The sequence below is a fragment of the Schistocerca cancellata genome, chromosome 2 (assembly GCF_023864275.1).
Source record: "Schistocerca cancellata isolate TAMUIC-IGC-003103 chromosome 2, iqSchCanc2.1, whole genome shotgun sequence".
Taxonomy (NCBI): domain Eukaryota; kingdom Metazoa; phylum Arthropoda; class Insecta; order Orthoptera; family Acrididae; genus Schistocerca; species Schistocerca cancellata.
In genome coordinates this window covers 495,356,497-495,500,675 of record NC_064627.1, presented here as the reverse complement: position 1 = coordinate 495,500,675, position 144,179 = coordinate 495,356,497, and the positions used below count along the sequence as shown (strand labels likewise).

The following is a 144,179-nucleotide window of genomic DNA, read 5'->3' as shown; positions in this document are numbered from 1 at the left end:
TAGAGTAGTGACTAATCAGTACTGCTGCATGGCGGCCAAGGCGATGCTGTCAGTGCTGGAATAGTGGTAATCTTTATATTTTACTGTCTCTGTTAATACGTATTGGTAGATCGAATATCGACTAGACTAATTTGCGATCGACCTATCGAATGGACATGTAAAATTGCAGTGTAAAAATAATTTCGTTTGTAACGGGCAACAAACTGACACTTCTCATTGACACTTGCTGTCGCATGAAAGACATGATAAGCAGCATTCGTTTGGGCTGAGTCCAGCTACTCATCGCTATAACGCAATTGCAAATATCAATGAAACACCTATGAAATTATGAGCCCTAATTTCTCTGTCTTGTTTGTTCAGACCTTGAGCAAAATGTACATTGGCGGCAGTAGAATTGTTCTGCAGTCAGCCGAAAATGACAGTTCTCTAAATTTTCTCAATAGAGTTTGTCTTCCTTCCAGGGATCCTCATTTGAATTTGTGCATACACTTTATAACCACAATTCATTCATTTATTCATTTGAATTTGTGCAGACACTTTGTAACCATAATTCATTCATTCATTCATTTATTGAGCAACCATTTTATCATATACACTCCTGGAAACTGAAATAAGAACACCGTGAATTCATTGTCCCAGGAAGGGGAAACTTTATTGACACATTCCTGGGGTCAGATACATCACATGATCACACTGACAGAACCACAGGCACATAGACACAGGCAACAGAGCATGCACAATGTCGGCACTAGTATAGTGTATATCCACCTTTCGCAGCAATGCAGGCTGCTATTCTCCCATGGAGACGATCGTAGAGATGCTGGATGTAGTCCTGTGGAACGGCTTGCCATGCCATTTCCACCTGGCGCCTCAGTTGGACCAGCGTTCGTGCTGGACGTGCAGACCGCGTGAGACGACGCTTCATCCAGTCCCAAACATGTTCAATGGGGGACAGATCCGGAGATCTTGCTGGCCAGGGTAGTTGACTTACACCTTCTAGAGCACGTTGGGTGGCACGGGATACATGCGGACGTGCATTGTCCTGTTGGAACAGCAAGTTCCCTTGCCGGTCTAGGAATGGTAGAACGATGGGTTCGGTGACGGTTTGGATGTACCGTGCACTATTCAGTGTCCCCTCGACGATCACCAGTGGTGTACGGCCAGTGTAGGAGATCGCTCCCCACACCATGATGCCGGGTGTTGGCCCTGTGTGCCTCGGTCGTATGCAGTCCTGATTGTGGCGCTCACCTGCACGGCGCCAAACACGCATTCGACCATCATTGGCACCAAGGCAGAAGCGACTCTCATCGCTGAAGACGACACGTCTCCATTCGTCCCTCCATTCACGCCTGTCGCGACACCACTGGAGGCGGGCTGCACGATGTTGGGGCGTGAGCGGAAGACGGCCTAACGGTGTGCGGGACCGTAGCCCAGCTTCATGGAGACGGTTGCGAATGGTCCTCGCCGATACCCCAGGAGCAACAGTGTCCCTAATTTGCTGGGAAGTGGCGGTGTGGTCCCCTACGGCACTGCGTAGGATCCTACGGTCTTGGCGTGCATCCGTGCGTCGCTGCGGTTCGGTCCCAGGTCGACGGGCACGTGCACCTTCCGCCGACCACTGGCGACAACATCGATGTACTGTGGAGACCTCACGCCCCACGTGTTGAGCAATTCGGCGGTACGTCCACCCGGCCTCCCGCATGCCCACTATACGCCCTCGCTCAAAGCCCGTCAACTGCACATACGGTTCAGGTCCACGCTGTCGCGGCATGCTACCAGTGTTAAAGACTGCGATAGAGCTCCGTATGCCACGGCAAACTGGCTGACACTGACGGCGGCGGTGCACAAATGCTGCGCAGCTAGCGCCATTCGACGGCCAACACCGCGGTTCCTGGTGTGTCCGCTGTGCCGTGCGTGTGATCATTGCTTGTACAGCCCTCTCGCAGTGTCCGGAGCAAGTATGGTGGGTCTGACACACCGGTGTCAATGTGTTCTTTTTTCCATTTCCAGGAGTGTACAATGATATAGGAGTTGTCATGTTACATTATATGAGTTTGTAATTATACAGTAAATTAATAACACAGGCCTACGGTAGTAAAACATATATAAATATATATCTCATGCAGCGTATAGTAGGCAATAACAAAACAAACAATGGTACCGAAAAGGAGAATGGTATGGAGAAGGGCAAAATACAAAACGCCTTTTCCCAAAACCAGGAAAGATTGCACTGTAGCCCCTCCTTAAATCATCAGACAAACGTCAGAATGACAGATATCGAGATAAGCGACACAGGATTGGAAAGTCACTGATATCGCTCAACAACAGAGGGGCTGCTGGACCTTCTGACCGTCACCACCCTCTTGTAACCCAAAGCTGATTTTAGCGGTTGGTCTCATTTTCACAACACTTGGCACGCTGAGATAGTGACACACTGCAGATACAGGTAGCAACGGTAGAATCTGAATATATATATATATATATATATATATATATATATATATATATATATATATATATATATATATATATATATATATATATTTGCAGTCATATCGCTTTGCAACACAAAAGTAACATCAACCACCTAGCTAACAGAACAAACACATAACTTGTACTCCATCCTCGCTCATCAAACACGTAAACTGCTCAAACTGCTCTAACAATATGTAGCAAAGAAAATACTATCATATGTCGATCTATTTCTGTAAAATCATCTCTTAAACATACATTTCAAAAATAAAGTGCTAATAATTGTTTATCGTTGCTCATCTTTTTAAGAAGTCCCTAATCATTATCGTAATTACATCAAGTGTTTATATACGTTGACGTTTATACATTTTCTTATAGCTATATGGTCGTGGATTTATGGGTTTTGAGTCATCAACTTGGGAATCGGTCATTTCATACGATACCAGATCGGTTAGTACATTTATCTCACCATAAGCAGTTCCTTCACAATCTAAGAGGATACCTTTACGATTCGGCACAGAGTATGCGAAAGAACTTTCCTCTCTTCTAGAAGTAGTGGACTGTAGATTTCTAGAGGAACGAAGCGTTCCTAATTATTGGGAAAAATTGCAATCATTCCAGTTTTCAAGAAGGGTCTTCGATAAGATGCACAAAACTGTGAGCCTATATCTCTGATGTCAGTCTGTTGTAGAATTTTGGAACATGTTTTATGCTCGCGTATTATGACATTTCTGGAGACCGAATATCTCTTCAGTAGGAATAGCATTGGTTCCGAAAACAACGATTGTTTGAAATCCAGCTAGCTTTGTTCGTCCCCGAGACAAAGAGAGCACTGGATACCAGCGCCCACTTTGTTGTCATGTTCCTTATTTCCGAAAGGATTTTAATACAGTTACACACTGCTGCCTAGAGAACAAAATACGAGCATAAGGAGTATCAGATCTGCTGCGTGATTGCAGTGAATACTTCCTAGTAAAAAGCACACAGCTTGTCATTCTCAAAAAATGGCTCTGAGCACTATAGGACTTAACAGCTATGGTCATCAGTCCCCTAGAACTTAGAACTACTTAAACCTAACTAACCTAAGGACACCACACAACACCCAGTCATCACGAGGCAGAGAAAATCCCTGACCCCGCCGGGAATCGAACCCGGGAACCCGGGCGCGAGAAGCGAGAACGCTACCGCACGACCACGAGCTGCGGACTTGTCATTCTCAATGGCGAGGAATCTTCAGATGTAAAAATAAATAATAGCGTACCCCAAGGGAGCATTATAGAACTATTACTTTTCACAATATACAGGGTGTTTCAGCAGAGCGGCTACAAACGTTCAGGAGAGATAGAGTACACCAAGACATTGGAAAATCACATAATGCATGGTCGGAAATTCTTCCCTGGAGCGGTAGTGACATAGTGACGATACGGAACATAAGAAAGGAAGGACACAAGCAGGATGAGAAAACATGTTTATTATGCTTAGTATAGTAGACATCAAGAAATAAGAACAAAGGCAGAGAACGATTGTCATGAAAGAAGGTGTTCGCAATTACGATCCCGTACCGTGATCAGATCCTCCATGCAGCGGAGATGTGAAGTCTGTGTCACGGTCCGTGGTTGCAATTGCGAACACCTTTGACGACGATCGTTCTCAGCTTTTGTTCTTGTTTCTTGATTTCTGCTATACTAAGCATAACAAACTTGTTTCCTCACCCTGTTCGTGTCCTTCCCTTCTCGCCACATCAGCACATTTCCCACTTACCGCGAGAGGTCGCCTTACCATTTGGCTATCCGTGCACTACTCACGACCAGCTGATGGTAATCATTATTCGCAATTGCGAAATCATCTGATGTGTTTTGTGACGGCTGTGGTCGCCGCATTGCATTGCCATCAGAATAACACAGGCACTGGAATGTTGTAAATTCGTATGATGTTGGGGAAGTTATTCTGTATACTCTTGAATCCTACCTGAATAACAGACGGCAGACTGTATTAGTGGAAGGAGCAAACTCAGGCGAAAGGGACTTACAACACAATATGCCACAGGGATCTATAACAGAGTAGTTAGAGACATAGCCTCCATCAGGCATGCCTTGAGGTTTGCGGATGACAGAACCTTGTTTTCAAAAGGGGAGAATATAGGTCAGGCTATTCAACAAGCAGAAAGGCCTTTCATTGAGGCCAACACCTAGTTTGTCATGAACAAGATGAAAATTAATGAAGACCAAATGCAGGGGATGACATGAAGGGCTTGTTTCAATAGTGGTACAAGTCCATTTTTATTCATTTCGAGATACAGAGTCCTAAAGTTAAATGAGCGCTGAAAAATCTGCAGTTGAGATACTAGAAATATTCAAGTATATGGTTTCTTGCTAGAGAAGAACCTGTCTTTCTGTCTGTTTGGATCATTAATTTCAGAAGCATTATAGGCAGAAAAGTGGAGGTAATGGACTTGTACCACTATTGAAATAAGCCCTTCATATGAAGCCTTAGTGATAATGCAGAGCTAGGTGACATAGCAGCAGCTAAACTCAGGGCGAAAAATTGATAATAATTTAACCTGGCAACAACACCATGAACATTTATGTTTCAAACTTTCACGGGGCCTGTATCTGTTCAGGGAACTAAAAAGTATAGCAACAGAACAGTGTCTACTAAAAGTTTACTATGCAATATTCCAAAGTCGCAAGTGACATCAGCTATGGGCTGCTGCTGTTGGGCCAATCTGCAGCCTACAAAATGTGCTTTTGTTGCAAAGGAAAGCAAAGACGGCAATTACGTAAAAAACTGACCATAGTAACCAGGTACCTTATTCGCACAAAGAAAAATACAGAACGAGAAATGAAGTTCATCAATACAACATTTGCAATAAAGTCGATATAGACAGCCCAAGACATCGATTAACAAAGACACAAAACAGTTTCCCAATAGTGACCATAAAGTTGTTTAATGCACTACTTAAGTATATTCAGTCGTTACCAATGGAGCAATTTAGAATTAAAATTTTTGTGCAGATTAGAAAAAGCAACCTTAGTACAGTTTTATGGAGTTCTTCTCTGGTGACAGAAGTGTGTAACTGAGCTGCAACTCAGTGCCGTGACAATAAAACTTGGTTCATACACGCAACTAATGTGGTGCCACAGCTTGTGGGTTTCTGTAGTGGCACGCCACAAATTCTAGGTAGTTGCACAGCTTTGAACATGGCGAGAGTTGAAATCATATGGGCGAATTTGCATGTTATAGCGCATTTTATGGCATTAAAGCTGTGACAAGAGTTAAATACATGGAAGACGAAATCCAAATGTTGGATCCAAAAATAGGTGTTGTGGGGACCAAAAACACTTTACAAAAGAAATAATACTTAGAGATGAAAAAATGCTATCTGGAAGGGCAAACTAATGGCTGACATGTAAATATTATCTACACACACACCACTCTTCCCAGATTTTAGAATCTTATTGTATTCATTGGTGTAGGCATTTCGAATAACTAATTTTTAGTTTAACTGTTGCCATATTACACTGGGGAGCTATTTCCAGCATATCATGACGACGAATCATGCCGTTTGTATGACTCACTTTTTTGGTTATATATATTAAGTTTATTTAGTTGTCCATCCAAAAGTATTGTATAATAGTGGTATACATCATTGGCTTGCAAATATTGCCCACACACACACTGCCTCAGAAAATCAAACAGATTGCTGTTCTCCTAGTTACAGAAGCTGCAAAAGTGTACCTGGCGACCATTGTTATCACTTTTTTCAGTAATAAAATCGAATGGAGTTCAGCAGCAATTACTTCACGGTAACTGCAACAGAATACGCGTGTTTATAAATACTGCCACCAGGGTGCAGTGGTGGAAGGAAAGTGGCGCAAAAAAGTACAAAGAAGTTGAACTTTTTGTGGCATGACAAAAGTTGCATCGCTTAAGCTGCGCCACTAAAAAGAATAATTCACACATGCAACTGCACTGCAACTGCAGTATGCCACTAGCTGCGGTGACACCTCCATTGTGTGTGTGAACCCAACTTAACAGCAACTCTGTTATTTAACTACACTATGCTATAGTATTGATTTTATAGTTGCATTGTTATTGCAAATTATATTCTACTCTAATTCTTAACTTTAATATATTTATAGTAGCCATTTTAGTATCATAGTTTAAATTGCAATATTTTATTCATTTTATCTATTTAACGTTACTGTGGTGATATTACTGTAATCTTGATACAGTCTGTCTAGCCATGGCTAGTGAACGATATAGAACAATTAATAAACTGAAACCACGAGCTGCATTTGTGTTTGAGTCAGAGAGTACCACACGTAGTGAACAATGTGAGTGTTCCGTAAATTCGTACAATTCTTACGCCAAACCTGTCATTTCTCATTGCCAAAGCACCTTTGTGGGAAGCGGAATTGTTTTTTCTCTCTCTCTCTCTCTTTTTCTCCGAATTTTTCATCTAATTTTCACAAAAGACTTAAACGCTTCAGTTATTGTTTTACCCTCTCAAAAGTAATCAATAAGAACGAACCTTCTTGCACCCCAGAAAAACAAAAATTGGTCCTGACCCCTCTTGTATCTCAAAAAGAAAGTGGCCACAACTTTTCCAGCGTGTTAAATCCACTTTGATTTCTTTAATTGGGGTTTTGCTTCTGCTGTAAGTTGTGGATCCATGTCTCATATGCACCAACAACATGTCTCACAGAAAAAGTCTTACTGTTTTTAAGACGGTCTGAAGAAACGGTTTCGTTGAATATGGTATTCTGCAAGATTCAGTACTTAGCCCACTCCAGTTCTTGATCTCCCTAAACGATTTACCGAAGACATTGGTGGTGTCTTCATTTATGAAGATGTTTACTAATGGTAAAAATGTACCGATAAAGCACCCAAATACACCCTTATCAGACACAGCCAGGAAAATACTGAAACGGGCTTACAACAACTTCACAGCAACTCTTAACTACATAAAAGCCTTATTATTCAATTCCAGCCAAATAAAAGTGACTTTTTGGTGCCTGAAATAGAGATTAATGGTCACACACTAGATGAAATTCAGGTGTATTCGGACGCGTAATTAACTGAAGTGCCACCTGTGTGTGAATACTTTAACGAAAAAGCTTACTCCTGCCTGCTTTGCACTTACAACTCTATCTATATACTGGCAAAGTCAAACATATTTAGTAGGAATCATAACTGATTACAAGTATATTTTACAGAAATAACCTGTAGTTGCTGCTAGTGCAGTTACATATAATGTGATTTGTGCTACATCCCTGAAGTCCACTGCTCGTATATGCCCCTATATCTTTAAGTACCCATCGTCCAACACCATATTGTGCTCTATCTTGATATTTTCATATGTGAATCAGTTTTGAGACGTTTCTCACGTTGAGCATCTTATAAAAAATTAGATTCAACTTTAAACTGAACCATTAGTTTCTTACCTATTGAAAATAAAAATGCATTGACTTTCATCAACTTCGAATCAGATTCTGTTGTCGACAGAATGAGCAAAATCCAGAATTTTGTGAGTTCATGGTATTCCTGTTTATCTTTTGCTCTAAACACGTAACATGAGTAATTTAAAAAGCTGGATAAGTCGAATAAAAATAAGCTACTTCTTGACTTACGTTACTCGCAGCATAAGCCAACATAATAAAAACAAAATTTCTTTCTCATCAACACCATCTGTTTATGTTACCGAGAACTTTTTGTCACTGGTCGGGGTGGCCGAGCGGTTCTGGGCCCTACAGTCTGGAACCGCGCTACCGCTACGGTCGCAGGTTCGAATCCTGCCTCGGGCATGGATGTTTGTGATAACCTTAGGTTAGTTAGGTTTAAGTAGTTCTAAGTTCTAGGGGACTGATGTCCTCAGATGTTAAGTCCCATAGTGCTCAGAGCCATTCGAACTTTTCGTCCTGTCTTCATAGAAACTACTCTGTCAAAGATCTCTGCTCACATAGACTGTTGCAGGCGCTCTAGAAGCGTTCATGTATGACACCTCTTTCTTCCATATGACCTCCCTATGTTTAGTGTGTGCACTGTTGCCGTGAGAGAGGTCTGTGTTTTGGAGGAATCAGATCCAGATCTCTATCTGGTCATCTAGATTACACATTTTCTATGGTTTTCCCAAGTTAAATGGAGGCAAGTGTCAGAGTGCCGATTTCCTTCATATTTTATCCACTTTGTGCTTATCTCTAATAGCCTTGACATCAACCCTTATGTTCCTGTCTTCATTCATTTAGTGTCACCAAGGTCAAACAGTTTTTTGTAAATCATCATGCCCGTCCCATTCCCCTCTCTCACCAATAACAACCCAATATTAGAATGAAACAGCCAATAATAGTGTAGTATTTTAGTGGACATTAAAATACAGCAGCCAATCACAATGTAGCGCCAGAGCAGCCATCTTGGTCAAGCTCAAAAGTATCCAAATGATCTGAATGTTTTTTGCTTCGTGTTCAAAAAGATAGGTAAAGGGCTATCTTGCAGTATTTCCACAATTAAAATATGCCACTAACCGACAGGTAAAGCACTTGTGAACGTTCAAAATTCGATGGCAGTTTCACACTTGGTGTGAGGTACAATGGATCATCGTATTATACACTATGTGATCAAAAGTATCCGGACACCCCAAAAACATACGTTTTTCATATTAGGTGCATAGTGTTGCCTCCTACTGCCAGGTACTCCATATTAGCGACCTCAGTAGTCATTAGACATCGTGAGGGAGCAGTATGGGGCGATCCGCGGAACTCACGGACTTTGAACGTGGTCAGGTAATTGAGTGTCACTTGTGTCATACGTCTGTAAGCGAGATTGCCACACTCCTAAACATCCCTATGTCCACTGCTTCCGATGTGATTGTGAAGTCGAAGCGTAAAGGGACACGTACAACACAAAAGTGTACAGGCCGACGTCGTCTGTTGACTGACAGAGACTGCCGACAGTTGAAGAGGGTCGTAATAGGCAGACATCTATCCAGACCATCACACAGGAATTCCAAACTGCATCAGGATCTACTGCAATTACCATGACAGTTTGGCGGGAGGTGAGAAAACTTGGATTTCATGGTCGAGCAGCTGCTCATAAGCCACACCGGTAAATGCCAAGCGACGCCTCGCCTGGTGTAAGGAGCGTAAAAATTGGACAATTGAACAGTGGAAAAACGTGTGTGGAGTGACGAATCACGGTACATAATATGGTGATCCGATGACGGCGTGTGGGCATGGCGAATGCCCGGTGAACGTGTGTAGTGCCAAGAGTAAAATTCCGAGGCGGTGGAGTTTTTGCCGGCCGGGGTGGCCGTGCGGTTCTGGGCGCTACAGTCTGGAGCCGAGTGACCGCTACGGTCGCAGGTTCGAATCCTGCCTCGGGCATGGATGTGTGTGATGTCCTTAGGTTAGTTAGGTTTAATTAGTTCTAAGTTCTAGGCGACTAATGACCTCAGAAGTTAAGTCGCATAATGCTCAGAGCCATTTGAACCATTTGGTGGAGTTTTGGTGTGGTCGTGTTTTTCATGGAGAGGGCTTGCACCCCTAGTTGTTTTGCTTGGTACTATCACAGCATAGGCCTACATTGATGTTTTAAGCACCTTTTTGCTTCCCACTGTTGAAGAGCAATTCCGGGATGGCGATTGCATCTTTCAAGACGATCGAGCACCTGTTCAAAATGCACGGCCTGTGGCGGGGTGGTTACACGACAAAAACATCCCTGTAATGGACTGGCCTGCACAGAGGCCTGACCTGAATCCTGTATAATACCTTTGGGATGTTTTGGAACTCCGACTTCGTCCCAGGCCTCACCAACCGACATCGATACCTCTCCTCAGCGCAGCACTCCGTGAAGAATGGGTTGCCATTTCCCAAAAAACCGTCCAGCACCTGATTGAATGTATGTCTGTGAGAGTGGAAGCTGTCATCAAGGCTAAGTGTGGGCCAACACCGTATTGAATTCCAGCATTACCGATGGAGGGCGCCACAAACTTCCAAGTCATTTAGAGCCAGGTGTCCGGATACTTTTGATCACTTGGTGTATTTTTACCAAATCTTAATTGTTCCATGATCCTTGTAAAGTGTCACAATTTTCATACCACATCTAAAATGTCTGAAAAAATACGTCAGCAACACTAAAAATGCAACATTCGTGTGAAGCGCCACATTGTTATTTCCATTTCCACACTCCACACACACACACACACACACACACACACACACACACACACACACACATCCGTTAAAACTGCGGTTAAAAGCGTTATTGTGAACTCTCGAATTAAGTGCCCAATGCAATTTTCAAGCCTAAATAGTTAAAAAACACGGTTAGACTGGAAAACGGTCACATTGGAAAACAATTACATTGGAAAATGGTTACACCGAAAAATGATTACAGTGTAACAAAGGGCGACTTGTTACAATTTTGTTATGCTAAGTTGCTCTTATTGACTGTAGAGGGTAGGGGGAGGGGAAAGGGCACGATGACGTTATCGAAAGGGGGCATGGCTTGTTACACGATGCTGATGACGTCATTGATAAGGGTGAAGAACAACAGTTCAAAAATTCTCTGTTCTGGAAATGCAGGTCCCCTTGACGCCTAAGTCGATGATGATCGTCTCTATTTACTATCAGTTAAACGTGGTTCTTTTCTATGTGAACGCTGTGTACAAAGTGCATACAGTAGATTTCTAATGTATCTACTTCGACAATGTTAAATACGTTGTGAGATTCACCTGGTAGAGCTCACATCTTTCATACCGAGGGTTTCCGACAGTCATTCTTTCCGGACACCATTCGAGAAAGAAACACGTAAGTTGTGGCGGGGGGGGGGGGAGGGGTTGGGGGGGTGGAGGGGGATGGGGGGGTGGAGGGGGAGCAAGAAGTACCATCCACGGTACTACATAAAGTGACTTGCGTGACTTTCGGGGCATAGACATGGTATGTGGTAATAATAATGTGACTGACAGCGTAAATCGCGAAGTGTATGGAGGAGAAAGATCCAGATCCTTTCACTTGAACGAGTTGTGCGATTCCTTGGCATACGAACAGTGTATGTTCTTTTAAGTATTTCATTCTCGATGTTACGCGACTGGCTCAGTGTCAGGTTGCGTTGCTGTCTGTATGTAACAAAAGGAAATCCTGGTTCGATTTGAAAGCGGGGAAGAGGGGGGGGGGGGAGGGGACTGTGGTTTTATTCTCAATTAGTTAGTCCTTACTTAATCTCATTTTTACCGATGAGCTGTCTTGTTTCTGTCTTGGTTCTGGACTGTATATGTGTTTATGCCTTCTGATTACAATTGTAAGGTACGAAAAACGTTATAATGTTTGTACTAACACATATTATATTTAATTTCCAACTATCGATTACTGCTACTGCTTGAGTATCTAGAAATTCTTATATCTTAATTACAGTGCCGAAAAACAATAGAAAACCTGCAAAGATGTCGTTTTAGATCCAAAGACAGCATACACCACCTGTAGGTTAGTAGATGTACTGATAATGGTTTGAACGGCCTTCGCCAGCAGATGATCGAGTGGTTCAGTTACCCTTTATGGAGTGCACTCACGTGATAAGGACGTCCCCTTACCCGCCGCCCCCCACCCAACCTTCCCCTTCCCCCCGCCCCCACTGTTCTTTCGTGCTGTCCAAACACTTGACTGGGGTTCCTCTTTACCATGACTTCCATTCTACGTCCTTCCAGCTCTTCCTCCAGCCATCATCTTCACCCGTTGCTCACTTTCTGTACCTCCTGTAAAGTTTTCATGAATAATATCGTCAATTAACTGCATTTTTTAAAAAAAGAGACAACAATGTTTTACTTCAAATCTTAAATGTACAACCACCTATTTCAATAATTTTCGGAACAAGTACATATTTCATGTTCTTAAATTTTTTAGAAACCATATTCATATATTTTTAATGCTCTCGGCTGAAGAGTGACGATGTACCAACGCCCTATCCTCGCCGTAACGGACGAGGGAATGAAATACCAGTAACAGAAATAAAGCCATAAGGCTGACTGTGGTACCAGTGTGTAGCGCAAACAGGTACAATGAAAAGGAGACGTATTCATACTTGTTTCAGTCAATTAAACGAGTTCGAGAAGTGTTCAATCGTGGTACTTCGAATGGTGGGATGGTTATTTTGGAGAATTTTCACACAAGGTGGAATTCCACGTCAGTTGTGCAGCGGTACTGGCTACAGAGGACGCTGTCACCCCGTCGGAGACGTTCTGAACGTCCACGTAACGTAGACGTTAACGAAGTTCGTTTCAGTGGAAGACTGTACTGCTTCCACAAGTGTTAACAAGAACTGTTGCAAACAATCGGTTACTAGCAGTGGGACTACAGGGACACACACCTTCCACTCACGTCACGGCATCGACGTGCATTGCTCGACTGGCGCCGTCAAAGGATCACCCGTAGGCTGGAGTGGCGTTCCTCTGTCTTCAGCAATGAAAGCAGATCTGCCTTCGCTGAAATGATGGTAATCGTCCATGACATAGACTTGATTATTGTCTTGAAGAGTGCATTCATCCATCACACAGTAGTCTCACCACAGGCTTTATTGCCTGGTTTTTGATAAGCTACAACTCTCTTTCCCCTTTCGTGTTTGCGGAGGGGACGTTGACCAGAGCAGAAAGTTGCTCGAGCAGTTCTTCTGCCTTTTTTGCAGTAGAAAGGTGGTGTGCTTTTCCAACAGGATGGTACCGCACAATGCTCGTGAAATTCAACATACTCTGCAAGATGCTGCACAATTTCCGTCTTGTCTCCAATCTAACACGTGTCAGACACATTTGGGATGATGAGTGATTCTTCCACCTACAGCTCCCACACAACTACGAGAACAGGCCGAGAACGTGTGCATTAACGTACCCCAAGACAATTTTTACCTCCTGTTTGATTGTGGATACTATACTTCGTACTAATATAGGACGCATACCAACATAAACATAGTACTTCAGAACCGATTGAGCTACTGATCTGTAAATGTCATCATTTCTACAGTAAATTTTGAGTAAATGGAAAAACTATAAAAGGGTGTTCTGATAATTCTTTTAAGAGATCTCAACCGATTTGCTTCCTTATCTTTCCTCAGCTCTTCCTTGTATTTACTCTCTAATATCACGTCGTCGACGTGACGTAGAATTCTAATCGTTCTTCTTTATCTTTTCAGATCAGCCGTTCTTCTGAACACTATTGTCTTGACATTTATGCGACCTTGCCTGTTCCCTGGACCCTAAGAATTGCTCTAAATCTCAAGATTCCACGTTTCTCGTGGTAACTTGCTTACCTCCTTTTTAAACTGACGGAAAGGCGGAAATCAAATTGTTTGTTGAACCTTGACTCACAACAGAGCTCATATCATCAACCTGCCTAATCAATCTATCACTACTTAAGTATTTTGCATAATGGTCACGTCCTATAAGATAACTGATTAGTTCTTTTGATAGATTTAAAAATCCTAATATCAAGAGCTCTTTTAGGCTGAAATAAAGTTACAAGCCCTTCGACAAGTTTTCGAACTGCCATACATGCAGTAGGACCTCGTTAATTTCCTTTTATTCTACTGACTTCAGAGTAAAAGGTATCTTTTCATTCCCTTTCTCCTGTAGAACACTACTCCTCGTTTCCTGATCGCCACTGGGTATGTTACAGAGTAATTGAGAACACGAGGGACAGTTCTAGTTATAACCTTGAAAAAAGTATGAAGTTAATTTTGCGTTTGTTTCTAGGTACATATCTGCTGTGTTGGTACGCAGTGACATCCTCATATCACAGTACAGTAACACATCCCTAGAGGAGCCAAAAGAAAATGTCGGAGCACATTGATAGAGTATAGTGCATTAATTCGCTTTCGGCAGCAACACAATATTACAGCCGCGTCGGCAAAATCCAGAAGACTTCTATACCTTTTCGAAGTGATAATTAAAACTTTTGTGACTAGCCCTCGTACATCTGCAGGAATCATTCCTAAGGCAGCTGTCATTTTAAGCTGCTTCGCCACGCACTTCTGAAAGTTTTAGCGAATTACATAAAAAATAAACTAAGAGCTACGAGTACAGGAGATGTGTGCGTTACCAATATTTTGTTCATCTCAAGGTTATGGTCTGGCCTCTCTGGAGGATGGCATTGAAACAATCATTACTTTTCAGACTGAATTTTTCATTCTGCAGCGGAGTGTGTGATGATATGAACCTTCCTGGTAGATTAAAATTGTTGTTGAGAATGGATTCCATGAGGAAATTTATACACCCGACCACACAATACGTGCTGCAAACAAGGAAAATTCCAGCACCGGTCGTATAAATTTCAAAACGGTTTTTTTATTATTGCGTATCGATTTCAATCGCAGAGTGATCATCTTCAGTTCAAGACTAAGTCCAGTGGACTCATATAATTATGCATGAAATATAGCTTCAAACATAAGTGTTCATAGTGAAGAACATGCGAACTAGCAGGTGGGTTTGAATCTTACGTCGTAGTAAAAATCGCATGAAATAAGCGGAAGGAATCCCTCGTGTGTTCCAAAGTAAAATCCTTGATAGAACAATGATAGTGTGTACGGAGAGTGGTCTAGCAGCTCCTCAGAAGCCAATATTTCTGTAGTCAGTGCTAGGCGACGCTGAAAAGCTGCTTCTGCATCTCGCGTCTGCTTTACAATTCCCACTTAAGTATTTGGCAGAGGATCCAACGATCCACTGTCACATTACTTCTCTACCGTTCCACTCTAATAGCACATGGGAAAAACAAAGACTAAAATCTTTCTGTGCGAGCACTGATGTCTCTTATCTATTACAATGAGCATTTCTCCCTGTGTAAGTGGGCGTCAGCAAATATTTTTGCGCATTCGGAGGAGAGAGTTGGTGATCGAAATTTCGTGAAAAGATCTCACCGCAACAGGAAACACCTTTATTTTAATGAATGCCACCTCAACTCGCATATCAGGTTCGTGACATTCTCTCCCATATTTATCGGTAATACAAAACGAGCTGCCCTTCTTTGAACTATTTCGACGTGTCTACTGACAATCCTAGCTGGTAGGGAAACCCATAGCGCCTAACAATATTCCGGAAGAGGACCGCCAAGGGTAGTATAGGCAGTTTCTTTAGCAGGCCTGTTGCATATTTTAAGTGTTCTGCCAATAAAACGCAGTCTTTCGTTCATCTACACAACAACAATATCTATAATTATGAACGGCGCAGTTTAAGTTGGTCGTAATTGTAATTCCTAGTTATTTACTTGTATTGGCAGCCTTTAGATTTGTGCGATTTATCATGTAAAACAAATTTAACGAATGTAGATGACACCAAACCTCCTTGTTTAGAGTAAATAGCCACTTTTCCCGCCACGCAGATATACTGACTGGAAAAAGTCGAAACACCAAGATGGAGTTGTGCGACATAAAAGCTAGTTGTCGGGCGAATTTCCACACATCTGAAAGACGATGACTGTTCGAATTTTGCGACAGTCGCTTAAAAGCGGCACTAGAAGTCCCACAATGAGGAATCAAATCAGATTTGCCTCAAATACACGCTGTAACGGTCGTGAGAATTAGTTACCTTTGAGATTGGACGTGGTGAGCTGACGTTAGTGAAGAATGCCTTTAAGGCGACAAAGACGCCATTATCAACACCTCATTTAGTTTGAACGAGGTCGTGTATTAGGGTGACGAAAACCTGGATGTTCCTTCTGTAATTGTAGGAAACTTGACAAGATTGTAGCCACTGTCCGTAACTGCTGGCACAGTTGGTCATGGGAATGTACTGTCGTGTCGAGGCTGGGCACAGGACGGCGCGTGGCAATACCGAGAGGAATACCGCCGTGTTCGGCCTATGGCTCTGGCGCACTGTACTGCATCTGCAACAGCAATCTGGGCAGCATTTGGTACCACGGTGACACAACGAACTGTAACAAATCGGTTACGTCAGGTGTAAGGTGGATGTAATTTCGCGCGTTACAAAAACTCATCCACATACTTTGCCGTGATCTACAAACAATTAGGTATCATGTGATAGGTTTTACATCGTATATATGAATATATAAAGGAGACTGACATTGTCACGTGTCTTGTAAATAATTGTTAACGCTTATTGCATGAAAGGTGACGGAGTTTCTTTATTATAAAAACGGCGTAATAAATGATTGCCTATAAAAATGGCTCTGAGCACTATGGGACTTAACATCCATGTCCGAGGCAGGATTCGAACCTGCGACCGTAGCGGTCTCGCGGTTCCGGACTGAAGCGCCTAGAACCGCACGGCCACCACGGCCGGCGATTGCCTATACTAGTAGCTGTTGGAACGCCAGTGGAGATGAAACGGCAGGCAGAACTCAAGCTCTGGGTGGAAGGCCCGCACAGGTGTTGGTCCTGCTTAAACACGTCGTAGCACCTAAGCTGGAGCACAATAGTGTCGCGACCGGTCGGTTGTAGCCGAACCGGAAGGATTATACTTTGCAAACTATGGAAATCTTGGACGCAGGTGAGAGGAACGAAGAAGCGGCACCTCAGAAACCACGCAGGTTGTGTTATTTCCAAGGACTTTTACTCAGAAGCGTACCATTGTACGAGTATAGATTTTTCCTCGCAAATTTTCCGCGCTGGACGACAAAAGACTAAAATAAGGTTGGTCGGCGTTCGGAAGAATCTGTAGAGAGGGAGAGAATTCCGTGGTTTCGGGAATATGATTCGTTTTCGGAATTACGATGGTGGGGAGCCAAGCCTTGCTGGGACACCAGCGCTGGGGAGACGGGGTCTTCCGTTGTGGGCGCCCGTGTGTGACGGTCGTTCGGTATCATCTTTGTTGATACAGATGGACTTGCTGTCTTTGCTCTCAGGAGAGTCTATTGGTTCAAACGGTTCAAATGGTTCAAATGGCTCTGAGTACTATGGGACTCAACATCTTAGGTCATAAGTCCCCTAGAACTTAGAACTACTTAAACCTAACTAACCTTAGGACATCACACATACCCATGCCCGAGGCAGGATTCGAACCTGCGACCGTAGCAGTCCCGCGGTTCCGGACTGCAGCGCCAGAACCGCTAGACCACCGCGGCCGGCTAGGAGAGTTTATTGTTAGAACAGTTAGGCACTGTACTGTTGCGAACCTATACGATTCTGGACTTCACCTCCGGGTTGGAAGTCGTCGCTGAGTACGTAGCGTTCAGTAATTGGGAGCACTTCCTCTGCCTATACTTACGTTGAGACGTTATCTGAACTCCGCCCTTAAGGCTAGGAGTTCGCGTTTATCGTCTGTAGAACACAGAGAGGAGAAGACAGTATTAGAGTATAGTAGTCGAGGACCGCCTTCTGCCGTCCTAGTGTTTGAAAGAGTTTTATTTTGTGGCTGGAGTTCTTCTGTCGACGCAGACGTGTACGAGAACCAGCACGCCAACGCACCGAACGCAGTACATATGGTGATATCGCAAATTGCTTCGGCTTATTAGCGCTATAAAGCTAAACAGCTGTGATCACGTTAGTTTATTTCCACTGAGGTTCCACACCACTGTAGATCATCTTTGAAAGTAGTGTTGGTTCAAATGGCTCTGAGCACTATGGGACCTAACTTCTGAGGTCATCAGTCCCCTAGAATTTAGAACTACTGAAACCTAACTAACCTAAGGACATCACATACATCCATGTCCGAGGCAGGATTCGAACCTGCGACCGCAGCGGTCGCGCGGTTCTAGACTGAAGCGCCTAGAACCGTTCGGCCACAACGGCTGGCGAAAGTAGTGTCTTCTAGTGTTTGGTACGTAGATAATGTCAGTCGTTTCGCGTTATTTACGTCAGATCGCGTGGCCATAAAAGGGGGGCAGAGTTGGACATTTGATTAATAATTTTACTTAGGAAATATAGACATTTGTCATAAAGGGTGTCTTTTTTAATCTGCAATAAACATATAATAAGAAACAACGTTTATCATTTAGTAGTATTAGTTGACTTCATCATTCACTTATTTATGCTTAGATTGTAACTTATGGAATTAAGAGATTCTAAGATCTGCTTCAGGGGGTAGTCACACAGGGCTAAATCTTCATTTTAGCGTTTATTATTTTCCGTTGCGCACATTCTTTTACTGGAGTAGCATCATGGACTGGGACAGCTCAGAGCCAGACGCCATGTAGTAGGCATTCCATTGACCACAAACCACCGCCATTTTCGACTTGAGTGGTGTCAAGCGAGAGCTCATTGGAGGGCAACGTCTCTTGTGTTTTCTGACGAAAGCTGGTTGTGCCTTGGTGCCAGTGGTGGCCAGGTGTTGGTTAGAGGGAGGCCAGTTATGGGCCTAAAACCAACCTGTCTGCGTGCTAGACACATTGGACGCACACCTGGAGTTATGATCCGAGGTGTGATTTTGTATGTTAACAGGAGCACTCTCGTGGTTATCCCACACACCCTGACTGCAGATTTGTACGTCAGTCTGGTGATTCGACCTGTTGTGCTGCCGTTCATGTACAGCATTCCAGGGGGTGTTTTCCAGCAGGATAGCGCTCGCTGACATACCGCCGTTGTAAACCAACACGCTCTGCAGTGTGTCGACACGCTGCCTTGGCCTGATCGATCAACAGATCTGTCTCCAATCGGGCTCATCTGGGACAACAACTCCAGCGTCACCCACAACCAGCGTTAACCGTCCCTGTATTGACCGACCAAGTGTAAAAGGCATGGAACTCCATTCCACAAACTGACATCTGGCCTCTGCACAACACAATGCATGCACGTTTGCATGCTTGCATTCAACATTCTGGCGGTTACACCAGTTATTAATGTACCAGCATTTCACATTTGCAGTGGCTTATCTCGCGCTCATATTAACTTGTGATCTTGCGATGTTAATCTCTTAAATATGTCATCTAGACATATGTATTCGCGAAATGTCATTAATTTACATTAATTATTTTTTGGTGCTGCGATTTTTTGTCAGTGTTTATTTTCTAAATCACTTTGCAATTAATTTTGATCTTCTAATGACTTCACTTGACGGTAAACGTCAGAGTCATCTGAAAACACCCTAAGAGAGTTGCTCAGACTGACGCCTAAATCTTTTCCGTACGAGGAGCATTCAATAAGTAATGCAACACATTCTTTTTTTGTCTTAAAGCAGTTTGGTTTTATTCAGGGACCCTGAGTACCATATTATTCCCACACTTTTTGCTACAACACCCTATTTTTCAACATAACTACCGTGCAATACGACGGCCTTACGCCACCTTGCTATAACTATATGTCCACGTCGTATCACTCTACTGGTCGACGTCGGAGTCAGCGTCTCGCTGCATCAAAAACCTTTCCATCGTCCACGTACTGCTTCCCGCGGTGTGCACCCTTCATTGGGCCAAACAACTGAAAATCGGAAGGTGCGACATCGGGCTGTAAGGTGGATGTGGAAGAACAGTCCGATGAAGTTCCGTGAGCTCCTCTCGGGTCTGCTGACTTGTATAAGGCCCTGCTTTGTCACGGACAAAAAGAAGTTCGTTTGCATTTTTGTGGCGACGAAGACGCTGGTCGTTTCTTCAAATCGTCGTACTTTGGTTTACTGCCAGGTCTCCGTAGACATCCTGCAAGCGCCTAAAAATATCTGCGATGCTCTGGTTTTCCGCCAAAAAGAAACTCAATGACAGCTCTCTGATTGGGACGCATACATGCAGTTTGATAAGAAGCCGCTTATGACGAAAGTTGTCAAAAGCCTTTTGGAATTCTAGAAATATGAAATCAGTTTGAGATCTCCTGTCGATAGAACTCATTTACTTCGTCTGAATGAAATAGTTGTGTTTCATAAGAACGGTGTTTTCTGAATCCGTGCTGACTGAATGTGTCAATAGATAATTTTTTTCGAAGTAGTTCATAATGTTCAAACATAGGATATCTTCCAAAATCCTAATGCAAGTCGACTTCATTGATATGGATCTGAAATTTAGCGGATTAGTTCTACTTTCTTTCTTGTGTATTGGCGTAAGCTGTGCAACTATCCCCTCCTTAAGTTCGGATCTTTCGTCGAGCAAGGGGTTATATGTGATTGCTGAGTATGGAGCTACTGCTTTATGTTAGGATACTATGAAAGGTATGTATTCTGGACCGGAAGACTTCCCTTTACTTAGTGATTTAAATTGCCTCGCAGCACAGAGGATGTCTTTAAGTTACTCATTTTGGTAGTTGTTACTGATTCGAATTCTGAAATATTTATTTCATCTTCTTCGGTGAAGGAACATTGGCAAAACCGTGTTTAATAACTCCACTTTTGTGGCACTGTCATTGGTAACATTACCATTTGCTATCACGCAGTGAAGGTATTGATTGTGTCTTGCCTTTGGTGTACTTTACTCATGACCAGAATCTCTTTGGATTTTTGTCAGATTTCGTTGTGGAAACTATTAAAAGCATCTTCCATTGAAGTCTGCACTAAGTTTCGAGCATCCATAAACCGTTGCCAATCTTGGAGATTTGCGCTTTTTAAAATCTGGCATGCTTTTTTCGTTGCTTCTGCTACAGTGTTCATACCTTTTTTGTGTACCATGGGGAATCTGTTTCGACTCTTATTAAGTTATATGGTATTAATCTCATTAATACTATTTCTTTGAATTCAAGCCACACCTGGTCTACGCTTACATTATTTGGGAGGAGTGGAGAAAGTCGCTCAGGAAGGCGTGAAGAGAATTTTTATCTGCTTTTTAAATTTTTTTGATTTTTGCTGAATTTGGATGTTATGTTACGACGCCCTTGAGTTCACTAATCCTTGTATACGCCGTGATTCTCCCTATTTGCTCAGTATTAGTAGTTATTAAGAGATCAAGTACGTTATCATAACCGTTTACATTTCGAGCGGGCTCCTAAGCAAAGTTCGCGAAATAGTTTTCGGAAAATGCATTTAACACAATTGCCGACCATGTTTTATGCCTAACACTGACTTTAAAAATTTATTTCCATCAAAATATCGTGCGTAGATGAAGTCACCACCACCTATAATTTTATGAATCGGGAACCTTTTTGAGATGAACTCAAATTTTCGTTGAATCTCTCAGCAACTATATCATCTGAGTCGGGAGATAGATAAAAGGAATCAATTGCTGATTTATTGCGGTTGTCAAGAATAACCTCTACCCATATAAACTCCAGACAATGTGAACATGAATTTCACTACAAGATAAACCATTTTTAATGGCAACAAACCCGCCACCACAAACTGAATTTAATCTATTTTTTCTGAAGATTATCAGATCCTTGGTAAAAACCTCAGATGAACTTATCTCTATGCCAGCCGTCAGTGTCTATAACGATTTCTGCTTCAGTGCTTTCTCTAAACGGTTGTAGCTATTTTTCCTTCCTAACAAAGCTACGGACATTGACAACTGTAATTCCTCCTTCGTCCTGTGTTTGACCTGCATCCTTTAAGACGGAACCCCTGTTTTTACACTTCCTCCCAGTCCACTCCACACAACACCCACTGCCAGTGTAGCCGCTGCTTTTAAGTATAATGGACCCATGATTGTCAAGCAGAACCCAATAGCCCACAATTCTATGGCCCAGACCAAAGACTCTGCAGCGTACATGGTCGCACAGTCGTGTGACTGTGATTCAGACTCTCTCTCAGCTCTGTACCGAAAGTCCTTAGTCAGTACTGTCAGTGATGCTACAAATGATGAGTTTTTCCTTCATCTTGCAAGCAAGATTGACTGTCTCTGCCATTTCACATAGTCGCCGGAAACCAGAGAGAATCTCGTCTGGACCAAAGCGACTCTCATCATTAGTGCGACATGAGCCACCACATACAGTTCAACACACCCCGTTTTCTTCATGGCATCCAGAAGCACCCGTCTCACATGTTGGACGACAACCCACATTACGCACATAGATAGAGTGCACATTAGATTTCTTACCCTCCTTGGCAGCCATATTCTTACGAGGGCCCATTACTCGTCTAACATTGGAGCTCCCAACTACCACTAATCCCATTCTTTGTAAATGCCCCGATCTTGCAGGCCGAGAGACATCCTCTGAAACAGGACAAGCGACTACATCTGTCTCACGATCTTTATCAGCCACACATAACGCCTGAAATCTGTTTGTCAGGCGAACTGGAGAGGCCTTCTGATCGATTCCCCAAAGAGTCTTTCGCTGCCTGCCTTTCTTTGGTACGACCTCCCACTTCAACAATTGGGTGGTGGTGGGGGGTTAACCTCAACGCAGACAGAAACCAAGCGGGCCACAGTAGTGGACCAACTGGGGGTCACATGGAACGTACTGAACGTCCCTTGTTTCCCCACGTCCGGTCTCCCACAGTGATGCCTATATCAACAGCCAACTTGGCTTGTACCTGAACACAGCATTCGTAGTCTCTATCCATATTAAACACAGTGGGAAACTACAGCATACAAATACGTGATTAATTTACGATTAAGATACGAAAGCACAAAGACAACTGTAAATGAACACACAAGCGGTATATTGGTCTGGTGCTGCTAATACAGAGATTGGCACCTGACTGAGCTCTTCAGCATGATGGTGTGAAGAGTGTGCCATTGGACAATGTGTAGGGGCCTGGGTTGAGACCCCTGGAATGACGGAGTTTGGAGTGTGGTGGAGCAGGCCAGTCGGTGCACTGGATGCTAATGATAAAACATTACTGCAACAGGAATTTATTACCTTAAAGCTTACAATCGTGTATTCTTCTCTGTATCGGCGCCCAGGGTGGGCGCTTGGCCTTGGGACATGCTGACACGATTTCAGCAAACTCTGGTGGAAGTCGGTCTGTGGTCCGTGGCGTCTGTGGTATCGGGCCATTGGCAAACTGCGTTGGCGCTCGGCGTAGTTAGTGCGACAGGCCTTGCTGCCCAGGACAGAAACTCAGTTTTTATCAGAGCAGTCTCGTAGACACCGAAGCGGTGCGTTCGGGTAATCTCTCAACATGTCTGCACGGTGTGGTTATGGGCTAAAGCATGGCCCAGCAAATGAATATGGTAGGCCAAGCAGGTAGCAGTATGGATGGCGGGAGTCAACAGCGCAAACGGTAGCAGATAATCACAGGTTCGGTCTTTTAGCTTGTGTACTGCAACTTAAAGGTGGAGACCAAGGCTCGGAAGCCTGAGCATTTATTACTGCTTGTCTTAGGCAATGAAGTTATGTGTAGTCAGCGATTAGCGAAAGCCGGTCGGTGTGGCCGTGCGGTTCTAGGCGCTTCAGTCTGGAACCGCGTGACCGCTACGGTCGCAGGTTCGAATCCTGCCTCGGGCAGGGATGTGTGTGATGTCCTTAGGTTAGTTAGGTTTAATTAGTTCTAAGTTCTAGGGGACTGATGACCACGGATGTTAAGTCCCCTAGTGCTCAGAGCCATTTGAACCATTTTCGATTAGCGAATGTGGTCTACTTTTCTCGGATGATCGGAGGTCTTCATCACCTCTCATTTCACAAGGACGGCTTTCAGGGCATCAGCTAGTTGCCTTTCCGTCATGTCAGGAGGCTGACAGGTGTTCTCATGAAATTTTCATTCTTTCTTATGAAATAAAGCAGTGCTATTAGAATGACGTGATGTCTTCTCCTTGTTGAGGTCATGCTGCTGAGTTTACGATTCAAGCCTCCTGCTCATGCAAGATGGGTTTATTTTGCTTTGTGTAGTGTTGGTGTTCTGCCCGTTTGTAGAGTTGATTGCGACATAGGGCGTTGGCCTGGTTTGCTTTGGCTTGGCGCAGGCTGGAGAGGACTTTGAGAACATTTTATATTTGCTCGTAATATATTTCTGTTTTGTAACAAATGGATGACTGGAAACGAGTAGTTTTGAGTGATGAGTCACGCTGTATGCTATGACAATCCGACGGAAGGGTTTGGGATTGGTGAACGCTTGGAGATCGTTATCTGCCATAATGTGTAGTGCCAACAATAAAGCACGGAGGAGACAGTGGTACTCTATGGAGGTGTTTTTTGTGGTTTGGGTGTGGCTACCTTATTGCGGAAGGAAGTAAACAGATTTTAAGTAACTGTGCCCTGAGTACAGTAAAGTACAGAGACGACCATTGTTTGGATCAGTATGATGATGGACTCTGTCATAAAGCAGCCTGTGTGAGAGACTGGCCTGTGGACAACAACAGTCCTGTAACTGTCTGGTCTGCGAAGATACCCGACTAGAACCGAACTGAACATCTTTGGTATGAGATAAAACGTTGATCTCGCTCCAGATCCCAGCGTCCACTACCTTCTCTGATTTCCGTCCTTGAGGAAGAATGGGCTACCATTCCTCCACAGACATCTAGACAGCAAGAGAACTGTCCCCAGCAGAATTCCCACCGTCATAAAGGTGAAGGGTAGGCGCACCACACCACTAACAGGTGTCTGGATACTTTTTATCAGAACAGTGCACATGGGTATTATTATCATCGTAATGTTGATTACATAAACAAGTGGCAGTACAGTGTAGGAAGCTAAGTTATTGGGCTCAGGCCTTGGTAGTTAATTTCGATATTAATTCAAAGAAGCGAAAACACAGTGACTTGGGCTTCTCCTTTACTATGTCACTATCCACACAGCCTGAAAATGACTGCGCATTGCTGCCACATTGAAAATAAGTGTGTCGATTAGTATTTTGTTTTTCTGCCTGTTCATTAAGCTGGCAGATTAGGCATTTGAATAAACGCTGAAAAAAGAATGAAGTTCTGTTTTGTACATAATCCTTATTTTCTTTTAATTATTTACCTTTAGGCATGTAGTTTTAAAGTCATTATAAAATGTGAATAGCAGAATGTAATGAGATTCCTGATATTGTTTTAGAGACCACTTGAACACTACTCATTCTTATGGTCAAATTTTCATGATTTCACAGTTACTGGAGAGAGTACAGCAGAATGCGCTGCAGCAACAGGAAAGAGCTAAACAGAGATCCGCGGAAATTGCTGAAGAACTAAAGAGAAAAAGCGAGCAGAGTTGAAAACACCGGAGTGTAGCTGCTGTAAGAACAAAATGGAATAATAATATTTATGTGCGATGACATTATGAAACAGAACCCCGTAAAAAATAGAAAAAAATCTTCCAAAACTTTATCTTCATTTATAGACTGCTATTAGAATAATAAATATTATTAAAATGCAAATATAGTTTCGTTTTCTTTTTATACAGGTATACTTCATATATCTGCTAGACGTACCATAAAAGAAGTCAGAGTGTCATTTGAATTATTAATTGTATTACTATACAATATTTCTGTTTAATTCGCTAATAGCTTGTCAGTTAATAACTAATCAGCGCATGCCTTATGATTAATGTGGCTGCTACGTCAGACTTTTTAAGTGCTCGGTCTAAAGATTCCCTTAAAGATGTGTGTAGTGATCGATAAATAATAATACTAACTTCGGAAGAATGCTGAGTAGTCAGGCGGATCAGTGTTCTTTTGTTATCAAAATAACGGTCCTCTGAAAATCTGTGGCATATTGTTCACACGCATGACAAAAATCTTGTCACCAAATGTCTGCATGGCTATAAGGCCTAGATGGAACTTTCATTTACATAACCGACATCGATATATTCAGTTTAACCATTACTGATGGTGTAAGTTTTGGCCAAAATGACTCACGTAGTAAATCATCAGAGAGGACGCAACTTATATGATCTGCATACGAAGTTCATGTATTCTGTGCATAACATTATTACGCTAAAGAGATGCAGTTTGACTGTCAGTAATGGCAAAAAAAGGGAGAGATTCCCGTGTCTATGAGAACTGATTTTCTTTTCAGTAGGCTGTACACGATTTCTCGGAGAAAAAGTCAGTTTCTCTTCGCAGTTCTTCAGTCCAGGTCTATCAAATGCTCCCCGTCAGGACCAAAAGCCTTAGGAGGAACACTAGTCACAAGGAACTGAGGGCATTATAAGTTTAACAAGCATGTATTTTGGAGAGTAAGTAGTTGTACAGCGACTGTGATGTTTCCGTACCATTTTTTTGGTGTAATTAGTACAAAATTTTTTGCCGGACGAGGGTCTGCATATACTGTACTTTATTAGAAGATTCGTAACTTGAAGACGAGACAGGATTCGGCACTGATGGCATTATTATAAACAGTCATGTTTGTTAGGATGCTGAAACAACGACTACTGTTCATACACCCCGTCTGGATCCGTTTTCTGCTGACACATTGACAGCTATTCTCAGGAACCATTTAATAAGATAACACACTTTGCGTCAAAGACCGGCTGGGAAAGTCCATCTAATCTTTTTAAGCTCAGTGCAGTGTGCAACCAGAGTTGCTGGACGGTGTTCCATTGCACATTTAGACTATGGTATGGCTTATGCGTGATGGGTCACCAGCCTATTTGCTTCAAAACCTGAGACATTGGGATTTATCAGCACCAGTGGATGTTATAAGTCAGTGGATGACTACTTTTCTTACAGAACATCAGAACATTGGACACTTACTTCTTGTGAACTCTACTCCAGTGAACAGTATGGATAATACGGAGACACAGATTCTTACGAATATGTCAGTTATTTAACTAGTTAGTTGTTTATTCGTCTGTTGAACTTGTAATCTTCAGTTCGAAGATTGGTTTTATGCAGCTCCCCAAGCTTTTATCCTATCCAAGCCTCTTCACCTCTGTGCAGCTACGGTAACCTACATCCGTTTCAACCTGCTTATCAGTTCAGGTCTTGGTCTTCCTCTGCAGTTTTTACCCACCCTTCCTTCGCTCTACTACTCAACTGACGATCCCTTGATGTCTCATGATGTGTCCTCCTTTTAGTCAAGTTGTTAAAATTTCTTGTCTCCCCAGTTCGGTTCAGTACCTCCGCGTTAGTTATTCGATCTACCCACATAAACTTTACTACTCTTCTATTTCCCTCTTGTCTGGACTGTTTATCGACCATGTTTCACTTCCGTAGAAGGTATTTCTCCAAAGAAATACCTTCAGAAAAACTCCCTGACATTTAAATTTATATTTGATGTTTACAATTTCCTCTTTTTAAGAAATACATTTCTTGGTAATGTCAGTCTGAATTTTATGTCCTTGGTATTTCGGCCATCGTCAGTTATTTTACTGCCGAAACAGCAGAACTCATCTACTACTTTTAATGTCTCATTTCCTTATCTCTGATTCCCTCTTTATCATGTAATTCGACTAGATTCAATTACTCTTCTTTTACTTTTGTTGTAGTTCATCTAAAGTCTTTTCGGAAAAGAATCGATTACAAGTCCTTAAAAGTCTCTTACAGAATTATCGTGTCGCTGGCGAAACCTCATAGAATGTATCTGGCTCGTTGGCTTAATACACATAGGTGTGTGATTAAAAATAATTAAAAATTAACTGCTTCAAAACACCGGCATGTAAGTACTTACAGCTCTAGTTTCATGAGGACTTATACGTAGTGTGCAATTATCATTTACATATAGTCAGTATAAATTTGAAAACTTAATAAACCACGGAATAATGTAGATAGAGAGGTAAAAATTGACATACATCCTTGGAATGACATGGGGTTTTATTAGAACAAAAAAAAAAAAGTTCACAAAATGTCCGGCAGATCTCTTGCACGCGTCGTTTGGTGATGATCGTGCGCTCAGCCGCCATTTTTCGTCACGCTTGGCCTCCCAGGTCCCCAGACCTCAGTCCGTGCAATTATTGGCTTTGCTTTGGGGTTACCTGAAGTCGCAAGTGTATCATGATCGACCGCCATCTCTAGGGATGCTGAAAGACAAAATCCGACGCCAATGCCTCACAATAACTCCGGAATGCTTTACAGTGTTGTTAACAACATTATTCCTCGACTACTGCTATTGTTGAGGAATGATGGTGGACATATTGAGCATTTCCTGTAAAGAACATCATCTTTGCTTTGTCTTACTTTGTTATGTTAATTATTGCTATTCTGATCAGATGAATCGCCATTTGTTTGACACATTTTTTTGAACTTTTGTATTTTTTTGGTTCTAATAAAACCCCATGTCATTCCAAGCATGTGTGTCAATTTGTACCTGTATATCTACATTATTCCGTGATTTATTCAGTTCTCAAATTTTTACTGACTTTTTGATCACCCGGTACATAGTTTCCAACAAGTTTTCTTGTAATATAAAAACTAATTTTACATTGTTCATTCATATCTCAACACTGTTAACTGCACATATTGCACCTTCTGTGCAAACTAGACGCACATTCTTTCAACAGACGACCCATCAGTCACACTCTTCATTCTTTCCGGTTTATCTGTCGGAAATACTGAGTCTACACGTGAACATAATTAGATCGATAGTCAGTTCAGGAAGATGAAAGGGGACTAGTAGTATGCACAAAAATTTTGGGCATTGGATTTTCCAGTAATATGAATTACTCGGCGAAAATTTAGTAAAAGTGGTTTTTTATTATTATGTTATACATTGTATTTATTAATCCCTAACTCTCTGTCGTCTAGACAATATTAGATTCCACAGAATTTAAGCGATATGTTCTACTTGCGTCTCAAATATGTTACTTTAGTTACTTCTTTAATTTTAGTGGACAGTTTGCTATACATTTTAATTCTCTGATGAAAATGCTCGCTTTCATTTGTCATTTATTTTTTCTTTTTCAGTGGAAGATAAGTCTGGCTTTTGATCCATTATTACAGAAAGTTCTTACCCACATGGTGCAATTAGAATCCACAACTCTATGAACAGTTTTTTTACAGTTTCAGTACATTTATAATAAATCACCTTACTGACCTCTTTTGAGGTCTGTAATTGTGTTATTTTGTGTATTTGATAGAAAAAGCTTCTATGAGAATTATATATCTGTCGAAATGAAATAGAGTCAAGAGGCACTTTCTGTTACACTTTGATGACAGGATTCTAAGGGGATTATATGCTAATACCATTCTATGTGCTAATACTTCGGTGTTTTCATTTCACGTCTGCTGACAATCAATACTCAGCATTAAAAATCTCACGTTTCTCAGACGATCTGTTAAATTATCTGCGTTTATATTGATACTATTATTTTGTTTCTTTAAACTGAAATTTATGTAGTTCATTTATTTCCTTCATACTTAATGATAGTTTATTGCATATTGACCGTTGCAGACATTGTTAAAATTTCATTTGCTTCAGGAGTTCTTGGTGTTTTTTCAGTAATACCGGTGTTTCTGTCATCAACAATGAGAATATTTTCCCATGCCTAAAAGTTGTTATAGAGCGATCTAGCTATGCTGATAAACATATTAATGCTAATATGGCTCCCAGAGAAACTCCTGAACATTCAGGCTTGGTGATGTATGCTGATAAACATATTAATGCTAATATGGCTCCCAGAGAAACTCCTCTGAACATTCAGGTTTGGTGATGAGTCTAGATTCTTCTGTGAGTAAGCCGATCAATACTGTCTCACAGCGAATACAGAATATATGCGACAGGCAGTTCAGTTGAAGAGGAATGAGCATCTCAAGGCCATCGCGGAAGGTGAACAGACAGCTACAGATACAAGGAACGTAATTGCGAAGAAGCGTTAGGTAACTGACGAAATATTTCTATTGATTGATGAAAGAAGGAAGCACAACAATTTTGAGGAAAAGACAGGAATAAAGTAATATAAATCACTTAGGAATGAAAAAAAATACGAAGTGCGGTAAATCCAAGCCGAAATGGCTGCAGGTAAAACGTGAACAAGTTGTTAAAGAAATTATCATTGGTAGGACTGATGCAGTGTATTAAAAAGTCGAAGGTGTCAACATTAAGAGTGTAAGAAGAATTCCACTGTTGTACGAAGAGGAGATAGTGACTAGACGAAAAGAGTACACTGAAGAACCCGTACAAATGTGGAGACTGCCTGATGACGTGATAGAAGAAAAAATGGAAATCGATATGGAAGACATATGGGTCAAATATTAGAGTCAAAGTTTAATACGGCTTTGGAAGACTTTCGATCAAATAAGGTAATACGCATAGCCAACAGTCCTTCGGAGTTCCTTGGGGAAAGTGGCAACCGAACGACTATTCAAGTTACTTTGTAGAATCTATGAGTATGGGGACATATTATCAGACTATCGGAAAAATATCATTATACATTCCCATAGAATGCAAGGGCAGTAAGTGCGAGAACTATCGCACAATCAGCTTAACATCTCACACGTTCAAGTTGTCGACGAAAATGATATACAGGAGAACGGAAAATAAAACTGGAGATCTGTTAGATGTCTATCAGTCTGACTATCGGAAAGGAAGCAGAGGGCAGCTCTGACGCTGCGCTTGATAATAGAACCAAGACATTACAAATACAAATGTGCGTGTTAGCAAGGTGCTTCCAGCATTCTGGGAGCGCGCCGTCCCGAGATCGAATCTATCCGATGGATTAACGACGAGGATCGGTGTGCTGTCCAGCCTGCATGTACACTCATGCTCATAAATTGTGTGGCACTACACGAAACTGGCGCCAATAACATAGGCTCATAGAGAACACACACGACAAAAATCTGTAAGTCCACGGTATTTGCGATAAGTTGAGAAAACCGTCCCGAAACATACGTGCTACAATACGCCACTGTTTCCTGCGCATGTACCACGACATCAGTATGGAATATGATCACCACGCACACGTACACAGGCCGCACAATGGGTTGACATACTCTGGATCAGGTGGTCGAGCAGCTGCTGGGATAGAGCCTCCCATTCTTGCACCAGTGCCATCGGAGCTCCTGAAGTGTCGTAGAGGTTTGAAGACGTGCAGCGATACGTCGACCGAGAGCATCCCAGACGTGCTAGATGAGGTTTACGTCTGGAGAACATGCAGGCCACTCCATTCGCATGATATCTTCTTTTTCAAGGTACTCCTCCACGATGGCAGCTCGGTGTGACCGTGCGGTATCATCCATCAAGAAGAAGGTGGGACCGACTGTACCCCTGAAAAGGCGGACATACTGGTGCAAAATGACGTCCCGATACACCTGACCTGTTGCAGTTCCTCTGTCAAAGACATGCAAAGGTGTACGTGCACCAATCATAATCCCACCCCACACCATCAAACTACGACCTCCATACAGGTCCCTTCCAAAGACTGTGTGTCTGGAGCCACTGGCTGCGATAAGGTCCCGAGCAAGGCTACCTGCAGTACTCCGTGGCCGTCTGTGGGCACTGATGGTGAGATATCGGTCTTCTTGTGGTGTTGTACACTGTGGACGTACGGTACTGTAGCGCCTGGACACGTTTCCTGTCTGGTGGAATCGTTGCCATAATCTTGGGATCACACTTTGTGTTACAGGGAGGGGGTGGGGGGGTGGGGGGGTGGGGGCTGCTACGACCTGCTGTGTTTGACCAGCCTCTAGTCGCCCTAGTATTCTACCCCTCATAACGTCATAAATATGTGTTCTTTGAGCCATTTTCAACACATAGACACCATTAGCACGTCTGAAAACGTCTGCACACTTACTCGCTGCACCGTACTCTGACATGCGCCAACACACATGCGTATGTGGACTGCTGCAAGCGCCACCGTGTGACGATCCCAGGTCAAATGCACCGCATCGTCATACCCCGAGGTGATTTAAACCCACAAACCGCCCACCAGAGCGTTGTTTCACCATGTATCAGCATTATCCTTCATTTATGAGCATGAGTGTAGTTTTTAGGCGGTTTCCCGCATCCGACTAAGTGAATGACGGGCGGATACTCAAGTCCCGCTTCAGTTGCACGTTTCGCAAACATTTAGAAAACGTTCCCACACTTTCACCTGATGTAACACTAGACACAGTCAGATGGGGGTACACAAATTTCGTCCTGGAGGGAGGGAAGAGGGCGGGAGGGGGATGACGGATGGCGACAGAAAGGGAGTTCGGCCACCTTCCACCTATAAAATTACCAAATTCAGAGTAACGTACCGACCTCGTGAAGATACAGAATAAAAGCCAGGAGTAAGAAGACGACTTAAGAAAAGACACGTTTATTGGATTTGCTGGCTTACAAAAAGAGTTCGTCAATGTAAAATGCCGCAGGACTTTTCAGATTTTCAGGAAAATGGGTGTAGGTTGCTGGGAAAGATGGGCAATATACAATAAGAACAAGAAGCAAAAAGGAAAAATAAGGAGGACCAAGAACCAAGTTCTCGGATTAGAAAGGACGCAAGACAAGCACGTAGTCTCTCGTCCACACTGTTCAGTTTGTGCATCGAAGAAGCAATTCAGTTTGTGCATCGAAGAAGCAACGATGGAAATAAACAAAAGGTGCATGGGTGGTATCGTATTAAAATTCAAGGTGAAAGACCATCAATGACAGTATTCACTGATGACATTGCTGTAGGCCTAATCGGTGACAGTGAGGAAGAATTACAGGAGCTGTTGAATGGAACAGCCTAATGAGCACACCCTATGGATTGAGAGTAAATCCACTACGCTGACACCACAATAACACATGACGAACAAAGCAAGGAAGATCAAAAACCTGAGTACCACAGGTAAAGAGGGCATTCCTGGCCAAAAGAAGTCTTAATTGGAGGAAGAAATTTCTGAGAACGTACGTTTGGAGCACAGCACTGTGTGGAACTGAAGCGTGGGCTGTGGGAAGCTCAGGAGAGGAGAGAATCGGGGAAATAAGGAACTACTCTCCAGATTCATGCGGAAAACAACGTCAAGGACGAGAACAGGATATGAAGGAATAACTTCCATGGTACTTGAGGGAGGTGTAGACAGTGAAAACTGTAGGGCAAGACAGAGGTTTGAATATATCCAATAAATAATCCGGACATCAGGTCCAAGCAGTACTCAGACGCAGAGGTCGGCACGGAAGAGAAATTCGTGGTGTCTACGTCAAACCGGTCAGCAGTGTGATGACCCAATAAAGTGAATACAGAGAAATGCATTTCACTTTCAAATAGAGAAAATTAAGTAGACTTTTCATCATCTCTTGATCCCAGGAACACTTGCGAAGTCTGTCCAATTCTTTATCTCACAATGCTTGCCACTGCGACTCGGGGTACGGTATGTCGCAAAGGTATTGCATCAGTCCCTTCGTGGTCAACAGACTTCATTTCGCTGAGTGTCTCGCGTTACCGACGAGGCGGAGGATGTCCAACGGATGCTTGAAGGCTTCACAACAAAGACTACTGTATAATAGGAATAAAATAAAGCATAGGGCTATAGATTGAATGATGGTGAATGAAATGCGTTTGGCTGTCAAGAGAACAATGAGTGAAACCTTTAGTGACTACCGTAGCAGAATATTGTCAAATAATCTTTCACGAAACCAAAAGAAATTCTGGCCATATGTAAAGGCTGTGGCACCAGAGTTAGTGTCCAGTCGCTAACGGACTAGACTGGAATTGAGAGTAGTAAAACAAAAGCAAAAATGCTGATCTCTGGTTTCGAAAAAAAAAAATGCTGAACTCTGTTTTATAAAGAAAAACCCAGGACTACTGCCACTGTAGCAGCAGTAACTGATCTAACTACTGCACCAGACAGTTGTTGTCTTATATAGACATTGCAGACCGCAGCGCCGTATTCTGCCTGTTTACATATCACTGTATTTGAATATGCATGCGTTCTCAATAACCCATCCATTTTATATTACAATGATAGCCATGTGATCCAGATGTCTGGGAGTGGCAATACTACGGAATGATAAACCGAAATTTGGACAGGCCGTGGCTTTGGCGCTGTCGGATTCCGAGATGTGCTGGTAGAAATTTGAAGTTCTTAATCTGGGAATAACGTGAGCTTACCACGAGCAGTGAATATTCAGATGCGGTTTCTGAATGAGAAAACCAATGCTAATCATCCCCTGTATGCAGAATGTGGATGGTGTTATTCCTACCAACTCTGTACGACTGTGCTAAAATGCTAATCATTTATATTTTCAAGTGAAATTTGCTGCATCTCGCATTCATGATGCTGCAGTTTTAATGAACAGAAGTGTAAAATAAGAATAATATCTTTTAACTATGCGCTAGCAAACACACTGGAGTCCAAAATTAAAGCAACAAACGAAAATTTTGCAAGGTTACGTTTATTTTGCCAGAAAACAGCATACGCAGGTGGTAGTAAAACAGAAACAGTGCAAAGAATAGAGAACGTTAACAAACAACTGCAACATGCATAGCGGTAGAAATCATATACTTCGTTTTTTGCAACTTGTCGCATTTGCACGCACTACCCGGCGATCACTACTCCGTTTGAGAGGTGCCCTGAAGCCATCGTAGGCGTGGTTGTCCGTTGACTGGATTGCCGTCTTCCGTGCACAACGCGGTTATACGAACATCTGTTGACAATTTGTATGATTATATCGCGAATTAAGCATAGGACAGGGAAATAGCAGTTTGTTATTTTAATTTCGGACACGAGTGTACATTAAAAAAAAAAGAAAAGGCGCGTAACGAAGAAATTATCTACATGGGACTGAAATCTATAACTGTGACATACATGCATAGGCAAAAAAAGATTATAGTTTCAGAAAAAGTGGATGACCTATTCAAAGGAAAGAGCTTCACAAAATGAGCAACTTGATAACGCATTGATCCACCTCTGGTCATCTTTCAGCGGTGTCTGGAGCGTCTCCTGATTCGTCTTCGCTGGTCATCGGGGCTCAACGCAAAGTGGGGCTCATCACTGAAGACAGTTCTACTCCAGTCACTGACTTTTCAGGCCCACGACGCGTCTGGAGACGCTACAGACAGCAGTGGGATATCAACCTGTCACCCACCATACGGCTCGACAACCAGGAGTGATGGTCTGCAGTACCATCTCACTTCATAGCAGGGCGCCTTTCGTTATTATCCACGGCACGCTTACTACACAGTGGTACGTCGACGATATTCTATCCCCCCCGCCCTTCCCCACCCCGTTTTGTTGCCCTCCAAGGCAAGTCATTCTGGGCTTACATTTCATCAAGATAATGCCCGCCCGCACACAACAGAGTTTCTACTGCATGTCCTCGTGATTGCCAAACGGTCCTTGGACAGTGGGTCGCCGGATCTCTCCGCAATAGACAACGTTTGGAGCGTTAGGGGTAGCGCCCTCCAACTACCTGGGGATTTTGACAATATAACGCGCCAATTGGACAGAATTCGGCACGATACCCCTCACGGGGACATCCAACAACTGTGTCAAGCATTGCTAAGCCGAGTAACTGCTTGTAAAAGTGCCAGAGGTACACCGATGCATTATACACTTGTTAATACGTGAAACTTTTTCTCTTGAATAAATCATCCAGTTTTTCTGAAATTGTAATCACTTGCTTGTCTGTACATCTGCCTGTTTGCTTGCATTCGGATAATTATTTCGTAGTGCGTGCTTCTTTTGTCTTAGAGTGTATTAGAAGGTTAAATTACAGTATTTAAGTGTGTGTTCAATGGCTTCAAGGGGTTTAATAGAGTGGTTGTTGTTAACAGCAATGTGTCTGTTTTGTGGAGACGGAAGTAGCAGGGATATAATTTCAAATCGTACTACGAATACAGTCCTAAGGCTTGCAAGCAAAGCATGTAGAGATCCAGGCCTCCCGCAGTGGGAGCGTCGCGCGATTCTCGTGATCTCTCATTCCGAACGGTGTCATTTTGGCTTATATTCTGATTTCGGTATGTATTCTGGAAACGTCTTAGGGCGATTCGCTTGTTCCATGTTCAGCAGACGTCGTGTGTAAGAGAAGTGGGCAGCGAATCAGATGAATGTTGTGGTTCGCCGATAGGAACTTCGAGGACAGAGACGTTCCGTCATGGAAGAACCCCCAATTCCTTAGAGTCCGTCAACAACGTCAAGGGTATGGCTCAAAAAAGGCTGTCAAGATATACACAGTCAATGCAAATTAGGCATTGATGGAAGTCGGTTGTTGTACTGGATTCACGATGTGTGCTCATGGAAAATATAGTTCGAAATGTTCAATAACTTGAAGAATTTTTTGTTTCAAACCAAGGCTGAATTCTAAGTACTTGTGTTTGTTTTTTTCTTTCACAAAGAATTGTAGGAAACCAAGTCCTAGTTTGTGGTCGTTGAGACTTTGTGGGAGACCACATTTCAACTAAGTGAATAACGACGGTCTTGTATAGGGAAACTTCAACAGTGGAAAGGAAAAGGGAAGAAATTTCTCATACTTGCTGTGTGAGGTAGTGTTTTTTGTAACTTAAATCCCTAAGTTTTCTATGAAGTTCGCTTTTAGCTCAATTCGCGCATTTCACGGTCTTCAGTCAGTTGATTCTATCCGTAAGGTACGATTCTGGATCTGCAAAATATCTCCTACCGCATATACACCGGACGTTCCCAAATCACAAATTTTGTGAAATGTGAAAATAAGCATGTGTAGAGGGAGCTAGATTTGTTGAACTGTGTGGCGTTCGCTGTGTTATTCAGTGGTTTGGTATTTAACTAATTTGTAAATGAAAATGATAATCTTATTTTATTACACTGAGTAATTACTACATAATTTTTCTCCCGGCTAAAGATTTGGTCAAGTTGCTAAAGAACTCCAAGTTAACGTCGTGTTAAAGTGTTGTCTGTAAGTTGTGTAAGTGTCACTAAATCACAGTTCATACAACAGATTCTATACAACTATTGATTAAGATGGAAGCATTTATCTTCAGCAAAATGATCATTAAAACCGCCGAATATCAGCCGCGCACAACACTGACGTATGTTACCTGAAACAATATTCTTCGCAACTCGTGCGTAATTAATTTCGGCTCCATACATTAGCTAGAAAAGTTTGTTATAACGATCGTGCTATGAGCACTGTTTTTAAAGAACCAATATGATTCGAATTATTTTCATTAAAATGAGTTCGGGACCACCGGTGCACATTTATTTTTACACATTTGTATTACGTTCAGCATTTATGTCTGCAGAGTTGCGTAATTTGAATTTGCCGCTGTGATAATTGTGAAGATGGCGGCAGACAATTGATAGAGACTTTCTATTGTCAGAGTAAAAAAGTATTTTAAATGCTTATTGAACTTTACAGAAACTTTACTTTCGTATTGTGCACTATTTAGACTTCATCAAGCAAACATTTGATTTGTTTCTAAGGAAAACACAGACAAAAACGCGATACAAATCGCTATCGTCAATGGCTGCGCTCCTTGCAGCGGAAAGAAACAATTAACACAGATAACGCTTACTGAGAGAGGAATTACAGTTTCAAATAATTATTGACTCATGTTTATAATAATAATGAACTCTATTTTCAAGTAATAATTAACAAATAATTACAATTTCTTAACAGACGTCAGTTTGATATGCGTCTTGCGTGCTGAACCTACAAAAGCCAACCAACAAAAGGTAAAAACAAAGGAAGACAAACGCAGATCATGAAAGGAATTTACAATTATCATTGTCTTTGTGTGATACACATCGATATGTCTAATTACATCATAGAAGATCATATAAATAATTAATTCACTATTTTTTCATATGTCGAATAGACGATGTTTATAACTGCTAGAGGCATAATTTCCTCTCGTCGCACTGCAGCCAAAAATTTATCACGTGGATGTTACAACTGGATTACTGATCCACCAATTCCTACTCAATATCTCTCAGTTTTCCTGTTACCAAAGCCAGGTGTTTTATCACGATGAAAAGTGATCTCTTTTCTTCTTATGCAATCCCCACTCTTCTCACGTATTTCTTCCCCTACTTAGACAACAAAACTTGTGTAACAATCACCATTTATTGTTTTATCATTGGTAGTTAACGCATAGGAAGAATCTCTTTTGCATACTAGGAAACAATGGCCATAACCTACCTGACAGATGAAACCCACTTCGCCTTCCTAGGTGCAGAGTCACTGACTACTATCCATTTCTGGGACGAAGTGGACAATCAACAGTAGCAAACTATGCTGAAGAAACGCTTGCACTCCTTTTATAACGGTCCAGAAGTTGCAGATTAAATAATTTTCACATTTACCTTTGGTTATATTGCAGAACGGGGTCGTACCGAGGGGCGGCGAGGTAGGCCCCCCATCAAAGGCGCAGGCATTAGAGGGACGCAAAGACTGACCGAAAAAAAAACGAAGAAAAATGCACTACTCTCGTTGGGCAGAAGTTTTGAAGTGGGGCACATGTAATTAACTTAGTGTGTAGTATCATAAAGAAACAATTATTGCAAAACAGACGTCTATCGCTAACATGAGCTTGGTTCGCCTGCGCTATTCGCTCTTCTTCGACAATGGAATTCTCGGTGCTACTTCGCTACGGTATTGTAGGATCTCAAAGGTCGGCGAGTGGATGCTGAAGCAAATATACTGTTACATCGAAGTCTTCCAATTTTTGCCATTTTCTGCCGACTGAGGACTGGTGGGGACGGGACAGTGGAGGAAACAAGCAAACTAGGTGGAGGTTGTGAGAAATTTACTTGCCCCTCCACTCAGTATTTTTGCTGTTCAGAAGTTTCAGTTGCTACAGTCCGTTGTGCAAGTAAAATAAAAAGAATTTGAGAATAAGACATCTGAAAGAATTTGAGAATAAACGATGTGTGGTGAATAACGTCATCACTGGATTCGTTGTTCCTACAGACAGCTGTACTCTCTTCATCTTCATCTATCTTCATCTATCGTATACTCTGCCATTGGCAATCGGTTGCAGAGCTCAAGCATTTGATCTTATACGACCACGGTAAGTAGGCCTTATTTATGCATTAGGTGTGGTACCTTCAAGCGAACTGATCAGCGTAACTTCTCCAGAACACTGTAATATCCAACTCGTAATTGGTGAAGAAAGTCTGCTGATGAAGGAGCGCGAGCTATCTCTTGAGTAATGACTATCGTATATCTACTATCAGAGAATTCATCTCGAGATCTGTATTTGCGACGCTAACTGAGCGGCGACGGCGATAAGTGAGAGCAGTGCTGCTTGAGAAGCCATCATGAAGCTGCCACTACTGTTACTGCTGTTCGTGGCCTGCGTCCTCGGTACGTACTCGTTTCGGGTAACAGCTGGGAGGTAGGTTGGCAGACGATGTATAACGCAGTCAGTTACCTACAGGAGTACAGTGGATCTGTTTTCTTTAAGTCCTCGCTTACTGTCTCTGTTAGTCTTCTTAGCAAGAATTTAACAGAAGCCATTTCCTCAGTAAAACAGCTCTTGTCGTTCTCTACCACCTCTGGGTCTAGTATCTTGGTATATGCGAGCGACAGAGAAGAAACCAAATCTGACGTCTACAGCAATCGTTGTAGTGAAAAGAGAAGCTGCTTATAGTTTCTACATGGGAGAGCTCATCCCAAGCGAGCTATGTCATTATTCCTAGCCTGGTTTAGTGGCCACAGCAAACGATGTCGTTTCGTTCTCGGTGTGCATCCAAGGGATGCGATTAGTATCTTTTGTATCAGCAGTATTTGATGGTGGGGCTTAATCTCCTCGAAGTGCCATAGTGCCTTGCTTGATGTGTATGTGAGAAGTATGCATGTTTTTAAGAAGTTAGTTTTTATGTAAGTTGCGAAAGTGTAGTCTAATAGCCGTACATTGGAAGGTGCTGGAATGTTAAAACCTTCGTCTACTCTTACGCAGCAGCAGTCTCGCGTCTGATCTCAGGTCAATCTGTACTAGTGAGAAAATGCGGACTCTCTAGAGGAGTAGATTTTACTGAATCATTACTGATGACACATTCTTCATTAAATGCCATATCCACATTCTTGTCGTGACTGGATTGATACTATACCTGGAAAGCACATTCGGTGGCAGAGTGGAGGCGCTGTTGTCTTCACTCTGTTTGGTCGGGCTTCTCACTTAGTTTTTTTTTTTTAATAATAATAATGATGATAATAATCTGAACCTCGAGTTGTCCAGCCTGATTAAGTACAGCACCATAGCTTTTCTTCACTTGAACGTGCATAACGCTCAGCGGCCGATAAAAGCTATCCACTACCTCACACTCATTTAATTAATGCAATATTGCAGTGTTTGTCTTGTCAAGAAGAACAACGCAACGTTCCTTCGCACGTGCATGCAGGTAACAGACGCTGCGGCAACTACAGCCGTCATGAAATACACGAAATGTGTTCGCAGTTGCGAATACGGACAAACGTCAACTGTATAATGAAATGAGGGCAATGAAAATTTGTGCCGGACCGGGGCTCGAGCCCGGGTTTCCCATTTTACACATGTGGTTGCTTGAAATGGTTTGGCTTTCCAGACCCAAACATCCAGATATCGACGTTTCCTGCATCACAACATATACTCGTGTACAAAGTACACTACTGGCCATTAAAATTGCTACACCATGAAGATGACGTGCTACAGACGCGAAATTTAACCAACAGGAAGAAGATGCTGTGATATGCAAATGATTAGCTTTTCAGAGCATTCACACAAGGTTGGCGCCGGTGGCGACACCTACAACGTGCTGACATGAGGAAAGTTTCCACCCGATTTCTCATACTGTCAACAGCAGTTGACCGGCGTTGCCTGGTGAAACGTTGTTGTGATGCCTCGTGTAAGGAGGAGACATGCGTGCCATCACGTTTCCGACTTTGATAAAGATCGGGTTGTAGCCTATCGCGATGGTGGTTTATCGTATCGTGACATTGCTGTTCGCGTTGGTCGAGATCCAATGACTGTTAGCAGAATAGGGAATCGATGGGTTCAGGAGGGTAATACGGAACGCCGTGCTGGATCCCAACGGCCTCGTATCACTAGCAGTCGAGATGACAGGCGTCTTATCCACATGGCTGTAACGGATCGTGCAGCTACGTCCCGATACCTGAGCCAACAGATGGGGACGTTTGAAAGATAACAACCATCTGCACGAATAGTTCGACGATGTTGGCAGCAGCATTGACTATCAGCTCTGTGACCATGGTTGCCGTTACCCTTGACGCTGCATCACAGACAGGAGTCCCTGCGATGGTGTACTCAACGACGAACTTGGGTGCACGGATGGCAAAACGTCATTTTTTCGGATGAATCCAGGTTCTGTTTACAGCATCATGATGGTTGCATCCGTGTTTGGCGACATCGCGGTGAACGCACATTGGAGGCGTGTATTCGTCATCGCCATACTGGCGTATCACCCGGCGTGATAGGATGGGGTGCCATTGGTTACAAGTCTCGGTCACCTCTTGTTCGCATTGACGGCACTTTGAACAGTGGACGTTACATTTCAGATGTGTTACGACCCGTGGCTCTACCCTACATCGATCCTTGCGAAACCCTACATTTCAGCAGGAAAATGCACGACATCATGTTGCAGGTCCTGTACGAGCCTTTCTGGATACAGAAAAAGTTCGACTGCTGCCCTGGCCAGCACATTCCCCAGATCTCTCACCAATTGAAAACGCGTGGCCAATGGTGGCCGAGCAACTGGCTCGTCACAATACGCGTCACTGCTCTTGATGAACTGTGGTTGCGTGTTGAAGCTGCATGGGCAGCTGTACCTATACACGTCATCCAAGCTCTGTTTGACTCAATGGCCAAGTGTATCAAGGCCGTTATTACGGCCAGAGGTGGTTGTTCTGGGTACTGATTTCTCAGGATCTATGCACCCAAATTGCGTGAAAATGTAATCACATGTTAGTTCTAGTATAATATATCTGTCCAATGAATACCCGTCTATCATCTGCGTTTCTTCTTGGTGTAGCAGTTTTAATGGCCAGTAGTGTAGTTCCGTACAGGGGGAGGATATATTAATTGAAAGTCGCTGCCTGCTACCATGCATGCATGTCCAAAGGAATTCTGCATCGTGCTCCTTAACAGCACAGGCATTGCAATATCGGATTTATCCGTCGATAGCAGGCCCAGTAACATAGTCCAATATGATCGTTTTGGTAGTCCAGATGTTATGGGATGGGGAAGCATAATGTTAAATAGACGTACTGACCTCCAAATCTTTGAACATGATACACTCATTGGTCAAAGTCACTGTGACTCCGTACCTCTTCCCCATGAGCGACTTTTCAAAGGTGCATTCAGACAATGTGTGATGCCATCGAACAGCGCAGGTATTTGGTACTTCTTTCACCCATCCCAGTTTATAATTCAACACTCGGATTTCGTCAGTATCTACGGTACCGAAGACCATCTTAGCAACTGACTGCCTGTGTTCAACCATTCTCTCTTACGACACAACAAGTGCGTGGTGCATTGGTTGGTGTAACTGCTCACGCAATTGTCTGTAGGAGCTGTTGGTTCTGCGGTGAGCCTACGCCTTCTCCACTGAAGAGGTTGTCTAATTGTCATCTCCATTATCAGAACTACGTATACTCCTGTACAGAAAAAAAACAGATCACCTTGAACGACTAGAGATAGGACATTCATAGTCGCAGGATATGTACATTAGTATGTGATTCAGAAACGATTGGCATTTCAGTCTCTTTGGTTCAACATGTGTCCTATTGTGTAGTAAGCATAGGGTCCGCCATGGACCCTGATAACTTGATCCATGCATGAGGGCATCCATGCGTATAAGGCGTGAATGGCGTCCTCTGGTGGTCGGCATTGGCTCACAGCACTGCAACCGTCGTTTCACCATACCCACACATTTTAGAATGACGAGAAGTCTGGCGGGCCAGGGAAGAAAGCTGACATCCTACGACCCCCCAAAGAAGGCACGTGTTCGTGCAGCGACATGGGGTCATGCACTGTCTTGCTGAAAAATGGCGTCTGGAGTGTTGCTCAGAAAGAGTATGGCTACGAGCCGCAGCATGTCATTCACCTGCGTCACACTGGTCACAGTGCCCTGGCCAATCTGTGTTTGTACGCAATACCACCCCACGCCATAAGGCCTCGAGTTGGCGCTTTATGTCTTGTGCGAATGCAGTCACTGTGATGTCGCTCCCCCTGTCTGCGGCGAACTAAAATGTGGCCATCGTTTTCAAACAAACAGAACCTGGATTTGTCCGAAAACACTATCTGATGTCATTATTGTCAACACTGACGTCCTTCCATACATCATTACCATTTAGCATGTTTCTGCACGTTCGTCACAGGTAGGCGTAGAAGTCGACGACTCGCACGTAACCCTTGTCGTAATAAATGGTGACGGACTGTCAGCCTTGATAGTGTACGATGTGTTCCACTGTTCCACTGTTTAACCAGAACCGAGGAGGACACAGATCTGTCCTACAATGCCATTCGGATGAGGCGTCGATCTTCTCGGGTCTGGGTGGTGTGACCTGGCCCATCTAGTCATGTTCTACGGCCTTCCGTCAACCATTTTGCACACACCAGTTGCACTGCCGAAACACTTGTTCCTACACGAGCAGCAGTTTTCCGGATGGATGCGTCACAGTCTCTCACGTCAATAATGCGCTCTCTTTCATTCACTGATTTGACGATGTGGTTTGCGCATACGCCTGCGAGGCATCCTGCATGTCTGCTCTAGTCACAATGAGCCATTACCTTCTGTTTGTAGTGACAGCGAGAGCCGCAGGCACATTTTACTGGTAGGTGGTGTTGCGCCACGATATCGATGTTGACTCTGAACCCGCGGGGCGACGGGGTTCAAGTGCTAATCATTTCTGCAGAACATACTAATGTGCATGTCCTGTGAATATGAATGTCCTGTTTCTGGTCGTTCAAGGTGTTATGTTTCTTTTTTTCTTTTTTTTCTGAACATGAGTGTATGACATGCATTGTAGTCTTCCTTAGTTGTGATGCAACTTGGGTAAAGGAAGTTACAATTACTATCCCTCCTCTTTTCAAAAAGATCAGATTGATACACACGTCATCAAAGACATAAACCCTTCCGATATGACATCACACTCTGGTCTTACTTAATTCGTAAGAAAATAAACTCCACTTGATGCAGACCGGTGCAAAACACACCAAAACAATAAACATAAATTCTTTCATATTGACAAAAAATATCTCAAAGAAAACAAGATACATGAACAAGACAAAACCATTATCAACATCCCTTATGAATCAAACACTTTCTATATAAGTAATCACACACAATGAAATTCTCAAAATACAGCATGGTAACCTAAGCCTATTTTTATGACCTTAATGTATACAGCATCCCATTTGTGGTTTGTGCGAGTTTTTCCATCTATCTTGTTTCAAGGTAATAGTATTGGTACTTATGAGCTAGTACCTGTAAAAGAATGAACGCACCCCGCATGCACAATGATTGTCTGCATCAGAAATTGTAATTAAACATTCACTGGCGACAACAATCCTACACAACTTGTTATGGTCCCCAGGGGCACATCATCAACTTATTTATCTTACCCTTCGGAGTATATGAGCTAGTTAAAATCATCCATTGGCCAACATCATACTCTGGTAATTTACTACTGTGCTACCTGATTGTTTACTGAAATTCGAGCGCCCTAGTGCTCGCCTTCTGGAGACGCTTTCACAAATCCTGTAACGTTCTAGCTTACTTCCATAAAGGTTTCCCATTTTTTTCGTAGCTTTGGTTTAATAAACTCAAACTGTAATGATATTTTCGTTCCATACACCACCTATTACGACGAGGGACAAGTGCTGTCATGCACTTCCGAATTATACACCGCCACAACTTATGGTGAGTGAACATACCATTTATTATTGTGACTATTGACATAATAGGTCAGCCTCTTACCAACTGTTTGATGAATGCATTCCGTCCCTCCAGTAGTGTGTCGATGTATTGGGCTAGTTCTCAGTTTACAGAAATATAACAAGCAGCACAACTGTTTGATTTACCTCGAAATGAAGTTGGTGCATTGATCCACGTACATCGTTTCATGGATTCCAAACGTCAACAACCAGTTGTTTACCACTTCATGTGCTGCTCTGCTGTTTGCAGTTGCAAACATTTAGATATATTGCAAAAAATGATCTATAGTAATCAGAACATAGCTGCTTCTCACAAGTGTCTGGCTAATCGGCCCTAAGATATCCATTTCAGTCATCTCAGAGGGTTTAGTTGCTTCAGGCAGCCGCTAAAGTGACACTTTCTGATGACGTAACACGGGCCCGACGAGACGGAGGTAGGGAAGGAAGGAGGCAAAATCACCAGGGCCAAACAATCTAGCTCTTTCTTTGCACTTCAGTTTTATGAGTCATAAAATTCTATTTCACTTTTAATCTCGAATGCACAATATTTTCTTTAGACATAGCGCACTAGAACTTCTGTGTGATGGATTCGAGAATACACTTTCTTTAAATGTTGTTGGAAATTTTTCCTAACAAATGTACACGGAAACAGTTGTAAAACACCGTTATAATTTGGTAGTTTTCAAAGATAAGGTACTTCCGATTCCATCACCAGGAGATTTTACGCGAAAAACTAATATACAGAAAATATTTTGCATTCAAGAGGAAACACAACATAAAAGATTTCGATTTATATATAGTCCTCTGGAATAATCGTGAACTGAAGAATGGAAGTGTCATGAAAGATATACATTGGCCATGCTGGTGCTCTGAAGAAAAGAGGTGTGGGTAATTATCTTCTTTTGTTCGTCCGTAGAACAGCCTACTTACATGGGAACTCTCAATTGACGTGATGTGACATTATTGCTTGGTCAAAGAGGCTTGGCCTTCAGAGGTTCAGCTTAGAAAATTGGAGACCCAAATAATGAAAAAGTCTTAGGAATATTAGAGCTCTTGAGTTGCTACCATACATTTCTCGCCAAATCCATTAGCAAGGTCAGAGACACACAAGATCTAAAAAGTGTTATTATTATTGTTGATGCAACTCCTGACTCAAATCATATTGACCAAACAACGTTCATGCTGTGTTATATTTATTTCAAGAAGGAAATTGATAAATATGAAATAAATGAACGGTTTTGGGAATTCGTATGTTGTAACAGTAAACGAGAGTGACTGTTGCACATTTAATTTGGTCAAACTCGTGAAACACTCAGTTCCAATCAGCGAATACCGTGCAGAATTTGTGATAACCGAAGTAATATTAGAGGGTCTTATAAAGGAGCTCAGACGCATTTTCTTCAGTGAAATTCTCTTGTAAAATTTTCTGTGTGCGGTTGTCAGCTTTTTGTGGAGTACATGCAGCTGAGTGTTTTCATGGAGTAAATACATATTTGGGAGTGATTTAGCTTCATTACAACCTGTTCAGTAGCAGTCCATCTGTTCTGAAACAGTGCTGGAAGTTCTTTATCTTGTATGTCTGACACCAATTGCAGCTACTTTGAGTAAGATTGACATTGCTGTTAGAAGTCTCAGTAAATTAAATTTGTTAGGACACGTTCTGTGGTACGGGGTGTTTTGGATTATGTGATATCATTCAAGTGCTTAATCATGGCATCAGTTTAGATAAAGTTGTTAGTACCAATTGACTACAGCAGAATATTAGTATAAGTTCGAAATACTAAACACTACCATTAATGTTGAGGAAAGATGCTTTGAGAGCTTATTAAATGACTTAAAATATCTTCTCGAGAATTGGAACGCCGTTCACCCTGCTCTAAAGTTGTTACCAGTGCAATGAATATCGATCGCTAATTTTCGGAGGTGCGCAGTAAGAAGAGGAAATCATTTCATATTGGAGCCAGGAATGAAGAGGCAGATATGAATTCAGAAAATGTATTCAAAATAAATATATTTCATGTCATTATTGACAATATAGCGTCTACCTTGAAAATCCGATTATAAACAATGAAGATTTTAGATGAAACATACGGATTTTATGGGAATAAATGAGGCCAGGTTCTCATTCAAGCATCCTCAGCGCAAAATAGGCAAAGTTTGTAAATTTCCTTTGAGACAGTCAAAAGACATACAAAGGATCTGCTTGGGGATTATGACTGATCATACTTTGAATTTTAATCTAGATTTTCTATAGAGAAAAATAAAAATAAAATGGCAACCGTAACAATGCTTTTATAAAGAGTCTGAGAGTTTGCAGTAAGTAGACTGTGTGCAGTGTAGCCCATCAGGAGTTACGTAAAATCAAAAATGGACAACATCTGTCGATACTGCATTAAATATGTGGGAGCTTTTACCTAACCACAATGAAATAACCGTAAATTTAACGATATGGTGCTAACTCGAACTTTGAGTTCCATTTTTGGGGGTTTGTTTCACTATTTGCAGCTTTACAAAAATAGTTAATATTAACAAATTTCATAAATTACAGGAATAAGCTCCCAAGAAAAGTGTTTACTTTTCGTGGGTCAGATGTAGAAGTTAATAGGTTGAAATGTTTTTATTTTATGCTGCACGCTTTTCTGAAAAATTCGTTCCTCAAGAAAAAACATGTTTAAAGTTTAAGGAAAACTCTTATGCATATTACTAGTTCAATTTGGATAACAATTATATGTTATTATATAATTTTGATGTCGCTCAACACAAATCCGAAGTTTGATTTTGAAAATTCAAAATAGGTAGTCCAATATGGCGGACCAAAAGTTATTTTCTGACCAGTTTCGATCAAAATTTGACCAAACAAAGTCTTTTCGTTACTTACATTTAGTCTGCAATTCTCGGACCGTATATCAACCTTTCCTCTAACTCGAATTGTTCTTAGAGAGCAATTTTCTCGTTGTTCTTGTCGAGAAAAGTCGATGTGGCTCAGCTGGATATGTTGCGTTCAGCGACCTACACACGTTGTTCGACAGCTTTTTCGGCGAATATGTTTGCATGTATACTGCAGTACAAATCATTTTGCGAACGTGCGTTACGGCACACGTTTTCTATCTCAGCCGGGCGTTCGCAGCTTAGAGCATCCCACGGCGGCCGTGAGACTGCTTCGAAAAATGGGCTGTAAAAACTTTTGTAACCTATGGATTACAAAACCTTTTTGTCCCAATATTCGAGACACATATACGTTTCAAAAAATGCAGTACAAAATCGAATTGGAAGCATTAGGACTCTTTGAATAAGATGCACTAGCTTAAACTTGCTTCCGAATATATCTGTAGTTACACGCATCTTTTACACTCTTCCGATGACTGTAGCTGAAGCAGAAATGTATTTCAGCACTCTGGCTCGTGTTAAAAGTTATCCCAGATCAATTACGCATCACCATCTCACAGATTTTGGAACCGTGTAAACTGTGCATAATTTGGCAAGATAACTTGACTTTGGGATTCTGGGACAGGGAAGGGGGTGTTGGGCAGGGTCCAACTTACATTTTACCCTGTACCCACGTGCTTAAAATTTCGGTCCAAAATGCATCCTCTGCTGCATCTACACGTTAAACCCGGTAGTCTGAGAGGGTCTAGATTCCCTCCCCCCCTCCCTATTCCAAACCTATGTATGGTGTCCACTCATTTCTCTTTTTCGTTTCCACTGTCTCCTATCTCTTTTCCTCCCACTTCTTCCATCTCCATGCATCTCTCTACATCTTTTCATGCCTCTGTCTCTCACTGACCAGTAATGCCCGTCTCTCTTTGGCTGCCACTGCTATTGTCTTCATCCATCCATCTTTCTCTTTCACTGACATTTTCTCTCTGTACCACCATCACTGTTTTCTCTCTCTTTTTCTTCCATTGGATCTGTCTCCTCTCTCTTCCACCGTCGCTGTCACTGTGATATTCACTTTCAGCACAAAAAAGTGTGAGTACGTTCACACGCCGAAATTTTTGGCGGAATAAGAAATGAGGCAGCTGGTTCCCCACTTATCTGTCAGATTCCTGTCAGAGAGAATATATTCGCCCTTTTGTGTGAACAGGAGCATTTTTCCACTGCCTCTGCTCTTTTCATTGCTACAGGAGCGTACGCAGCTTATGTAAAAGGAATTCTATAGGCCAGTAAAGTTTTGACAGCTTGTTTATATACTTCGACATATTTATACACGTTGGTATATATATATTACACACAAAAAATAAGTGAGCATAATATAAGGTTGATACAAAATCGTTTGCTTTGCGGTTTTCTGAATACAGTGCTCATAGACCACATTTCATCGAGAACGCCCGGTTTATTATTTGTATCATAAACGAATTAAAAAGTTATTTGAAATATTTTATTGAATTTGCAGTCTTTCCAGTTTTAGATCATTTTTAACAGTCATTTTAAGTTCTTGTTATGCATGTTGAAAGTCTTTTTAGCTCCTTTATTGTTACTGCCGTACCACAAACAGGCGTAAAGTGCCCATTACACAGAGACAGTCCGTCATAAAGTTTGATTAGTGAAGAGTGCTGATGAAAAACATAGTTTTGTGAAATCAGAATCCTTGCGCTGATCTTAGAACTCTTTCCATGTGTCCACAACGTCTGCTAAAACTGCATTTACACCTTAAACCGGATATTACGTGCATATCTTACTGCATAAGTATGACAAATTTGAACCTTTGCATCTTGGTAACAGACACTGATATTGAAAAATGTTTTGAAGTTTGCCGCGGACATCATCTCAAAAACATATGGCAAAATTTTCGACGATCTGCTATGAACAGAAATTTTAGAAGTGGCCATCCCAACAACTGGTACTTTTCGTACCCAAAAATCGTGGTTTTTCGCGGTTTTTTTCGGCAATCACCCATTAACAAATGGTGATTTTATAAGCCACCTGAGGTCACCCTAGAGCACATCTAATGCAAAAGAACCAAGCAATTTGCTACATTCTCCTGGACTGGATAAAGTACGTAATGTTTAAATTTTGACTCTGCACTGTAGGATAGCTAGAACATGAAAATTCTTCCAATATGTATACAAATGGTCGCTCGGCCGAGGGCTATCAAAAACAGTTAACCCCTTATTTCTGTTATCAATAGAGCAGGAGATATGATCCCTGAAAAACGCTTTTTGGAACATTTTAGTATCGTGCACTGTCGTGCATGGACTGATTTCATTGGCGAAGATATATTTCGTGTTTAAGAAGAAATTATGTTTTTCTATGTTTCATCCCAGTGAGCATTTTTTGTATATCTTCAGTATCCTGGCAATACATTTTGTTTAAATCATGTCAGATCCTCAAAATAATAAAACTGGGTTGCCATACTTAAAGATGGGGCTCAATCACATATCTTTTCCCAGGCCCAGTCCTGTCTCTCAGCAGCCTTGGACGTAATTTTGCTCATTGTACATACGCCACACAATTTTTCACATACTGGTCCGCATCCTTCTTCTGTGTCTCCTCTAATAATACTCAGTAACTCTTTGGTGTACTGTCCTATGTCTTCTGTGTCCAAACAACGTATGATCACGTACTTCTTTTAACGCTTCCATCCATAGTGCAGTAGGCACTACTATGTGTGGCCCAAGCTTCGTTGTCCTACATAACAACCCGACACTAATGACATATGGTGGCTCTGTTTAGAATATGATGCAATTTACATGAGCAGTCTGTGCCTTCTGACATTCCATAAGACTCAGACCAAGTGCTCATGTTACACCAATCTTTCCGCTTAGGCCATCCATGTTATCATGTTTCTTTCCCGGTTTTTGAATCTTTTCGAAGTCAGACCCATTTAGCTTTAATGCTGGCCATGTCAGACTGCTTGATGGTACCTCTAAACCTAACAACCATGGTCTGTCAAATACACTGAATGTCTTATAATACAAATAATACCTGAAGTGTGTTACGATGTATATCGAAGTTAGTATTTCCTTGCGTCCTCCTTATCAGTGGTTGTGTCTCAGACTTATTCAGTTTCCTTGAGCCACCTAATGCTCCTTTCAGTATACTTCTTGGCTTAGAACACACCTTATTGCCTGTTTGAAAGCATCACCCGCTAGCAGGGTGCGATTTGTGCTTTTACCAGTGGGGGGGGGGAATGAATTATGTATGTTACTAGCTTGGACCGTGGCATTACGCATGGTTAAACAGCTATTTATAAATAGATGTTAATGCCGAAACTCACTACTGACGCGTGTGCACTATCAGAAAAGCCATCCCTTGTTATATCTTTAAAATTACATTATAGGTAAAACTTATTTACCAAATCATCTACATACTGGTACAGATATACGAGGGGAATTCAAACGGTAGAGGTACATTTGTGAAAAGTTGTACTTCTTCTGATGATAGAAAACTCAAACATATTAATAGAAAGACTTATTAAAAACTTTCAGTGTTCGGCTCCACAAATTTAAATTATATGTAAAGTTTTACTCCAGTGTGTGGGAAATAAACATCCCAGGTTGGGATGCATAAACTAAAACCAGAGGAGGGGATGGTCTGATGCAGAGGGGGGGAAATCCCCCCCTGCAAATCGCACACTGCCTGCTAGAACACTAACATAAGGCTGGCTGTTAATGCCTTCTTCAGTTTATCAAATGTGGCTTGACATTCCGCTGTCCACTGGAGTTCCAGACCCTACTTCAACAAGTGCATCAGCGGTAATGCAGTACATGCAAATATCATCACGAATATCCTATAGTAATAAGCTAATCTAAAGATTGACTGTAGCTCTATACTTGTCTACAGTGTCAGTAAACTTCACAGTGAAATCTTGAATCTATTTTCACATGTGTCCCAAGTAGTTGACTTCCATTAATGGAAAATGGTATTTCTTGATACTCAAAGTCGGGCAAGTGGAATGCTATCTCATAAAAACTTTTTTCAGTCATTGCATGTGTTTCTCCATATCCTTTGAAAATACAATAATGTCATTAAGATACAACATTTATTATTACAGTTTTAAATCTCTTAACATCCCGTCTGGCGACGACTGAAACATTGACAGTGCATTCCTTAGGCCAAATAGCACTTACTGATAAAGACTCAACGCAATGTAAATACAGTCTTTCGCTGATCCTGTGGCATTACTTCCAATTGAAAGTAATCAAGGTTCCGGTCTGTTGTGAATTAGTAGTTGCACTGACTCAGGGCCTCCATAATATTTGGTATCGTATCCATAATCATTCCACTATTCGAGTAATGATGATTACAACAGAATCTATATTTCCTTGTGCTCTCTAACGATTTTGTGCGTAAAAATATTACAAGTGTTCCACAGGGACTACTACAATGGTTTCCAACCCAGTTGTAAATACCTCCCGAGGGGTAAAATGAAATTTTATGATGCATAAAAACAGAAGGATTCGATTGTGTTACAATCACGAAACTAAATAATTTTTAAAAGTTAATTAGTAGTATCTCTGTTTTGAAATATTGTAATACTGATCATATAAGTTACGAATAAGTAAATTTTTTTCAGATTTTAGCATGAAAGCAAGACACAATGCGGTGGAATTACAACTTGTGAAACAAATGTTCGAACATCATCTTCCTGCCGGCCGGGATGGCCGAGCGGTTCTAGGCGCTACAGTCTGGAACCGCGCGACCGCTACGGTCGCCGATTCGAATCCTGCCTCGGGCATGAATGTGTGTGATGTCCTTAGGTTAGTTAGGTTTAAGTAGTTCTAAGTTCTAGGGGACCGATGACCTCAGATGTTAAGTCCCATAGTGCTCAGAGCCATTTGAACCATCATCTTCCTCACAGACTACCCATTACACGCATACTTTTCGCTTTTCATCAAGCATTTACGACAGTAAAATTGAGACATACACATGACATATGCCAAAATATCTCGCCAAAGTGTCTTCTCGGAGCTGCAGGTAGTTCCCACAATGGAACAGAAATTGCTTTATTATTTACTTCAAAAGAGAAAAGGAACTAATTGGCAGCACAAGACAAAAGTAACTGCACTGCGCAACAAAATTAAAGGGTCTCTGTTTTGAAACCCCATCATTTTCTCCTTTTTGCGAAGTTTGGCTAGACGGTGTCTGCAGTCTTCCTCTGTAATTGTGACAAAATATGGTGCCCTGCAGCATCATCCTCTGACTCGGCGATACTTCAAACAGCGAGGCGTCGACATGTGTAAAAAACAAAGGCTGGAGCTCAGACGTTCATGTGAGGTGTAAAGCAAGTTAGTGATGTCACATCAGAACCAAATTTTACCGTAATTCGGCTGACGCCACCGTCGACGTACCACACCGTTGTAAGGTTGCCACACGTCTCGTTACCCACATCTGAATTCTTCACTTGATGTCTCTCCGACGGAGGTCAGAACTGCGACACCCAGCGCTATAAATCACGTGGTTTTCTTATGGGTGGCCGAAGAAAATAATTCAAATACTTCAGATACACTGCTTCTCATAATCGATACCAAAAGGCGTCAAGAGGTATCATGAAGGCTGTGAAATGTAACCACTGCTTCACTTGAGTCGTTCATTTTCACTAATTTCACAGTCGAAAACAATAGGTTGCAGTCTGAGAACGATGACCCCAATAACCTTTGACACTGCTCGCAGTCTCTGTATGATTCAGCTCATCTCTAAGGATACTGCAGAACTGAAATTCTGTCGAGCATGATCTCACTCCTTTGGAGCTTGCTCTGGCGTACAGGGTGGCACCATTAGATACCATTCAAAACCATTCGACCAAGATCGCGAGGTTGTTTAAGGTTTTTCATCCTTCCTTTTTCATGCTTTCCTATGCCGCTGAACTAGCACTTGGTGGCCACATGCGAAATCTGAGGGATATCGAAAGGGTTTGTGCATCATGCCGGCGCCTAGGAATTGTTGAATGACAGCTAGAGGTGACCATATTCTCTATTAATTTTCATCATTGTGCCCTATTGAGTAAGTAGGACTATTGAACTTTTTTCCTGATATGTTTGCTTTTTTATTCTCCCAAAATCTCTTCTTTTTCTCGCAGAAGTTTCACTTTCGTTCTTCTATCTTTTGATATCTGATCTCGGTTTACCTCCAGATGAAATGATTATTGAGAAGTATTCTGAATGTATCTCTGCTCTGCACCTTGTCAACTGTGATGCCAGTATCCTGAAGATCTATTCAGTTTCAAACAGATAATTTGTTTTAACTTTCATTGAGATGAACAGATGGGGAGTTCATTCTCAGAAAATGATCATAAAATTTTAATTGCCTCTTCCTGAAAGTATCGGAGATTTACTCGGTATGCTGATATAATTTTTAGATGTCCTTTTCGTCCAAATTTCTCCTAGGGAGACTGAACCGAAACAAATTATTTCAGTGTTTCTTTCTTGCTTTCTGGGCATTGAATTTTTGATCTGCCTCCAATTACCATAGTTTCTGATGTTTATAATTTTTGTAGTTTAATTAATGTGTTTGTAGTGTCTTTGATTTTGTTCTGGGATTATGTTTTTTTGTTACATCTCTTACAGTTGTAGCTTTGTAATTTAAAGATTTTTTTTCGTTAGCTTCATGATTTAATTTTGATGGATGGATGATTTTCCCCTAGGTATCCGAGATATTATGTAGCACTGAGTTACTGTAGATTGTCCATCAAGGTACAGAGGAGTTCTTGCCATATATTGAGATTTTTCGTGTGTTGTTGTGTAAGAAGTTTCCCAGTTTTATTCTTTATTGTTTTATTTTTGTCTTTACAATGTGTGTCTTTTGTTTCGAAAGTATTTTGTTTTTACCGTTCGGTCACTGTCTTATCCCAAATGTCTTGTGTTTAATCTTTACTGTGATCGGTAAAATTCCTGCATTATGCTTAGCTTGTGAATGCTTATGTATTTGTGTGTAAGCAAGCACTTGTTATGTAGTATCAAACTGAATAACGAACTAATTTATTTATTTACAAACTTCGTTGTCCGAGGCCCACGTACATGTTAAACTGTACATTGCATTGAAAAGACAAAAAGGCAATCTTAGTTTCAGTAATAGCATAATATACAATTATGACATGTAAGTATATACAATGTTGTCCGAAAATGAAATAATAACGGGTCATGTACGCAACGCCGGCCGGAGTGGCCGAGTGGTTGTAGGCGCTACACTCTGGAAGCGCGCGACCGCTGCGGTCGCAGGTTCGAATCCTGCCTCGGGCATGGATGTGTGTGATGTCCTTAGGTTAGTAAGGTTTAAGTAGTTCTAAGTTCTAGGGGACTGATGACCTCAGAAGTTAAGTCCCATAGTGCTCAGAGCCATTTGAACCATTTTAGCCATGTACGCACCTTTACCTTTTTAATGCAGAAAATATAAAACGCGTGGAAAATTGAACGAGTTTCCGTATTGATGTACATGTAAATTTACGATTTATTTTGTATTGTACTAGTGCTCTACCACAGTTTTACACCGGAAACACTAAGTGTCTGAGGTCGGACGACTTGTCGGGTGTAGTGGTAATATTGTTTATGAGCCACTGTAAAGAATTATGACAACGTTAGGCAGCTGATTATCATCACTTTCATACAATTGAAACGATTTAAGCAGCACACTCCAGGAAAATTCTCAGAAGGCATGAGTGTTATCTATTACATATATAACTGACGTGTGGAGTGATTGGAGTTGCGAGCTGCCACGCTTCTGTCTGCCGTCCGCAGCTCGTGGTCTAGTGGCTAGTGTTGCTGTCTCTGGATTGCGGGCTCCCGGGTTCTATTCCCGGCCGGGTTGGGGATTTTCTCTGCCCGGGGGCTGGGTGTTTGTGTTGTCCTCATCATTTCATCCTCATCGCCATCATTCGTGACAGTGGCTAGACTGACTGTAAAAAAAAATATTGGAATGTGTAAAAACTGGGACTTAGTACGGGCGCTGATGACCGCGCAGTTGAACTCCCCACAAACTAAACATCGTCATCATCATCCCATTCTGCCAAACTGCAGCATCAGTTTGGAGGTGCCACAGCCACTTGCCAGCTACCCGAAGGCTACATTTTCTGTGTGGCCTTTCCCCGCATTTCTCTTCACACTCCTTAAACGTTAACTCTGTAACAAAAAGCCTGTTCTTGTCTTATCATGCATCACAGGAGCAAAATTAGCTCATACTGGCCTCCCAGTAGCGATTGTTGGCGCTGGCCTGCCGCTGTAGTCAGACGGCTTTACCCCTATCACTGGTAGACGACAATAGTATCGTTTTCACTGCAGCAAGGGACTTTAATTCTTCATAGTTCACAAAATTTTCACAAAATATTTATAAATTATGTAAGTAAATCTTCCCTTTGAATCAGTATATCTGTTGGTGAAAATCGTATCAAAATTCCTACAGTTTTTTCCGAGGTTAACCTGATCCTACTGATATAAAAAGTGGTTGTTGTTGTTGTGGCCTTTATCTCCCAGTACCTACTGCAGCCTACATCCTTCTGAATCTGCTTAGTGTACTCATCTCTTGGTCTCCCTCTACGATTTTTACCCTCCATGCTGCCCTCAAATGTTAAATTTGTGGTCCCTTGATGCCTCAGAATATGTCCTACCAAGCGATCCCTTCTTCTGGTCAAGCTGTACCAAAAATTTCTCTTCTCTCCAATTCTGTTCAATACCTCCTCATTAGTTATATGATCTACCCATCTAATCTTCAGCATTCTTCTGTAGCACCACATTTCGAAAGCTTCTATTCTCTTGTTGTCCAAACTATTTATCGTCCATGTTTCACTTCCATACATGGCTACAATCCATACAAATACTTTCAGAAACGACTTCCTAACACTTAAACCAATACTCGATGTTAACAAATTCTCTTCTTCAGAAACGCTTTCCTTGCCATTGCCAGTCTACATTTTATATCCTCTCTACTTCGACCATCATCAGTTATTTTGCTCCCCAAATAGCAAAACTCCTTTACTACTTTAAGTGTCTCATTTCCTAATCTAATTCTCTCAGCATCACCCGACTTAATTCGACTACATTCCATTATCCTTGGTTTGCTTTTGTCGATGTTCATCTTATACCCTCCTTTCAAGACACTGTCCATTCCGTTCAACTGCTCTTCCAAGTCCTCTGCTGTCTCTGACAGAATTACAATGTCATCGGCGAACCTCAAAGTTTTTATTTCTTCTCCATGGATTTTAATACCTACTCCGAACTTTTCTTTTGTTTCCTTTACTGCTTGCTCAATGTAGAGATTGAATGACATCGGGGAGAGGCCGCAACCCTGTCTCACTCCCTTCCCAACCACTGCTTCCCTTTCTTACCCTTCGACTCTTATAACTGCCATCTGGTTTCTGTACAAATTGTAAATAGCCTTTCGCTCCCTGTATTTAACCCCTGCCACCTTCAGAATTTGAAAGAGAGTATTCCAGTCAACATTGTCAAAAGCTTTCTCTAAGTCTACAAATGCTAGAAACGTAGGTTTGCCTTTCCTTAATCTTTCTTCTAAGATAAGTCGTTGTGTCAGTATTACCTCACGTGTTCCAACATTTCTACGGAATCCAAACTGATCTTCCCCGATGTCGGCTTCTACCAGTTTTTCCATTCGTCTGTAAAGAATTCGCGTTAGTATTTTGCAGCTGTGACTTATTAAACTGATAGTTCGGTAATTTTCACATCTGTCAACACCTGCTTTCTTTGGTAGTGGAATTATTATATTCTTCTTGAAGTCTGAGGGAATTTCGTCTGTCTCATACTTCTTGCTCACCAGATGGTAGAGTTTTGTTAGGACTGGCTCTCCCAAGGCTGTCAGTAGTTCTAATGGATTGTTGTCTACTCCCGGGGCCTTATTTCGACTTCGGTCTTCCAGTGCTCTCTCAAACTCTTCATGCAGTATCATATCTCCCATTTCATCTTCATCTACATCCTCTTCCATTTCCATAATACTGTCCTCAAGTACATCGCCCTTGTATAGACCCTCTATATACTTCTTCCACCTTTCTGCTTTCCCTTCATTGCTTAGAACTGGGTTTCCATCTGAGCTCTTGATATTCATGCAAGTGGTTCACTTTTCTCCAAAGGTCTCTTTAATTTTCCTGTAGGCAGTATCTATCTTACCCCTCGTGAGATAATCCTCTACATCCTTACATTTGTCCTCTAGCCATCCCTGCTTAGCCATTTTGCACTTCCTGTCGGTCTCATTTTTGAGACGTTTGTACTCCTTTTTGCCTGGTAGGGCCCTTTATTTATGCGTGTACAGAAGACGATAGATAGATACGTACTGTTAGTACACCTGCAGCACTAATGCTCTCTCGTAGTATTCAAGAACCAAATGTTTAGGCTACAGCAGACTTGCGAACAACACTTCTTTCCTCGGTCGGTAATGTGATCTAGTAAATGTGTGCGTTGGCAGTAATGTGACTACCTAACGATGAGGGTATGAGATTTAAATGCACGATGTTGCCACTGAACACTCCACTTCCATTACCAGAAGCTCCCTCTTCACTCGCACGACTGCTGGTTCCTGTTCCACAGTTTGTATCTGCGACACACTACAAAATCCTCAATGACACATTTCCTTATATTGTACTAACAGTAGAACACGTTCTACTAAATGTACCCTGGCTCAAATTGAATGTTCTCTTGAAACGAGTGGTCGTTTCTGGCTCATACTAAGATATCGTCTCACAACATGATGTGAACTCCTTTCAGAACATGACGTCTCGTGCTGTAATCCAGACACATATTTTCAATTTATATTGTAGAGCATTGATCCCCCTTAAAGCAAGCATTAATTAATTTCTGTTTTATATGACACCATCAGCAACAAATCCGTTTTCATCAGGTGATGCAAACGAGGGAGATGGACCGGTTGAAGAGATGTGGTACGGATCGCCAGAGGATCCGGACTGGTACAAATTCGAAGAAGCTGACAGCCCATCAGAGTTCACCGACGTGGAAGAACGCATCGTTGGCGGCTCCGATGCCTTTCCAGGTGAGTACTTCTCCGTCTTCAGACCTACTTCTGTAACATATAGGTTGCTGTTCGACTTTATGGGGTAATAGCAAGTGGGTTGAGGTGTGAATGGGAATCTGGATAGAGGACAGAGGCGGAAGGGTAGTCCATCCAGTTGTACAAAGCTACTGTTCCAGAGTGGCATAGTAGTTAGCACATCTGGCTAGTGAACAGAAGAGCTAGATTCGAATCCCAGCCTTGGTACAAATTTTCAATCGTCGCTTCAGTCTCCATAAATACTTATATATATCTCCTATATAATTCTTTGTGTATGTTACGAAACTAGTCTCTCCCAGCCTGATAAAAATCTGTCACAGCCTTTAGTTTGTCAGCATCTCTACCTCATGAGTTTTATATAAACCTACATACAGCTCAGAGATCAACAGTGGAGAGAGTAGCTGATGTCAGAACCTGAATTGTCTATATAAGCAACACAGAGTACTGCTGTTGCGTCTTTATACAATATACGAAGTTCAGTAGACTTAAAAAGTGAGTTAATGGAGTACTGATATTTTTCTTCACTAGAAGTAATACAATTATGTGATATTCAAATCACTCGATTTCTGAGGTGACGTACCCATTTCTGACAGAACTGATGCAGAAGCAGTCGAGAGTCAGAAAGACGTATCCCAATACGTTTGAGATGCGATGCTATTGGAGAATGTTCAGATTTAGCACCTGTAAATTGCGGTACTTACCATTAAAATTCCAACGCTATAAAGCTGACATTTTCCTGCATATGTAAATGATTAAAATGTTAAGTGCAACGACACAAAGTAGATTAGAGAAATGCCATGTATTTTCTGTATGTAACGACAGACTGTATAGCAAGTTTCTCATTCAGAAACCGCATTTGAATGTTGTTCGCTTCTTAGAAGACAGTGTTATGTTCATGTGTGAAGGAGGAACGTCCACCAACACGTGCAGCGGCAGGATTGTTGGCTGTCGAGGCTGCGGTTTGTCATTTGGCGATAGTGCTGCTCGGATTTTCGGGTTCCCACGGCTGTTATTCGAATATGCAATCGCTAACATCAGGAGCGTCTTGCTAGACGCCATGCAGAGCCTTAACGGTCCCGCGTGGCTAGCGCTCGACAGGACAGACATTATTCACTTTTGTCGTGTAGATTATACAAACACGTCACGTACTTTGAGTCAGGAAATGGGTGATTTGCAGCAAGCAAGTATCCAAACCAGTGGGACGACTTCTGAAGGAACGACGGTCTGCTGGCCGTTGTGGCCGAGCGGTTCTAGGCGCTTCATCCGAAACCGCGCTGCTGCTACGGTCGCAGGTTCGAATCCTGCCTCGGGCATGGATGTGTGTGATGTCCTTAGGTTAGTTAGGTTTAAGTAGTTCTAAGTTCTAGGGGACTAATGACCTCAGATGTTAAGTCCCATAGTGCTCAGAGCCATTTGAACCAATTTGAACGACGGGCTGCCGGCACGGAGACCAACAACAACGCTGGACACGGAAATAGTAGCACGTCGTCTTTTCAGACGAGTGCCGGTGCTGCTCACGGCACCACAATGGACGTTTCGGCTTTTGGAGGCTCGAGGAGAAACAATGTTGCATTCGTCATCGTCATACGGGCCTAACATCTGGCATGATGGTGGGAGAGAGTTGACGTTCGTGGCGCCATACCTGCTCCGTTTGCCGCCACCGCTCACCATCATGATATAAATGGTCTGAAGATGGTCACATTCTGACCGGAACTGCTTACCATTACAATTAAATACTTTATTTGGTTCAAGACTGTATTTAATCCATTTAAAAGTATTCTAGCTAGACCGCTGATTTTGTTCAAGAGAAAGGTGTAAAACATTTCTGTACAAAATCATCACAGATTGAATCTCTCCTACTTCAGATATACTGTATCACCGCTTCTTAGGGGAAATTGAAACATTTCGTCCGCCGTCTCGAGTGAAAGAACACACTGGACTCGCATTCGGGAGGACGACGGTTCAATCCCGTCTCCGGCCATCCTGATTTAGGTTTTCCGTGATTTCCCTAAATCGCTTCAGGCACATGCCGGGATGGTTCCTTTGAAAGGGCACGGCCGATTTCCTTCCCCATCCTTCCCTCACCCGAGCTTGCGCTCCGTCTCTAATGACCTCGTTGTCGACGGGACGTTAAACACTAATCTCCTCCTCCTCCTCCTCCTCGAGTGAAAGAAGCTGGGTAACGTCCTTGACAACCGCCGATATTTCGACAGGTGAACACCTCGTCATCCGCAAAGTTCAAACGAAACAAGAGATCAGAGTTCTTGCCTAATTAGACCCTCATCGGGTTGGGCTGCATCAGGAAGGAATACAAAAGAAAATCAACAGACACAGTTACGAACTTGTACTACCACACAACCACAGATCCTTTCCGTAGATGGTATTCCCAACAGCTTTGTCTGTCCTGAAGAAACGCGATGAGAAATGTGTTTTTCGGATGCCGTTTAAGATCATGGTCCCTTTAGGGCTTGTAATGATCTTAGTTTGCGTAAGGGGCGGGGGAGAGGTTGGGGAGCTCGAGTGTATCTCCTGCAGTTATGATACGTCATTCATATGTCATGGATTTAGGGCCGTGAAGGACTGGTCTATAGACCATAAGATTAATACGCACTTACAATAGTCGGGCTAATATGCGTTTACGAAACATTGCGCTAGTGCCGGTCATCCGATGGAATGTAACAACACAGTGATCCTGACGTGCATTTTCAATTACTAGGATAGTGTTATTAAGTAAGCTGTTATTATTAAACTTTTAACCTCCCCCTCACTTATCGACCTTAATGACAGTGAAAAATTAAAACGCGTGTACCTAATGGAAACTTGGGAAAGCAATCGTCACCGAAGTTAATCTGTCGGTAAAGAGGGAGGAAAGGGTTACATCTAAATGAAGGGAAAAATGCAAATGAAATTGGTGAAATTAATTTTGAAAAAGGGTAAAGTTAATGAAGAAAGTAAATGTGCGGTCGTTACATTAACAATTAACTGGCATTAATTAGATATTTGAGATTTGGGGAAAATTACAGTCGCCAGTCCTATGGACAACTACTATAATAACTGAAAAAGAAAGGTTAATGCACATATAATTAGCACTAAAAGCGTGGCAACTGAAGGTTGACACGTGTTGTGTGAAAAGTGAGTGTTTGTCAGAAGTAATAAATTTCGCTACACTCTGACTTAATTTAGCAAAAGAATTAATAAAACCGGAAAATTGATGTTAATTTAGTGACTGAAATTAATAGTGAACTTTGCTTCTGAAGCACTACGAAATTAAATAAAATAAGCTTAGAATTGGGCTACCTCAACAATCATCTCAAAAACTATATGAATCTACGCAATTTAGAAATAAGAGATTTAACTTTGAACTTGAATTAAATGATTTTGAACAATTAACAATAGTAAAATTTAGTATGTACCGAGCTGAGCTGCAGTCACAGGTAAGCTAAAATATGGTAACAAAACTCGCACTCTTAATTTGTGCTTGTGTAATCTATATATTGTAGCCAGCTATGAATACTTTAACTGAACTTTGAAATGAAAGCAGTGAAATGCAATGATATTACTTTAATGCTTGCGTTTGAATTTCAACGACACTCGAGTTCATTTCGGAAAAGGAAGGGGCCCTGCTTGGTAATGCAATTGGGACAATGAGCAACAAAGGTTCATGCTAAGTTGCAATATTTTAGTGATGCAAATGGAACAGTTTGAAAAGCTGATGTCTGCCATACAGTTCTAAAACTTTACGTGCTTTCAGTCTTCCTTGTTGGTTGATTGAAGGTTTGAAGTCGTCGATCGAGGAGGTGGCGACAATCACTTATTGTCGGCCGTAGCTGCTGCAGAAGCTGGATGTTGGCGCGCCTTCTTCTCGACACGGTCACCAGGCAAAATGGGCTCTTGATGTATGCCAGCTAATGTTTACCGTCCGCGACACCGTGCCAGAAACTATCATAGCAAGTCGAGCGCAACTACATGCTGCCAAACCCCGAAAGCTTGGCAACTCGCGGGAGCGTCACTCAACACACCTCTCCACCGCCCTACTCGAGCCAGACTCTGCTCTGTCCGCGCTCCATGCGGCAGAGCCAGTACTACCAAAGATCCTAAACACTTTGGTTCTCCACACGACCTATTGATGTAATCGTTCGATAGCATAGTTTTCCCCAGGCAAGACACAGTGTAAAAATACAAATAGTATTTACAAAACAAACCAATTATACATCGGCAAAAAAGAATATATATATATTGTAAAACAATTACAGTATATAAAGACACTGAAAAGTCATATCTTCAGGTAAGAAAATAAGGAAAAAATTTATAGTACAATAGATGGAAATAGGAGGAAATGCATTTCCAGCATTACAAACTATAAAGAGACCTTCTATATTGAGTGAAGGTTCGTTGCTTAAATTCTGCTTGGAATTCTATTCTCTCAGTAGAATACTTTGGTATGTCCTGGACCACTAGACCAGTCTTATAAAAAGTAAAAAAAAACTCGTTAACACTCGCAATTTTTTATTTTCCCTAAGATTGATCTAATGATCCAGAACATACTAAAGTATTCTACTATCCCTTTTACCTAACAATTAATAATTCTAATAAAATATAGTATTATAATATATTAATAATTAGAATAAAACTCACTTATTTTTCAAATACGTAAGAAAAGCAATTTACTATGCTTTCAACAACGAAGTTTCAACTACTTTTTTAAAACAATTAAATGTTATGTCTTTTTAACAATTTTATGTCTTTACTTCTAACTACTTTTTTGCAAGTCTAATAAATTTTTTCCTCTATAAATGGAAGTTGAAAATAAAATGTCCACTACAAATGAAAAGAAATATTCTTTAACAGAACTCTTGGGAAATAAAGTAAAACCAACTAATGAAAGATTTGGATTATGCTTACTTACAGAAAATTTAAATAATAACAATCTTGTTACAAATATTGGAGATATAATACACACAAAAGGAGAGAAAAAATTAGAAGAATTTAAACCAATTACAGAACCATTCTGCGATAATATAATGGCAATTAAAATAACAGATTTTATAGATTGCGAAAGAGAAATGAAAAATGGAAAATTTCTTGTAAAAAAGGAAGCTTGTGGAAGTTTTAACAGTTTATTAAGATCTAGATTTTCTGTATTTAATTTAGCAAGACATGGAGTTAAAGCAAAAATTCCATATTTATTATAGATATAAAAATTATAGAACAAAGGTATAAAAATACTGTTGTTATTCCTTACAAAGTACAATTAGCAGATGTTAAACTCGATACACTTTTAAGAGAATTACCAGAAATTTTAGAAGAACTTAAAAAGGAACATTATTATTTATTAGATTTAGACATAACACAGGATTTTGCAGGAATTTTTAACAAGGAAAAAATGATCGAATACTTAACTAATAATTTTAATTTTAGAATGCAAGGACAATATAAAGAAAATTGTAATGTAATAGTTAACAACAATAATTCTGTTGGCAAAGATTGTTTAACATGGATTAATTCTAATTCTAGAGTTAAAATTTACAATAAATTTATTTGCCAATTAACAAGTCCTGGAGTAAATAAACAACTAGGAAACCACATAATAGATTTTTTAAATTGCCCAGATAAAAGATTAAAAGAAACATTTGCATCCGGTTTAGCTAAAGAAAATGGAATTACGAGATTAGAAGCAACAATTTATAATTACATTAATCCAGATTTCCAAAAAGAACAAAAATTTGATTAATTAACAGACTGTTTACAACTAATAACAGCAAATATTTCGAAAATGCTCCATTTTATTCTGTTCCACTAGCTAAAATGTGGCCAAAATTAACAGCTTCGTTACAAAATAGTTATTGTATTATTTTTAATGATTTTTACAATATGTATATTGGGGAAACAAAAATACAAACAAATTAACAGGAATACAAATAAAAATTAAAACAGATAATAAAGAAGAAAGAGAAAAATTAGTTAAATTTGTTTTATCTGCATTTAGTTTTAACTTGTTGCATATTAACTGTATAGAGATTTTCGAAGAAACAGATAATTAGTTCGATTTCTTTAATGGAATATGGAAACAGTTTATTAGTTGCATTTATTCTTTTTCTAGATAGAAATGGAATAATATTGTTTGTGTTTATTAATTCCAATTCTTCGATAATTATTTCTTTGGGTATTGTAGAAAACAAAGTATTAGACTTCGAAAAATATGTTTCTCCAGATTTTATAAAGCATGTTTGTTTTACAGAAATTACATTATCGTTCCCGGAGCTACCACGCCTGGCGGGGCACCGAAAGCGTTAAGAATAGGAAACCTTTCCTCGATGGTGCAGACTTTCTGCACAGATGCCACTGTCTGTACGAAGCCTCTAAACAGTATTCCAAGCACGTTGCGGTAGTTGCTTACTGACTGCCCTTGCAGCGGGTCTTACGAGAGCTTGATATTTCCAGTAGGAAATGCTACTCCACGCCCTTAATCGCTATCTCTTCAAGCGGAAAGCTGTTGTTTGCTGCGATTCTACCAGTATGCCAGGTGACTGCCTAGCTATTACTCTGCTCATTCTAAATGCAGGCACATCAGAATGCATCGAGAGCTTGGGAATTTGAATTAATTTCTTCGAATATCACATGGCACAATGTGACTTAGAGATGGTAACCAGTTAAGAGGTGTAGAGGTGATGCATCCTGTTATCTTCCTCGCAGCTGCGTTCAGTTGAACATGGATTCTATATGTGAACTGTTAAGATGTATTGGAGCAAAGTGTTCGGCACTGAAGTGGACGACTCTTAAGGAAGGACATCGTAGTGCTCTACCCCTTGCACAACATGAGTGCCGTCTCAATTATGTACTCCTAATTGTCAGCTTTGCTGTGATGCTTTTTATGTGTTTCTTGTAGCAAAAGGTTCTATCAGGAGTTACACCTAAATATTTTGGTAAGTCTTCATGGCGGAGGACTTGATTATTAAAGACGATATTTTACTTGGCACTGGCAACTTATCGTTTAGATGAAAGCAGCTAACTTCTATCTCCGTTGGATTTGGTGTTAACCTCCCCTTGTTAAGTATTCGTGCATTCCCATAAGTTACTTGAGTATTACACTTATTTACCATCTCGAAACGTCGATACATTTTCCGATTTGTGTTATTCACGTGTGATTATTACTAGGTTATGAAACGCGACCTATGCTCCCTGTATCATATTTTACTTTTTCTTTTAATATAATATCGAAACGAAGGTCCTAAGCAACTACGTATTCTCAACGTATGATTGATGTTGAGATTTGAATTCTTACTGACCAAACGTTTTCCTTGTTCTTCTTTCATGACAGAGTATGAGGGCCGCAACGGTCATCTTTAACGACTGGTTCAGTGCTAAATCAATCACAATATCGCTTGACATTTCATCTGCCTGTATGTTTACGAAATACTAACTAACTGAACTATTAAACATGATCTTAAGAGAGTTTCTTTTCCCTTTTAAGAGAGTGGAAAATTTCCTTGGATGTCCTGCCGATTACACACATATGCGACATAGAAATGTGAGAGAGCAATTAACATGCTACGCAATCTTTCTGTTTCATCATGAGGCTTGGACCCTAGACTTGGGGTTACTTTGTATTGCATTTTGGTACGTCCGTATATGGATTACGGCTTCACGTGTTTTGGTTCGACTCCAGACATCAGTGATATAGCACTTGATGTTTGACAAAATAAGCATTACGAATTTGTACATAAGTCATGAGACCAGCTTAACCAAGGCTCTTCTAATGGAATACATTGAGATACAACTTCACGTACGAGGTAGATACGAGGCCTCTAAGTTTTTAATGAAACGGTTCCAAATAACTGATTCCACAAACGATACGGGATCATTCTGCTAGATGTTTTGTTGAACGATACTGCCTCCTTAAGAAACTTATTTTGTTAGCACACTGTACTTTGAATAGACAAAGTTTACAAACAGACTGCTGTTTCAAAAACTATAAACTCATTTCAAACAACGCTTCCACGCATCATCTCTGCACTCGACGTCAGAATACATTAGAAATGGTTCCCAAAGGAGATGAAAAGAAAATTATTGTTTGTCAGCGTAACTGAAAGCTACTTGTATTTATATGGCTAACTCAAAACCTGCTGAAGGCACTGGATGAGCATTCGTTAATGAAAGAAGTGTTGACGGGCTAAACTCTCTGCCGAAACATCGGCAACGACAGCTGAGCTCTGTTGTCCTAGAAGGATTGATACTCATGTAAAAAATGTATTCGCAGAAACAATGTTAATCCTCTTAGCTTCACGTCCTGCATTACTATAAGGAAATTTTTTAAATAATAAGACTAATAACTATCTGCTTTGTAGGACACTAGAAATTATGAAATTTCAGCCGGCGACTTCCTTTACAGCATTGTGATTCATTCCAGGATGAAGTGGACCACCTATCACAACTGTCACAACAGACTAAAATGAGACACGTCACTGACATTGCACCTTCTCTTCCCAGTGGACCGTGGTAATGGGGCAAGAAGTGAGTTGAATTTTCGTAGTGACAACCGCCCTTGTCCGAGCCCTACTCGTGAGATTCTGACGTGATCGGAGACCTTGGCCGCCTGGTCTTCGGAGATCCAATGCGTTACCACGCACCACTGACATGTTACTGGAAGTTACTGTACTCTTGCAACACATAAAGGGACTTTGACTGCGATTAACGTTGTTGTAGAAGACAATAACGAATTTTTAATAGGAAGATGTGTATGTTTGGTAGAATCATATACGCCTTAAGACATAATTTTATGTTGTATTTTTGTTTGTTAATTTTGTGTCAAATGTGCCATAGTTTCACAGTGGCATATATTAATATATGTATACTACTGGCCGTTAAAATTGCTACACCAAGAAGAAATGCAGATGATAAACGGGTATTCATTGGACAGATATATTATACTAGAACTAACATGTGATTACATTTTCACGCAATTTGGGTGCATAGATCCTGAGAAATCAGTACCCAGAACAACCACCTCTGGCCGTAATAACGGCCTTGATACACTTGGCCATTGAGTCAAACAGAGCTTGGATGACGTGTATAGGTACAGCTGCCCATGCAGCTTCAACACGATACCACAGCTCATCAAGAGTAGTGACTGGCGTATTGTGACGAGCCAGTTGCTCGGCCACCATTGGCCAGGCGTTTTCATTTGGTGAGAGATCTGGGGAATGTGCTGGCCAGGGCAGCAGTCGAACTTTTTCTGTATCCAGAAAGGCCCGTACAGGACCTGAAACATGAGGTCGTGCATTTTCCTGCTGAAATGTAGGGTTTCGCAGGGATCGATGTAGGGTAGGGCCACGGGTCGTAACACATCTGAAATGTAACGTCCACTGTTCAAAGTGCCGTCAATGCGAACAAGAGGTGACCGAGACTTGTAACCAATGGCACCCCATCCTATCACGCCGGGTGATACGCCAGTATGGCGATGACGAATACACGCTTCCAATGTGCGTTCACCGCGATGTCGCCAAACACGGATGCGACCATCATGATGCTGTAAACAGAACCTGGATTCATCCGAAAAAATGACGTTTTGCCATCCGTGCTCCCAAGTTCGTCGTTGAGTACACCATCGCAGGCGCTCCTGTCTGTAATGCAGCGTCAAGAGTAACGGCAACCATGGTCACAGAGCTGATAGTCAATGCTGCTGCAAACATCGTCGAACTATTCGTGCAGATGGTTGTTATCTTTCAAACGTCCCCATCTGTTGGCTCAGGTATCGGGACGTAGCTGCACGATCCGTTACAGCCATGTGGATAAGATGCCTGTCATCTCGACTGCTAGTGATACGAGGCCGTTGGGATCCAGCACGGCGTTCCGTATTACCCTCCTGAACCCATCGATTCCCTATTCTGCTAACAGTCATTGGATATCGACCAACGCGAACAGCAATGTCACGATACGATAAACCACCATCGCGATAGGCTACAACCCGACCTTTATCAAAGTCGGAAACGTGATGGCACGCATGTCTCCTCCTTACACGAGGCATCACAACAACGTTTCACCAGGCAACGCCGGTCAACTGCTGTTTGTGTATGAGAAATCGGGTGGAAACTTTCCTCATGTCAGCACGTTGTAGGAGTCGCTACCGGCGCCAACTTTGTGTGAATGCTCTGAAAAGCTAATCATTTGCATATCACCGCATCTTCTTCCTGTCGGTTAAATTTCGCGTCTGTAGCACGTCATCTTCGTGGTGTAGCAATTTTAATGGCGAATTGTGTTTATAAATGAAGTGGCTGAATGTATTATTCAGCTGTAGGCAGATCAAAACATAACAGATAAATACTCTGGAATTTTCCTTCGGTGGCCTCTCAGCGCCTGACTGGAAAACTGTCTTACGTTCTGTCAGTCGACACGAGCAACACGCTTTCATGTGAACGTGGTGATGTGATCTATCAATTCATTTCGTCGGAATATTTCGTAGTAATCGAGTTAAAAGAAAATGTGGTGTGGTGAGTGTTATTTCACAACCGAACAGGACAGAAGCCTTGATGCGTTTCTCTGTGATTTATTCTTGACCGGGACTGCTCTGGAAACGAATTAGTAACGTAAGTGGGCGAAAAGAGGTTGCTGAATGCTCGGTGTTGTTGAATGATACAGCTCAGTATTACAGGAAGACTGAAACTGAATCATACGTTCAGGTCTCAACTTTCAACTGAATGCTTAATCAAATATTCCACTTACTCTACATAAATGATGATGCACAATTAATACGATTTTTTAACATTAAGCGCACATGGTCGACGTAGTGCATCCTCATCTTTTCATTCTTACTAAATATGAAGTAGTATTGTGTATTCTCCTTCAACAGGTCAGTTCCCGTACGTGGTATCCCTGAAGACACCGGACGAGTCCGGGTTCCAGCATTTCTGCGGGGGCTCCATTCTGACAGAAGAGTGGATACTCACAGCTGCACATTGCATCGTCAACCTGAATGTCTCTGATTACGTTGTAAGTATGTGACAACAAACAAACTCATGGCTTGGGAGACTACACGCTTCCCTCCTAATAGTGTACAGCACCTCCTCCTTTCTTGACAACAGCTGAGAATGTGATACGGAATGCAATAGGTTCTGGATGTAGAAAAGTTCAGTACCAAGTCGTTCCTGGTACGACGTGTGCAATTCGGTTAGGCCAAATTCTACGTATGTCGTCTACATATGCTATTCTCAAACAATAATTATAAAAGAGATACATACGAAAATAAAAGGAAAAAGAGTAAACAAAAATGTACCCTTCTTTAATAAACGAGGACCTGGCTGTTAAATAATAAGAAAACTCCTGTTAGGAACAAAAGACATCTGAACGTTGTGTTATTTGGTTATATTATTTTTTTAGTGTCCCGGGTTCGATTCCCGGTGGAACTAGGGATTTTCACCTGCTCCAAGTTGATTGGCGGTTGTTGCGTCGTCTTCATCATCATTCATCCCCATTACGGTTGGAGGAAGGCAACGGCAAACCACCTCCACTAGGACCTTATCTAGTAGGGCGGTACGGGTCTCCCGCATCGTTCCCCTACGCTCTGTCAAGAATCATGGGACCTCATTTCCATTTTCCATTCGTTTTTACTGTTCCATACATCAACCGGTAAAACGGAACGCTTAGGATCACTCTGATGTCCATCTGTCTGTCTGTCCGACTGTTGAGAATCTGTCTTCTTAGGAGCAGGCAGGCGTACGGATTTGAAACTTATGTCACATACTAAAGTAAATGCTCTCTTGACGGTGTGATAAATTTAAGCTTGTAAGATAAAGCAGTCAAAAGATACGGCCATTTATGCCACGTATTTAGATACTCGCAAACTTACTCATCAAAACCTATAAAAACTTTCCGTTGACCTAGATCGTGAGATTTGCCAAGAAGCAAGGTTTCACAGTACAATTATAAGAAAAAAATCCGAGAATTGTCAATATTTGATTATGTGACACGGCAGAAATATATATATATATATATATATATATTTATCATTTTATCCGACTGTCTGTCTGATCCTTTGTTACGACCTTTGTTCTCAGGAACGGGTAGATGCATCAAGCAAAGAAAAAATTCGAAAATTCTTTATTTGTAATTATATTACACAAGAAGAATTTTTTTGTGATCCTCCAAAGTCTTGGAATTTCCGGCACTGTTATCTTGTAAGTATTAATATCAGTAACAGGCAAAAATCATAAAGATTTTGCATTCCCAGGATGGATGAAGCACCTATATACATAAGTTTGTATGGAACCCTCGGCGTCCAATTCTTACATGCATCCATCCGGAGGTTCTTAATGTTCATATGATTTTCTTACAATTTTATGGAGTGTTTGGTCAGGTTAATGAATCATTTGTCCGCCAACGACCCTTTTAGTTCATGTCTTGGAGGAATGGCACTTTGCTTTATTCCTCTACCCAGTTCCCAATTCCCGAGTTCAGCCTGAGGCCGTCGAGAGCGTTTTCTTGGTTTTAAGGCGAATACTCACACTGACAGTCTCCGCCAAAACATTCGCAGTTGATAAATTCCTCACCCCTATTGGTGGTTTTCCTTGGTAGCTGTTCAGTTTACATTAAATTTTTTTGTTCCGTGATTCTAGTTTCCTTCCTCTTGGCCCAGAAGGTTCTTTAATTTAGTCTATTGTTGTTCTGTGTCCCGTTTTCCCTATAAGACTATCTATATAGCGGAGATGCTGAGTCGCAGATAGGCACAACTAAAAGCACTGTCACAAATGAAGATTTACACATTATTTAGGAATTAAGTTTCTTTTATCGAATAATGTACCGCACTTCAAAGTAACGCAAATATTTGATATTATTTTTTAAGTTATTCACGAAGTCTCTGTAAACTACGGTCGGCGCGCTCTACCAACCGTTCAGTTCCTCGACAGTACAGATGCGCGCCTTGCTCACGGAGCCACTGGAGAATTGCTATGTGAACATCGTCATCCTTCGAAAATCTGTGACTGCTGCGAATTAGTTCGTCGATTACCTGGACAGTGTCGTCTGTGGTCGACACCGATGGCCTTTCTTCTCGACGAGCATCACACACGACTGCGCGGCCTTGCTCAAGTTGTTGGCTTTAGCTCACTTTGACTGGACGCGACATTGCATTTAGTCCAGATACCAACAGAATTTCAAGGCGAATCAATGTGCAATTTAGAGTTTCACCCATAAGAATCATACTGTCCCGCGTACTTCTGCTTTGGAGTGCGTTTCCATTTGCTGCGCCAATCCACTCCTGCACAGTTGTCCACCTTATCAACCAGACCGCGACAGAACTGCGTCTGCAGGAATCTCAGATCGACTCTCTTCTGAAGTGCACAACTCTTGTTCCCCAATGGTCTTAGCGTTGGGCTACATGTGTGACGTACTGTTTGGAGTAGGATCGTCAAAGAAAAATATACCGACGAAACGATAAAAACAAGGAAAATTTGTTTCACTGATAGATTTTGTTTCATTTGTCGAAGGTCGTTGAACATGTCTTGTTTCACTGGAAGATAGCAAACCTAGCTTCATTGAGAGTGATGATGTATTTAGGCAAGGCATCTGCTCCATTCGTATTATGCGACAGCTGAAAGATGCCTTCGTCTTGGCTTAATTTGCCTCGTTATCGTATTATATAAATTCGCAGTCTTCCCGTTTCCAAAGAAATTGATATTAACGTCATCTACACTGACGATGAGTGCAACCTGTCAAAGATGCTCCTAGGACATGAAATTTGATAATGAAATGACTCGTGAAATTTTAATGAAGAGATTTTAAAAAAATATTTGTAGCTGCAGGGTAAACCAGCAGTTGTGGTAGAGACTGGTTACCATTCTAATAAGTGTTTGTAGAGGTACAGAAATTCTTCCATAAAGATTAAATGATCTTGTTATCGCCATCTTAAATTGTTTATAGACTGAAGCATTTAAAAGAATTAGGATCGAGCATAACGGTACATATCAATACGCACTTTAATGCATTGTGACAATAGTTATCTAAAGAATTTCATGTCCTTTCGGAAGACTTGGAAACATGGACAATAATCTCAAATTAAGATTTATAAAATATTGCACTAGCATTATCAATAGTTGCAAAAATAATTCAGGTTGATACCAGGCAACGCAGTTTCTGAAAGATAACTTCTATGAGTATGGCCGACCCTTATTTATTTTATAACAATGTCAATTGTCGAAGTTGCATCTGTATTATGATACGAGATGGGTTATTTAGTTTTTGGATAAGAAAAACGGAATATAAATGGGACAAGTTGATTCAAATCCTTGTCTCCTGCTTTCTAGGCAGAGGCACTGACTAATACGTCATGCAGACTGCGCAGTCTACCCTAGCATGCCTCCCGTGAGACCCAGACAACATCAGTAGGGTGTGTGGCGTGACCTGAGAATCTGCGTCTGATAGGGGGCGTGCTAGCCTAGTCCGCGCGGCTGTGTTGACCACTGTGTCCGAATGGTGAGTTGGTCAGTGCATCAGCCCAGGTTCGGATCCTGGTCTAGTACAAATTTTCAACTTGCCACATTGATATAAACCAATGCCCACTGGCAGCTAATGTCTATAATTCCTTTGTGTCTTGATTCATAGCAGCTGCAGGATCAAAATGGTGTCTGTTCTTTCGGACATGTCTGAAAGAACAGAAACCACATATAAAACCGTAGCAGCTGTTGAAAAATCCTGTATTAGTACAACCAGTTTTGCAAGCTGAAGTTGCATTATTAGGTACTTCTGAACAGAAGAAAACGGAGATTGGGGGAAAAATTAAAAAAAAAATTCTGACGAGTGCTAAATTCAAATAAATTGTAGTGAAACACATAAACTTTTATAGCACTGTCCATTTGATGGCCCTACACGATTATTTGGTTATTTTCCTCCTGGTGAGCATGATACAACAGACTTCTACGTGTTTTATCCTATCCTTGGTGTGTCTGACGTACTTTTTTTATTATATTATCTTCCATGTTTCCTCCTATAACTTGAGCATTTAACATGGCCATATTCTTTATTCCGCCACTCTTGTTTTCAGTGCCGTTCCTTGTAAGGACGTTTTAATACAGCTTGACTGAAAGTGAGAGTGACGGGGACACCCAATAATCCGTATGTTTCGGTGTAAGTGATTTGAATGTGAGTGCTCTGCTTACTGTTGGCCCTATTCTGTTGAGGGTTTTGTCTATTTCGTGTATTTAGCATCTAATCGTCATTGAAATCACGTACTGATTTCACTGGACATTCAACTGTTGCTGCTGTTTTTTTCGTATCCTGCAAATTCTGTACAGTGCTTCGAATGAGACAGACTTCATTTGACACGGGTGTGCGGAACGTTTGTTGCAGGTGGTGGCCGGCGAGTATGACCTGACTGTGGACGAGGGCACTGAGCAGGTCGTGGGAGTCTCCGAGGCGTTCATCTACCCGTACCTTGCCCAGTGAGTACAGTATCTACTACAGAGCGCAACATCGATGACACAAAACATCTACTTTCACTTAAGTGTTTAACTGGGTCACTATGTGTTTCTAAAAACCACACTCATGAGTCTAGTTGCATGTAGCACCCTAATTCGCTCTGATGATAGGGAACAAGCCAAGCCCTTGAAAGACTGAGGACTGAGGATCCTCTCAATCAACGCCTTAATTCAAGGAGATTTCTTGGACCTGCGTACAAGCTGCACATAATTTGCTGTCAAGTAGCATATGTACTCAGTGGGATTGTAATCAAGTGACCACGATGGTCACATTAGCACCTCCATGCCTTGCAGTGAACCACTGGTTTGACAAACTACTCCCACTCGATGACATTTCCTCCATCTGCCAGAAGTCGGATGCATCGTCTCTTGTGGTTTTGTAAGTACCCTTTCCCTGCCGCAGGCATATTCCAATGGGTACATGGATTCATGAGTTCAGCCGACTTTCTTTAAAAAACTTCGAGTGTTCATTGGTTTATACTTGCACCCACGTTAACGCAATTAGAAAAACCTGTTTCCCGATATTCACTCTTAAAATATGAATACCTTTCGGGCTAAATTGCTTGAAATCAATGGTTTTCTTCCGTACTACTTTTTCTCTGTGCTTCTAAAATCTTTTGTAACTGGTAAATCTCTAAACTGCTGATCACTTTGGCAAAAATTCCTTATTAAATCAGTTACTTCAGGTTTCAGTTTCTGCTCTCTTTTCAGGATTGGTTTTGCTGTGAAACCCTTTTCTTCTTTTTTTAAATAATTTTCGCGCAAACAAAGTTAACACTCAACGCGGTGGCTGATGGGAGCGACTGTAAATGGGAAATGTCTTTACATTCGGTTCCATCAGCCCCGCGCCGAACGTCAACTTAGTTTGTGTGTGCAGCACTGTGCTTGTCATGCAGAATGTTTAGAAAATTCGAAGTGTTTAGAATTTTTTGGTGAAACCAGCTCAGTGATGTGGGGAAAGTCAGGGACTAAATTTGTATCTTCTTTGTGCCTTGGTGGAAAGTTTCCTTACGTTGTCAAGCAGCAAATCTGTATCCGTGTAGTAGTTGAGACCAATGTTTGTAAAATTTCTTGATACTAATTTACGTCTGCATTACGCGATACTATCACCATATATAAGTTTACATTTCGTATAGCATTTGTTGTAAGTTATAAATACACTTCTTTCGAGTTAAAATCAAATATGACACATTTATCATATAGTAATAACGGTATGTCATCACATCATTTATTTTGAAATAAGGGGAGTAACTAAAAAAAAGGAGGAACTAATGATCCAAATTACAATATATGTTTCTTTCAAACTGTCTGTTAAATATATAATGTGTAATTAGTATGTTCTAGAAATTTCCGAAATTTTCTTAAGAATTTTCACATTGAATTTTTTATTCGTTGTTTAGTCATCAGGACCTGTTTGTAATAGTGCAGTTTCAGTGAAACATTATATTTAAAGATATATTATAAAATTAAGATATCTATAAAATATATATTACAGGTATCTAAAATTTTTACACAGGTAAAAGTTATTTGTATTAACCTCGATGTACTCTACTTTGAAATAAATATTTTCTTTTTCAAAACATAATCTGTTTCAGAAATTATTTATGAAGAAAACTTTCACATTCTACAATATTCTTTTGTAAAATTGCATTGTTGTTGTTGTTGTTGTTATGGTCTTCAATCCTGAGACTGGTTTGATGCAGCTCTCCATGCTACTCTATCCTGTGCAAGCTTCTTCATCTCCCAGTACCTACTGCAACCTACCTCCTTCTGAATCTGCTTAGTGTATTCATCTCTTGGTCTCCCCCTACGATTTTTACCCTCCACGCTGCCCTCCAATACTAAATTGGTGATCCCTTGATGCCTCAGAACATGTCCTACCAACCGATCCCTTCTTCTGGTCAAGTTGTGCCACAAACTTCTCTTCTCCCCAGTCCTATTCAATACTTCCTCATTAGTTATGTGATCTACCCATCTAATCTTCAGCATTCTTCTGTAGCACCACATTTCGAAAGCTTCTATTCTCTTCTTGTCCAAACTATTTACCGTCCATGTTTCACTTCCATACTTGGCTACACTCCATACAAATACTTTCAGAAATGACTTCCTGACACTTAAATCTATACACGATGTTAACAAATTTCTCTTCTTCAGAAACGCTTTCCTTGCCATTGCCAGTCTACATTTTATATCCTCTCTACTTCGACCATCATCAGTTATTTTGCTCCCCAAATAGCAAAACTCCTTTACTACTTTAAGTGTCTCATTTCCTAATCTAATACCCTCAACATCACCCGACTTAATTCGACTACATTCCATTATCCTCGTTTTGCTTTTGTTGATGTTCATCTTATATCCTCCCTTCAAGACACTATCCATTCCATTCAACTGCTCTTCCAAGTCCTTTGCTGTCTCTGACAGAATTACAATGTCATCAGCGAACCTCAACGTTTTTATTTCTTCTCCATGGATTTTAATACCTACTCCGAATTTTTCTTTTGTTTCCTTTACTGCTTGCTCAATATACAGATTGAATAACATCGGGGAGAGGCTACAACCCTGTCTTACTCCCTTCTTAACCACTGCTTCCCTTTCATGTCCCTCGACTCTTATAACTGCCATCTGGTTTCTGTACAAATTGTAAATAGCCTTTCGCTCCCTGTATTTTACCCCTGCCACCTTTAGAATTTGAAAGAGAGTATTCCAGTCAACATTGTCAAAAGCTTTCTCTAAGTCTACAAATGCTAGAAACGTAGGTTTGCCTTTCCTTAATCTTTCTTCTAAGATAAGTCGTAAGGTCAGTATTGCCTCACGTGTTCCAACACTTCTACGGAATCCAAACTGTTCTTCCCCGAGGTCGGCCTCTACCAGTTTTTCCATTCGTCTGTGAAGAATTCGTATTAGTATTTTGCAGCTGTGGCTTATTAAACTGATAGTTCGGTAATTTTCACATCTGTCAACACCTGCTTTCTTTGGGATTGGAATTATTATATTCTTCTTGAAGTCTGAGGGTATTTCGCCTGTTTCATACATCTTGCTCACCAGATGGTAGAGTTTTGTCAGGACTGGCTCTCCCAAGGCCGTCAGTAGTTCCAATGGAATGTTGTCTACTCCGGGGGCCTTGTTTCGACTCAGGTCTTTCAGTGCTCTGTCAAACTCTTCACGCAGTATCGTATCACCCATTTCGTCTTCATCTACCTCCTCTTCCATTTCCATAATATTGTCCTCAAGTTCATCGCCCTTGTATAGACCCTCTATATACTCCTTCCACCTTTCTGCTTTCCCTTCTTTGCTTAGAACTGGGTTTCCATCTGAGCTCTTGATGTTCATACAAGTGGTTCTCTTATCTCCAAAGGTCTCTTTAATTTTCCTGTAGGCAGTATCTATCTTACCCCCAGTGAGATAAGCCTCTACATCCTTACATTTGTCCTCTAGCCATCCCTGCTTAGCCATTTTGCACTTCCTGTCGATCTCATTTTTGAGACGTTTGTATTCCTTTTTGCCTGCTTCACTTACTGCATGTTTATATTTTCTCCTTTGATCAATTAACTTCAATATTTCTTCTGTTACCCAAGGATTTCTACTAGCCCTCATCTTTTTACCTACTTGATCCTCTGCTGCCTTCACTACTTCATCCCTCAAAGCTACCCATTCTTCTTATACTGTATTTCTTTCCCCCATTCCTGTCGTTGTTCCCTTACACTCTCCCTGAAACTCTGCACAACCTCTGGTTTAATTAGTTTATCCAGGTCCCATCTCCTTAAATTCCCACCTTTTTGCAGTTTCTTCAGTTTTAATCTACAGTTCATAACCAATAGATTGTGGTCAGAGTCCACATCTGCCCCTGGAAATGTCTTACAATTTAAAACCTGGTTCCTAAATCTCTGTCTTACCATTATATAATCTATCTGATACCTTTTAGTATCTCCTGGGTTATTCCATGTATACAACCTTCTATCATGATTCTTAAACCAAGTGTTAGCTATGATTAAGTTGTGTTCTGTGCAAAATTCTACCAGGCGGCTCCCTCTTTCATTTCTTAGCCCCAATCCATATTCACCTACTATGTTTCCTTCTCTCCCTTTTCCTACACTCGAATTCCAGTCACCCATGACTATTAAATTTTCGTCTCCCTTCACTATCTGAATAATTTCTTTTATTTCATCATACATTTCTTCAATTTCTTCGTCATCTGCAGAGCTAGTTGGCATATAAACTTGTGCTACTGTAGTAGGTGTGGGCTTCGTATCTATCTTGGCCACAATAATGCGTTCACTATGCTGTTTGTAGTAGCTTACCCGCCCTCCTATTTTCCTATTCATTATTAAACCTACTCCTGCATTACCCCTATTTGATTTTGTGTTTATAACCCTGTATTCACCTGACCAGAAGTCTTGTTCCTCCTGCCACCGAACTTCACTAATTCCCACTATATCTAACTTTAACCTATCCATTTCCCTTTTTAAATTTTCTAACCTACCTGCCCGATTAAGGGATCTGACATTCCACGCTCCGATCCGTAGAATGCCAGTTTTCTTTCTCCTGATAATGACATCCTCTTGAGTAGTCCCCGCCCGGAGATCCGAATGGGGGACTATTTTACCTCCGGAATATTTTACCCAAGAGGACGCCATCATCATTTAATCATACAGGAAAGCTGCATGCCCTCGGGAAAAATTACGGCCGTAGTTTCCCCTTGCTTTCAGCCGTTCGCAGTACCAGCACAGCAAGGCCGTTTTGGTTAGTGTTACAAGGCCAGATGAGTCAATCATCCAGACTGTTGCCCCTGCAACTACTGAAAAAGCTGCTGCTCCTCTTCAGGAACCACACGTTTGTCTGGCCTCTCAACAGATACCCCTCCGTTGTGGTTGTACCTACGGTACGGCTATCTGTATCGCTGAGGCACGCAAGCCTCCCCACCAACGGCAAGGTCCATGGTTCATGGGGGGGAAAAATTGAATTAGATTTGAATAAACTTAGATTTGAATAAACAGTAAAGTACTACATTCTTGTGAGCGTAATTCTCAGCTTTCTAAAAAGTACAGTTTTGTCAAAATTAATGTATTAAATTTAAAATGATGTATACTGTTGACAAAATTAATGTGTTCATTATAATGCCTTGAAAATTCTTACAGGATGTGAGAGATTATAAATATGAGCGTTGCACGCTAATCTTGGGTCTCTGTATTTAGGTTTTGATCCGCAACGATACTATGGCAGTCAGTCTGTGATTTACTTACAACTTAAAAGATAGTATGCCACTGGTATTAGATGTGTTTTTAGTCACAGTGAGGTGGTGTAGGGCTGCTCACCGGTTTTTCATGTACAGCCGGCTCTGATTTGGCGAGTGATCTGTCGCACTGTGGCCGCTCTACCCGCTTCTAACATACGTGCCAGTTGTCGCTGGTCTCTTTTAGTGAAAGAAGTTCATTCTGGCGGTTGTGATTTTCCAACGAATTAATACTCACAGTACACAATTGGCATGGAGGAAAGTGAAAAAAACAGTGCCTGCAAGATCTCAGAGATGCTCTGTTCCAAACATCGATCATCCACGTCCTGGACGTGATTAAATGCACCAATATCGAAGTCTTACCTCTCTTGCGTTTCATTTCATGCCGAAAGCCAGAAAAGTGTATGACGACATCAATCGACATCAAAGTCACACGACCCAGGAGCTGTTCCGTTTGTCAGATGACGCGGGCGCTGCCGTCGAGAGTTTGAATGCCGCCTGCTGGACTTAAGTGGGAACGCGTCTTGGTAAGGAAAGGACGTAAGAGGAGCAGAGACGAAAGGGGTATCATTCTAGCGAAGATACCGGTCGCAAATTGAGAGATGCACTGACGTAAGCGAGTTTGACAAAGGGCAAATTGTTATGGCCCTGTGTCTCGGAGCGAACATACCGGAAACGACGAAGCTGGTCGACTGTACACGGGCTACTAGCGTGAGAATCTATGGAAAGTGGTTGAAAGACGGCGGAACCAGTAGTAACCGAGAAGGTGTTGGATGTCCACGCCATGAGGAGGTCGGAGTCTTGCTCGCTCTGTAAACCAAAACAGGTGGCATATCTCACAAAAGAGTACAATGCTGAAGCAGGTACGTGTGTTTCTGAACACACGGTTTAGCGCACTTTGTTGAAGATTTTGCTCCGCAGCAGGTGACCGCTAAGTCTTTCTGTGCTAACTCAGTGACATTGCCAGTTACGACTGCAGTGGACACAGGATCATCGAGAGTGGACTGTGGATCAATGGAAATGCGTTAGCTAGTTTGATGAATCACCTCTACATCACGTCGAAGGTTGTGTCCAGAGACGCTGTTATCCAGACGAACGGGTCCTCAACCAAAATATATACTGCGCCACGGTGGTAAGCTGGTGAAGGGGCAGTAATATGCTATAGCGTTCACTCATCGGGGCTTCTACGAGACTTTTAGTAGTAATAGAAGACTCAATGACAGCTGTGGGCGGCGTGAAATTAATGTTTGATGGCTTCCCCGAGGGCGACGTTACCTCTCATCATATAACCATCCCTACCACAGGGCACGAATTGTGTAGGAAATATTTGAGGAGTATGATAGTGAACTCATGTCGATGACTTGACCACCAAATTCGCCTGATTTTAATCGGCCGGAATACACCTGTGAGGTATAGGCCGCCAGTCCCGTGCTCATGAACCACCGCTCTGAAATTTACGGGCATATCGCGACGTGTGGGTAGACGTCTGGTGCTATATGCCTCAACAAACCTACCTAGCTCCTGTCGAATCCATGTCATGCAGAATCGCTGCTATTCCAGTTAGGAATTATGTACATCGCTTTCGGCACCAGGATAAACAATGTTATTTGCTAAGAATTACTTTGAAGTGTGACCTGTACCTCCCAGTCTCCAGGCAATGTAAAGATAAAGTTTTATGTTGATATATTATCTGTCCATTGTCAGCTCATACAGAAATGATTTGGTGTCTTCCAGATTCCACATAGAAAATCGACCATCATTGGAAACATAGGTTCCTGGTCAAGATTTTGGTGGAGGTGTTTTGCTGCTGCGTTTCTCCGACGTCCTAATAGATCACATGAAACGATGTATCAATCCTAACCTTCACGCGGAAACAGGGTACCCATACGATCAGATCAAGATTACCATACGATGTCGGCTGATGGCTTCTGCTTTAAAGCACCTTGAGACTGCAGTGTTGGTGAGGCATGCGCTCCTCACATTCCTCTTCCAGCCTTCAATGTCATCTTTTGAAAACAGGTATCCTTGACTTGCTTCCTACTCTTCAAACAACTCCTTACACCGGGGACCTAACTGCGCCATCTGAGTTCATTCAGGGATGCTGACTTTCTGACAGGAAGAACGGACACATTTAACTATGGTATTCCTGCTTATCATCGAAGGATGGGAGGAAGATAGGGTTTTCACAACCTGTCGACAGCTAAAACATTACAGGGGGAGCACAAGCTCAGAATGGGGAAAATGAAGAAAAAATTGGCCGTATTCTTTCAATGGATCCATCGGGGCATTTTAGGGAAATCAGTTTATGGAAATCAGGGAAAACCTAATTCTGAATGACTGGGCGGAGATTTCAACCGCCGCTCTAATACCTCCGGGCCACCTTACTCTATGACTATTAACTTAAAAGAAAAAAAAAGAGGGGCAGATAACGTTCAACTATCGGAAGTCAGTGATAAAATAGGACAAAACAAATAGCGACAAAGAGGCAGAAAAACGTGAAACTGATCGCTTAGCACAAATGAAGTGATGAGTTGCAGTATCCGCCAAGTGATTTTCTTAACATTTCTTTTAAAAAAGAGAAAAACATGTAATTTATGTTCTAATTTACATACTATTATATTACTGCTGTTATAGCCTAGACACAATGTAGTGAGAGTGGTGTTCAAATTTGGTGAATTAATCGTCATTCGTGGTGTCTATAAGTATCCAGGATATTGGAAGATATAGCCATTGTTCCCAAGAATTTTGTGTATTTTATTTCGACTTAGATTTGAAACTCAAAATCAATGTTACGATTCTCTTCTGCAGATCTTTGTTCACAGATTTCGTCATCCTGTGTTAACATTTTGAACCACTTTCTTGTTTTAAATCACACGGTTATAATACTGCTCACGAGTATGATTTGCCAATTATGCACCAAAGTGCTTCACCGACCGTTTTTGAACGTCAACCACCTTTGCCGCTGCAACAGAATTGCCAGTTGGCAGTGGGTTTGTGTTCACACAAGTCCAGGTTTTGCATATCTTTAGGATATGGTTGTCGAAGTTCGTTCTCCCTTCGCCTGGATTACGTTGTGTAGCAGTTCCCGCGCTCACCAAGTTGGTCGTCAACACACTCAGCACTCACAACTAAGGATTTGAAACTCACCCCAATATTCAAAGCCTTATACAACACCAAGTGGTTAACATATGCGAGATTACTTTTCAGGACGCGGGAGAGTTTAATACTGATAACCGGATGGCGTGTGTAAATCAGTGTGACCGACATTATGACGTGGCTTGGTTTGAAACTCAACACCTCAAATGTAAAGCGTCAGTGATAGCGCATAGAGTAGAAACAACATCTGCCAAGAGGGCATCGAGCCAGATTACTGTAACGCCAACGAAGCGTTTCATTAAACATACCATCGACAAACTTCATACACCAGTATTCCTACGTCTTTCCATATCCGCTATCTATACCTTTTTACAAAACTGGCCGTCCAGCGTGGGTAGCTACGGCTATACTGGCTGACTGTAATATCTTAAAATATTTAATTTGCGAAACAAGAAGCACATTCATCGACTTAATGGCTGCAAAAGAATCTTAATCTTCAACGCTCTGTTATCAATTAAACATTAAAGTTAAGCAGGAAGACGTTTCATGGGACTCCAGCAGTCTTGCATCTGTATACTGACTAGAACTGATGCTTGTAGCTATTTAATAATCAGCAGATAATCATACTCACACCACCTCAAATACATTTAAATGTAATTTTTTCATTGTAGATGTGCAATGATCGTCATTAAAACTGCAACATCAGAAAGGAGACCAAGAAGCAAAATTCTACTTATTGTGCGTAGATGGTGTAGTAAAAGAAAACATAACTAAATTTGAAACTTCCTGGCAGATTAAAACTGTGTGATAGCCGAGGGCTCAAACGTGGGACCTCTGCCTTCAGCAGGCAAGTGCTCTACCAACTAAACTACCCGAGTACGAGTCACGACGCGTCGTAACAGCTTTACTTCCGCCAGTACCTTATCCGTTATCTTCCTCCTAAGTAGAGCAGTTGCCCGTGAATGGCAAAGTTCCCGAGTTTGTGTCCTATTCCGGCACACATTTTTAACCTGCCAGGAAGTTTCATATCAACGAATACTCCACTGCAGAGTGAAAATCCATTTTGTGACTAAGTTTGTAGCTGATTTGTTGTATTGTTATCAGCAAGAACGTCCCTATCTCAGTTGGGCGTCGAGCTGCACTGAGTTCGGATGGGTGTGTCATTCTATGTCAGAGATATATTACACAGCAGAAATGTATTAGGGACAAATGTCGCAATCAAAACCACAAACAGAGAGAACGCCGACGTTGCGGGAAGCAAACCAAATATGGAAAACAGTGTTTAATTTCGGATGAGTGGGAGACTTGAATTGTAAACTCAGCAACATGACCTCACTGACAAGAAGACACCACGTCATTCTAAAAGCACGGCTTGATTTCGTAAGAGAGAGAGTAAAAATTTCAGAAGAACGCCTATCAGTCTGCTGATATGGTGGAAAGGCTACGAGCTGAAATCCTGAAAGCCATTATAGCAAAACAGAGCGATGCTGGAACCTGCTGATGAGCCTGGAAAAGTAGGCGACATTCGGTCATCGCTGACCAGATATAACGTCATCGCCTCGGACAAGCAATGCAAGCCAAGAGGACATCCACCTTCGAGACTGCTACCTGTCGGATCTGCCGTCTCGGTCGCTGTGCACCGCCACCCTCGTAACCAGTAATGAGAAACTTTGGAGACTTCTTCTAGGGACTGTCCTCTAAGGCGCTAGTAGCGCAGGGCCGCTCTCATCCTGCATGGCACTGAGTGTTACCCTCTTGATCCCATATCTGCATGGCAGTCGTGGGGTCCGAAACAACAGGAATAGATATATCGCAGAAAGACAAAGTGCAGTCTCGATGGGCCACAGTCCTGACACGGTCCATTCCAGCCTTTGGTGACAGACGTTTCTTCTTCTTCTTCTTCCACGAGGCGTAATATGAGGGTCTCACAAAGAATCGACAAACTCATGCGATTTGTGAGGGAGAAACCCCCTCCCGAATTTTTCCTTATAGAGATGGCGTTACTCCCGCCGTTTTCTGCAGTTACACTGAAGTGTTAGTCACCAGCAGTGTACTTGAAATCAGTGGCACTCCTTTCACATGTTCTGTATTATGTGGCTGCTAAGTAATTGTTCCTTCTCTTCTATTTTTGCAGTGGTGGCTTGTACAACGATACGGCACTCCTGCGGCTGAACTCTTCGCTGGAGTTCAACGTCAACGTCAGTGCCATATCGCTCCCAGAGTACAACTCCACCCCTGAAGGTGTGTACTTGTGAGATGGCTCTGAGATAGCTTATCTCTTTCAGTTACACTTAAGCTAAATTAATACTACTTCAATGCATCTCAATAGACGGTTTTGTCATCTTGAAATAAGGCACTCTTGGTTGCAGGTTTTTTTGATCTATTTATTGGCAATGACACGTTTCGCCTTTGTGGGGCTTCTTCAGATTAACCTAGGGGTATCAAATAACACTGTGAGGCATAGCTACATTAAAATCGGGGGGATGGGTGTAGCACGACGCAAAGTTCCGGGCTATGCAGCTGTCTCTACAAATAATAATAACTGTGATGTAAGAAGAAATGTGGGGAGCCAACATCCGTCCTTTAGTGCCAGCGTATGACACTAAGATAAAAATTATAAGGAAACATGGCCCTATCGTCATTAGGCAAATAATTTTTTTTCTTTATTGTGATTTTAATACCCGTATGAAACCAGGTAGGCTGGCAGCAACACAATACGCCGCTCTTCAGCCCAAGATATTACAATGGTAAAACAGAGAAGACACATGAGTTGGAACAAAACGGCGGGGAAAAAACAGTAGACAAATGAACATAAAAAACATGAAGCCGTTCACACTCGATGACAATCCACACTACAAACTGTTGACACGACGCACAGGCACTGATGACTTTGATGGTACACGTGAACGATGGAGCGTGACGGTGAACCCTGAACACAAAACACGACGGCACACACGAGACATGGATGGCGATGATCTCTGGGGCGCGAATGTCCACGTAACGTGTGCGAGTCCGGGGACCTGCCAAGAGTTGAAGAAGGGTGAGGGGGGGGGGGAAGAGGGGAGAACAACGATGCCAATGGCAGATGAGATGGGAGGAGGAGTAGAGGGATGGGGGAGGGGAAGCCCGGGGGAGGAGTGGGGAGAAAGGGAGGAGGGAGGGAAGGGGGAGAGAAGGAGAGAAGGGAGGGAGGGTGCCCAAAGCAACAAACACAGGAAGAGGGAGGGAGGATCAAAGTTGGTAGGAGGGGTAGATGGAGGGAAGGAGGGCATCATTAGGGAGGGGGAGCTGGCGGAAGCCACCTTGGGAGAGGGTAAGGAGGGTGGAGAGATGGAGAGCAGGCGGGACATAGGAATACAGGCGCAGCAACAGGCAGGAGTGGGAGAGGATGGGAGAGACAAGCAGGTGAGGAGGATCGAGTTTATGGGAGGTGTAGAGGATCCGTATCCTTTCAAGGAAAAGGAGGAGGTGGGGGAACGGAATGAGGTCATACAGGATCCGCGTGGGGAAGGGGAGACGGATGCGATAGGCGAGGCGGAGAGCATGGCGTTCAAGGATCTGAAGGGATTTGTAGGCAAATAAAAGCATAAGGGACCTGAAATCAGGAAAAAAAATGTCAAAGTGTAGCTACAATATCTAGTGGAAAGAGGAAGTATGCCAAACGAAGAAAAATATTTAAAAGAGCGTACATAATACGGAGCCAACCGCATTCCGGTGTACACAGCATGGGGCGTTGCGTACAGTGGACGCAATGTAAATATAATGCGATCGACAACACAAGACACGTCAGACTTCGCAGTCGGCCACACAAATATAGAGCCGTAAACACAAGATTATACAACCGTAGTAACAGAACTTAAGAGTAGATGGCGTTGATTACTCAAGCAACGATCTTAAGAAAATCGTTTGCACAACTGAATTACATAGACTACGCGGAAAACAATAAATTACGCCAATAGCAAAATTATTCAAATTAAATTAAAATAAAATAAGTGCAATGGTTTTAAATGAGTAAAATGATCTCTATAAAATATTAAACTGTTAAAACCTGTCTAACAATAACACTATACATGAGACTGACTGGTGGCTGTTGTTATTCTACACCCTATAAAGGAACAGTAACGGAGTTCAAATGCATCCATTATGAATAAAATATACGCATTATATTTACATTTTGTCTGCTGTGCGCTACTCTCCATGCTGAGTACGCCGGAACGCCAGTGGCTCCGTATTATGTACGCTTTTTTAAATACTTATTTCGTTTGGAACAATTCCTCTGTCTAGTTGACATTGTAGTTATACTTTGGCATTTTATTCCCCGTTTCACGACCCTTATGCTTTTATTTGTCTAATGACGAGAGGATGATGTTTCTTTATAATTTTTGTCTTAATGTCACACGCTGATGTTGGTTGCCCACATTACTCTTACATAAGTTCACGGTTACTGTTAGTCGTAGAGACGGCTACACGCCACGGAACTTTGCATCATACCATACCTGTCCCTCCGTTTTTAATGTACCTCCGCCTCACAGTGTTATTTTACACAACCTAGGTTGATCTGAAGATGCCCCACAAGGGCGAAACGTGTCATTGCCAATAAATAGATAAAACAACTTGCAACCAAGCCTGTCTTAGTTCAAAAAATTCATACCGGTTGCTGTACCAGGGGCCCACCGTGGAATGGAACCAATCTTAGCTTTATCGTCGTTTGTTGTAGAGTTATGGCCTGTGACTACATCTGCGGCAACTGGAGCTCAAAACTACAGGAAGAAACACAAATTCCAGTTAGAAGACGATGCGCTAATAAAGCATCTTTCGGTTACCTGGAACGACTTTATTTCGAAGTCTACTATAGCTGCCTCAATGTAGTTCCGCTCATGACTGTTTAATTTTTCAAAACAAGCTTTGGCATCTTACTTAAAGTAAATGAGCTACCCGAGCGCTACAACGCTTACCGGACGTAGTCCTATTGGCGACGGTATGCCTGCGGTCTCCCCCGACCTGCTATCCATTCGAAACATTCTTTCAGTCTTCTTGGGATCTTACGGACTTAACGTACTATCTGAACCTCAGTACGAACTGTGTTTTTATGTAGGGAGAACGCAGCCGGAACTGATGTGTGTTAGTTGTGATAAAAAAAGTAATCCTGAGACCACTTAAGGAACGAATTCAGTATGTGTGGCCTAACACTCACCCACACAGTCACCAAGTCGCCACCCACTACTTACGCAAAAGAAAAGCAGATGCACAGTGTACAGCAGAATACTGTTTAAGAAAAAAATTAAAAAAATGGCTCTGTGCACTATGCGACTTAACTTCTGAGGTCATCAGTCGCCTAGAACTTAGAACTAATTAAACCTAACTAACCTAAGGACATCACACACATCCATGCCCGAGGCAGGATTCGAACCTGCGACCGTAGCGGTCGCTCGGTTCCAGACTGTAGCGCCTAGAACAGCACGGCCACTCCGGCCGGCAATAAAAAAATAAAGATACAAATGGTGAAATAGACAAACCAAATCTCACCAACATATTCAAACAGCATAATCACAATAAATGACATACAGTGACCTACCACAATAAATTAACAGCCGACCGTGGTGGCCGAGCGGTTCTAGTCGCTATATATTTTTAACTTTGTTTTAAGATGATAAATTTTAATATGTAATTGTCCATACAGTGGTGCCCTGTATCAGACGCATGCCTCTTTGTATCTTAAAAAGCAGCATCACAAACAGTAGTTTTATAACTCAGTCCTTGAACATACAACATATGACGTGTTCCACTCTGTAACAGTATTTTATGGTATGTTCTTTTTACTTTCCCTGCATTTCATATTCCAATTATCGTAAGTAGATAGAACTTTTTACGAGTAATATTTTTTTTCTGTCGATTTTAGATCAGAAGATAATTGCTAACAGAATCGAAACTGGAAATATTTTATAAACTCGCGATCTATACAAATAAAAGTTAAATGTCAATTATTTGTTAGTGTAAACTATATTAGCATATATATACACATTACATCTCAAAATTACTAAAACAAACAGAAATTTACCTTTATTTCTCGTAGCGATGCTGACGCTGAGATAAATAGGTTTCTTCAAGTAGATGCTGAAACTTACAGGGAGCTTGCAGGAACGAAAACAAGTAATACACAGAAAGCAGAAGGCGTAAATTGTACGCTACAATGGCGTGGAACAAATTTAGTTTATTACCCGAGCTACGAGAAAATAAAAGTTGAAAGTAGCATATACGCTACTTAAGGACCGAGGATGTTAAATTGTTGGTCGTACAGGAGTTGGTTAAAGATGTAGAAATACAGCGAGAAATGCGTGCTGGAACATAAATGCAGATGCTAAAAAAGTCTGCGAGTTGCGCTCTTGTATTTCACAACGTGCGGCACCTGTGCAATGTCCTCGATACGTTGCGAGTGTCAGCCATGGTGATAAAAAGTGTTGTGAGTACATTATGTCGAAGCTAAGTGAATTCGAGTGTGAGCAAATTGTTGGTGCTCATTACTGTGGGTGGTCTAGGAACCAAGGAAGCGGAAATGTTTGGTGTTTCAGGAGGCACTGTATTAGTCATTTATAGGGCACACAGGGAAAGCTGGAAAACGTTATCCGCTAAGTCACAATGCGGACGAAAGTGTGTGCTGAGTGATCGTAACAGACTGTTATTGATGAGGAGTATGACGAAAAATAAGAGGACTACAGCCGCAAAAGTCACTCCAGAACTGAATGTCGCAATCGAGAATCCTGTTAGCACCAATACAACACGAAGGGAATTCCATAAACAAGGAACTGCAGGAAGATCTGGAATTCAAAGACTCTCATTAGGGATGAAAATGCTCGTAACAGGAAAACGTGGTGCCGAATCCAAAATACCCAAACTAAAGAGCAATTGAAGAAATTCATATGGTCGTATGACTGTTGTTCCACACTGTTTCCAACTTCTGACAGAGTTTGAGTGAAAACATAGCGGTGGTTCAGTGTTGATTTGGGCTGCCGTATTATGGTATTCCACGGGCGCCATGGTTACTCAGCAAAGATTGCATTACTGCCAAGAATTATGTGATCATTTTGGCTGATGAGGTGCATCCCGTGGTGCAATGTTTCCTCCCCAATCGTGAGATTGTTTTCCAAGGCGACAGGGCGCCTATCCACAAAGCTCGTATCGTCCAGGACTGGTCTTGCGAGCACGAGGATGACTTGTCGCATCTCCCCAGGGCACCATAGTCACCGAACCTCAATATTATTGAGCCTTTGCAGTCTACTTTGGAGAGAAGGGTGCGTGATCACCCACCTCCACCATCGCTACCTGGAGTTGCCACTATTTTGCAGAAATAATGGTATAAGATTCCCTTCAAAACACTACAGGACCTTATTTATTCATTCCGAAACGACTAGAAGCTATTTTGAATACCAACGGATTTCCTGTACCGTATTAGACGTGGTAATGAGTTGTATTTTTGGTGTTTCCATGTTTTTCTGCAACCCTTCTAACATTACCTTGTGTGTACGAATACGCTCAGTCTTTGTGTGCATGTGCCAAACAAATTGCAGTGTACGACCATAACGCCTGAGACAGACAACACGATAATATTTGTGAGTCAACAGACGTATATGCTGCAAGTTAGTGTGACTAGACCCCAACTGTAACATCTTTAGCGTGATACTTACCAGTGGTATGGGACGTTACTTTTGGGTAAACTAGCAATACACCGAACCATTAAAAAGCAGTATGTGGATACCCACCGAATAAAGCTGGGCCGCTTACAAAATTTTTAATTTAAAATCTTCACACTCCCATCCGAATGAGGTCGTGACAGAAATCAAAGTTTTCGTTAAGACTAACTGAGTCGGGGAAAAGGCTGAAAGTGAATCTCACTCATGCTTCTCAGTTTTTTCGCTAACTTACTCGGCTGGATGCTCGATAAATATAATTCTTCTCCAGATTAGTTGCTCGAAATTTGTTATTGATCTCGTGAAAATGCCGGCTACGCGTTGTTTGACATTTGGAAGTTGAAAACATAGCTTTCTTCAAGTAGTTACCATGACAAATATCAAAAAGGTTAAGCTTCTGGAGAATTTATATATGGAGCCATGCAACAGTAACTTAATATTTTATGCGTTGGGAACAGCTATCAAAGTGGGTATTAAGTGTGCTGAGCAGCTGCGCAGCATCCAGATAACAATTATTTAGTCCGTGTAAACTGAAACAGTTTGTTAGAAAAACCGCGCAGCTGATGCGTAAGTAAGATAGAATTACCGAAGATGAGTTTTTATCAACAGACTTCCCATTACGGAAGTAATTAGTATGGAAACGATATGGAAACGACTCTTAGCAAGGTACAACATATATCGGAGACTTTTAGAGTATGGCAAGCAACCATTATATCCGCAATCAAAGCTAGTGTTAATCTTTAATTAAGTTATTTATCAGTTGAGTTGCAAACACTGTAATAATACATTTTGAATTGTGGGTAATCAAAACATAGAAAATTAATTATTTCTTAATTAATAATGGACTTCAAAATAATCCATCCATTATTTAAAAAAGGAGATAGAACCAACCTAGATAAGTACAGAGGAATAACCCTTCTCGACTGCTCATACAAAATTTTCTCCCGTATAATTTACAATAGGATCAAAAACATTCTGAAACCACAACTTGGAGAATATCAAGGGGGATTTCCACCATACAGAAGCTGCTCAGACCAAATTCTTAGCCTGAAACTAATAATGGAGTATTACAGGTATAGAAACAAACAGTTATTAATCTCATTCATAGATTTAAAAAAAAAGCATATGATGGTGTTCATAGACCCAAACTTCTAAAAGTCCTTAGAGCATATGGCCCCCATACCAAACTGGTAAGACTCATTCAGCTATCTTTTACTAACACAAATTCAAACGTCAAGTTTAGAGGAGAAATGTCAAAAGCTTTCACAATAAAAACAGGACTCAGACGAGGTGATGGATTGTCCCCTTTGCTTTTCAATGTGGCCCTCGATTGTTGTTGTTGTGGTCTTCAGTCCTAAGACTGGTTTGATGCAGCTCTCCATGCTACTCTATCCTGTGCAAGCTTCTTCATTTCCCAGTACCTACTGCAACCTACATCCTTCTGAATCTGCTTAGTGTATTCATCTCTTGGTCTCCCTCTACGATTTTTACCCTCCGCGCTGCCCTCCAATACTAAATTGGTGATCCCTCGATGTCTCAGAACATGTCCTACCAACCGATCCCTTCTTCTAGTCAAGTTGTGCCAGAAGCTCCTCTTCTCCCCAATTCTATTCAATACCTCTTCATTAGTTATGTGATCTACCCATCTAATCTTCAGCATTCTTCTGTAGCACCACATTTCGAAAGCTTCTATTCTCTTCTTGTCTAAACTATTTATTGTCCAAGTTTCACTTCCATACATGGCTACACTCCATACAACTACTTTCAGAAACGACTTCCTGACATTCAAATCTATACTCGATGTTAACAAATTTTTCTTCTTCAGAAACGCTTTCCTTGCCATTGCCAGTCTACATTTTATATCCTCTCTACTTCGACCATCATCATTTATTTTGCTCCCCAAATAGCAAAACTCCTTTACTACTTTAAGTGTCTCATTTCCTAATCTAATTCCCTCAGCATCACCCGACTTAATTCGACTAATTCCATTATCCTCGTTTTGCTTTTGTTGATGTTCATTTTATGTCCTCCTTTCAAGACAGTGTCCATTCCGTTCAACTGCTCTTCCAAGTCCTTTGCTGTCTCTGACATAATTACAATGTCATCGGTGAACCTCAAAGTTTTTATATCCTCTCCATGGATTTTAATACCTACCCCGAACTTTTCTTTTGTTACCTTTATTGCTTGCTCAATATACAGATTGAATAACATCGGGGATAGGCTACAACCTGTCTCACTCCCTTCCCAACCACTGCTTCCTTTTCATGTCCCTCGACTCTTATAACTGCCATCTGGTTTCTGTAAAAAATTGTAAATAGCCTTTCGCTCCCTGTATTTAACCCCTGCCACCTTCAGAATTTGAAACAGAGTATTCCAATCAACATTGTCAAAAGCTTTCTCCAAGTCTACAAATGCTAGAAACGTAGGTTTGCCTTTCCTTAATCTTTCTTCTAAGATAAGTCGTAGGGTCAGTATTGCCTCACGTGTTCCAACATTTCTATGGAATCCAAACTGATCTTCCCCGAGGTCGGTTTCTATCAGTTTTTCATTCGTCTGCAAAGAATTCGCGTTAGTATTTTGCAGCTGTGGCTTATTAAAATGATAGTTCGGTAATTCTCACATCAGTCAACACCTGCTTTCTTTGGGATTGGAACTATTATATTCTTCTTGAAGTCTGAGGGTATTCACCTGTCTCATACATCTTGCTCACCCGATGGTAGAGTTTTGTCAGGACTGGCTCTCCCAAGGCTGTCAGTAGTTCTGATGGAATTTTGTCTACTCCGGGGGCCTTGTTTCGACTCAGGTCTTTCAGTGCTCTGTCAAACTCCTCACGCAGTATCATATCTCCCATTTCATCTTCATCTACCTCGTCTTTCATTTCCATAATATTGTCCTCAAGTAATTCGTCCTTGTATAGACCCTCTATATACTCCTTCCACCTTTCTGTTTTCGCTTCTTTGCTCAGAATTGGGTTTCCATCAAAGCTCTTGATATTCATGCAAGTGGTTCTCCTTTCTCCAAAGGACTCTTTAATTTTCCTGTAAGCAGTATCTATCTTAGTGAGATAAGCCTCTACATCCTTACATTTGTCCTCTAGCCATCCTCCTCGAGACTGAACGAAGAATTATCAGAACATGCATGAATAAAAAATACCAGGTTGATGGAGTCTGGAGAATCTTCCCTAATGAAACTGTCTATTGTGAGATTGTCCCAATCATCAGCACAATCAAGAAGAAAAGAATCTCATATTTCTTTCTTGTCTTACGACAGCCTGACAACAGGATTTTAAAACAACTAGTGATGAGAAGTCCCGGAAAGAAGACAGGAGGACAGTGGGTCAAAGAAATTCAGCAAGATCTTGAAGCAATCGGACTTAGACTTACTGATGCAGAGAACGAAAACAAAATTAACGCTCTACTTATGAATCATAAATTTTCAGCAGAAATGGCTCACAGAAGACCGGTAGAGATTTCAGACGAGTTAAGAAAATTGCGTTCGGAACGAATGATAAACTACTGGGCTGAGCCAAGGAGCAAGTAGTCCAATCTTCAAACAGAAAGTGAACATGGAGTGACTCAAGTGGTTCAATGTGGCCAATCAAGTAAAAAAATGCATTAAAATATGACCTTCAGGGTATCAGCAATAATTAAGTCTAGAAAAACACCTTAAATGCTCCAATAAAAATCAAAATGAGGAAATAACAAGAAGGTACGCCACTTACAATATGCAATGCACATGTATCATAATTACTTTTATTTAGCTGTGAATATACTCACATTGGACTGCAATTATATTTTACAACTGCTAATCAGGAAGCAAAACTCATTGATAGCCGACATTACTGTTCTAGTTGTTTAAAGAAGACAAAAAACAACAAAAGGGATTAACGTTGAGTAAAATTGTTCATTCTATTGAAAGATTTTGGGGACAAATTGTTTGGCTTATTTCTTACATTCGAATTTAGAGGAAGATTCGGAAGAGTGACAGGCACATTTGTAATAACAGAAGTAGATTTTTTCAGGCGAGGAATTCAATCATGTTAAGAATTATACTCCTTTCAAATGATATTCAAGAAGGTGCTTCTAAAACTGTGCATCTGGAGTACAGAACTGCGTGGACATGAAAACCAGAGATGAAGAAGTGCGGTGCAGCAGAAAGGCGTTAGAAATTAATACGCATAGTACGAAAGAAACAAGTGGCAGAAAGAAGTCTACCTGTATTTACCAAGAGACAAGTTAATGGTACGCCTGTCCAGACATTCATGAATAGGTATGTTGGCTTCAGACGAAGTACCAGATAGGTAAATTGTTGATTGAGTTAAAAGCTGGAATACAGGAGACAAATTATTCAGGATGTTGATTGTAGTGGGTATACAGGGAGGAAGGACGATGAGTGTTTAACGTCCTGTCGACCACGAGGACATTACAGATGAGTGAAAGCTCGAACTGGGGGAAGAGTGTTGGCCGTTGACTTTCGAAAGGAAACATCGCGGCATTTGCATTAAGCGATTTAAGGGTGGCTGGTGAGACAGATCTGTAGCGCCACTCTTCCGAAGGCGAATTCAGTGTATTAACCCCTTGGTGTAAGTGTTCAATGATGAAAAGATTAACTCTGTACAGTAGGGGATGGAGGCTAGTATCAAACCACTCACTAGTTAGAAATCTTTAGGTACAGTCATACTCAAAAGTATCCGAACGACCTGAATTGCATTTCGCCCGATTCGCATGCAAACCACATAACGCAGCTGTCTAGCAGGTCGTCTAATCGCTCCTTAGTACAGTCGTTTGACTATTGAAAATGGTTCCAACAAGTCACCACTAGAAAACACTGCTCTGTATCGCAAAAACTCAAGATGTAAAGTAATACTACGATACTACAAATATCAGGGAACACCTTATCACAGATAAGACTGTTCTTAACGCTTGTAAGCTCACATTTATTACAATAAATGACATACATGAAATGATACCATTCTCATTATTACGTCAGGTAGGTAATGCACGTAGTAAGTTCGTCGAATTCATGATTTCCTCTGCAAAGTAAGATACCTTACTTATTATTTAACACAAAATGACATTAAAAATTTAAGTTCTTCACGAGCAGCTAGTTGAGAATATGTATGAACTTCAAATGACACGACGAACCGTCTCGTTCTGCATATGGATTCAAACCCAGGTAATGCAGACTAAGCAAAGATTTCGTGACTGACGGAAACTAACAGTCATTCCTGATTAGGAATACAGAGAGTGATATACCTCGAATTTAGACAGTATCAGTTAGCACATACCCACTTTAAATTACATAACGCAAACATTTTTAACTGACGCGAATTCCTACCCAGTACCTATTGTCCGTGTTGACGAACTACGAGAGATCTTAAATATTGCTTCTTAACAAGTAACTTACTTGAAATACCGTGAGGTAAAGCATAGTGTTGGACAGGGATTCGAACCCATAACCTAATCTGATAGCTATCGAAGCACAATCAACTGCGACATATCGGATTTTCTCGGCAGTAGCTAGATGTTTTAAGTTAAATGAGGAGACGAAACATTAATTTTTTCCTTCCCAGGAAAATTCTCTTCCCAGGATTCCAACCTGGTATCTATCGCTGTTCTGTTCTAGAGAAAACGAACGTTAAATATTGGTTTGTTGCACCAGCAGCGACGTGTGAGCATGTTTGAACCAGAAATAATATGACGAAGAGTTCAGTGCTGACTGGGAATAGAGCTCCACACATATCGTTGTTCACTATACACAAAGAGACGTCAGCTACCGAATTTTTCTCCACCAGCAGCTCGGAATAACATCTTGAACTTACAGTGATCTCGCAAATAGGTGTTCTCATGCTAGAGCTTGATAATACATAACATAATATTTAGTGGCGGGCCAGGATTCGTACCCATTCACGCGCAATATGTGGAGATGTTGAGGAATCTACAGTTTTGAACAAACAACAAATTGTAGCCGAGCTGTATTGTCACGAAGGGATCAAATTCCACGTTAAGGGCGGTCTGAGAGGCATTCCCAGTTCAAAACCAATTTTATCGACATGCAGAAGCTCAGATAAAAGATGGAATAAGTGTCCTGTGAGCCTATATAGCGTTTGTTTCGTCACTAGAAATAAATAGTATAAGAAAGGTTACTGATGATAGATTTTCTACATGTCGCCACTCGAGACTTTATTGTGGCTCAACCTAACGTCTACTTGGTAGAGAAGGAATATAATTTTTAATGTGAATTTCAGACCACAATGCCATTATGTCTTCTTCACTTGGTGTAGCCAGAAGAGAATGGAATCTGTATCTCCCTATCTAAAATCATTGACCAAAGCTGGAATCGAACCCAAACCATAGATATATAAACCTATCATCATCCAACAGACCACCAAATCCTCTAGCCGGCCGGTGTGGCCGTGCGGTTCTAAGCGCTTCAGTTTGGAACCGCGTGACCGCTACGGTCGCAGGTTCGAATCCTGCCTCGGGCATGGATGTGTGTGATGTCCTTAGGTTAGTTAGATTTAAGTAGTTCTAAGTTCTAGGGGACTGATGACCTGAGTAGTTGAGTCCCATAGTGCTCAGAGCCATTTTTTGAACCAAATCCTCTTCCCAGTCGGTCAATTTCCTATCTAACGACGTTGTGCCACACTGGCTTAGACATCTGACACACAGGCCCCCTGTATCAATTTGCAGCATGTTCAGTAAATTCATTTACTTGGTTGACCGAATCACCATGAACTTTCTGCCTCGGCTACCCAGTGCTTACATTCAACTTTATTTTGTAATCACCAAAATAAAATCACGTAACTGCCACCAACACAGAACTACCAACAGTGTAGGATGCAGAAATTTAAATAGGAAGTGTTCCTTTACACTTGAGCTACTCTATTGCGCTATCTGTTTGTTGAAAACGACGTGCAGTGCAAAAGAAAAGGTATAACTGTTTGTTTCTCATAAGTATTCACCTGGCCATATGCATTATCTCACAGCGCTGTGGAATGTAGAAGTTCTGGAGGAATTGTAGTTCACTTCTGGAGCTATTGTAGCTACGTGTCAGCTAGTAGCGTAATGGTAAGTATCGCGCACGGTAGATAAGATGTCGCGCGTTCGAGTACATTCACTGCCATATTTTTTAAAACGCTATTCTGCTGTATGCTAAAGTTACCAATCTAATGGAACTTGTAACACAATTCCCTTCACTTCTCAACCCAAAATAGTCACATGTGGGGAAAGGGCTAACTTCTGCGCCATTTTATTCTTTTCAGGTTTAATAGACAACCAGGTAGCAGAGGTTTGGGCTTACTGGTAGTTGGGAGCTCCAACGTCAGGCGCGTGATGGGGCCCCTGAGGGATATGGCAGCAAGAGAGGGGAAGAAAACCAATGTGCACTCCGTGTGCATACCGGGGGGAGTCATTCCAGATGTGGAAAGGGTCCTTCCGGATGCCATGAAGGGTACAGGGTGCACCCATCTGCAGGTGGTCGCTCATGTCGGCACCAATGATATGTGTCGCTATGGATCGGAGGAAATCCTCTCTGGGTTCCGGCGGCTATCTGACATGGTGAAGACTGCCAGTCTCGCTAGCAGGATGAAAGCAGAGCTCACCATCTGCAGCATCGTCGACAGGATTGACTGCGGACCTTTGGTACAGAGCCCAGTGGAGGGTCTGAATCAGAGGCTGAGACGGTTCTGCGACCGTGTGGGCTGCAGATTCCTCGACTTTCGCCATAGGGTGGTGGGGTTTCGGGTTTCGCTGGATAGGTCAGGAGTCCACTACACGCAGCAAGCGGCTACACGGGTAGCAGGGGTTGTGTGGCGTGGACTGGGCGGTTTTTTATGTTAGATGGCCTCGGGCAAGTACAGAAAGGGCATCAGCCTCAAAGGGTGCTGGGCAAAGTCAGGACATGCGGGGACCAAGCAGCAATCGGTATTGTAATTGTAAACTGTCGAAGCTGCATTGGTAAAGTACCGGAACTTCAAGCGCTGATAGAAAGCACAGAAGCTGAAATCGTTATAGGTACAGAAAGCTGGCTGAAGCCAGAGATAAATTCTGCCGAAATTTTTACAAAGGCACAGACGGTGTTTAGAAAGGATAGATCGCATGCAACCGGTGGTGGCGTGTTTGTCGCTGTTAGTAGTAGTTTATCCTGTAGTGAAGTAGAAGTGGATAGTTCCTGTGAATTATTATGGGTGGAGGTTACACCCTAGATCACGTAAGAAACAGATTGACCGATCGCTTGGTCTAGCAGGCAACCCTTGTCAGGGAACGACCACCAGGTGGCAACAGCGTCACACCCTTACTTGTGGAATCAACCACTAGATGCCACTCCGTTCTGTGAAATATGTGGCAACATCGGCCGAACGCGTGCAGCTTTCCACTATTTGGCGTCTGTGAAGTACAGCTGTTTCTGACGTACCGGTGGTAGTGGATCGAGTCGTCATACGGAGGACCTACGAGTATATCAACTGTGGAAGGAGTAGACGAACAAATCCTGAACTAAAAATGTTCAAATTTCCCGTCATAGATAAAGAAAGGTTACGCGAGAGGATTTTAAATTCAGGTAAATCAATAAATTAGTAACGAGTAAGAATTAATAAAGAGCCATAAGCATTAGATCCTATTTAAATTTTGTAGATGTTATATTCGATATAACGTGGCAGCCCTTCCTGTACAAGAATCATATCATATAATTTTTAAATGAAATCTTTGCTGCGATTTGGACTTTTTAAAACTGATTATTCACTTCACTATCATGATTTTGGGTGTAGAGGCATTTTTGTGTGCAATGTGAAAACTGAAGCCAGTATAACATATGGATAACAAAATGCAAAGCATAGTGTGGTAACATTTGGTAAACAATTTAAGAAGCATTAGCTTAAAAGACCTTTCCCTTTGTACTTGAAAATGGCTCTAGAGCTGAAGTCACAACAGTGAAATAAATGAATAATAGCTGTCATCTAACTAAGTCATCGGTCCCTCTAAATCCTGGTATATACAAGAGCGAACGAAGTGAACGAGTGTAAAACCTCGTTTACACTGCTGCAAACGAGTATTCATAGATAATTCGCCAATGTTCACTGCCATTCGTTTATTCTTGTGAACAAGCGTTTATACTGGAATGAAGGGAGGAGAATAGAAGGGAACGAGCATAACATGCAAACTATAGACGCTGCCTATTTTAATTTTTATCTGTGCGCTAATAATCCTCACACATCTTTCACTTGAAAACAACACTACTTATAGTAACAGGTCTGCGCGAGTGTGGATATCCACAGTAATAACTGTGTTGCAGATAAAAGCGTACGTCTGTTGCGAATATTTGCGGGTTATCCTTAAACTGTACAAAGTAAATTTTTAACATAATTATGGTTTGCCGTCTGTGGCCCTTCAAAGTTGACACCTCCAAAATATGCTCAAAAAACACGCTTTCACTTTGTATTACCGCTTTTGCAGCCCCCTTTCAACTACAATCCAAAATTCATCCTTTTGTGCCACTCTTATATCATTTACGATAAGTTACATGCAAAGTAAAAGAATTTAAATTTGAAATGACTGTCACTGAAATATGTCCAGCCTTAATTCGCATCATAACCGAATGCGGATTTTGAAAACTTTCTAGTGTTAACCTGCACGTAGAGTTCTTTTTTACCACCATAATCCGTATCGGAAGAGCTGTATAGCAAAGAGGAAAAGGACGGCATGGAAGGCGAGTGTAAAACCCTTGCGACTGCAATACAGTCTGCATTTAAACAGTAACTCGCGAGAAATGTTTGTGTGTTACTTTTCATTTTTCATTTCGCATATGATTGTGAGAAATAAACTTGGTTTGTAGAATTACAGGAGCCAATCTACATTCTTAGATTGAAAACTCGGGAAAAACCACAGCCGATCATGAGCTACAGTCAGCAGTGTGACGAATGCACTTCCGGCCCAGCGCTCTAGCCGAACGCAAAACAGCCTAATTCACGTCACCGAAGATACAGCGTTGCCAATTCCGCGACATGGACAGGTCAGTTAGCATTGTAGCGTCGCCTGTGACATCTGTTGACCGACAGGAAAACTATTTTTACGGTTGCCTGTTCCGCCGTAAGGACGGTCAATCTGTTTCTTATGTAATCTGGGGTTACAGTCAACAACCGAGCTAGGTTAATAATTGGCTCCTTTTACCGACCTCCCGACTCAGCAGCATTAGTGGCAGAACAACTAAGAGAAAATTTGGAATACATTTCACATAAATTTTCTCAGCATGTTAGTCTTGGGTGGAGATTTCAATTTACCAGATATAGACTGGGACACTCAGATGTTTAGGACGGGTTGTAGGGACAGAGCATCGAGTGACATTATACTGAGTGCACTATCCGAAAATTACCTCGAGCAATTAAATAGAGAACCGACTCGTGGAGATAACATCTTGGACCTACTGATAACAAACAGACCTGAACTTTTCGACTCTGTAAGTGCAGAACAGGGAATCAGTGACCATAAGGCCGTTGCAGCATCCCTGAATATGGAAGTTAATAGGAATATAAAAAAATGGAGGAAGGTTTCTGTTTAGCAAGAGTAATAGAAGGCAGATTTCAGACTACCTAACAGATCAAAACGAAAATTTCTGTTCCGACACTGACAATGTTGAGTGTTTATGGAAAAAGTTCAAGGCAATCGTAAAATGCGTTTTAGACAGGTACGTGCCGAGTAAAACTGTGAGGGACGGGAAAAACCCACCGTGGTTCAACAACAAAGTTAGGAAACTACTGCGAAAGCAAAGAGAGCTTCACTCCAATTTTAAACGCAGCCAAAACCTCTCAGAAAAACAGAAGCTAAACGATATCAAAGTTAGCGTAAGGAGGGCTATGCGTGAAGCGTTCAGTGAATTCGTAAGTAAAATTCTATGTACCGACTTGACAGAAAATCCTAGGAAGTTCTGGTCTTACGTTAAATCAGTAAGTGGCTCGAAACAGCATATCCAGACACTCTGGGATGATGGTATTGAAACAGAGGATGACACGCGTAAAGCTGAAATACTAAACACCTTTTTCCAAAGCTGTTTCACAGAGGAAGACCGCACTGCAGTTCCTTCTCTAAATCCTCGCACAAACGAAAAAATGGCTGACATCGAAATAAGTGTCCAAGGAATAGAAAAGCAACTGGAATCACTCAACAGAGGAAAGTCCACTGGACCTGACGGGATACCAATTCGATTCTACACAGCGTACGCGAAAGAACTTGCCCCCCTTCTAACAGCCGTGTACCGCAAGTCTCTAGAGGAACGGAAGGTTCTAAATGATTGGAAAAGAGCACAGGTAGTCCCAGTCTTCAAGAAGGGTCGTCGAGCAGATCCGCAAAACTATAGACCTATATCTCTGACGTCGTTCTGTTGTAGAATTTTAGAACATGTTTTTTGCTCGAGTATCATTTTTGATGATTATTTTATTACACTAGAATGCAATATATCAATGTGGCACAGAATTAATTTCATTGTTTCTGATCCAGTGCACTACAATTAAAGCGTCACATTCTATTCTTTTTCCTTTCACGGGAGATTCTTCAAATGTATTATTGTCGTGGATTCATATGTGTTAGTCAAGGTACAGAGAGTAAATGCAACATAATGTTTGGTTTCTTTCTTTGATTCTCTGTGGTAAATGGATGCAAAAGATTGTCAATACCTATCAGAACCTGCTATATAGCTACTCAGGCAAATTGCTTGTTTTGAGGTCTACACCTTAATTAATGGAGAAGTGAACGCTGTTCACAAGTGATATTTAAAATATTCAATTGGATTTAAGGAGACGAAATTGCCCACATTTGAAGATACCCAGAGAAAAAGTTAGTTGCTAGAGCCGCTGTTGGCAGATGTCTTCGGAGTTCCTAATTGCTACTGTGGAAATTTATCATAGATGCCCTATAGTAATCAAGAAGTTCATTTCCGTCATGCTTATCACCCTGGCATGTGAGTCTTAAATGAAGAACAATATTGAAATTTGTTTCGTTGACAGTCAATTCGAATTTCTTCAGAGTTGCTGGTATTGCGAAGCAGCTTGGCAGTCAGAAGGCCAAGATCTGTGACCATTAACACAACTTACTGAGTCGAGCTACCAAGAGGATTTGATGTGTAAAGGACTTCTCCGGATTTACATATAGAATTTTTCCTGGAAATTCGCAGCTCCATAAAAGATATCACAAAAAAAGCTCGCACACTCTGGCCCCTACCACTGTTAGAACTGACAACTGACTGAGCCGTTCTGACACGAGACACGGGCGATACCACCGGGCTACGGACACACTGCTGCCTGTACGCCACTCTCATCATGGTATTAGTCGCTCAGCCTCATAACGCATCGTGAAAAATAATAAAAGTTCTCACTTATGTGAAGAATAGCATTTCTTTAGGCAAAAAATTGAATTTTGTCTCAGTGTCTTAGTTTACATGAGGATTATCTACCACGAGTCATTGAAATGGAAAGGCAATATTAAGTGAATTTAGCGAGTCAATTCAGTACCATACGCGGAACTGATTGCACTGTCACAGTGTTGTCTAATGTTTGTGACGATGTTGCCAATTCTCAGTTGTGCTAGGAACAGCTCTGTAGCGGTATGCGAGGAGAATCCTGTGCTCGTGTCACAGCAGTATATGGAAAAGAGGCGCGTGGTTTGGTTAATATGCAGCGTTTTCTCCTACCAGTTGTGTCAAACATTCAGTTCTATAATTTTCCATCACGATTACAGTTCCCTACAAAATATATACGAATAAAACACTTCCCTTGTTATTTTGTGACAAAAGATTATTTCAGTACAGTAAAAGTCTATGGAAATCACTTATGCCCACCTGTCACAAAAGTAAGATAACAAACACTTTGCACCTCGAAATCGATTTCACCTATGTGCAGTCTTGTGACGTTTAAATAAATCGTCTTAACGGCGCTAAATCGTGGTTTGTCAATAATTTACCTGCCGTACTCTACCGAATTTCACTTGTTGCAAGGCAAAAAACTTACTGACAAATTTCACAGAAGGAAAAGGGGGACGAAATGTCTCCCACTGGAAGGTCATGTTGTTTTATTTAAATGATTACAAAATCAGGTTAAACGAACAGTCAGGTTGTCAGTATAAGCACATTACTGTTGTCGGTATGATGTTGCACTACCCAGGGCCTGTAATCACAAAGGGCCCGTTTAGGTCAGGCATATTGTATACAGAAGTGGAAGAGAGAGCACCACTAAATTCTAATCCGTATGCATTGCATACATACAGAAATTACTGTTACAGTGTACTTATGGAGCCCAATGAGTGAATTGCGTATTTTCCGGTGAGAAAGAGCACTGGCAAACAGTCCTCGCTACATTAGGTTACTTAATCTGGCGTCACTCCGAGCTAGAATTTATGGTCAGGGACTTAGTGTAAGGACAATGAGTCGGATGCGGGTTTTGAAACTGTGAAATACTTCCCTACATTATAGAAGCGAATATTTAATTTGAACTAATATTGCGAATATTTTGTACTTGGATAGCTTAGAATGAAAATCTTTGTTTATTGCAAAGGAAAACAATTGATTTTCTAAAACATTGTCTGTCATACACAACTTGAAACAGGTCACGTCGACCAAATCATATGGAAGAACTGACGGCGACGTGTTTCGGAAGGCAGTAACATCTCTTGCCTTTTGGTTTAGCAGTACTCGATAGCCATATCTAGGCGCAAGTAAATGAAGAAAGGCAGCGCGTTTTTGTTATCAAGTAACATCTTCATCAATTGCTTTAGTTTTAATGTAATCTACGAGTAATTACTGATGTTTGATATGAACATGAAAAGGATTCCGTAGACAGGGAAAGAACCTGTTCTTGGGAAACTGCTTCCATAATGAACAAAAGGCATCAAATGATCTTAGTCATTGTTCCAGCAGAGGTATGAAGAAAATGATAGTAATAATGACGGTAATATTCGAATTATCCGGTAACTTCACACTTCCCAGTGGATTTTCTCGAACTAAGAAATTTCCAGAATTTGTGAAAATTTCAAAATGGTTTCATGTCGAGCCTATGATGCCTAGAAGAGTCTTTACATCCTGCTGACATGAGAATAGCTTAATCTCCGCTTCAGAAGCTTACTTCTACTTAACCATTTAATAGCCTCGCGTGTTTTGCACCGTGACTAATTTGTAAGCTAAGCACATCATCTGTTACAGCACACTCCTGGGGCTGGGAAATGTGGCCACAATGGTCTGGCGGAACGAACTATCACAGGTGCAATGCGTGGGTTCAGCCATTTACTTTTTAGAGGTACAAACAGATTTACTTTACCCCTGGTAACGTCAAGAGAAAGACGTTATAATCCAGAATCCGCATTAAACATCACGTTCCTTCATTACCAACTGGGCAGAGCCGCTTTACGTTGGGAAATGACATAGCGGAAGTCATGGTAAACAGAAATACAGTCGCCAGTAAACTTACTTACATTAGAAAATTTTATTTTATTTGATGAACCGATAGCCATTTAAAGGAACAGGGCTCTTACTTTACTTGTATTTGATTGAAATAGAGACGTTGAAAAATTTGGTGCTGGACTGTGATTCGAATTCGTATCTCTTCTTTCGACGATCTGAATCTCTCGGAACAGTACAGTTCAATCATTTCGTTCCTTTTCTCAAGACTGCAATCTTCTCCAGGTCTCCTCCAAAGGCAAGTATGTGGGTTCGAATCCTGATACAGAACAAAAATATTCATAATTTCATTTCAAGCCCTATCACGTGCACACTGCCCTGTTAGTGACAATTAACGAGCATTTTTAATTTCTGTTCATGTGTTGCCAACAATCACAATAGGTGCCGATATTTCTGATCAAACACGCACACATCTTACTATTGGCGAGTAAACAACTTATACTTAAACTATATTCGTGGATGCATGGTAGGTGTGCAGTTCGTTTGTCGCTTAGGCACAAAAGGTTGTATCCTTATCTTAGATTCAAACATCTAGCAGCTGGTAAGAAAAACCGATACGTAACATTTGATTTTACTTAGTTAACAATCCGATTACGTGTTGGGTTCCTATCTCCGTCACAGAACTTCACATCATGCACTTCATCTTTAAATGCATGCACACTTTGTTACTTCAGAATAGAGGTGTATCAGACATCTTTCGTGGTTAGTTAACAGGAACGGAAGGGTCTTGATAGAAGTCCCAGTTTCTTACAAAAACTGTCATTTATTTTCAAGTTTAGATTTGGTTATTGGTATTGGCAAAAATTTCGGTAATTCATGACTCTTCATGGTTAGTCATCAATATGATATGATTAGATTAGATTACATTAGACTAAGTCTTGTTTCATAGATCATGAATGATATTTGGTAATGATGTGGAACGTGTCACTTTAATGAAAGATTTCTTTACATACCATGATTCAATTTCTTTACAATTTTTCACTCTCACTCTTTCTCTCTCATTCTTTTTGATTTTTATCTCTCTCTCTCTCTCTCTCTCTCTCTCTCTCTCTCTCTCTCTCTCTCTCTCTCTCTGTCACACACACACACACACACACACACACACACACACATTCGACTATCGGCGAGGCACGAAAACTTCTGTGAATGAGTTGCTTAGTTTTGAGTACACTTACGAAAAAAAAGTATAAAAACAACTATGAGAGTTACTGATTTATGATGCTTAGTTTGCTGTCAGTTCTGAGTATTATTAGTAACTACGCTCCAGTCCCTAAACCTAGTTACAGAAATGCGAATCATACGTATTACGTACTCCAGGCAGTAAGTAGCAGCCGCGACTTGGAGATAACAGCTATGGTCACTTCCCAGCCTGCTGTAGGATCACATCGGTTCGTCTTCTTCCTGCTGGTATTGTAACTGAGATTTGGCAACAAGGCAATGTATGTCTGGAAACTCTGTGATCGACGAGTTACTTCCTGGTGTGCACGGAATTAAGCCTCAAAGTTCACTTGATTTTACCTGTCATTTCCATTGAATAATCTGAATTATTATCGCTTGAGGTGTAACAATATATTGTAAATTTACGGTTTTCAGCCCAGGAAAGTCGTTGCACGTGAAAATGGCAACTAATCTCGTCCTTCAAATGGCGGTTTACGAGTTCTAGCCACTATTGGCCTCGTAAGAGTAAGCTAAGACACATACTTCTTCGCCAGCTCTGTGGTAATGTGCTGACCTATGATAAAAAGCTTCTGTTATGGTTCACAGTTCCAGTCTCACTCAGTGTGGCGTTTTTATCCCTTCTGTGAAAGAGCTACAAACAGTCAGATCAAACATCGATAAGGAAATAGAAAGAAAATACTTTCGGCTCATAGTACAATGGTGAAAAACTTACAATGCTGCACAACAGGTAACGCCTCGTTCCGCTGCTGACAAGCAAATTTTGGGTTTCTAGGAATACATAACTTTATTTATGAAATGCCACATTTGCATACCTCTTGAGTATGACACAGCATACTAATTAAACACAGACCCCATCAAAATCTAAGTGAGTAGTATTTTAGCAATTCGTGTCGATAGAGGCACGCTTGTGTACAGATACTCAGTTTTATTACAACAGAATTTCGTCGTAAGGTTATTGTGGCTAGTTTTATTACATTTCTTATAATATAGTTTACAATTTACGTAAGGTTTCCTTTAGTGTTGTTAAAACAATAGTAAATATGAGAGAGAGATTAATCATCGATACATGCGAATTCTCTGATATCTATAACAGTCTGAAAATGCACATGCGGTTTATTGATTGCATGCATGTAGAAAATTTGTTCTGAGTTCAAGCTGTCAACAAAGGTTTAAAGAAGAATAAAATGCCAATACCAGACGACAGCTAATGTAGAAAATACTTTTCCGACGTAATTTGGCATGATGAGCTCTACCCATACATAATACAAAAGTTCCAAGATGCATCTGCTGCCTGGTTGTCTATTAAACCTGAAAAGAATAAAATGTCGCAGAAGTTAGCCCTTTCCCCACATGTGACTATTTTGGGTTGAGAAGTGAAGGGAATTATGTTACAAGTTCCATTAGATTGATAACTTTAGCAGACAGCAGAATTGCGTTTTAAAAAATATAGCAGTGAATACACTCGAACTCGCGACATCTTATCTACCGTGCGCGATACTTACCATTACGCTACTAGCTGACACGTAGCAACAATAGCTCCAGAAGTCAACAATTCCTCCAGAACTTCTACATTCCACAGCGCTGTGGGATAATGCATATGGCCAGGTGAATACTTATGAGAGACAAACAGTTACACCTTTTCTTTTGCACTGCACGTCGTTTTCAACAAACAGATAGCGCAATAGAGTAGCTCAAGTGTAAAGGAACACTTCCTGTTTAAATTTCTGTATTCTACACTGTTGGTAGTTCTGTGTTGGTGGCAGTTATGTGATTTTATTTTGGCGATTACAAAATAAAGTTGAATGTATGCACTGGGTAGCCAAGGGAGCTAGTTCATGGTGATTCGATCAACCAAGTAAATGAATTTACTGAACATGCTGCAAATTGATACAGGGGGCCTGTGTGTCAGATGTCTAAGCCAGTGTGGCACAACGTCGTTAGATAGGAAAATGACCGAATGGGAAGAGGATTTGGTCTGTTGGGATGATAAGTTTATATATCTATGGTTTGGGTTCGATTCCAGCTTTGGTCAATGATTTTAGATAGGGAGATACAGATTCCATTCACTTCTGGCTACACCAAGTGAAGAAGATATAATGGCATTGTGGTCTGAAATTGACGTTAAAAATGATATTCGTTCTCTACCAAGTAGACGTTAGGTTGACCCACAATAAAGTCTGGAGTGGCGACATGTAGAAAATCTACCATCAGTAACCTTTGTTATACTATTTATTTCTAGTGACGAAACAAACGCTATGTAGGCTCAGAGGACACTTATTCTATCTTTTATATGAGCTTCTGTATGTCGATAAAATTAGGTTTTAACTGGAAATGCAACTCAGACCGCCCTTAACACGGAATTTGATCCCTTCGTGACAATACAGCTCGGCTACAATTTGTTGTTTGTTCAAAACTGTAGATTCCTCAACATCTCTACATATTGCGCGTGAATGGGTTCGAATCCTGGCCCGGCACTAAAGATTTCATTATGTATTATCAAACTCTAGCATGAGAACACCTATCTGCTGGTAGATAATAATTTCCATATTTAATGCATTTTCATTCGTTGTCAACACTAACGATATTTGACGTTTTTGACTCCCAGTGAGACACAGAACTATTTACGAGATCACTGTAAGTTCAAGATGTTATTCCGAGCTGCTGGTGGAGAAAGATTCGGTAGCTGATGTCTCTTTGTGTGTAGTCAACAACGATATGTGTGGGGCTCTATTCGCACTCAGCACTGATCTCTTTGTCATATTATTTCTAGTCCAAACATTCTCACATGTCTCTGCTGGTGCAACAAACACATTTTCACGTTCGTTTTCTCTAGAATATAACAGCGATACCGGGTTGGAAGCCTGGGAAGGAAAAATTAATGCTTCGTCTCGTCATTTCAGTTAAAACATCTAGCTACTGCCGAGAAAATCCGATATGTCACAGTTGATTGTGCTTCAATAGCTATCCTATTAGGTTATGGGTTCGAATCCCTGTCCAACACTAAGCTTTACCTCACGGTATTTCAAGTAAGTTACTTGTTAAGAAGCAATATTTAACATCTCTCTTAGTTCGTTAACAGGGACAGTAGGTGCTGGGTAGGAATTCGCGTCCGTTAAACATGTTTGCGTTATGTAACTTAGTCGGTATTTGTTAACTGATACTGTCTAAATTCGAGTTATATCACTCTCTGTATTCCTAATCAGGAATGACTGTTAGTTTCCGTCAGTCACGAAATCTTTGCTTAGTCTGCATGACCTGGGTTTGAATCCATATGCAGAACGAGACGGTTCGTCGTGTCATTTGAAGTTCATACAAATTCTCAACTAGCTGCTCGTGAAGAACTTAAATTTTTAATGTCATTTTGTGTTAAATAATAAGTAAGGTATGTTACTTTGAAGAGGAAATTATGAATACGACGAACTTACTACGTGTATTACCTATCTGATGTAATAATGAGAATGGTAACATTTCAGGTATGTCATTTATTGTAATAAATGTGAGCTTAAAAGCGTTAAGGACAGTCTTATCTGTGATGAGGTGTTCCCTGATATTTGTAGAATCGTAGTATTATTTTACATCTTGAGTTTTTGCGATACAGAGCAGTGTTTCCTAGTGGTGACTTGTTGGAACCATTTTCAATAGTCAAACGACTGTACCAAGGAGCGATTAGAGGACCTGCTAGACAGCTGCGTTATGTGTGTTGCATGCGAATCGGGCGAAATGCAATTCAGGTCGTTCTGATACTTTTGAGCACGACTGTACATGTGGAGTCGCGTTAGATAAGGATGAGCAAAGTGCGATGGGGAGAACAGCAACTGACAAGGTAAAGGAAAGCATGACAGTTTTAGAGAGCCTTCGAAATCAGACGTTCCTAGGGATCCACCTTGCACGGTGTTGACTAGATTACAAATAAACTGTTTTATACTTTCATTAACAGGGGACATCAAAAATTCATAAGGGAAGGACTAATCGAAATGTTGAGTTGTAATTATGACTCAACATTTGTTCAGAATTTATTCTATTAGTATAATAAATACTGCAATTCGCAAACACGCTTTTCCAAAGAGTCCAATAGAGAGTTACGAGGGTGAGTCAGCAAATAAGTCGCAAACACCAGAACTCCGCACATCGTTTATGTAGACGGTTGCAGCAGACGTCGCAAGCAGCATAGCGGATACACAGTATTCCGCGGCCAACAGTTAATTATCTGTAGCCAGACCAAGAAGGCAGGTGTGCTATGAATGCGTACCTGACTACAACAAAGCGATTTTTGTGAGCCGAGGGACTGTCCACAGGGAACATCCGCAGCGAAATTCTTCCCCTATATGATTAGAACTGTATTTAATAGAAATTTGTATTTAACTGGATTCACGAATCTAGCAAAGAACAGAAAAAGTCACAAACAAGGAGTATAAAGAAAGAGCATCCTGACCTCCCTGGTTAGCGCCTTGTCGAACGATGGGATACTCGTATAGGTCTACAGGGGGTGTATGTTGGAAAGGTAGATAAATATCACGCTGGAACAGCCGGCCCAGATGTCTCTATCCCAGTTTGCTACTCATTTATTCACTCACGCTCGTGCATAGCTGGTTTCGTCACTTCCACTACATACTACTTACGATCTGCACACCCCATGTCGAACGTACGGAAGTTTGTGGGATTTGGGTAGAATCTTTTTTTTTTATTGGTCCTTGTCGTTTAGTAGATCAAATAGCTACTAACTAAAACCGACGTTTCGACCATCTTCGGAGCGGCCCACTTCAGGGGGAACTAGACTGCTGGTTTCTCTCTGTCTTTCCTAGCGTCTAACTGTCGTACGGGGACCGCTGTTTTAATGATTTTACAATCTCATTTTTGTGGCCGGATGCCTTTATCTCGCTACAGTCGTCAATACAGGAGGGAAGTCGTGAGCGCAACCTCTGTGTGTATCGTGTAAATTTTGTTCTCTGTGTTATTGTATTATCAATTTTGCGCATCGCATTTTCTGAGACAGAGGAGATGGCTGGTAGTCAAGCAATATCCTACACATATGGAAGAAAGCGTGTATCTGAGGCTTCAGCCTGGTGCCCAGGTTGCTTGTGTCTCGGCTGTGTGACGTCACGGGCCGTCGCCTAAATGTCTCTCAGAGATCAGGTATTCCTGCTACCTAATGGATTTGAGCCATCGGGAAATCACGAGGTAGGTTGGAGTTGGAGTTGGCTCTCAGCACTATGGGACTTAACATCTATGGTCATCAGTCCCCTAGAACTTAAAACTACTTAAACCTAACTAACCTAAGGACATCACACAACACCCAGTCATCACGAGGCAGAGAAAATCCCTGACCCCGCCGGGAATCGAACCCGGGAACCCGGGCGTGGGAAGCGAGAACGCTACCGCACGACCACGAGCTGCGGACTCACGAGTAGGTACTGAGGGAGTTTGGGAGCTCCACATTGCACCTCCATTAGGCAATAGATACGTGTATCGGCCACTTTACCCAGACAACAACTGCGTAGTCCAAAACCGGGTGCAATAGCGTCTTGTACGGACAGTTCCAAGAACCCATGGGAGTGCCGAAGAAGGGTTTAGTATCGGGTAAAACGGACGTAGCCGCCACACCGCTTTCCCCTCAGTCCATTAACGTGTTGGCACCATTTGGACACGTGATAAGAATGACACCCACGTGCTTGACTGTTCTCCATTGCACGGCTCTACGCAGGATGTCGGTCTGCCTAAGTGCCTCGTGGACTGGGGGTCTTGCCATGACGAGTGCGTGACTCTTCGTTGCAATGAAAGCCAACCTCCATTTCGCCGCCCACGACGCCAGTCCTCGCTGTCTGAGCACCTCACCTGTGCGTTCGCTGTCACCTCTCACTCAAAGTACGCCAGCGGCAGGTAGCTGTTTCCTGTTTCTTTATCTGCTTCGTATTCGGTGAATCCCACAGCTCGCTTGGAGTTTTTACTGTATTCATTCGCAATGACTGTAATGCCGAGATCGCCTAGTTCGTGTCGGAGGCTATCAGCATCGCTCGCCAGTTGCTACGTGTTTAACCGAGCACCTTGCCGTGTCCGCAGCTGGCTCTAACGCGACGATGATGGGCTGGGGCAGCACGAGCAACACCAGCCAGCCGACGTGGCCCTCGCGCCTGCAGTGGGCCGTGGTGCCCGTCATCTCCCTGCAGGAGTGCATCCCGCTGGCCAGCAACGTGCCCGGCGTCAACCACCTCTGCACCGACGCCCTGCCTGACAAATCCATATGCACGGTCAGTAATCAGCGCGTAGACCAGGTACATTCAAGGAGTTAACATTCAAATGTGCACAACAGAATTTTTGTCGCCGACATTACTTCAGTCTGAAAGGCCTGCGACAATGGTACGGTGTAGGGTTTGCTTGTAAGCGCTCTCCAAAATGCCTAACGTATAATTTCGCTTAAAATCACTCTCCCATTTTCACCCACATTCTCCTTCCCTGTCATTCCAAATTATGACTTTTGACGTTTTCAGTCGTAAAATGTGTTATCCGAATCCTAACTGAACCACAGGACCAAGAATAACAAATTAACTCGAGGTAGGGTGAGTTGTTAATCGCTGATATACAGGGTGAATCATCTAAAACTTGCACCGAAAATATTGCGGAAATGGAAAGTACTATTGATGTGCGGTTTTCACAGAATGGATTGGCAGACAGGGATCAGATTTTCATTCAATCGACAGATTGTAATAATAGATAGAGTATTTTTTGTGCAAACATACAATATTTTAAATGTAACAGTGGCTACTGACAATAACAAACTAAAACGAGGGTAAATTAGTGTTGTGGGTTGGCAGGAGAGCCAACACCGTATTATTAGAGGAAGCCGAAAGGCACGCGTTTTAGCTCACGCAGGTTGGCGTGAGGTCTGGAACAGGACAAGGAAATTAGACTTTAGAAAAACGGACGTATCTGGTGGAATACTTAACTTTAATGCATTAATGATGAGCGTCGCTCTTGACGGTACATAATTACAGTATCAATAGTAACTGGTACTGGCGCCTTGCTAGGTCGTAGCAAACGACGTAGCTGAAGGCTATGCTAACTATCGTCTCGGCAAATGAGAGCGTATTTTGTCAGTGAACCATCGCTAGCAAAGTCGGTTGTACAACTGGGGCGAGTGCTAGGAAGTCTCTCTAGACCTGTCGTGTGGCGGCGCTCGGTCTGCAATCACTGATAGTGGCGACACGCGGGTCCGACGTATACTAACGGACCGCGGCCGATTTAAAGGCTACCACCTAGCAAGTGTGGTGTCTGGCGGTGACACCACAATTAGAATTCCAGTGGTGTTTGTTGCAGGATTCCAGTGCACCTCGTTAACGAGATATCGGATTTTGAAAAGTTCCCACACTGACACTTATACAATACCTTTGGTAGCACACACTAATAAACTAAAGAACTGCATACACTGGATAGTGGATTCAGACAAGTAACGAGACAATTGACCATCACACATTGTGTTCAAAGTGACCACCGCCAGCGGGAATACACGCTTCCAGTCTAGTGGAACGACTGCTGCACACATGCTACCATTTCAGCGGAGATGTCCGAGCAGACTGCAGTAATACGTCGATGCATATCATCCGGTGTAGGTTTTCCCACAGAAAAAGTCTACAGACGTCAAAACCAGGAACGGGTCGGCCAGGGTACAGCTCCTCTGCGTCCAATAAAACGTTCTGGAAACAGTTCGTGAAGACATCCTGTAGTACTTCGTGCAGTATGGGCTGGACAGTAATCATGTTGGTACCACAACTTCCTCCTAATCCTCAGAAGAACGTCTTCTGGCATCCGTGGAAAAAAGTCTGTTAGGAGGCTGCGATACTGGTGTGTTCGGTGTTCCGTCTATGCAAATCGGGCCAATGAGCTGACGATGGTTCACTATCTCGCACCAATCGTTTACACTCAATGGACGATGACATTCCACTTGACGGAGGGAGATTGTAGAACAGACCAATAGCGCATGTTTACCTGGCCATGATTGGTAAATGTGGATTCATCATTAAACAAGATACATGAAACATCTGGCAAATCATGCCTTAATGTCCATATACAGAAGTTAACACGATTCTTATAATCGTTTCCATATAGATCTTGATGGAGAGAATGTGTAGGGGTGGAGTTTATTTCAATGGTGTATATGTTAGGCCGCTTGCCTGATCGTACTACTTCCTCGTGCGATTGCGCGGGAGCTAACGAGCGGATCAACTGTAACAGCAGCAAGAACATTGTTTTCCTCCTCTTCTGTTGTTTCCTTTTGTTACTTTGTCCAGGTATTACACTACAACTTTCACATAACTGGTTGAAGAGACTGATAATTGCAGAGATGTTTAACTTCTTTTGGGATATCTCGCGGGATACACCGTATAAAAACGAACTGCATCTTTCTTACACTCTCCACACACCATGAGCACATCGACTTTTTCTGCATAGGTAAATCCCATTGCCCACTCAAGACCTGCTGCTTGGACTCTCACACACTGAGTAGCAAGCTGCAATGAGCACAAGGAACAAACAAGCATACTGTGAGCAAACATGACAACATCGTGCCTAGCAACCACGCAGGTTGAATGGCACAAACAAGTGTCGGTGTGAAAACTTTTCAAAATACGATACCTCGTAAACGAGTCGCAATAGAATTCTGCAAACAAATCACTGGCATTCTGACTTACCGTACTTTTAGTTTGTTAATGTCAATGTGCGTTGTTCCGCTTAATAAGTGTATTTTTAACACAAAATACAGTTTTTAAGTATTAGTACAATCTGTTTAGTGACTAACAATGCGTCCTATGACTACCAGTCTATACTGTGAAAACCGCACATCAATAGTACTTTCCGTTTTCGCAATATATGCGCTGCAAGTTTTGCAAGTTTTATGGTGTGTGTGAGGATAATAGCACCCTTGTTGAAATACTCACAAAAAATGTCGTTAAAACAGTTAAAACTAAAAATGCCTAAAATATAATTTCGCTTAAATCATTCTCTCTCATTTTCACTCACATTCACCTATCATGACGTACCACATAATGGCAAATGTAAAACTTTTGACCTTTTCAGTCTGATAATGTGTTGTCAAAATCCTAAGTGAACCATAGAACAAAAAAATTAACTCAAGGTAGTGTGAACTGCTGATCACTCTAAAAAATCACGAGGAACCAGGCACCCTGATAGCACACTAAAAACTTCTCCCTCATAATTTAAGGAAAAAAGGCAGACATCTCACAAAATAGCTCAAGCCGTATCACATTGTCAGCTAAAATAGAGGGCAGGTCAGATAGTGAACTAAGAAAGGAATGGTGTAATTCGACATGTCGAAAACTACACCGAAGTTTCTCACACAGGAAGAATGCACTGAAGGCAATGTACTGTCGAAATTTTAGCTGCTAAGGCGCACTGCAAGTACCTTAAAATATTAAAGTTATTCATTTTGTAGCACGAAGAACCGCTTATAACAGTGGAGTTTCATTTTGGCGTATATTTCGTATTTCGTGTAAATCTTTCCTCGATTTATACTAATTAAGTTCAGATTTTACGAGACGAAACCAGCTTTGCACATTGTTTCAGTGTTTTCTATCTCCTTCGTTTAACCAAAAAATTTACAACCTTTCCTTTCTGATTGAAAGATACTAATGGACGTGTTTTCTTTGGGCTTGGAAGGAACTCTGTTTGTGCTCTGGACTTTAATTAGCGCAACAATCATGTTTCGAACCACAGTCCACAGAATCGTCAGAGTTATTTCCTGTTTCCTGTAACAGTTCCATAATTTCTAACGAAATGTCGAGATCATTGGAATGGATGTCCAGCAAAGTAAGACATACGTAGGTCTTCAAGAAATGTAGATGAGTTCAATTGCATACCACGTTCTTCATAATTCACTTTTGGAGGGTTAAAAACGTTATTTGAAGTCTGGACATGGAAAACGCTCTAAGTGCCTCGTTATTCACATACGCTGTTTGTTCTCGGTACTCTGTTACTTGTCCCTAAACTTGTTCCAAGTGTCTGATCGTAGAAAAATGTTTCAGACTTTCGTTACTAGAAGGTGTGTGGTCTTTCTGCCAAACAGCGCTTCCCTCAAGAGTTCCGCAAGCTAAAGCTATGAACCTATTCCGCGCAATTCCAGTGCATCAATGCATACAACTGACTACTTTGATTTTAAAGATGCTATTGTCAGTAAAGGTATGTAAGATCTCAAAATGCAGTACGGGCAATGTGCCTCCTACTCATCCATCTCAAATACTCGTAGCTATTAAAAATTCTTATCTTGGAACAGAAAAACGAAAAAGAAGTCATTGTATTCAGGAGAGAAAAGACCATGGCGGATACACTGCCGTACTTGATCTGAAAGACCACCTATCAGTTACAAAATAGAAAAACCTATTGACTACGTCACCATTTCTTCAACAGCATAGGTAGTTTTACAGAAAACTTCGCAACATCTTATCCCGAGTTCGGAGTTGTATAAGAAACTGAGGAATGTTTTTTCAAGAATTTAACGCTGTTATTCTGTTTTAAAAGGAATGAATTACAATATTACTGCTGTATTTCTGTATTTGTATTATCACAAATGAAACGTAGTGCCTCTATATTAATGACAATTGGAACAAAAACATCCTTACTGACGCTTAGAGCCTGAAAGTTTCCTGATATGGTACTTGTTTATTTTCTAATTTGTCTCGTTATTTTTTGCAGAGATGGTATGGGCAACATAATCCTCTGGTATCAGATTACCCTCTCGGTTTTTTGGATTCAATAGATTATGTACAGAAAGAGATACCCCGTCTTTTGATTCTCCTGACAAATGCGAGATTTGACACTTAAAACGTCTTCCACTTCCGCTCTTCAATTGAATTCCACGTTGCTGTGAAACTTTGTAACCTGCTCAGAGGGAGATGCTGTTAGCAACACGTACCAAAAAATCACAAAGAAAGTTAATACAGGTTCATCTCCATTGTTAAAACTTGGCGATACTGTTTTCAATGAGTAGCAAATTCGAGCTAATAGTAACAATTGTGTCAGAGAAACTATCGACGGAAACTGAAATTCGCTTTACAAATTACAACCGCGTTGGCCCGAGTTATCTGTTTACCGATGTGTGACAACCAGGGATTTGTGCGCGCCATGTTGGACATGTGCTGTCCGCTAAGCTACGGAAGGGGTATGCGTTTCTCCCGCCACCTGACGAGCTACGAATATGGCAAATTTCAACATCAAGAAAAAGTCTTGCAGTGTGTCTTAGAAGCTAAGATTTTCACATTGCGTTCCTCTAGGTGTATTTTTCCTGCACAAAATATTTTCAAGGTAGGTTTCGCCATGTCCGACTGGAAGTTCCACAGCTCCCTTGTTAGCCCAGTCCCCTTAACTAGAAATAAAACACATTCAGTTAAAAGCACTACATAGTGGAGGGTCCTCGCTCTAGAGAAGAAAGTGATGCCTCATTAGACTGTGCCCTACCTCAAGGCAAGTGAGGGGGACCTCAACGGACGGAAGGAACGCCTCGGCCGAGTAGTTCGTTTTCTACTACTACTACTTCTTCTTCTTCTGCCAATACAGAATTACGCTTTACAACCTGTTCCGGCCTCACCATCTCTTCCTCGGCCTTCCCACACTCCTTCTTCCAAAAGGATTGAATTCCGCTGCTTGTCAAGGGATTAATGGCTGCACCCCAGTTCTTCCCTTATTTCTTCACTTCTTCTTTGTCCGCACCCAGTAGCTGTGTGGTCAGCGCGACAGAATGTCGGCTGGGTCGGAGATTTTCTCCGCTCAGGAACTGGGTGTTGTGTTGTCCTAATCATCATAATTTCATCGCCATCGACACGCAAGTCGCCGAAGTGGCGTCAGATCGAAAGACTTGCACCCGGCGAACGGTCTACCCGACGGGAGGCCCTAGTCTCACGACATTTACATTTTTTTTACTTCTTATTTTATGTTCTCTTTGTGCGATCTTTCACTGTTGTAGAAAGGAACTTCATTTCTGATATTTCAAGTTGTCTCACGTCTTTTGTTCTTAATGTACAACTTTCTGCTCCGTTTAACACTATGGATAGTGTCATTACTTTATAAAATTTCAGTTGGGTTTCTCTTCTCGTTTTACCTTTTATTGTTCTTCTTGTCGTTCCACATATATATATATATATACATATATATATATATATATATATATATATATATAGATGCTAATTTTCTTTTGTTGCGTTGCTGATGATTATATTAGCCTTATTGGGTTATTTTCCAAAGAAGGACATACTTTTTATTTTTGTTGTCGATATCTTGAGATTGAAATTTGGACTTATGTTATTTAATCTTCGTGCCGGTATTTGTAATTTGTCTTCAATGTTCTATATGATTAGGTGGTTGTCGCAAAAAGCATGCATTTAGAAATTCCCCCGTCCTGGTTTCTATACCTTGAGGTATTCTGTCCTTCAACCATTACCTGACAAGGTCGTCGATGTGGATGTTGAACAGTTTTGCCTTACTACCAGATTTATCTCTACTCTTGGTGTCAGCTCTTCACCAGGATTAATTTTGGTTTTGGTTTTTTTATGGAAAACTTAACGTGCTTCTATCTGGTGCCCGGTGAAACCTCTTTCACCCATTATTAAGCAGAGTCTTTTTCTGCGGTTGCGATGAAATGCTTCTTCATAGTCGACAAATGCTACGTATGCTTCCAAATTGAATTCTAGACTTTTCAGAATAATTTTTTTCAGAGTGAAAACATCGTTGACATAGGATCTTCCTTGATGGAAGCCTGATTTCTGTTTTCATAAATCGAATCAGAGATGTTTCGAAGCCTTTCATTAATTATTTTGCTGTAGATTTTGTTAGGAGTTTTCCGAAGACTGATTCCCGGTAATTAGTTGCGTTACTTCTCACTCTCCCTTTTTTTTAAAAAGCGAAAAATTTTAGTGCATCTACATTCTTCTGGTATTTCACCCGAACGCCAAAACATGTTATCGAGATGGTGCATCCTGAATTCTAGAAAGTCAGCCATATATCAACAGTTCTAAGTTAATTATTGTTCATTTTATACAGATGTTTCTGTAATTCTTCGTATTGCATTTCTGTTTAATCTTTATTTCCTTCCTGCGTTGCGTGGGTTCCTAGAACTGTTAGATATCTTTTACACTACTGGCCCTTAAAATTGCTACACCAAGCAGAAATGCAGATGATAAATGGGTATTCATTGGACAAATATATTATACTAGAACTGACATGTGATTACATTTTCACGCAATTTGGGTGCATAGATCCTGAGAAATCAGTACCCAGAACAACCAACTCTGGCCGTAATAACGGCCTTGATACGCCTGGGCATTGAGTCAAACAGTGGATGACGTGTACAGGTACAGCTGCACATGCAGCTTCAGCACGATACCACAGTTCATCAAGAGTAGCGACTGGCGTATTGTGACGAGCCAGCTGCTCGGCCACCATTGAGTAGACGTTTTCAGTTCGTGAGAGATCTGGAGAATCTGCTGGCCATGGCAGCAGTCGAACATTTTCTGTATCCAGAAAGGCCCGTACAAGACCTGAAACGTGCGGTCGTGCATTATCGTGCTGAAATGTAGGGTTTCGCAGGGATCGAATGAAGGGTAGAGCCACGGGTCGTAACACATCTGAAATGTAACGTCCACTGTTCAAAGTGCCGTCAATGCGAACAAGAAGTGACCGAGACGGGTAACCAATGGCACCCCATACCTTCACGCCGGGTGATACGCCAGTATGGCGATGACGAATACACGCTTCCAATGTGCATTCACCACGATGTCGCCAAACACGGATGCGACTATCATGATGATGTAAACAGAACCTGGATTCATCCGAAAAAATGACATTTTGCCATTCGTGCACCCAGGTTTGTCGTTGAGTACACCATCGCAGGCGCTCCTGTCTGTGATGCAGCGTCAAGGGCAACCGCAGCCATGGTCTCTGAGCTGATAGTCCACACTGCTGCACAGGTCGTCGAACTGTTCGTGAAGATGGTTGTTGTCTTGCAAACGTTCCCATCTGTTGACTCAGGGATCGAGACGTGGCTGCACGATCCGTTACAGCCATGCGGATAAGTTGCCTGTCATCTCGACTGCTAGTGACACGAGGCCATTGGGATCCAGCACGGCGTTCCGTATTACCCTCCTGAACCCACCGATTCCATATTCTGCTAACAGTCATTGGATCTCGACCAACGCGAGCAGCACTGTCGTGATACGATAAACCGCAATCGCGATGGGCTACAATCCGACCTTTATCAAAGTCGGAAATGTGATGGTACGCATTTCTCCTCCTCACACGAGGCATCACAACAACGTTTCACCAGGCAACGCCGGTCAACTACTGTTTGTGTATGAGAAATCGCTTGGAAACTTTCCTCATGTCAGTACGCTGTAGGTGTCGCCACCGGCGCCAACCTTGTGTGAATGCTCTGAAAAGCTAATCATTTGCATATTACAGCATTTTCTTCCTGTCGGTTAAATTTCTTGTCTGTAACACGTCATCTTCGTGGTGTAGCAATTTTAATGGTCAATTGAGTATCAAACTTCAGTCTCACTGTGAAGATCCTTACGTCTACCACTGAATATCTCGTTATGTTTTACTAACCACAATGTGTTGTCCATCACTTCCGGCGACTCTTCTTCACTCCACTGTATGAGCCTCTACCTCAGCAGAGAGGATATATTAAAGGACAGTTTTTGTGTTTTTGTTTTGTTTTCTGTAACGCCTGTTTTAATTCTGTCAAATTTATTAGATGTGTCCCTTTCACTGCATTTCTTCAGTTGGCACTTCTAAATGCGGTTCATACCATAATTTCTTATAGTGATTTATCCAAGAATGATATTGATACTTGCAGAGTATTTGTCTGTTCTTTCTAGCTGTCTTATCAATTTATATACTACATCCTGTCTATCGTGCATGTCATGTTCGACTCTGCTTATGAACGTATCTCTTGATGATCTCAGTGCCGTTCTTACAATTTTTTTGATTTAGTTTCTGATTTTATTACATTTTTCTTTAGCTTCTTCAGTCTGTTTCTGCAAAAACTCCCTCTATGAAATTTTCTGGCAGATCAAAACTGTGTGCCGGATCGAGACTCGAACTCGGGACCTTTGCTTTTCGCAAGGAAGTACTCTTTCGACTAAGCTACCTAAGCATGACCCTATACCCCTCCTCACAGCTGTTCTTCCGCCAGTTCGTCTCCTGCCTTCCATCTTTCACGGAAGTTCTGCGAAACTTGCAAGACTAGCACTCCTGGAAGAAAGGATCTTGCGGAGACATGGCTTAGCTGCAGCTTGGGGGCTGTTTCCAGAATGAAATATTCACTCTGCAGCGGAGTGTGCGCTCATGTGAAACTTTCTGGCAGGTGAAGGAACCTGAATTAGTCTCGGTCCGGCGCACAGTTTTAATCCGGCAGGAAGATTCACCACAGCGCATACTCCGCTGCAGAGTGCAAATTTCCTTTTACTTCCTGTAGGCTTCATTTTTATTTTCTACCTCTTCTTCTACCTCTCCGTCCCAAATTTTCAGTTCCCTTCTTCTGTTTGTTTTGGATTTTTTATTAGTACTTCTGTAGTTTGATGTTTTTAAATTCTTCAGTTAGTCCTTCATTTGATGGAATAATTAACCTGCGCTGATACAGATTCCTTAAACTCTCTTCTTGGAGCAGATGCATCTTAAAAGTTTTGTTTGGACTTATTTCACTTAATTTTCCTCTTATTATGATTCTTCCATCTTTACCACAGCTGGATCTTTCATTTAATAAGACAGTGGCCTGCACTCACGTTTGTCACCCTATATAGGTGTGTACCTGTCACTCTTGAAACTAATTTTTTATTTACAATTATACAATCAGTAAGAAATCTGTAGCCCCGTGCAGATCATATTTAGTTTTGTATAACTTTCTTTCTAAAAAAAGTATTGGTTACTTTGGCTTCATTAAAGGTGTCAGACTCAGTCAATTTTATACCCGTGTTATTAAGAGTTTCTTCTTCATTGTGGCTCATCAACTGGCGCATATGTTCTTTACCTGTCCTTTCATTTAGGTCGCCTGCCAAGATGACATGGTCGGTGTTGTTTACTTTATTCATGTGTTTCTGTAATTCTTTGAGGACAGATCAGTTTCTTCCTTCCTTCCTTCCTTTTGTGTGTATATTCCTACAACTGTTAGACGTCCGCAAATTTCAGTCTCACTGTGACGGTAGTTTCGTTTACTAGTCCATATTGCCGTATGTTACGTTTTATCAATGACAATATAATGTCCGTCACTTCCAGCCACTCTTGTTCACACACCTACATGAACCTGTACCTCAACATGAGGATATATTAACGACAGCACACTGAGCCACCTGATTTAGTTAGTTGGTTGCGTGTTCCATTGATCAATCGCACGGTACGGTAGCCGTTATGATGTGGAACGTGTCAAGTGCACAAGGAATGCACATATTAAACAAGATTTTTAATATATATAAATATATTACAATACAGAGTTAAAGATTAATATTTCTATTATTTACTCCATTCCCTTAAATGACACAAAATGCATATACTATATTTATAGATTTATTTATTCCTATTCAAGAATTCATCTGTGGTATAGGAGTTGTCAAGGAGATATGGTTTCAATTTATTTTTGAAGCTGTTACTGCTATCTGTCAGACATTTTATTTCATCTGGTAATTTGTTGAACATTGTTATAGCAGCATATTTAACCCCTTTCTGTGCCAAAGACAGGTTGAGTACAGGATAGTGTAAGTCTTTCTTTTTTCTGATATTATAATCATGAATGTCACTGTCGTTTTTAAACTGGTCCATGTTGTTGAGAACAAATTTCATTAGTGAGTAAATGTACTGTGAGGCTGTTGTAAGAATTCCCAATCTTTTAAAAAGGTGCCTACAAGATGTGCGAGTATGAACCACACACATTATTCTAACCACTTTCTTTTGAGCAGTGAATACTTTTTGTCTAAATGTTGAGTTACCCCACAAAATTATTCCGTATGTCATAAGGGAGTGAAAATATGCAAAGTATGTTAGCTTACTAATTTATGTATCTTCAAAATTGGCAATTTTGCTGATTGCAAAAGTTGCTGAACCTAGTCACTTTAGAAGATCAAAAATATGAATTTTCCAATTAAGATTCTCATCTATATGTACACCCAAAAACTTAGTATGCTCTACCCTGTCTAGAATAAAAGCTTCTTTGGCTGAGACTTCATTTTATTACTTTCGTTGAATTCCATTGTGTCCCTCACTTTCACTATGCATCCTTCTGTTTTTAACTTCGTTATTGTTATCCTACCACTTGAATGAGTTCTTTCTTTTTGTATGGACCATATGCAATTATCTACCTCAGCCGTGATTAAACTTCCTTAGAGCACGACAGACACATATGAGTTTAAATACTGTATTTGTAGTTGACTTCCCAATTTGTTAACTTCTAAGGTCATCAGTCCCCTAGAACTTAGAACTACTTAAACCTAACTAACCTATGGACATCACACACATCCATGCCCGAGGCAGGATTCGAGCCTGCGACCGTAGCGCCTAGAACCGCTCGGCCACCCCGGCCGGCGATTGTATCTAGAGACCTATCTCCGCCGCCCACAGCATTCAATGTTTGCATCAGTGTTTCACCGTGTGTCTGAGACAGGGACGTTTCAGGAAGCAGGAAATATTGAAGGATGTACCCGAAACGCTCGAACACCAGATTTGGAGGAAAATGTCATTAACACTGTGGAAGGCGACTGCCGTATCAGTACCAGGCAGTTGGCCTGCCAGTGCGGGGTAAGCCAGACGACTATGTGGAGCATTCTCCATGACAGTTGTTACTATCCTCATCACTTACAGCGTGTGCAGGGTTTACTAGCGGCAGACTTTCCTCATCGGGACCAGTTTTATCACTGGTTTCCTCTCCAGGCAACCACGATTCTGCGATTTGTGTCGTCCATCGTATTCAGAGGTGGGGTCACCCTTACGCGGAGTGGTGTCTTCAGCTTTCATGACAGTCATCTGTGGGATAGTAAGCAGAACCCCATGGTACAGTGACAGCGAATCATCAGCATCGGTGCAGCTGGAATGTGTGCGTCGGGATAAATATTGACCGTATTTTGCGACCAGTTTTCCTTCCACATCGCCTAACACGCCGGAACTATCGGCATTTCTTACGGGGGACTTTGCCTCCCCTGCAGGTAGAAGTGCCATTGGTGATTCGGATGGTTATGTGGCTGCTGCATGGTGGTGCTCCAACCCACTTCGTCGTTAACGTCCGGAAGCATCTCAACCGCGTCTTCCCGGTCGATGGATCGGACGAGGGGCCTCCTCGTTCACCGGGTCTCAACCCGTACGATTTCTGGTTATGGGGCCATCTCAAAAGTATCGTGTATTCAGAGCCCATTCCAGATGTGGAGACACTGCAGTAGCCTATCATGGTGCCTTTGACGCTGTTCGAATGCAGCCTGGCCGATGTGAATGTGAGAACATGCTGCGGCGAGTACACGCATTCGTTGAGGCACATGGAAACCGTTTTCAACACATGCTGTAACTGTGGCTGCATGGTACACCGCGTATTAGACCGCTGTCTCTGTAACAATGTATGATTGAATAAATGGCCTCTAGCATGTAAACCACGCATTTCCGGACATAAGTTCATTAGACCTTTTTTTGTTCTGTATACTCGATCAATCCCTAGAGTTTGTACACGGTGGAAAAAATATGAGTGGAAAGGCATACGGAAAGGTTTTGTGAATGGGAGTTGCGGTGCTGGGAGGAAGGAGAGAGAGGCCCAGAAATGACCTCGTAGGAGACCAATGCTGGAGATTGCGAGGCACTCTCCGTAACTATAGGTTAAGAGGAGTTTCATTAGTGAGTGAAGACACAAGATTCGATCGAAGAATTAGCTGAAAAACGCAAGTCTGTAAGAACTGCTGAGACATTTATATATCTGCGTGTGTGTGTGTGTGTGTGTGTGTGTGTGTGTGTGTGTGTGTGTGTGTGTGTGTGTGTGTGTGTGTGTAAAGGGACGAATGAGAAAGAAGGGACAAAAGGGCTGGGCATTGCCAGATAACATACACATACATCAGTCCGACTCCTGAAGGGCATAACCCTTTGGCAGTCTTGGTCTGTTGTCTAGTTTTGTTGTAGGCTTGTTTCAGATGCAGCATTCAACAATTCAGTACGTTAGAATTGGAAGGAAAATCAGCATTGGCCGTATTTTGTTGTTTTATTGTCAGCAAAATCGATTTTCGGTCACTTAGTGACCATCCTCAGTGCTGTAATAGACAATTAAAATTGGTAGGCACTGCTATCAATCTATAACCACAAGCTCAGAGCGATCACATAAAACTGTTTATGTGATCGCTCTAAGCTTGTGGTTATAGATTGATACCAGTGCCTAGCAATTTTAATTGTATATTACAGCACTGAGGATGGTCACTAAGTGACCGAAAATCGATTTTGCTGACAATAAAACAATAAAATACGGCCAATGCTGATTTTCCTTCCAATTCTATCCACTATTTGGTCGTGGTGCACTCAACACGCCATGGAGTCGACAATCAATTCAGTAAGTTTTTAGCTCTACAGATTTAGGGGCTTTACATTATTCTTCCTAAGTTTTCTGACTTTAACCTCCTAGAACGTGTAAGTAGTGTCTGTGGCAGACCTTGGCGGTAGCGATACAAGGAATTTTCTGTCTGCTTGCAGCGCGACCCCGGGGGCCCGCTGGTGCAGGACGGGGTGGTGATCGGCATCGCCTCGTGGAACCTCAACCCCTGCACCGCATACCCGTACCCCTCTATATTCTGCCAGGTCTCTAACTTCCTCGATTTCATCTACAGTGTCATGTCATCCTGAAGGTAATGAGAAGAGCCGGATCCGTGTATGCTTCAGTTACCTTAGAAAGTCCTCTGCAATTCACGATGATTCAGTCTTTGGAGATATCTCTTCTACAAACTAAACACTTGATTTTTACTGTCTATCTCAAGGACTGTGACAGCTGGCCAGTGAAGATAAAGGTAATATAATATACGTGTTCCTGTTTATCTAAGAGTGACGACTGAAATTTGTATCTACAGAAATTCCAGCTTGAAACGGAAATACTTTGTTGTGAAAACGAATGTAAGCGTTTTTTTGCATTAAAATGATATTGACAACAGTTTTCAACATACCCAGAATTTGTATGTCAGCCTCACTCCAGGTGTGCGTGAGAATGTGGACACACACCTAAGATGTGTAGCAGTTCGGATATATAGCTCTACTCGGACTTTTTGTCTTTCTACATCTACATCTATACTCCGCGAGCCACCTTACGGTGTCTGGCGGAGGGTACTTATTGTACCACTATCTGATCCCCCTTCCCTGTTCCATTCACGAATTGTACGTGGGAAGAACGACTGCTTGTAAGTCTCCGTATTTGCTCTAATTTCTCGGATCTTTTCGTTGTGATCATTACGCGAGATATATGTGGGCGGTAGTAATATGTTGCCCATCTCTTCCCGGAATGTGCTCTCTCGTAATTTCGATAATAAACCTCTCCGTATTGCGTAACGCCTTTCTTGAAGTGTCCGCCACTGGAGCTTGTTCAGCATCTCCGTAACGCTCTCGCGCTGACTAAATGTCCCCATGACGAATCGCGCTGCTTTTCGCTGGATCATGTCTATCTCTTCTATTAATCCAACCTGGTAAGGGTCCCATACTGATGAGCAATACTCAAGAATCGGACGAACAAGCGTTTTGTAAGCTACTTCTTTCGTCGATGAGTCACATTTTCTTAGAATTCTTCCTATGAATCTCAACCTGGAGCCTGCTTTTCCCACTATTTGTTTTATGTGATCATTCCACTTCAGATCGCTCCGGATAGTAACTCCTAAGTATTTTACGGTCGTTACCGCTTCCAATGATTTACCACCTATGGCATAATCGTACTGGAATGGATTTCTGCCCCTATGTATGCGCATTATATTACATTTATCTACGTTTAGGGAAAGCTGCCAGCTGTCGCACCATGCATTAATCCTCTGCAGGTCTTCCTGGAGTACGTACGAGTCTTCTGATGTTGCTACTTTCTTGTAGACAACCGTGTCATCTGCAAATAGCCTCCGGAGCTACCGATGTTGTCAACTAAGTCATTTATGTATATTGTAAACAATAAAGGTCCTATCACGCTTCCTTGCGGTACTCCCGAAATTACCTCTACATCTGCAGATTTTGAACCGTTAAGAATGACATGTTGTGTTCTTTCTTCTAGGAAATCCTGAATCCAATCACAAACCTGGTCCGATATTCCGTAAGCTCGTATTTTTTTCACTAAACGTAAGTGCGGAACCGTATCAAATGCCTTCCTGTAGTCCAGGAATACGGCATCAATCTGCTCGCCAGTGTCTACGGCACTGTGAATTTCTTGGGCAAATAGGGCGAGCTGAGTTTCACATGATCTCTGTTTGCGGAATCCATGTTGGTTATGATGGAGATTTGTATTATCTAAGAACGTCATAATACGAGAACACAAAACATGTTCCATTATTCTACAACAGATTGACGTAAGCGAAATAGGCCTATAATTATTCGCATCTGATTTATGACCCTTCTTGAAAATGGGAACGACCTGCGCTTTCTTCCAGTCGCTAGGTACTTTACGTTCTTCCAGCGATCTACGATAAATTGCTGATAGAAAGGGGGCAAGTTCTTTAGCATAATCACTGTAGAATCTTAAGGGTATCTCGTCTGGTCCGGATGCTTTTCCGCTACTAAGTGATAGCAGTTGTTTTTCAATTCCGATATCGTTTATTTCAATATTTTCCATTTTGGCGTCCGTGCGACGGCTGAAGTCAGGGACCGTGTTACGATTTTCCGCAGTGAAACAGTTTCGGAACACTGAATTCAGTATTTCTGCCTTTCTTCGGTCGTCCTCTGTTTCGGTGCCATCGTGGTCAACGAGTGACTGAATAGGGGATTTAGATCCGCTTACCGATTTTACATATGACCAAAACTTTTTAGGGTTCTTGTTTAGATTGTTTGCCAATGTTTTATGTTCGAATTCGTTGAATGCTTCTCTCATTGCTCTCTTTACGCTCTTTTTCGCTTCGTTCAGCTTTTCCTTATCAGCTATGATTCGACTACTCTTAAACCTATGATGAAGCTTTCTTTGTTTCCGTAGTACCTTTCGTACATGATTGTTATACCACGGTGGATCTTTCCCCTCGCTTTGGACCTTAGTCGGTACGAACTTATCTAAGGCGTACTGGACGATGTTTCTGAATTTTTTCCATTTTTGTTCCACATCCTCTTCCTCAGAAATGAACGTTTGATGGTGGTCACTCAGATATTCTGCGATTTGTGCCCTATCACTCTTGTTAAGCAAATATATTTTCCTTCCTTTCTTGGCATTTCTTATTACACTTGTAGTCATTGATGCAACCACTGACTTATGATCACTGATACCCTCTTCTACATTCACGGAGTCGAAAAGTTCCGGTCTATTTGTTGCTATGAGGTCTAAAACGTTAGCTTCACGAGTTGGTTCTCTAACTATCTGCTCGAAGTAATTCTCGGACAAGGCAGTCAGGATAATGTCACAAGAGTCTCTGTCCCTGGCTCCAGTTCTGATTGTGTGACTGTCCCATTCTATACCTGGTAGATTGAAGTCTCCCCCTATTACAATAGTATGATCACGAAACTTCTTCACGACGTTCTGCAGGTTCTCTCTGAGGCGCTCAACTACTACGGTTGCTGATGCAGGTGGTCTATAGAAGCATCCGACTATCATATCTGACCCACCTTTGATACTTAGCTTAACCCAGATTATTTCACATTCGCATTCGCTAATAACTTCACTGGATATTATTGAATTCTTTACTGCTATAAATACTCCTCCACCATTGGCGTTTATCCTATCCTTGCGGTATATATTCCATTCTGTGTCTAGGATTTCGTTACTGTTCACTTCCGGTTTTAACCAACTTTCCGTTCCTAATACTATATGCGCACTATTTCCTTCAATAAGAGATACTAATTCAGGAACCTTGCCCTGGATACTCCTGCAGTTTACCAATATTACGTTAACTTTTCCTGTTTTTGGTCTCTGAGGACGGACGTTCTTTATCAACGATGATAATGTCCTCTCTGGTAAGCCGTCAGGTATTTTATCGTTTCGCCCAAGGGGGGTCCCTCTAACCTAAAAAACCCCCGTGTGCACGCCACACGTACTCTGCTACCCTAGTAGCTGCTTCCGGTGTGTAGTGCACGCCTGACCTGTCTAGGGGGGCCCTACAGTTCTCCACCCAATAACGGAGGTCGATGAATTTGCAACCATTATAGTCGCAGAGTCGTCTGAGCCTCTGGTTTAGACCCTCCACACGGCTCCAAACCAGAGGACCGCGATCGACTCTGGGCACTACGCTGCAGATATTAAGCTCAGCTTGCACTCCGCGTGCGATGCTGGTTGTCTTCACCAAATCAGCCAGCCGCCGGAAGGAACCAAGGATGGCCTCAGAACCCAAGCGGCAGGCGTCATTCGTTCCGACATGTGCTACTATCTGCAGCCGGTCACACCCAGTGCGTTCAATAGCTGCCGGAAGGGCCTCCTCCACATTACGGACGAGACCCCCCGGCAAGCACACCGAGTGCACACTGGCATTCTTCCCCGACCTACCCGCTATTTTCCTGAGGGGCTCCATAACCCGCCTAACGTTGGAGCTCCCTATAACTAATAGGCCCGCCCTCTGTGACTGTCGGGACCTTGCCGGAGAATCGGCCACTGGCCCAACAGGCGAGGCATCCTGTGGTGGCTCGGAAACGATGTCATCACCACTAGGAAGCACCCCGTACCTGTTGGAAAGGGGTAAGGCAGCTGCCACGCGGCCAGATCCCACCTTCGCCTTTCGGCCAGGCACGCGCGAGCCCACCACTGTCCGCCATTCACCCTGGAGTGATGGCTGACCGGTAAGATGCTCACTGCCGGAAGACGCAGCGACATCAGAGGTTCCATGTGATTTCAAGGCCACCGAAGTAGGCATAGGTCTCACCACAGTTGCCCCAACGCCACTACGAGCCGACGCCTGCGCCTCGAGCTCGATGAGCCTAACAGACAAAGCCTCCACCTGCCCCCGAAGAGTGGCCAATTCTCCTTGCGTCCGCTCACAACAACCACAGTCCCTACACATGACTGTTTACCCTACCCTATACGGTGACAAATTCCCAAGATAATCTTCTGATGAGCTACTCTGATAATCAAGAAACACTCACTGAAATACGAGACGCGAAAACTACGCTAGGTTTTCCCAGAAAAACTATTTAAAAGCTAAGCGCAGCAAATAAGTACAAATTATTTTACATGCAGTATCTTTCGTCTTTCTCGCCGTCTACAATGCAGTGATTTTTATTCCTAGACAAGCCATTTGAGTATTGTGATAGAGCGAGATGACGAAGACGTACCACGCTTCAAACACAGCTGGTTGTATTCAAATCCCTCACTGGCTGATCTGAATTAGCTCCCTCATGGTTTCCCCATGCTATCGCTTCTGTAATCGAAAACAACGCGAACCATCACTGTGAATAAAGAACCTGGGTGTACAGAATGGCTATGTCAATACCGTATGTTTCGTTTACCGCTTAACATTGGTTATTTTCATTACGTTTATTGGTACAAACGAAATAAATACCTCACCCAGGACACGCTGCAGTGTGAATACTATTTCACATGTGTTTTTATAACAATGGACCGTTCGTTACTGGATATGATTTCCCATTCAAAATGATAATGAATTGGTTAACACTGAAATCCCTGAAATTGTACATTGGAAGTTTACGCACATCCAGTTCTTATGACTAAATAAATATAGAAGAATTTGTAAAAAAAACTATTAAAGATTAACAGATCTTGTTACTCAGGCTGCGAAGATTTTGAGGAAATAACCTTCCTTAACTTTTATGTTGAGTTCTTAAGACAAGAACCAGAAGTTATTAAAGTTCACCTGGTTTTACAAAATTTATTACGGTTCCTTTTTTTGGTGTCGTATTCTTCGCGCCTTAGTTCAATTTAGTGTAGCGCCACTTTTTCTTTTCTTGTTCTGGGGATATACAGTAGCTAGTGCAGGAAGTGTAATAAACGTTTTCGGTATTGCGGCTTTGCTGCTGATTTACGCGTAGATCAGTCACGATAAGTTAATAAAGTTCTGTTCATTGATGCAAACATATTTAACTGAGACGTAATTTAATTTTTGTGATTGTAATCCTACGAAAATATGAGTCAGAGTTTGGTCTGACGGATGAAAATGAGCTCCTAACTGATATAATTTTGTTTATCGCTGTGGCATCACGATCCGACACACCCTTAATCATGCTGATAATATATTTTCCGGGAAGCGGTTGTTATCACAGACAAGCAGAACATCACCCAAGAAGAAAGTAGGTCAGGCTGACGACTTTCACTGATATACGTCGTTAATGCAGGGAATTCCGAAATGCCTTCACAAAAGAAGACAAAGTAAATATTCCAGAATTCGAATCGAGAACAGCTGCCAGTAGTGAAGCAACTTAAATCACTTAATAAACGCAAGTCTTCTGGTCCAGACCGTATACCAGTTAGGTTCCATTCGGAGTATGCTGATGCATTAGCTCCATACTTAACAATCAAATACAACCGTTCGATCGACGAAAGATCCGTACCCAAAGACTGGAAAGTTGCATAGGTCACACCAACATTCAAGAAAAGTAGTAGGAATAATCCACTAAATTACAGACCCATATCATTAACGTCGATATGCAGCAGGATTTTGGAACATATATTGTGTTCAAACATTATGAATTACCTCGAAGAAAACGGTCTATAGACAGACAGTCAACATTGGTTTAGAAAACATCGTTCCTGTGAAACACAACTAACTCTTCATTCACATGAAGTGTTGAGTGTTATTGACAAGGGATTTCAGATCGATTCCGTATTTCTGAATTTCCGGAAGGCTTCTGACACTGTACAACATAAGCGGCTCATAGTGAAATTGCGTACTTATGGAATATCGTCTCAGTTATGTGACTGGATTTATCATTTCCTGTCAGAGGTCACAGTTCGTAGTAACTGACGGGAAGTCATCGAGTAAAACAGAAGTGATTTCAGGCTTTCCACAAGGTAGTGTTATAGGCCCTTTGCTGTTCCTTATCTATATAAACGATTTGGGAGACAATCTGAGCAGCCGTCTTCGGTTGTTTGCAGATGACGCCGTCGTTTATCGACTAAAAAGTCATCAGAAGATCAAAACAAACTGCAAAACGATTTAGAAAAAATACCTGAATGGTGCGGAAAGTGGTAGTTTACCCTCAATAACAAAAAGTGTGAGGTCATCCACATGAGTGCTAAAAGGAACTCGTTAAACTTCGGTTACACGATAAATCAGTCTAATCTAAAAGCCGTAAATTCAACTAAATACCTAGGTATTACAATTACGAACAACTTAAATTGGAAGGAACACACAGAAAATGTTGTGGGGGAAGGCTAGCCACAGACTGGCAGGACACTTAGAAAATGTAACAGACCTCCTAAGGAGACTGCATACACTACGCTTCCCCGTCCTCTTTTAGAATTCTTCTTCCTTGCCAGATAGGACTGACGGAATACATCGAAAAAGTTCAAAGAAAGGCAGCACGTTTCACGTTTTGTATTATCGCGAAATATGGGAGAGAGTGTCACAGAAATGATGCAAGGTTTGGGATGGAAGTCATTAAAAGAAAGTCGTTTTTCGTTGCGACGGAATCTTCTCACGAAATTCCAGTCACCAAATTTCTTCTCCGAATGCGAAAATATTTTGTTGACACCGACCTACATAGGGAGGAACGATCACCACGATAAAATAAGGGAAATCAGAGCCCCCACGGAAAGATATAGGTGTTCATTCTTTCAGCGTGCTATACGAGATTGGAATAATAGAGAATTGTGAAGGTGGTTCGATGAACCCTCTGCCAGAATATTGTTGTTGAAGCGCCTGCTCATGGACAATGTGCATGTGCATTTCCATTCAGGCTTTCAAAGATGTCCGAATCCTACTAAAGTTTCTGTTCTTCTGGGCCAGCTATGAGCAGCGGGAGCGAGATGTCAATATATGACCGATACCAGCACTTAACCAGAACAATATGGACGAGAATGTACCGGGTGTTTATAATTAAACGTTTTCTGCTTGAGAGGGCCACCATGTAGAATGATTGGTCGTAGGGCATTGAAACTTTGTGGAAATATTTGTTAGGACACTCGGTAGAGGACTAAAAATCAACCATTAAAAGAAGCACATTTTAATTACTACGTGAGAGGGTAAAAGTTGTTAATTGTGTACCACGTTTATGTTCTAGATTACAAACAGTGCTTAATATGATGACCATCTACATCCACGACAGCCTCGAACAGCACTAGGAATGCCATTTCACAAATGTTCGCAGCATTTTCCGAACAGTGGACCATGGGATGTTCAGCTGTCGTGAAACAGTTCATGCACTGCTTGAAGAAAGCACATTGCGTCCAGCATTCTCAGCGGTGGCCACAATAACTTTTTCAGCAATTTGTGGCGCAATGGGCCTCCTCTCCCAGGAGCAGTTCCCAAATGGCCAGTTGATTTGAACTGCCGAATCATGTTCTTCATCACTGGTGCCCAAAGAGGATCTCTCCATACTCCTTTAATGCGTCATACCCGCGAAGAACAGCAATATTATCGCTGTGGTTCTGATAAAAAAGCTTTACGACTAAATCCCCACCCACCTGCCACTGTAATGCACTATGATGTTTGTGTTTCAGCCCTACGTCGCCGTAACAGTACCAGCGCCTATCGACAAGTCATGACACTAACACTAATAAGAATACAAATCCTGTAGCGCACAGCCTGAACGTCATTCTTATAAAGTTGGGCACCCATACGATAAATAGTTTTCCGTCTACACTGGCTCAAGTAGTGTAAGTTGAATTATAATTCCCTTGACGTCGCGAATACGCAAAGGATTGACGCGGTTTGTAATCCAAGATTTTATTGCATCGACTCGCTGAGGGAAAAACTGGGGCTGACAGAGAGGAAAAAATGAATTCTCGTTTGTAACGACCAACAACACACAAGATCGTCAAACTAAGCGATGCGTCATAAACATACTGGTGCAGATCTAGACAGCTTTAAAAAAGACAAGTGTTGTTCGAGAACTAAATATTGAACTGAAACCGAGTACAACTTGTCATTGGAACAGAAAGTTGCTCGGAAATGAAATACAGATTGAAAGAAAATTACGTGAAATGGTATGCTACAGAACAGCATTCAAACTGAAGTAGACAGATAAAGTAGTAAAGGAAGAGATGCAAATACGAAGCGAAATCTATGAATATTCCATACAAGAATGACATCTCAACAAATATTATGTATTGGAAGGAGTCGTAGGCGGGAAAATTGTAGTGTGAGACAAAGATTGGATTTATAAAATGGTTGGTTGAGGAATATAGGAGTAGAATATATGGAGTGGCAAAAAAATCGAGCTGAGTGTTTTAGCGCGGTTTAGCGTCACGATTTCAGCGGATTCCTGAGTCGCCTATGACAGTTCTCCGCTTCCCGCTTGACGTAAACAGACACATTTGATTAAACATTAGCATCCAGCTACAAATCGCTGACGACTTATTGCATAGTGCGGTAAACAACGTAGATATACAGGTGAATTTGTAATTGATGTTACATTCCTCGAAAAGAGTCGCCGGCGGTGATTTCGACTGACCTCTACATACAACGCTTACGAGTCTTACACAGCTCATAACTAAATATAGGTAAGTATATCTTGCCAAAAGAAACATTTTAGCGACGCTTTAAACGGCAACAACACTGTAACAGAAGTATCTTTCTGGATGTAGTTCTGTGACTCACATTCAAAACAAGTTGTTGGTTCATTTACATATGAGTACACTGTAAATTTCTGCTGTTGAAGAGAAGAGAGAGATGATTATAGCCAAAACGAACAGTACTGGTTATACCTACTTGTGGACGAATACTGGAAGCTTCTTGGCCTAGAAATGTAAGTTCAATTTTCGTTATAAAACGTACAATAAATTTTCTTGATTGTATCATAGAAATACACCGAAAATATGGTTTCTTATTGGACATTTATAAGGTTTGAAGAATTGGACCGTGGTAAAAAATGTCTAGAGTAATATGACATATATTCAAGAGAAACTATACAAATCGTGTGTCTAGTTACAGTGTTTACATCAAAATGGAGACTTGATGACGTAAATTTTTCGTTATACTGCAAATCTACAAATCTACGATTCAAGTAATTTCTTCCTTCCGTGTTTGTTGTTGTTGGTTTGGGGAAGGAGACCAGACAGCGTGGTCATCGGTCTCAGCGGATTAGGGAAGGATTGGGAAGGAAGTCGGCCGTGCCCTTTCAGAGGAACCATCCCGGCATTTGCCTGGAGCGATTTAGGGAAATCACGGAAAACCTAAATCAGGATGGCCGGACGCGGGATTGAACCGTCGTCCTCCCGAATGCGAGTCCAGTGTCTAACCACTGCGCCACCCCGCTCGGTATGTTTGTTGTTGCCACAGTAACGTTAAACTGTGATTATTTACGTGCTACATTTCCCTCTTCCACACTGTGTCGTTTCCCTTTGCTCCCACTGTTATCAACACTTAGAGCTTCAGACAATTATGCTGCTGCCCAGCAATTAGGCGTCGTTTAGTGTGCTGTTGTGGACATGGGTTTGCACGCTTGCCACTCGACTGACAGCCAACTGTGATTGGGAAAGCAATACCTAACATCGACTAGATCTGTGCCTAAGCTGCATCTGAAGATATGATTGACTGTTGCGAAGTCGATAAAGTAATAAAAAAAGTTAACTATCCTTGCAGCCAGGGGCTGTTTTATTTATAATTGGTAATCGTATGCGGCTGCGTTCCCACCATAGACTAAATCAATAATCAAGGTAATTATATAGAAATCACCTAATTTGGTGTTTCATATGCCCTTTCTTCATATATCGGATTATTACTACACATTACCAGAGTGTCTTCTCTCTTTTAAAGTTAGAACTTGGGAAGTGTATATTGTTTTTCTAGAGTTTCGTTCCATGACGTCACTGGGAACAAGTACTAAATGCTATCAAAATTTGCACTTTGTTATGAAATTTGGTTATATTACTCAGAAGTACCGGCTATTAATTTACGAAGTACTGAAGTGTCAAGTGTTCAGATATCTAGCTAATTACCTGCAGAGCATTGTTTCAGATCGTTGCCAGAGAGTCATCGAGGTATAGATTCCAATAGATAGTGAAAGGTTTTTGCAGGTAATGGATTTTATGTGCAGAACGATGGATCATTATTTCACAGTTGTCTGAGTAGATGTCTAGTAACCTAGGTTGGAATTTTTTAACATCTTCTCAAAGCCAATCGCGAACAGCTGTAACAAGATGACATAAAAGATGGGAGGATATAAGGAATCCACAAAGATAGGCTATAAGCTGCAGTTACCTTTGATGACACAGTCATACCACTGAAACGCTACACTGAAAACATGTGTTTCACGACCCTACCAAAATGTTGCTCTGGGTCTCGCAGTCTGCTCAACTCGTGGAAGGAGACATCAGTTCTTACGGTAACAGGAAATACGTACAAACAAGTAACTTCAGTGTTTGTTTTGTACTGCTGTTATGTAGAGAAGCAAGGAAGGAAGGAAAATTAGACTTTAACGTACCGTACCATCAAGGACGAGTTCGTTAACGACGGATCACGGATTGGAGGAGGATAGACAAGGAAATAGGTCTTATCCTTTTGGAAGGAACTACGCCGGTATGTGATGTTATGGAAGAACGCAAAGAAAAAAATATTTATTTTATGGTCTAAAACATGAGTATGTAAAAGAAAAAAAAACAATAGAGATTATATTATTTGTGTTAAAATGGTTCACTTTATCCATTTTAATTCTAAAAATGAATTTCAAAGATGGTACTTCTTTGTTTTGCAAATTCGGTGCCCATATTATTAGAGATATGTTATTTTTTTCTCGAACCCTACTAGCCATTAAGATTGTAACACAGTAGAGGTGTCACACAATAAAGATCAAACTTACATAAAATGTGCTACATGTTTATACAATGGAAATGCCGTGTGGCTAGGGCCTCCCGTCGGGTAAACCGTTCGCCTGGTGCAAGTCTTTCTAGTTGAGGCCACTTCGGCGAGTTGCGTGTCGATGGGGATGAAATGTTGATGATAAGGACAACACTACTCCCAGTCCCTGAGCGGAGAAAATCTCCGACCCAGCCGCGAATCGAACCCGGGCGGACGTTTGTACAGTGATCAACCAGAACATTATGACCACCTACCTAATAGCTTTGGCAGGGTTAACAACGGCTACGTGGCGTTGCGTGGAAACATTGGAAGCATTGAGCCTTAGGTCGCTGGAGGGAGTTGGAACATCTGCACACACAAGTCACCTAATTCCCGTAAATTACAGGGAGGAGGGCCATGTGCCATGACGCCACGTTCAATCACATCCCAGATTTGTTCGATCGGGATCAAATCTGGCGAGAAGGGGGGACAACACATCAATTAGAACTCGCAACTGCGTTTCTTGAATCACTCCATCACACTCCTGGCCTTGTGACATGGCGCATTATCTTGTTGAAGAAAGCCACTGCCGTCGGGAAAGAATGCTTGGTCATCACGGTACGAGCTCCACTTGACCCATGGGTGCTCACGTGAATGTTCCTCAGAGCATAATGAATCCGCCGCAAGCTTGTCTCCGTCCAGCAGCACATGTGTCAAAGAGCTGCTCCCCTGGAAGAAGGATGTGATGAAGAAGGTCACGCAACGATCTGTCACTGCGCCAACGTTCAGTGTCGATGGTCACGTCCCCATTTCAGTCGTAGTTGCCGATATCGTGGTATTAACATTAGCACATGCATATTTTGTCGGCAGTGGAGGCCCATCGCTAGGAGTGTTGACATTGGTTTCGGCACTTGCTGAAGACACTCACCATAGCACTCCTCGAACACTCGACAAGTCGTACAGTTTCCGAAATGCTCGTGCCGAGCCTCCGGGCCATCAGAGTCTGCCCTCTGTCAAACTCAGATAGATCACTCGCCTTTTCCATTCTACACGACGACAGCAAGTTCACTAACACGACAAGAACCGTGCGTGTGTTCGACTAGCAGTCATTCCTCGCCAGGTGACGCTAGTATCGCCTGGACGGGGTTATATCGACAGTAAGTCGGCGATCATAATACTCTGGCAGATCGGTGTATATGCAAATGATAAACCGTTCAGCGCAGACACACAAAGTAGGAAAGAATTCATAACGGGTACCTCTTTTAGAAATCGCATTTGAATGTTGCTTGCTCGTGGGAATGTTGTGTTATGCCTCGAGTAAGAGAGATGTCTACCAGCACGTGACGGAATTCGACAGTGGTAGGACTGGTGTCTAAAGATGCTCATTTATCATCCCACAATACTGGTTGGGATCTTACGACTGGCACCCGCATATTAATTCGTTGGATTCAGTAAGGCTATAGCCAACGCCGTGCAGGATCTCACCGATCCTACCCGAATGGCACCCGAGCTGACATACACTGCTGACCCGGACGTGCAGGATCGTACAGCCACGTCACTTACAGGAAATGGGTCCTTTGCGGCGAAACAACTATCCGTATGGACAGTGCGGCGACATCCGAAGTCCCACATACCCTTGACGCAGAAGCAGAGCCAGGCGGGACGACATCGGATCGTCTAACGACAACAGGAGAGAGACCACATCGTCTTTTCAGGTGAGTTCTGTTCTTGGGGGTATCCTTGCGTGGAGTCATCGTCGTACAGGCCAAGTACCTGGCGTGGTTGTGCGTGGTACAGCTCGGTACACAACACAATCACCTGTGGTTCTGATAGACGATAGTTTGGACAGCAAGCGTACGTTTCTGGTCTGTTAAGGGGATGTTCCGGTCTTGAGGTTTCAGAAAATTGTTGTTATATGCATATTTTCACCCATTATAGTCTTAAGAATATGTGATCAAAATAATTTTGAGGGGAACTATGTTTCAGTGGAAGCTCGCGTATGTCCGCTCTAGCCTCTCTCGGAACTTGGGCTGTTCGCGACTCCGATCGATATTTCTCTCAGTGAAGCTATCGTAATATTGTTTGTCGAAGAAAATATCGATTAGGTGACAGCTCTCCCTGCCGACGAAGAAGAATTACGTTATATATTTTTTAGAAAGGCAGTATGTAGACTAGTACTCCGTTCTCGGAATATCAGGCTCGCAATTCCTAATTCGCGACCATGTGAATATTAATTTTTACAGGTATGCGAACATTATTCGCCCTTGGACATCGGAATTTGTAATGAAATAATAAATACAGGCTCTGAAAAGGTTTGCTCCGCTAGTAGCGATCTGCATGAGGTGCAGAAAATGGCTGCTAATTTTTCGTCGCCAAATCATTATTCCAGTAACTGTTACAAGTATTTACAGGAACCCGAGCATCTAGTCCGTCAGCTATGAAAAAGATGGTAATTCGTCTTACAATAAATAGACGTACACCATTCCCAATTAATGCAAAAACTCATTGTTAATATTTTGTTGATTTTTATCTCAATTACTGAAAAGCGTATAAATTAAGTTTGCAGTCTCTGACCCTGTACATAAAAGGTCACTAAATTAGATATTAAATAGCATTCATAATGCAAAATATATACAGCTTTAAGAATCCTTTGACATACATAGGAAAAGAGATCGGTGTATCGTTATAATGTGTTGTATTTTCCCACCAGATATCTCAAGTATATGCTGTCGACGAAACTCAGCTAAAAAAGCGGGTATGGAGGCCCTTTATCACAAAATTTCAGCGAACGACAGTCTGCAGCACGACATTAGTGATGAACGGCACACTGGATACTTCTGAACATGAGCTACCACTAAGAAATGAGTTATTGAAGCTATTGCTGATGTGTACAAACATCCGCCTGACTTCAATTTGATGACGACGAGGACGACTGGGGTGCACACGCCCCGCTGCATGCGCACGTAGCGCCTCCACTGAGCCGGCATACAAGACACCGCAACGAGGCCCATCCAATCTACTAGCGGAATCGGCCCTAAGCCTTAGCAGTGTTTATAGCATTCCATCTGTCACTGTGATTATATTTGACGACTAGGCTCTGATTAATGGACTCTCTAGTACTTACTGTTTGAAGTTAAGTAAAGATAGTGGCAATCATATTACGTATGCTTCTAATCATTTATGCTTTCTCTCCGAGCACCCAGCTATTCCTCAGCATCCAACGGGGGTCACTGTCATCTGTCATCCTGCATACAGTCCCGACTTGGCCCCTGTCCGATCTTCGTCTGTTTCCAGATCTTAATGACACCTTCTGGGAATTCACTCTAATAGTGATGAAGCGGTGCAAGCAGTGGTGAGGTTGCGGATGCGACAATCATATGTTCTATAGCGAGAGCACAAACAACTGATCTCTCTTTGGGAGAAATGTGTTCGTAGCCAGGGTGACTATGTTGTGAAATACATTTGTAGATTTGAAGAATAAAGATTTAGAAAGTTAATAATGTTTGCTTTAGTTAAAAAACTTTCCGAGTTTTCACATAAAAATTCGGAGGAATTACTTATCAGTAAGCTCTTGTAGTAGCATGAATGCATTACTTAATTTGCATATGATTTGCGGGTATACAGTGTGCGAAATTCACTACACGGAGCTGCCACCTCTGGCAGCAATAATGACTCTAACCCGGCAGGGCATCCAGTCGAACTGAGCTTGGATAACGGATATGAGTACGTCATTCCATGCTCCTTCAACTCGATGCCAGATTTGATCAATCGTAGTGGCAGGTGACTTGTAGCATGCCAATATCTTCGCAGCCCATGATCTGATATTTTAAGAGGTTGAGAGATCTGAAGAACGCGCCAGCCAGATCAGCGGCCAGGCGATCTCTGTGTCGAGGTAGTTCAGAACAGCACAATTAACAGCCGCTTATGTTATCTTCCTGAAAGATAACGCCACAGAGACCTCGAAGACAGGGCACAGTCTCCAGCCTTACGGGAGTTTTTTGGTCTCGCACCCTTATTTTATGCTCATGTTCACCTTTTTTCTGCAAAAAATTATCGTTCCATACAAATTTTTATTAACAAACAAAAGTACATATCTTCAATAGAATGTAAATAATTTTTGGCCGGTGAACTGATGAGATTATGCAGCACAAACTTTTGCACCCGAAAACATGTTTTTTTTTGGAGCATAAGTCCAAATTAATGAATTCAGTGCTTGATTGTTGTTCTGTGTATAAGCTCCAAGGTTAAAATGTCAGATCATGGGCTGCGACGATCTTGGCATGCCACAAGTCACCTGCCACTACGATTGATGAAATCTGGCATCGAGTTGGAGCTTGGAATGACGTACTCATATCCGTTATCCAAGCTCAGTTCCACTGGATGCCCTGCCGGGTTAGAGCCATTATTGCTGCCAGAGGTGGAAGCTCCGTGTAGTGAATTCCGCACACTGTATACCCGCAAATCATATGCAAATTAAGTAATGCATTCATGCTGCTACAAGAGCTTACTGATAAGTAATTCCTCCGAATTTACCGGCGGCCACAACACAACACAAAACAACACCAGGCCTCCATCAATAGCCCTCAGGGACCGCTAACCGTTCGCGGAGCCTCCAGAACAGCTTCACCAGAGGTCACAGCTAGCCCAGGAACTACCTTGATACACCAGGCACCTGATCACAAATAGTTCCGCCAGATACATCCACCAATTGGCTTTATAGGGCGTCACACTGCCTGCAAAGGGCAGTTCGACGCGCCGTTTGGAAGTATACAGAACTGCCACCCTGGCAGCCACGGCCAGACGTCTCTTCTAGCTGGCAGATCTCTTGCAGATGGACTTCGTATAGTCGACGAACATCTTGAAATTGTAGACTTGTTTGATTGTGTTCTCTCCCCGTGAAGAGACGGTTCTTCTCTATTACTACTTGCTATTTTATATTTATGACGGTCCGCAGTTGGGATCGAGTCTGTTGTTCTTTCGGAAATAATATTACTGTTTCGGTTTGGTGAGTCCAATAAATTGTTTTCGGACTTGTGTTTTCCGCATTTCTATTCTGCTAGCGCAGATACTCGACTAATAACGTTCGTTTCATTTAAAAACCGTTTAAGAGTTTTCGATAAAAAATTCGAAATTACTTTTACTTTTCAGCATGGCGTCGTATAATGTATATGCCCATTAACTACGATTTCGTTATTTGCCATCCTTTCTGGTGTATAATTTCAGTAGGCAGAAAGATAAATCTGGAGCCTATTCGATTCGGTCGACTGTTGTTTCGTAAATAAAAGGTGTTGACCAGTGGCGAGCTCCTCTGTGTCAGCTGGCCATCAGCTGGAATACAAAGTAGTGTTTCGGTGTAGAAACACGTATCATCGTCCATCATGGATTGATAGATTTCTCATTCTCTCTGCGACTAAGATGAGAATATTTTACTGTTCTTCGACAAGTCTGCAGTAAAATGTTGGATATAGATGTAACGATGACGCCGCAACTAACTCGACCATCATGGCGCACTTACCGGTCCTTACAATTGGTGTAATGGAGATGAGAACAATCACTGCAGAAAGGTTATTCTGTATTTTCGTTTCTTTGTTAGAAAATCCATCATGAAAGCCGCTGCCACTGAATTGGTAACGTTTCAGAGTTCGCATGCACAACAATGACATGCAAAAAATTACAGACAGACGCGATTCCCAGTTCCCATCAGTGTTCTGGGGAGATGTCTTTCGGTTACCAAGTCATTGCCGGAACTGGAAATTTCCTCCGAAATATTCCGCACTAGGCAACGTCTTGCCCCAGCCCTAGTTTGCAGGCGTTTGGATGAAAAGAACGAGTTACATAAAAGCCCGTCCAGCCCTCAGCGGCAGCGAATGAAACCTACGAATCATTTTCTAAAGACTAGGCGTCATAGCGACTTGCATGATTTCGCACGTCGTTTACCAATGTTTTCCCGGCAGATGGTTGTAGAAATGGTTCTTAGGTCAAACGTCAGACGTCGCTGTGAAACCAGCACAATATTATTGACCGACATGTTCAGGTGCTATCTATGGCCGCAGCCTCCGGTTTATGCCGATCTAAGTGGAAAACGTGCAGACTCGAAGGCGCCAAACCGAGCGAGGTGGTGCAGTGGTCAGCACACTGGACTCTCTTTCGGAGGGACGACGGTTCAGACACGCGTCGAGGCATCCAGATTTAGGTTTTCCGTGATTTCCCTAAATAGCTCCAAGTAAATGCCGGGATGGTTCCTTTGAAAGGGAACGGCTGATTTACTTTTCCATCCTTGACACGATCATGACCTCGGTGTCGACGGGGTGTTAAAACCAATTGTCCTTCCTTCGAAGACGCAAAATCCGATGGCCAACGACGAAGAATTCCTGATCGATAGCTGGAAGGACCACTGTGTCACCTCTAATACGATAACCCAAGGCCGTCGGCGAACGCCAAACGCTGTCTTACCTCCTACGCATTGCCTCCGGGGGCCCCAACGCCCTCTCTCGGCCGATGAGTTGAATTAGGCGCCCTAGCTAGCGTGTGGCCATCCTCAACGTCGTTATCCGAATGTGAGAAGCTTATGTCTTCAAATCAGCATGGTTTAGAAAGCATCGCTCATGCGAAACTCAGATTGTCCTTTTCTCACATGATATGCTGTGAATTATGGAAGACGGGCAACAATTACATCCCATATTTGAAGATTTCTGAAAGCATTTGACACAGTGCACGTGGCAGGCTGTTAACGGAGGTACGAGCACATGGAATAAGTTCACACATATGTGAGTGGCTTGAAAACTTCTTAAGTAATAGAACCCAGTATGTTGAACTCGACGGCGAGTGTTCATCAGAGACTAGGGTGTCATCAGGAGTGCCCCAGGGAAGTGTGGTAGGTCCGCTGTTGTCCTCTGTACGCACAAATGATTTGGTGGACAGAGTGGTCATAAATCTGCGGTTGTTTGCTAATGATTTCGTGGTGTACGGAAAAGTGTCGAAGTTGAGTGACCGTAGCAAGATACAAGACGACTCAGGCAAAATTTATATGGAATCCTTACCAGGTCGGATTAAAGACAGGCATCGAAACAATTCAGAGGAGGGCGGCTAGATTTCTTACCGGTAGGTTCGAACAACACGTAATTGTTACGGAGATCCTTTGGGAACTCAAATGGGAATCCTTGGAGGGAAGGACCACGAAGGTAAGGTACTAGAAATGTGGTCTCATACGGAGGCTTATAGACAGTGTTTCTCC

The 144,179-nt window shown here is 41.8% G+C and overlaps 2 protein-coding genes across 2 annotated transcripts; both read left to right on the top strand.

The window, feature by feature from the left end:
* Nucleotides 1-39,202: 39,202 nt before the first annotated feature.
* LOC126155658 (trypsin-1-like) lies at nucleotides 39,203-84,854 on the top strand. Its single transcript, XM_049916243.1, has 5 exons — nucleotides 39,203-39,296; nucleotides 58,642-58,791; nucleotides 69,656-69,795; nucleotides 74,146-74,237; nucleotides 84,734-84,854. The coding sequence occupies exons 1-5, from the start codon at nucleotides 39,251-39,253 to the stop codon at nucleotides 84,852-84,854; spliced, it is 549 nt and encodes a 182-aa protein (XP_049772200.1). The 5' UTR covers nucleotides 39,203-39,250.
* A 13,957-nt stretch (nucleotides 84,855-98,811) lies between these two features.
* On the top strand, nucleotides 98,812-125,983 carry LOC126162027 (glandular kallikrein-3, submandibular-like). Its single transcript, XM_049918252.1, has 3 exons — nucleotides 98,812-98,843; nucleotides 111,957-112,144; nucleotides 125,598-125,983. The coding sequence occupies exons 2-3, from the start codon at nucleotides 111,974-111,976 to the stop codon at nucleotides 125,745-125,747; spliced, it is 321 nt and encodes a 106-aa protein (XP_049774209.1). The 5' UTR covers nucleotides 98,812-98,843; nucleotides 111,957-111,973; the 3' UTR covers nucleotides 125,748-125,983.
* Nucleotides 125,984-144,179: the final 18,196 nt, after the last annotated feature.

What these genes read in the sequence shown, in the direction of transcription:
- LOC126162027 (XM_049918252.1), top strand. Translation starts at nt 111,974, where the DNA reads ATGATGGGCTGGGGCAGCACGAGCAACACCAGCCAGCCGACGTGGCCC. An exon ending in CTGACAAATCCATATGCACG is followed by an intron (nt 112,145 to 125,597) that starts GTCAGTAATCAG and finishes GTCTGCTTGCAG; the next exon opens with CGCGACCCCGGGGGCCCGCT.
- LOC126155658 (XM_049916243.1), top strand. Translation starts at nt 39,251, where the DNA reads ATGAAGCTGCCACTACTGTTACTGCTGTTCGTGGCCTGCGTCCTCG. An exon ending in CGGCTCCGATGCCTTTCCAG is followed by an intron (nt 58,792 to 69,655) that starts GTGAGTACTTCT and finishes CTCCTTCAACAG; the next exon opens with GTCAGTTCCCGTACGTGGTA. An exon ending in TGAATGTCTCTGATTACGTT is followed by an intron (nt 69,796 to 74,145) that starts GTAAGTATGTGA and finishes CGTTTGTTGCAG; the next exon opens with GTGGTGGCCGGCGAGTATGA.